Below are 144,179 nucleotides of genomic sequence, written 5' to 3'. Positions count from 1 at the left end.
AATATTTGCACTAATTTCTAACAATGTTTTATAGAGATTATTATAAAGAACACCTGGAAAAGAGCTACATTCTGCTCTCATTTCCACAGATATAGATCTGGAGTAACACCATTCGCTTCAGTGGCATTACACTTGTTTGACTCCAGTGTATCTGACAGGTGAGTTTGGCCCCATAGCTTCTGTCTCTAAATTGCATCAGTAAGAGACTGAACCCCATAGTCAGGGAGCCGGTAATTCATAATGAACAGTTAGGTAGATGAAGCTAGAGGTACTGGCTGTAATTACATGAAAATAACACGTTATCACCTACCCAGGAATCCCTCTATGAATTTTAAATTAAATACATCAAATTTTACTACTTTATTAGCAAATCCTGTGGCCCTTAGGGCTGTGCTCATGTGAGTATTGGCCACGGCACTGGGTTCTTTGTTAACATGCATTTTCTAATCGAGTCTGAGAGATTTCACACTCACGGTTTAAATGTATCTTGTTGATTCCATACAGTAATGTGTGCAATTGATTGAATGTAAATGTTGTTCTCTATGGTTACCCACAGAAGAAATGGCTCCAGATACCTGTCCCATTTTCTCCAGATACATCTGGGAAATAATATGATTTGTGGAGGTGTATTCAGTAGATGATAAAGAGGCTACTTGGTAAAAAGATGTCTTAACTTCTGCATAGCAACATGAATCAAGTGGGTATTGCCCATACTTTTATGTGATCATACAGCAGAGATCAGCCGTACACTTTGTCGATAACCTTAATCTAAAATAAAGTTCTGTTGCACAAAGAACAAAAGTGATATATCCGTGAGCGAATATATGTAGGTACGTGTCTCCTGTGCTAAGCTAAGAGCAACTGAGACTGAAATGGCTGCCCAGCTCAAATCAAATGGGAGATTAAATATGCCATTTCCTCAAAAGAAAAGGGGATCCATTTAATAGCACATATAAATACACCCCGAAAATGTATTTAAAATATTTCTGACCTTTCTGATGCTTTACACTTTTAGGGGTGAGAGTGCTGAAATTCATGTGATAAAACACAAAGTCTGATGATGCTTTGTGTTTTATCACATGAAGAGCTACATGAAACTGTATTTATCACACACCTTTGATTGCCTCACATGTTGTCTTTCCACTAATTCATAGATTCATAGATACTAAGGTCAGAAGGGACCGTTATGATCATCTAATCCGACCTCCTGCACAACTCAGGCCACAGAATCTCAACCACCCACTCCTGTGAAAAACCTCTCACCTATGTCTGAGCTATTGAAGTCCTCAAATCGTGATTTAAAGACTTCAAGGAGCAGAGAATCCTCCAGAAAGTGACCCGTGCCCCATGCTACAGAGGAAGGCGAAAAACCTCCAGGGCCTCTTCCAATCTGCCCTGGAGGAAAATTCCTTCCCGACCCCAAATATGGCGATCAGCTAAACTCTGAGCATATGGGCAAGATTCACCATTCATTTGTCCCAGAACTACTTTAACGTTCCTTTAAACTTTCAAACGGCACCTTTTTAATATAACAGCCTGCCACAAATATGTTCTTGTTTACCCCAAGTATTACACTCTGTTAAACTACAAAGTGGACAATATTCAGTCCTGGACCAGTGACTGCTTTCAGCTCTGATATTACATGAACAATCAGGGCTAAAAATGCATGTTTTAAGAGTATAATAATTGAGTGAATAATTGTTAATGACATATTCTTGTAACCCTAGTCTTTTTTCTGTTCACAGAGTGTCTGAGCAGACTATGATCTCCCTGAATGCATTTGTTGCTTGAAATTTCACACTATTTTTTCAATAATAATAATAATACTCTGTATTAATCACAAACATTTCTCTAAAAAGAACAGGCAGACTTGTGGCACCTTAGAGACTAACACATTTATTTGCGCATAAGCTTTCGTGAGCTACAGCTCACTTCATCGGATGCATTCATGAAGTGAGCTGTAGCTCACGAAAGCTTATGCTCAAATAAATTTGTTAGTTTCTACCATTGTTTCATGTTCTCTATGTATATAAATCTCCCCACTGTATTTTCCACTGAATGCATCTGATGAAGTGACTGGTAGCTCACGAAAGCTTATGCTCTAATAAATTGGTTAGTCTCTAAGGTGCCACAAGTACTCCTTTTCTTTTTGTGAATACAAACTAACACGGCTGCTACTTTGAAACCAAACATTTCTCTGCAAGTATTTGCTATTCAAACTGCCTTGCTTTGTTGTGGTTGGTTAAATAAATTACATAGTGTATTGTCTGCTTTCTGATTGGATAAGTGTTGGCTACATGCAAATTCCCAATTAGATTCCATGAACATTGGAATATACAGTCTTCTCCAATTGCTCATCAGCATCTTCTTTTTTAGTTTTAGCCAAAGGTTCAGCTGTTTAAAACAGGGGTTTTCTCATATCGCAAAAGTGCCCATTTTTTTTAGTAACCAGAAAGTGGCCACTGCATGAAACAACCCTTCTTGCATGTCATCTGCCTTCCATTCAACAACTGTGTCAACTTCAAGGGGAAATTTCCTTTGGCTTTTTCTACTCTTGTTTTCTCTCTACATTATACATTCCTTGAAATGGTTTATGTTTAAAACAATTTTCATGTGTTTGTCCACCAGGAAATAAAGAGCAGAAGTATCAAACTATGTGGTCATAAGCTGGCTGCTTATTGAGCATAATAACTGGCACTTTGCTGATATCGTCCAGTATACCACTAGCTAATTGATATGAAGCGACATGATGCAGGATAAGCACATATGGAAATTTCAAAGGGGGCTGTATGGTGGCCGTGGATGTGGCCCATTGACTTTAGAAACAGGGTATTATCTGGTGCAGAATATGACCCTTAGGCTGGCCCCTAACCCTTAACATAGCATTCTGTCTTCTTGGTGCTAACGCAGATCTTCTTGGTGTTATTAGTGATATGAGATTGTATCAGTTCGGAGCCTGTTGGGTTTATTTGATTTGAAGGAAGAAATCAAAGAGACATTAAGTTACAGTTTGCAGGTTATACCAAACTGAAAGATGCTGCAAACACATGAGAAGGCAGAAAATCTCAGAGAGACTGATGATGAAATAAGCAGAAATTCACAAAATGAGGGTTAACAAATGCAGGCTAATACATTTGGGCAAGAATGGTCTCAAAGCAGGAGGGAAGTGATTAGAGAACTGTAACGATGAGAAACTTGGAAGTGAGAGTGAATAACAAATGTAATAGGCTGTTGTGTTCTGTGGTAGCTAAAAAGGGCAGTACAATATTGGACTTTTTCCTGAGTGAGGCATCACATCAAGGACTAACGAAGGAGGTAATATCACTTTATACAGCATTGGAGTGGCTCCGGTTAGATGACAACATGCAGTTTGGGCCACCTCCGATTGTAAAAGACAAAACTTTTAGAGAGGATCCAGGGAAGAACAATAAAGGACTTGTCTACATGGGTGGTTACTGCACGGCAAGCTGGTTATGAATCTACAGCTCACCAGCTTCCTGCACACTGCTACAGTGCTGTGAAAGTCCCAGAGTGTGTCTTGTAGCTTGTGCGTATTGTCCACATGGGATGTTACGGCACAGCAATCTAGTGAGCTGTAGATTCCCACCCTGGTTTGCCATGCGGTAACATCCCATGTAGACAAAGATGGCTTGTGAAATGATATTTTATGTTTTTTATGAAAAATGTCATTCTGAGGCACACCTGTGGGTTGATATTGATGGGTGTGGAGACTTTGCGATCGGGGTGCAAAATGTTTGTAATTCCTTCTGCTGGAAGCTGAAATTTCTCTCCTGACTTAAAGGAGCAGTGTGCTGATTGTAATACTCACTGATAGAATCACAGGGGTTTATTGGAACACTGCAAGTACCAACTCCAGCACACAGGCAGTTCTGAACTTCCTGCTAAACCCCCCAGACCAAATACAATAACAGAATAACAGAGAAGACAACAACTTAACACTAAGATAAGCACCATCAATTGGAGGAGGTGCTGTTTGCACTGATCATTAATGATCACTTAAAATATCACAAATAAACTAACTTAGTCCCTTTGCCATCATTCTCCTCTCCTTAAAGAACAAGTAGTAATTTCTTAAAGCCTGGAAATGATTGGACCGATACTGAGCTGATTATGAAAAGTATGATTCTACATGTCCTCAAGTCTCTTGCTCAGGGTTCTAGTCAGATAGTCCCTGTTCATTCTCTGCCCAGGCCTTCAATTCATAAATTCATTCATTTTCTGACAAAGCACAATTTTTTAAATAAACCAATATGTTATTGTCACCAATTACTTAATTTTAAGGCACTTTATTTTGTATTTTCTCTCTAGCTAAATGTTTGGGAAGATACTAGCTACTTTTGCAAACCCCAGACCATTAACAGCAATAATGTTTCCCCATGTGACCTCAGTACAACAGCCACGCCTACTACTTCCTCTTTTTCTCTTTGTCTGCATCATTGACAAACACGTTTTCTAAGAGATAGTCAGGATTTAGAGTAAGGTAAGAGGTATGAAAATTCTGGCAAAGAGCAGCTCTGAAACAAAGAAAATGAAAAGGGAGCAAATATTTTTAGATCTTTCATGGTAGGTTTCACTGTTGATTTTTCTCCATTCTGACCACTGACCTGACTCTGAAGGTTGGCAATTGTATGAAGTAGGCTGTTGACTAAAATCCCCAAGAGCAGAAAACTCAGCATTCATTTAATTTCAAAGCAAGTGTTGAATGAGAACCAGATCTGTGCAGCGTCTATTTTAATCTCCATTTTTCTATAACTGTTTAAAGTTGGACCAAAGAGAAAGGGAGCTGGGCCATGGTGAAACTGCCAGAAGTTAGTGCATCTGCCCACTGCAGGTGAGTCTGACATGAGGATGTTGCCACTTTCACCTTCTCAATGGCAGGCAGAGACTGGAGCCTCCTCCTGTCATTTTCACCACTTCTGCTATACATCTGAAAGCATTTCTTGGCAGTGGGAATACCTGGCCATGGAATAACCTCCAAGGGAAGCGGTGACATCTCCAGAGCTTCTTGACTGGACAATAATCGCATCCTGGCAATGGGGATGGACAAGCTGGCAAAACAGGTATTTACCACTCTCATTTCTCTTCATAGTTAAATGTGATTAGAATATCAGATACATTCCCTTACCATTTTGTCCAAGAAGCTGGTTATTCATTCTTGGTGCTCTGAATTGCACCTCTTATCTTAAAGTACTGTAGCACTCTTTTCATCATTCAACACGAGATCTTTTATGAAAGGCACAGTGCTATGTGAGTGCTAGCAGGTCTTTCCTATTGTTCGCCAGGTTTTCAATATTTATTTTTTTAAAAAAGGGAGGTAGGAACTTTCAACTCACTAACATTCAGAAACTTACTGTATTGTGGTTTTCAATAGCCTTCTGCAGTGAGTAATGGCACTGGAAGTTGAACTGCCACGTCTTTAAAACAGGGTCAATAAACAAACAGTGATGTATTAAAGGGATAACAGGAAGGGCACATAGTTTCAAAAGGCAATAAACGAATCTGATATGTTTTTTTATGAGAGTACAAGTTTTGTTGATAAAGATAATAATGTTGACATAACATATTTTGACTTCTGTAAGGTGTTTGATTTGTTACCTACCTCATGACATTTTGATTTTAAAAACTAGAATAATCTAAAATGAATATGGCACATGTTAAATGGATTAAAAACTGGCTAGCTGAGAGGTCTCAAAACTTAATTGCAGGGATTGGTTCTTGGCCTTATGCTAGTTAACATTTTTATCAATGACGTGGAAGAAAACATAGATCATCAATGATAAAGTTTGCAGTTGACACAAAAATTGGAGAAGTGGTAAATAACGAAGACGACAGGTCACTGATACAGATCAGTTTGGATTGCTTGGTAAATTAGATGCAAGCAAACAATATGCAGTTTGATATGGCTAAATGAAAATGTATACATCTAAGAACAAAGGCTGTAGGCCATACTTACCGGATGGGAAACTCTATCTTGAGAAACAGTGACTCTGAAAAAGATTTGGGGGTCGTAGTGATTAATCAGTTGAACATGAGCTCCCATTGTGACTGTCAGGAATCAGGGTCTGCAGCAGAGTCAGTCTCTGGGCACCCTAACAAACACAGATGACCTGTCATAGGCTGCCAAATTGGCTACACCACCTGCTCTTTAACCCAGCAGCAGCAGTTCAGTGGCTGCTCAAAGCATTTGTTCACAGCTGCAATAACGTCCCTGTGTTTGTGCACAGCCTTGGCCCCTTCCTTGTTCCAATGCTGGTCCTGACTGTCTGCTGCCTTGGAGCCCGCCCTGCTCTTGCCTTGGACCCAGCCTTGCCTCACCCCAGGTAACCCAGTTCTGATCCTTGGCTCTCATTCCTGACCCTTGGCTCTGACCCTTGGCTCTGGCATCTGGCTCTGACCATCAGCTCCTAGTCCTGGCTACCAACCCTTACTCTGGCCATTAGCCCTCACTCCTGCTCCAACCACTAGGCATGATTGCACATGCCCCAGTCTCTGATAGTGACATTGTGGACAAAAGAGCTGATGCAAGTCTGGGATGTATAAATAGGGCAATCATGAGTAGGAGTACAGAGGCTATTTTATTTCTATATTTGGCACTGGTGTGACCACTGCTGAAATACTATATCCAATCCTGGTGCCCACAATTCAAGAAGGATATTGATAAATCAGAAAGGATTCAGAAACTGAGCCATGAGAATGATTAAAGATTAGAAAATGTGATACTGATAGACTCAAAGAGCTCAATCTATTTAGCTTAACAAAGAGAAGGTGAAGGGGTGACTTGATTACAATCTATAAGTGCCTACATGGGAAACTAATATTTAATAATGAGCTTTTCACTCTAGCAGAGAAAGGTAGAACATGATCCAATGGCTGGAAGTTGGAGCTAGACAAATTCAGACTGGAAATAAGAAGTAATTTATTAACAGTGAGAGTAATTAACCATTGGAACAATTGACCAAGTGCTGTGGTGGATTCTCCATCACTGGCCATTTTTAAACCAAGACTGGATTTAAGATCTGCTCTAGGAGTTATGTTGAGGAAGTTCCATGGCCTATGTCATTCAGGAATTCAAACTAGACGATCACAATGTCCTTTCTGGCCTTGGAATCTGTGAAAAAAATTGGTTCACAAGCAGATAAGGGAGTTGGATTATGTCCATGGAAAAACAAGGGGAGAAACAGTTGCTGGCATGTGAATGAAACTGGAAATGGAAGCATAAAAACAAAGGAATCTGAAATATATGGAAGAGTGAACAGAAATCAAATAAACTTACAAAAGGGCAAGGGACAGTCACAGTCACATTCTATGCTATTATGCCACAGTATTCATAAAAAGGAATCAAATCTCATACTTAAAATATGGCTTGAGTGTGTAGTCCGCTAGATAAATATTACATTGATTACTTAAGAATCCCCAGTTATCACTTAGAGGGTTGAGAAGTTCTTGTCCCAGGATCAGGCCCAGTATTATTCTTATTGTTATGTAGTTGGGAACCCCGATGTGCACAGTTGCAACACTCAGACTATAAGAACTCTTCTATATTTACAAACAGTTGATTAATACATTTGTCACAGTCACAAACACCTCAACTCAGTAAGGTAGATAGAGAGAATGTAAATCTGCACACCCATATACTCTCATCATTCCTTGTAGAATAACCTCAAATGTTAGCCATCATCTTCCTCATCACCATCTCCTTCCCCCTCATCACCAATGACCATCATTCTGGCACCTCCCAAGGACCACATCTCCTTCTCCTACTTCCGCTAGGCTGGGATGTAACTTTTATAATATGGTACCCTGATGCCACTATGTTTGCTGCATATTCAGTAGGGTTATTTCCCCTTTTCCTTATTTGTAGATCCTCATCTTACTAATGTTGGAGTGTCCTTCTCCTATAGGTTAGTATGTCAGTGATTTCAACTTATTATCGTATATGTCAATTCGTTACCATGGCCCTCTTGTGTCAGGTATCTGAGGATGTAGCTCATGTACCTGTTATGTACATCAATTTGTTGCCATGACACTTTTATGATTGGACACTTACACTCTTGTGGTTCATTTTTCCTATGGTCAGAAATTCCCCTTAAACACTCTATTTTCAGCTCCCCAGTCATTGGGGTTTTCCATTGGACTGTTCATCTGTTCAAAGACCTCAGCCTTATTCTAACTTGCTGAATATAATGCAAAGCAGTGAATATAATAAAGGCAAGTTAGCCCTATGGGCTACAAGTGGGACCTTCTTTGCACAGCAGATCAACTTCTAGTGTATATTCAGTCACATCCCTTCATTTTACTGACTAAAATGAGTCTTTAGTACTTTTTATTCCTGATTGCACTTGCAGAGCCAATATAGCTGTGGGAGCATGAGACTGGCTCAGGCATCATCAAGAGAATTAACTTCTAAGTGCAAAATCTGTGTCAGTGGTGACTAGAAATGGTTTAGGAATTGGCACTGAATTTCTATAAATCTTTCAAGTTTTTAAAACTCCTTTAACCAGATTCAGATACCTTCATATTTACTCACCCCCTTGAGCTACTGTGATATCCTTGAGTAAGTATATCAGACAGTCTTTTATTTAAAGGGCTAGATTCTGATATACTGTTTACTCTAATATAGTTTAGTATTACTTTTGTAACCCACCTCTCAGGTGTGGCTGCAGCCTTCTCCCTTCTCTCCTCAGCATTATGGGTCCAGGTTCACCTAAAAGAGCACTTGGTGCCTCCACCCAAGGAAACCCCTTCTAGTGCACAGAACACAGAGGGCTTGGCCCTTGGGAAAATATTTAACACACAATCTGTTACAGAGGAGTTTCAGTCAGAGCACACAAAAATAAAGTAACTAGAGTAATAAAACAGTAACTGGGACTTTATTCGGTATGGGGAACTCAGGATAAGTGACAGTGGAAAAGGGTTTAGGATAATAAAAGACAGAAACAACAATACATAAACTTTACCCCTCCCAGCATTCACAGCCACAGTACAAAGCACCCTGTGTTCCCTTCCAGCAAGTGCTTAGGGAAATAGGGAGTTTATGCTCAGTTTTTGATATGTAGTGCAGCACTGAAATCTGGTGGCTAGCTTAAAATGAAAGAGCAAAATAAATAAACAAGGGTGTTCTTACAGAGTAACCACACCAAGGATGGTAAGATCATCCTTGTGGCTTTCTTCGCTGGATTCCAATGTACAGGTAGGCTGGCTCTTGGTAGCCTGACCGTAACTCTCTTCAGCCTCCTCAGCAGGAATGTGGCAGGTAGAAGGGTCCTCCCTAGCTTCAATGCTTGTGCCCCTACCCTACTCCAAACACAGCCAAAACCAAAAGTAATACCAACACTTTCTGGTAGTGATGCTAGTCAGTTCTATCTCTGTCCTGAACCCTAGGCCATCTGAGAAACAGTACTGAACTTCTGTCAAAATTGCTGCTGTCGTCGGGGGGTGAGTCCCCTAGAGGATCAGTGTGGTATTTCAGGAGTACCATCTCCAAAGGGATTACACTTTAGTTCATAAGAATGGCCATGCTGTGTCAGACCAGATGATGGAGGCGTAGGCTTATATCCAGAATAGAGCAGCAGTATTAGGACCTGAGTTAGCAGCCAAAGAAAGAATCACATCCCAGTAGAGATCGATTACATTAATTCAAATAAATGTTGACCCCATTTCTAGGTGTATTTTGCCAAAAATGTTGCGATGGTTTGAAGAATGACAGACCATCATTCCACTGAACTCCTCCTCTGCTCTTCTTCCTGGTCCCTTCTTTCCCTCCTCTCCCTATTCATATATGTCTTCTATTTTATTACTGTTACCCTCACCCTAACATGGTCTGTCTATGTAGTATTGTCTGATTTTGCATTGTCTGATCTTGCAGCATTGACAAGTTGTAAAATTGCCTGATTACAAAAGAAGATCCCATGAAGTTTGTGTATTAGGAAACATATAAAAGCTATAAGTCATTTACCTTTTTGTACTGTTCACTGTCTGTTTCTTTACGAAAATCAATAAAAAAAATAATCACAAAAAATAGGTGCTTTGCTGAACTAGGGCCATAATGCTAAGAACTGCTCAAGGGAGTTATTCTTCTCGGGACCTTTGTGGCCCCAATTAGAGATTGGCCTTTTCTTCTCCATGGTGAGAAGTGTGGCAGGGACAGCCAGTACCAAGTCCTGAGCAGATTAGATTTAGTAATTACACAAGTCAGAAATAAAATGTAATTCAGAATCTTGCTGCAGTTCTAGGACTTCATACAAAAGATCAAAGAAATATAACAATATATATTGGAGAACAAAGGCTAAGATTCCATCCTCCACAGAGTTCATGGTAGGATTAGTCTAAAAGGCTTTTCTCCTTTCCTATACTGCTAAAAATGTCTTACATGGTATTTTTTGTGCATTGATGTATAGCTAAATTATATCTCAGTTCTATAAAATTAGAATACATGTGGACTGGGGATCATATTTCAATAAGTAGCAGTTTTTAACCTCTGGGAATAGAAATTAGTGGAAAATGTTTGGTGATTTTAGTACAGATCAGCATTACATAACAGCACTTCTTAACCCGGAAAACACATAATTCAGCATAATTTCATTAATGAATGATCACCGGGTAAAATGCTGTACAGTTTTCAAGGTCTCATGGTGCTTGTTTAGGATCTGGTGCATTCAGCTGGAACAGCATAGTAATAAGACCTAGCATTAAGCCTGTTTCACAGTCTGGAAAATGGTTGCTTGCCATAGTGTAGCGGTTCAGACTTTTGCATGAGGAGCTCCTGTTTCCTGTAAAGCAAGTTTTCACTGCATGGCAATTTATTTAATTATGTCTTATGAGATATGCAGACTCTGAGACAGAAAATCCCTGTGGTCATATAGAGCATCCTCATGTCACGACAGCCAAGGTGTTAAAAAACTATTGTGAATGCCATCTGTCACAGGGTCTACACCGGCACTCCCACTTCTGTGCCTGCACCCTGTGTTTAGGCTGGTATAATAAAGAACCCTACCACCTTCTTCAGTGGTTTCACCTTTGTGTCTTTATTTACAGTGTTCTTGTGCAGTCCCAATTCCCCCCAACAACAATCACACCACAGACCCCTGGGTCTTCTGGCCCTTGAGGTTCCTTCTAGTAGGTAAGGAGACAGAGAAACAGCCCTTCTGTCTCCTCCCATGTCCTTCAAACCACATCAAGCTGATTTTATGAATTCAAGACCTCCCATCCCTTTTGCCTGTCTCTCTCCCCCTGCAGGAAGAGGTGAATCTTATCCTCTGAATGAAATAGATCCCTGGGATTCATTCTCATTATACAGGAAGCTTCAGAATGTCGAGCGCTCAGTTGTTGTTAATGTTACTTCACTGCCGCAATTACGCCTGCTGCAGCCGTTCTGTGCTCAATGCCCTGTTGGTGTAAACGTAACAGGTTTAAGGCCTTGGCCCACACCTGAGTGGGGTATGCTGCAGGAGCCCTCAGAAGGAATGTTTATGGATTCAGAGTTCTTCCACGGAGCATGCTTTTCGGTGACAGCTCCACTATCCTGGGAGAGTGCAGTGGACAATCCCTCTCCACTTAGCCATGTGTGTTGATCTGCTAAGCAGAAAGGCAAGGCTCTGCTCCCCTCCCCAGCCACTCCTTTGGGAGAGACTAACACTACTGGCAGTCCTAGTCACATGCTGCCTAGCCACTTGGTGACTTTCAGCTGCACAGAGGTCTGAGGGGGAAGAGGCTCCTCCTTCCTCTTCCCCCTGTAAATACCCCAACCCTGCACACAGTGTGTAATAATCTGGCCAAAGTGATTCTTTCTATCTGTGTAAAACACACACAGGGACAACAGATAGTATTCAAAAGAGTGAATTACTGAGGATTTTGGCATGGCTCTGGCTGAACAACTAATGTCTGTACAGCGCTTCCAGGATGAAAAGTGCTACAGAAGTGCAAAAAAAAAAAGTTTTTATCACCAAAGATTGTGATCTAGGCACATGACTGGGAGCTGGCAGCTCCTGAGTCCTAATCGATCTTCTCTATGACTTCCTTCTGTGAGCTTGTACGTATAACGTAATCTCTCCTTCTCAGTGTCCCATCTGTGAGATGTGGGTAATACCTACAGTCGTCACCTGCCTCACATGGCTATTGTGGGGATTAACGGTTTTGAAGATAGAGATATAAATGCCACATGTTACTAGCATTTCTTTAAGGCATTAGCTATGATGATTTCTATAACCAGTCTTTCTCCTGGGATGCTTCAAATGAATATTACACTGAAATGCTGCCATTAGGATCAAACTGAGCAGCATGCTCTTCTGTTGCTGACTCGATCCCAATGAGCCCCATTGGCAGGTGCATGAAACAATGAGCTTCCCAAGTCTGCTGTGAGCAGAAGCAGACTCTCTTCCTTATAAGGCCAGAGTATATGCTGGCAGCCATCTTAATAGACAGTCAGGTCAGTTAAATTATAATTGGCTCTCATTGGGATGCCTGCAAAAGTAACCGTCTTTACCTGCAGCCAAGTAGCTCTTGGAGGGGAGTGAAAGTCCTTCTTGCCTTTGAACACATCAAACAATGGCAAAAAAGTCACCGCACCTCATGTTCAGTATGATAGCATCACCCGTGTGAAAACTAGCCTCCCAACTTGAATGTTCATTACAAGTGGTAAACGTGAATTCCGTTGTAGCAAGACACACCCATTCAAAAAAAAAATTGTCACACAATTACAAAGTATTGACAGACACCTAAAAGTGACTTTGTGTGCCCAACATGAGAAACTTGATTTGTATGAGGGCAGCTGCTTGGCACTTTCTGGAAATGGAGTGCCTGTAAGGTGTCTCAGTTTTGCATCCAGAACCTGAGGCACCCAAAATCACTAGTCACTTTGGAAAATGTAGACCAGAACCTATGTTAAACCTTAAATTCCATTTTTTAGGGCCTGGCTACACTAGAGAGTTCACAGTGGCGCAGCTGCACCAATATAGCTGCACCTCTGTAAGGTCTCTAATGTAGCTGCTCTGAGCTGACAGGAGAGAGCTCTTCCATTGGCTTAACTACTCCAGCCCCCAGGAGCATCAGTAGCTATGTTGGCAGGAGAAGCTCTCCGGATGACAGCACGACCCACACCAGTGCTTATGTCTGTGTCATTTACGTCACTCGGGCTGGGGGGCGGTGATTTATTCAACCCCCTGAGTGACATAAGTTATGCTGACATAAGCTGCAGTGTAGACATAGAGGCTGTTGGTAAAATAGCTTCAATTAGGAGTGAGCCTACTAAACTTTCAGAGCGCACAGAGCAAGGTCTATCAATCAAACAAAAGGGCAGAGAAATGATATACTTTAACTGCATGTTTATGAAAGACGTATGGCTCTTAGTAACATTTCTCTGGGTAGTTTTCTGCAGCAGGCCTCACATAAAGTCAGACTTGGCCCTGAGGGCGACTCCAAAGGATGATAATGTTTTCCACTTGGCAGTTGATTCACTAATCATTTTTCCTCTCTTCAGCAGAATGAAGAGGACTGAACAGTTGCATAGAAAAGTCTTTTATCAAAATTCCCCATCCTCAATCTTAACCTTTAATGTTTGGCACCTAGCTCTTGGTTTATGAAGATGCATGCTGCCAAAAAGAAGCCCCTACTGAACAGAGTTGAGGATGGCTCTTTTTTATCAGGCATTTCTCCCAAAAGATAGTCACAGTTTCAAACATTATGGGGAATCTTTGAATGTTTATGAGTCAGTCATTTTCCCCAGCCACTAACCCTGACATATCAACTGGATGGGCTTTATACTTTTATTTAAATTCCACCCATCACTATAGTATCTGAGCATTTTCCAGAGATGCATTCAGTGACATATCTGGTATCTGCCGCATATGGCGCCTCCTCCATGCCTCTTAAGCTAGTGGGACAGCAATAATGTGCTATGGAGCAAAGAGAAGCATCAGGTTATAGGACAAGTGCACAGATAAGAGGGTGAGTTTTCATATGTAACTGGCAGAAACTTCAGTAGATTCCAGTCCAAGATTGAAATGGTGCAATATGACACACACCAGGCTATACTTCCAAAATAGTGAAGGATATTTGTTATGTGTGTCAGCTTCCCTTATGGAATTAGAGCTACAGGACTGAATATGGTCAAAATGAGTGAAATACTCATATGAATGTTCCCACTCGGTAATGACCTTAATATAATTAAATTTAACATCCTGGGGGGTGGGGGGAGGGGAATACCAAACAAGCCCAGCACAGTAACATTTAACTTCAGACAGGGGAACCACACAAAAAAGAGAAAGCTAGTTAAATAGAAATTTTAAAAGGAACAGTCACAAGAGTGCAGTGCCTGTGAGCTGCATGGAAACTGGTTAAAAACATCAGAAAAGGGGCTCCAATTCATTGTACACCCCCAAATAAAAAAAAAAGTAAGAGGACCAGAGAAATGCCACCATGGCTAAACAACAGAGTAAAAGAGATGGTTGAAGGCCAAAAGGTATCCTTTGAAAATGGGAAGTCAGATGCTAGTGAGGAAAATAGAAAGGTAAGGCTGTGGCAAGTCAAGTGTAAAAGCCTAAGTAGGCAGGCCAAAAAAATTTTGAAGAGCAACTAGCAAAATATTCAGAAAACTGACAGCAAAAATTTGTTAAGCATCTCAGAAGAAGGAAGCCTGCCAAACAATCCTTGGGGCCACAGGATGATTGAGGTGCTAACAGAGGACTCAAGGAAGACAAGGCCATTGCAGAGAAGCAGAATGAATTCCTTGCATCAGTCTTTACTGTGATGGATGTGAGGGAGATTTCCACTCCTGAGCCATTCTTTTTAGGTGAAAAATCTGAGGAACTGTCCCAGATTGAGGTGTCCCTAGAGGAAGTGTTGGAACAAATTGATAAATTAAAGAGTAATAAGTCACCAGGACAACATGGCATTCGGCCAAGAGTTCTGAAGAAATTCAAATATTAAATTGCAGAACTACTAACTCTAGTATCAGGTTTCAGAGTAGCAGCCGTGTTAGTCTGTACCCGCAAAAATAACAGGCGTACTTGTGGCACCTTAGAGACTAACAAATTTATTTGAGCATAAGCTTTCGTGGGCTACAGCCCACCTCATCAGATGCATAGAATGGAACATATAGTAAGAAGATATATATATATTGTGACAGGGTCAAGCCAGATGGCTACAGGAGAGTAATAGAAAGCAGATATATTAGCCCCAGGTTAAGTAGGTCCCTTTTCCGTGGGTAAGGTAACAAGGAAGGTTCCAGAACAATCAGGAACCTTCTGGAGACAATTAAGACAGACAGGCTGATTAGAACACCTGCAGCCAGTCAAGAAGCTGCTAGAATCAATTAAGGCAGGCTAGTCAGGGCACCTGGGTTTAAAAAGAAGCTCACTTCAGTTTGTGGTGTGCGTGTAAGGAGCTGGGAGCAAGAGGTGCTAGGAGCTGTGAGTGAGAACGCATACTGTTGGAGGACTGAGGAGTACAAGCATTATCAGACATCAGGAGGAAGGTCCTATGGTGAAGATAAAGAAGGTGTTGGGAGGAGGCCATGGGGAAGTAGCCCAGGGAGTTGTATCTGTCACACAGCTGTTCCAGGAGGCACTGTAGACAGCTGCATTCCACAGGGCCCTGGGCTGGAACCCGGAGTAGAGGGCGGGCCCGGGTTCCCCCCAAATCCTCCCAACTCCTGGTCAGACACAGGAGGAGTTGACCTGGACTGTGGGTTCACGAAAACGGCCAAACTGAGGGCTGCCGTGAAGCTCCAAGGCGAGCAAATCCGCCAATAAGCGCAAGACCCACCAAGGTAGAGGAGGAACTTTGTCACAATATACATACAGAGAACATGACAAGGTGGAGTAAGAGGCTAATTAATTAAGATGAGCTATTATCAGCAGAAGAAAAAAAAATTTGTAGTGATAATCAAGATGGCCCATTTAGACAGTTGACAAGAAAGTGTGAGGATACTTAACATGGGAAAATAGATTCAATATGTAGATGCAAAAAGAAAAGGAGTACTTGTGGCACCTTAGAGACTAACCAATTTATTTGAGCATAAGCTTTCATGAGCTACAGCTCACTTAGCTCGTATGCATCGGACGAAGTGAGCTGTAGCTCACGAAAGCTTATGCTCAAATAAATTGGTTAGTCTCTAAGGTGCCACAAGTACTCCTTTTCTTTTTGCGAATACACACTAACAGGGCTGTTACTCTGAAACCTGTCAATATGTAGATGGCCCATTTAGACAGTTGACAAGAGGGTTACACATATTGAATCTATTTCCCCATGTTAAGTATCCTCACGCCTTCTTCTCAACTGTCTAAATGGGCCATCTTGGTTATCACTACAAAAGGGTTTTTTTCTCCTGCTGATAATAGCTCATCTTAATTAATTAGTCCCTTACTCCACCTTTTCATGTTCTCTGTATGTATATATATATATCTTCTTACTATATGTTCCAGTCTATGTATCTGATGAAGTGGGCTGTAGCCCACAAAAAGTTATGCTCAAATAAATGTGTTAGTCTCTAAGGTGCCACAAGTACTCCTGTTCTTTTTAACTCTAGTATGTAACATATCACTTACATCAGCATCTTTGTACTAGATGATTGGAGGATAGCTAATGTGATTCCATTTTTTTAAAAAGGCTCCAAAGGTGATCCTGGCAATTACAGTCTGGTAAGCCTAACTTCAGTACCAGGCAAATTAGCTGAAATTATAGTAAAGAACAGAATTATCAGACACAGGTAAACACCATTTGTTGGAAAAGAGTCAGCATGGCTTTTGTAAAGGGAAATCATGTCTTACCAACCCTATTAAAATTCTTTGAGGGGGTCAATCACCATGTGGATATGGGTAATCCAGTGGATATAGTGTACTTGAACTTTCAGAAAGCCTTTGATAAGGTCCCTTGTCAAAGGTTCTTAAGCAAAGTAAGCAGCCATGGGATAAGAGGGAATGTTTTTCTCATGGATCAATAACTGATTAAAAGACAGGAAACAAAGGGTAGGAATAAATTATCAGTTTTCAAAAGGGAGAGAGGTAAATAGTGGTGTCCCCCAAGCAGTTTCTATACCGGGACCAGTGCTGTTCAACATATTCATAAATGATCTGGGAAAAGGACCAAACAGTGAGGTGGCAAAGTTTGTAGATGATACAAAATTACTCGAGATAGTTAGATCCAAAGCTGACTGTGCAGAGTTACAAAGAGATTTCACAAAACTGGGTGACTGGGCAACAAAATGGCAGATAAAATTCAATGTTGATAAATGCAAAGTAATGCACATTGGAAAACATAATCCCAACTATACACATAAAATGATGGGGTCTAAATTAACTGTTACTACTCAAGAAAGAGATCTTGAAGTCATTCTCTGAGAACACCTGCTCAATGTGCAGCGGCAATCAAAAAAGCTGTCAGAATGATCATAGAATATTAGGGCTGGAAGGGACCTCAGGAGGTCCTCTAGTCCAACACCCTGCTCAAAGAGGGACAAAGCCCCAGTTTTTGCCCCAGATCCCTAAATAGCCCCCTCAAGGATTGAACTCACAACCCTGGATTTAAGCAGGCAAATGCTCAAACCACTGAGCTATCCCTTCCCTTGACACTAGAAGCCATTAGAAAAGGAATAGATAAAAAGATAGTAAATATCATAATGCCACTATATAGATTCCCACACTTGACTACTGCATGCAGTTCTGGTCTCTCCATCATAAAAAGAATATTAGAATTGGAAAAGTACATACAGAAAAGGGCAATAAAAATGATTAAGGGTATGGAAAAGCTTCCATATGAGGAGATTAAAAACACTGGGACTGTTCAACTTGGAAAGGAGATGACTAAAGGGGGATATGATAGAGGTCTATAAAATCATGAATGATGAGGAGAAAGTGAACCATGAAGTGTTCTGTACCCCTTCATATAACACAAGTGTGATGCTGACAGACCAGCTCAGGCCAGCCATAGGCCAATTCACTTGTGTGTGAATATCAAAGGAGTTAAATGTATTAGTATACATTCAGGCCAATTCATTTCTGTGTCACAGAGCTCAAAGGAGATGTTAATTGTACTGTTTTTGCCAATCTATATCCTTTTGTTTATTAGAATCATGGAATCATAAAAACATAGGTCTGGAAGGGACGTTGAGAGGTCATCTAGTCCAGTCCCCTGCATTCATAGTAGGACCAAGTATTATGTAGACCATCCCTGAGAGGTGTTTGTCTAACCTGCTCTTAAAAATCTCCAATGACAGAAATTCCACAGCCTCCCTAAGGAATTTATTCCAGTGCTTAACCACCCTGACAGTTAGGAAGTTTTTCCTAATGTCCAACCAAATTGCTGCAATTTAAGCCCCTTGTTTCTTGTCCTATCCTCAGAGGTTAAGAGAACAATTTTTTCCCTCCTCCTTGTAACAATTGTTTATGTACTTGAAAATTGTTATGTCCCTTCTGTCTTCTGTTCTCCAGACTAAACAAACCCAATGTATTCAATCTTGGTCATTTTTTCCCGACCTTTAATAATTTTTGTTGCTCTTCTCTGCACTTTCTCCAATTTGTCCACATCTTTCCTGAAATGTGGCACCCAGAACTGGACACAATACTCCAGTTGAGGCCTAATCAATGCGGAGTAGAGTAGAAAAATTACTTCTCGTGTCTTGCTTACAACACTTCTGCTAATACAGCCCAGAATGATGTTTGCTTTTTTTTGGCAACAGCATTACACTATTGACTCATATTTAGCTTGTGATCCACTATAACCCCCAGATCCCTTTCTGTAGTACTCCTTCCTAGGCAGTCATTTCCCATTTTTGTATGTGTGCAACTGATTGTTCTTTCCTAAGTGGAGTACTTTGCATTTTTCCTTGTTGAATTTCATCCTATTTACTTCAGACCATTTCTCCAGTTTGTCCAGCTCTTTCTGAATTTTAATCCTATCCTCCATCCCAGATTTTTGCCAGGGTTTGCTGGCCCCACTCGGTCACATGGTGCCACCAGGACCCCTCTGCGCATGGCAGCTGCTGGAGCCAACAATCTGGGAGCTGCATTTGTGGGGAGAGGCAGCGGGAGACAGCTGGGAGCTGCAGGGAGGGGCCACTAAGGTAAAGAGAGGGGATGTGCCTGGGGGCAAGGCACAACTCAAGCTGTTGGGGGGTGGCCGAACCTTTAAATTGTGCCCTCCCCCATTCTCAGCAGGCACCAGTGATCTCCTGCAGAAGCCCCTAGCCCTATCACCCCGCTGCAGGTCAGAAGCCCTGAGCTCCCCGCTCCCTCCAGTCTGGTAGGTGGAGAATGGGAGGGGAAATGGGGGTGGCTCTGTGAACCACAATTTAATTGTAAAGAGCTGCATGTGGCTCACGAGCTGCAGTTTGGACACCCCTGCTCTATGCCATTATCTAAATCCTTGATGAAGATATTGAACAGAACTGGACCCGGAACTAATCCCTGTTGGACCCCACTTGATATGCCCTTCCAGCTTGATTGTGAACCACAGATAATTACTCTCTGAGAACAGTTTTCCACCCAGTTATGCACCCACCTTATAGTAGCTCCATCTAGGTTGTATTCCCCTAGTTTGTTTATGAGAAGGTCATGCAAGTCAGTATCAAAAGCCTTACTAAATTCAAGGTATACCACATCTACATTATTACTACATTACATTTACATTATGCATGCCTAGTAAATAAATAACCCTAGATCATAGCATGTGTTAATGTAAGAGTGTATTCAGGGGTTAGAATGGCAGGAAAACTAATGGAATGTTACTTTTATTGTTTTCATTTATCTACTCCTATTACAAGGTAGTGGCAGGCATTTACATTATGTTTATCCCTGTAACTAAATAACTCCTTGAATGCAAATGAAGAAGAGTGCTAAATTCAAAGCAACTGGCCATTGGGTGGGTACAGACACTTATCAGATTGTTGTCTGTGAAAAGAAGCTATAAATACTGATTCAAAGAGAGATCCTTTATCTCTGGACTGAAAGAGAAGACAGAGATCCCCAGAATTATTCTGGGTAACCCTGAGGGACTTTTGGGAAACTGGCAGATTATTACATCTCTGTATCATTTCGGATTTACAACCTTTACAACCTTTAACTGTTATTATATTTTACCTGCTTTAACCTCTCAGTAACTCCGATTCTTTTTTTTTTTTTTTAGCTGATAAACCTATAGTTAGTTTATTATAGAATTGGCCACCGGCATTGTCTTTGGTGTAAGATCTGGAGCACCAATTGATCTGAGGTGAGTGACTGGTCTCCTGGGACTGGGAGAAACCTGACGTGGTGTCATTTTTGATTTAAATAACCTTTTATCACAAACTTCAGTTTTTCTGGGTGGCAAGATAGGCAGGAGAGACTAAGGTGTCTGTCTGTGACTCCATGGTAAGACTAGTATAGTGATCCAGGAGTTCACATCTGGTACTAGCTTGGTGAAATTTAATTCTAGAACACACCACTAGTTTGGAGTGTCTGCCCTGTTTTCTGACAATCTGCCCTGAGGTAGGCACTCTCAGTTGTGAGCCACTCCAGACACTGTGACAACAAGAACCAGGCGTTAACCAATGAAATTAATAGGCTGCAGGTTTAAACAAACAAAAGGAAGTATTTCTTCACACATCACACAGTCAATGTGTGAATCTCATTGCCAGGGGATGTTCTGAAGGCCAAAAGTATGACTGGGTTCAAAAAAGAATTAGGTAAGTTCCTGGAAGACAGGTCCATCAATGGCTATTAGCAAAAGATGGTCAGGGATGCAACTCCATTCCCTGGGTGTCCCTAAGCCTCTGGCTGTCAGATGCTGGACAATAGGAGATGGATCACTTGATAATTGCCCTGTTCCATTCCTTCCCTTTGAAACATCTAGTATTGGCCACTGCTGGAAGACAGGATACTTGGCTAGATGAACTACTGGTCTGGCACAGTATGGCTGTCCTTATGTTTACTTTTCTATGAGAGAAGATGGTCTTGTGGATAAAGGCCAGCTGGAAAAGTGAGAGAGTTGGGTTCTGTTCCTAGTTCTGTCAGAGTCTTCCTGTAACCGTGGCCAGTCACTAAGGTCTAAATTTTCAAACAGGAGTGCCTCTGTTTACTAGTGCCCAGCTTTCAGTGAAGTGAATGAGAGCTGTGGGTGCTCAGCACCTCTGAAAACCAGGTGAGGGCCGTCTCGAGTTGCCCTTCCAAAATCAGTGGTTACTCCTGAAATGTGGCACTACACTCTCAGTGCCTCATTTTCCCATCTGTTACCTGGGGACAATACTTCCAGGAGTATCTGGATTGTTGTGAGGCCTGATTCATGAATGCTCATCAAATACGCTAAAATCCTTGGGTGGAGAGTACTCTGTATGTGCCAAGTATTATTGTACTCAAAAATAAGTAGCTTTCGGAGTATTGTTCTGTAGGCTTGGGGCAGTGACTGGGGCATGCACTGGGAGAGAGGAGATCACGGGTCTATTCCTGCTTTGCCATTGACCTGCTAAGTGAGCTTAGCCAAGGACTTCATTGCTGTTCCAGTTCACCCATCTGTAAAAAGGGGATAATGACACTTACCCGCCTTTGGAAAGCACTGTATTAGAAGATGCAGAACCTGGATTAGAAGACTCCGAAGTTTTAAAAGGGTAAAAGTTCTGCTACTGCAAGCCTTCCACATGCAGAAGTCCCACTGACTTCTTAGGGAGCTCTGAGCAAGGAGGGCTTTGCAGGATCGGGCTCAAAGAGGCATATTCCACCTCTGGAAACTGATAAAGACAGAGAGATACTGTAATAATTTAATTTCTTCTGGGAGCTCACAGGAACAAGCTGTATATAAATTTGCCCCTTTGGATGTCGGCACAGGACTCCATATATTGCACTTAATGGTAAAAAATTACATCTTCTGTATCCTCTTTAGGGCTAGGTTTATTGAACACCATAATCTATCTATACTATTCTAAGGAGAACAACAATGTATTTCTTTTAGTTTGGATACAAAGGTGCATTAGCAAGTCCTGCCTGATTTTAACATGTGCTTTCATTTCTACTGTAAGGAAATAAATGAATATAGCTCAATAAAGGATTAGAGATTTATATTAAGAACAGCAGTTTCAGTTACACTAGCTAGGATGAAAAATATGAGGGCCACTTATGTTCCATTTTTAAGGCAAACACTGATCAATAGCTGAAATTAGGAGAAAGCTTCTCTCTTGTCCTAATTGGTGTTAGCTTAATGCTTTTTTTCTTTTTCTTTTTTTTCTTTTTCTTTTTTTTTTTTTTTGAGTATGAGAGGATGGTCCTGTGGTTAGCATGCCAGCCTGTGCCTTCGGAGATCCATATTCACTTCCCTGCTCTGCCACCGACTTCTTGTATGACCTTGGGCAAGGCCCTTAGTATCTCTCTGTGCATCAGGTCCCCATTTGTAAAATGGGGAAACAGTAATAGCACTTCCCTACTTCACAGGGGTGTGATGAAGATAAATGCATTGAAGAGTGTGAGGTGCTCAGATACTGTGGCAACGGAGGCCATATAAGTTCCACAGATAGGGTATTCACCCCTACTAGAGACAGCATTTTCAAACTATCACTGAGATAGTCTGGCTTCATCTCAGCATCAAAATTATCACTCATACCCACAGGCTTTATCTGAATAATATATATTATGGATAGGCCCAAATCATGACCTTTGGATCAGGATTCAGTTCTGAACTTCTCCAAAATTTGGGAGATTTGGTGCTCCAATCTGGCCCATTTCAGATATAGTCACATCAATGCTATTTGACTCTCCTTTGAAACCAATGGCACTGAGAGTGATTGGAAAGAAATTGTAGAGGAAAAAGCAACAAAAGTTAGTGAGTCTTGGATAAGAAAGGAGACAGGAGCCAAAGGAGACATTATAGCTGGCAGCATCTGCTACGAAAGATGGTGAGATGTCAAAGGTGAAGAAGAGGGAGAGGAAACATCAGGGAAGTCCTATGGCTTGTGTTATGCAAGAGGTTAGATTAGATGATCACAGTGGTCCCTTCTACCTTGGAATCTATTAATGAGTTTATTATTAAAAATAAGTGAAGTGAATGTAAATAGAACCCAATCCTTAAAACATTTGTTTGATTGCTATTATATTATTAGAGAACGTGACTTAAAAAAACCCATTCCTGGTTAGCATTGTCTTAGCACTAGTACATACACACACGGCTCGTACTAATGCACTGCTACCTGTATTCCCTACAACTTGATCATCAGTGCTACCTTGCTAAGCTATGACGTATTTTCTGAAGTAGACTGCCACCTTGAGGAGGTACTTGAGGTAGTGCTGACCTGGAAATTAAAAAAAACAGCTCAATATGGTGAATGGAGGTTATATGCTTTTTACTTCAGTTATGCAACAAGAATAAAAAGAATTGGCCTCCAGAGGCTGGAACTTTTACTCACCTTGAATCACTGTTCATTTTTTGAGAAATCCCATTGACTTCAGTGGAGTGAAGTGGTATCATGAGTGTCAGAACGTAACCAATCCTCTTTATACTGTATCTCCTATGGTGCTTATTAAAGACTGCTGTTTCTTTCACGTTAGGTTCCCAACTCCCACTCAAGTTCTGACTCCTTTGAAACTCCCACCCATAAAATTTAGAACAAAGACATCTCCAGCCCTTTGAGAAGACTCTTTGACTTTCTGAGAGATTAGTTCTGCGTTACTGCTTTTCTATTAACTTGGAAACACAGAAAATCTGAGGGTCTGGCTGCAGTGGGTAGACTTGGCCAATTCAAGGGCATCCTAGAGCCTGAAACTGCAAAAAGAAAAACATGTTATATCGATACCTTTTTTTATTCTCTGCTGTGCTGATGAACGCATCAATGTAATTCATGGGTAGCTGTCACTTTACATATTTTCGCCCTTGACCAGCTTGAGTTTCTTTACATTCATTCTATCACCAAAGTTTTCTTTGGAAAAATATCTCATTATAAAGGAACCTGATTCAAAACCTCAGAGCTGAACACCTTCAAAATATAAGTATGTGCAGAACTTGTTTGTTCCATGTCATTTAAAAACGTCTCTGCCTGTTTTAATTGTTTTTAAATCTCTATTTCCATGTAAGTGGTTTTCAATCCCTTTTTAAAATCTCTTCCTATTTTGCATTGTTGCTGTGGCACACAAGGGAAAGGATCCTGCCCTGACTCCCCTGCTGGGAATATCCCAGTATGGGGAATCCCACGTGGGTGTACAGCCAGCTAAATTGGTTCTTACACCATTCTTACTACAGCTCCCAGCATTTGTGGGGTTTCAGGAGGGTCATGTGAGGTGATGAGTCAGACCCAAACTAGAGCCTGACTAAGCCACGTGTGGAGATAAGTAACTCCTGTGTTAGGGCCAGCTAAGCCACAAGCCAGGACCTGGTCTGGTGACTCTCAGAGAAGGTGTATAAGCTTCACAGGAGAAACAGCAGCTCAGTCTGATCAATGTTGCTTTGCGGCTTGGAATTCTCCTCTGCCCAATAGTGGTGACAGACTCCACAGGCCTCAGCCTGTCCTGGCTCCAGCCTAGCTCTTAGTCCTACCCTCTTCTTTTCCAGCCCTGCTCTTGACTCCTGATTCTGTCTCTGATCTCTAGGCCTGGACATCCTTACTTCATTTCTCAGAGGAGTGGTTGGAACGCATTGCATTCTGCTTCATATTCTACCTATGGGAATAGCCTGCTTCCACTGTAATTGAATTGTCTCGTTAGCACTGTCCCCCCACTTGGTAAGGCAACTCCCATCTTTTCATGTACTGTGTATATACACCTGCCTACTGTTTTTTTTTCCACTCCATGCAGCTGATGAAGTGGGTTTTAGCCCACAAAAGCTTATGCCCAAATAAATGTGTTAGTTTCTAAGGTGCCACAAGTACTCCTCATTGTTTCATCTGGTAAACAGTTTCTTAGCGACTATTGCCAACTGGGGCAAATTAGAACAGCCTGGAGGCTGCTGGAGGCTCTGCTGGGTCCTGGGTTTTGTCAGTGAATTATGGACGCTTACCCCAGTTTTATAGAATCTGGCCCCTTATTTCTATTTTGTCCCCTTCTAAAAGTTCTGCCTATTTCTATTCTGGCAGAATTATTTAAGGAGGTGCCAGAAGTAATTTGTTAGTATGTACTGTAGAAACAATTGAGCAAAGGGGGGAAAAAAACCAACGGACTCTCAGGGAGCATTTCCCAACGGTGAGATTGACGAGGCTGGGGAATAGTTTGAGAGCATGGTGAAAGTGCCATCTCTAGAATTCTTGCAAAACTGTGGACAACACAAACTGGAACTGTAGTCAACAACCCTGCTTTGGCATGGGAATGGACCAAGGGGTCTCATGCACCTTTATTTTCTATAGGCCAAACTGAAGTCTTCATTCAAGCAAAACTCACTCAGAAGTCAGTAGGAGTCTTGCCTCTGTAAGGACCTCAGGATTTGGCTCTAAGAGTCTATGGACCAAATTCAACCCTGGCACAAATGTGTGCACCATTGACTTCAGTGGGGCAGGTGCCTATGTACAACGTGGCTTAATTCTGGCACTATCTCCAGTACTCCTCAATGATACACCAGCAGGTCTCATCTACTGAGGCTAGGGGATTAGTTCTGGTACTTTAGGGTATTTTTGTCTCTCAAGCTAACAATATTGGCTGTGGAATAAAAGGTTGTGAAATCATAACCTATTCAAGAGCTAGTCGCAGATTCTAGGACAAATGTACTAAGGCAAAAGAGGGTGCTTCTCTGTTATGGGTTACATGTATCAATCAAACATTCCCTCTCTGAGAGTATTTTACAAACAAAGGGTCCTTAACTGCATTGTACTGGATGCTTCATGTAGGATGCTGAGTGCCCTCATTTCCCACTGAAGTCAACAGGAGTTGAGGGAGCTCAAGGAATCAGCCCCCGATAGTGCAGCTAAATTGGCAATGAATACAGCTCTCTCCACTCTGTTGATGCTGCTAACTTTCACAGCAGCCGTGTTTGTCTACTTATCAGGTCAGTGCAGAGATCTCAATTCTTTCTTCTGCTAATGGCAATTTAAAAATAACACAATGCCATCGTCCAAAAAAAATCATTGTGGCAGAAAGGGCATGTTTCAAGTCACAATACAAATAACTGCCGGGGCTGCTGCAATTCTGCTAGTTATAAATCAGAGCCAAGAGAAAGCCGTGTCTGACCACTTTGTGCCCTGGATGGCCATTTGTTATTAGAGATTGTCTCTCCTTTACATTTTCTGAATCCTCTTGTACACAATCTAAGCTTTCAGAGTAGCAGCCGTGTTAGTCTGTATTCGCAAAAAGGAGTACTAGTGGCACCTTAGAGACTAACCAATTTATTTGAGCATAAGCTTTCGTGAGCTACCGCTCACTTCATCGGATGCATTCAGTGGACAATACAGTGAGGAGATTTATATACACACAGAACATGAAAAAATGGGTGTTATCATACACACTGTAAGGAGAGTGAGCTATGACCTAGCATGGGATGGGGAGTATCCTGGCAGCATTAGAGGATTTGGGGCTCCCAACTAGAGAAACAACTATAAAGTATTTCTTATCTGTTCTTGCTCTTTCTCCTGGGCATCATTAATTATCACTGTCCATTCACCTTCTGGTCCACCTACTCATTGGATGATCAAAGCAGTGCAAACTGCTTTTCAGTACATTTGGTCACACTAAGCAGCAGTTTCGTCTTTGACATGCAAAGAAGAGATTCAGGATTCATTGCTGTATCCATTGAAATCCATTGGAGTGCTGACCACCAGCCCCTCAGGAAGGAGTCATGGATTCTGGGTCCTGATGCACTATTGAGCCAGTGTATCAGCAGGTGGCTGCTTGCACAAATGACTGATTCCAGGTGCAAGGCTCAGGGAGGAGGTCGGGAACATGACCTCCCCTGAAGAAGAAAACTAGGCAGTCACTGCAAGACCATGTTATTCAGCCAGGAGTGAGCTACCCAGGACAGCTGAAGTCTTCTGCAGTTGAGGCAGAGTCTGAAGGCTGTTCAGCACCCTCCACTCCCATTGAATTTAATGGCACTTACCACTTCTCAGGAGGCATCCTGCAATCTACCAGATCAGGGCAAAAACATCACGTTGTTTGTGAAACTGTTATCCTTTCTAACTAACAGTCCTGGGAGATACAGAAAGCACCATTTTGCCATCCATGGCTCTTTAATTCAGAATTATTTTGTCTGTTTAGCTTGTTATTAATTATTATAATAGCGGCTAGATCAGAGCCCCATTGTGCTATGCTCAGTACACAAAGCTAGCAAGAGACAGTCCCATCCCCAAAGAGCTTACCATCTAACTAGGCAGGACAGATACAGGGGGTTCTATTAGCCTTCATTTTACAGATGGGAAACTGAGGCACAGAAAGATTAAGTGACTGGGGATTCTGTGGAAGAGCTGAAAATTGAACCTCAGGCTACTGAGGCCCAGTCCAGTGCCTCAACCACATGACCACCTTCTTTCCCGTGCTTGTTTTGGGGCAAGGATAACGTCATCCACTGGTTTGTATGAATTAAAACAGGAACAAGTGCAGAGAAGGGCTACTATGGTCTCCATTCTCTTGATTCTTTCTTATGGGAGCTGAATAAAGAGCTTGGCTTGTTTAGCCTAGGAAAACAAAGGGTGAGAAGGGATATGACTGCTCTCCACAAAGAGATCAGGGAGCAAACGTCAGGGAGGGAGAAGACCTTTTTTAAGCTGAAGGACAATGGTTGCACAAGAACAAATGGGTATAAACTGGCATGAACAAATTAAGGCTGGACATCAGCAGCTTTCTAACCATCACAGAAGTGATGTTCTGGAACAGCCTCCCAATAGGAGTAGTGGGGGCAAACAAGCTAACAAGTTTTAAGATGGAGCGTGATACATTTATGAATGGGATTATTTGAGGGATTTATCTGCAATAGCAGCAGCTGGACACAGTGATCCAGAAAGTCCCTTCCAGTCCTACGTTCCCATGTATGTTACCAGCTGAAGCACGACATCAGTGTTAAACAAACAAACAAATAATGATGGCAGTACTGGCTAAAATATCATTCACCAGCTGGTTTGAAATGCACCAAGCAACACTGGCAGTTCAACCTCAGCAAGCACTGCATGTGAAACTCTTACAAAGAAGCCTGATAACCCCAGAGTCTCTGTCCTTAATTTCACAGAGCATTAAATGCAAATGACAGAGTCCTGGTAATTCTGTATTTTTGGGGGAGGGGAAGAATGTGCAATTCCAGTTATTTTCAAGAATGTATTAATATTAAATATTGGTATTATGGTAGTACCTGCAGACCCCAACAAGTAGGACACCATCCCTGACCCAAAAAGTTTACTGTCTAGAATCATAGAATATCAGGGTTGGAAGGGACCTCAGGAGGTCATGTAGTCCAACCCTCTGCTCAAAGCAGGACCAGTCCCCAATTTTTGCCCCAGATCCCTAAATGGCCCCCTCAAGGATTGAATTCACAACCCTGGGTTTAGCAGGCCAATGCTCAAACCACTGAGCTATCCCTCCCCCCAGTTTAAGATCAGATCCAGCAAGAGGGTGTAGCAAACACATGGAAGGAATGCGGAAGGAGGGGGATAGAGTGTTCTTTTAAGCTAAGATTGACAAACACTTTCGTTCATCACTGGGCATCTTTCTTACTACAGGGACTTCCTGAATTTGTTTATTAAGGAAAGATTTGTTCTCCTGTAGCCTGTGCTTTTCCCTTGTGCTCTTCAAATGTTTTTTCTTAGTTCTTGCACTTATGTCTGATGCAACTATTCCTTTTCCTCAGGAGTGGCACTCAGATGTACAAGTTGGTAGTGGTGGTTTCCAGTTCCTACAAGAGTGTTTCCTGTAAAGCATGTTGGAATTTATTACTTTCTTTGTCCTTTCTGGAATGTTCTGAACCATGATGGGATCAGTTGGGATTGTGTGTCTGGGGACTGTTTGAGGCTTTGTTCCCTGGGTCATCTTTCATCATCTTTGATCAGCCTCAATCAGCCTTGTGATCACCCTGAGTGATTAACAAGGGGGTAGGGCTGACCTAGGAGAGAAGGCCTTAGAAACCAGAGGCTAAGCAACCAAGGGAAGCTACCGAATAAGGGAGTATGAAAGAGAGTTTGTGGGAGGGAGTCATAATATAATCGCTACGGTTAGGAAGGGCCACATCGCCAGTGACAATGCTGCTCCTGTCTCCTCCACCTGCACCTGTATCCAGACAGAGACCTAACCATGGATGCCTCTACCCAGATCCTGGTGTGGATTTTCAGAGACTGTGGCCTGCATTTTCCACTCACAGAAAGCCAGGCTGGGGGGACCATCCAATGTGAAAGGTGCCTTCTGGTGGAATCTCTCAGGAAGCACGTGGGAGAACTACTGGAGGAAGTGGCTAGGCTGAGGCGCATCCATGCCCATGAAGAATTCCTCGAGAGTACTCATATGGAGACGTGCAAGGCTGAGGAAGCTATCCAGCTACAGAGGATTGCTGTCACACTGCCGGGGGAGGAGGATATGGCTCTGTCACAGGGAGGACACTGGCTGCTAGTTACTTCTGGCAGCAGGTAGTGCTCCGCCCTACTCCCAACCCACCCACCATGGTGATGGAAAACTGATATGCTGCCCTGGCACGAGTGATGAGGAAACACCCACAAAGGTGGTGGAGGAGAAGCTATGTACCCCCAAGACTGGGAGGATCACAGCCACCACTCCCAGGAGGAAACGTAGGGTAGTGGTGGTTGCTGACTCTCTTCTGAGGGGTGGTATGCTGCCTGCCAGGGGCCCATATTGTGACAGATCTCTGTTACCAATCTGCCTGAGGCGTCAGATGATCAGGCTGAGGCCACAGGATCGTTAAGGGAGGAGATGACGGAACACACCAAGTGTCTACATTTTAAAGCTTTATTGATAAAATAATAAAATAACAGCAGAGAGTGCCAGGGGCAGAGGAGTGGGGTGTTCCCCACGTCACTCAGCAGAAGGAAGAAAGCGCTAGTGCCCCAAGCCCTAACCCACTTTCATACTCACACCCACACTACCTGAGGCTGCCCAGGCCTGGGTGTAAGTAAGAAGAAGAGTGTGGGGGAGGTGGATGGGAGTTCTGTCCTGTGCGCACAGGTCATCCAAGGTCTGTTGCCAATCTCCAATTTGCTTCAGCTCTCGGGATGGTTTTAAACCTTAGGGTCCTTTGAGGGCATCTTGGTCCAGGAATTCTGCCCCCCTGTGCTCTTTGTACCGGTCTGAGCTGGCCTTTCGTGGCTTCTTCAGTTTTCCCAAAACATCCTGGCTTTAGGGATGCTACATCAGTTGTTTTCCCCCTCGTCGGCCTTCACTGTCTCTCTCGGTTTTGCGGCCGCTGCAGGTTTATGCAGTTGAATCTTCTTTTCTCGCAGCTGGTCAGAGTTGGAATCCAGGGCCCTCCCATCTTTCTTGGTAGGCCGCTGAGCGTTGGTTGTGTGCTGTGGCCTTGAGCTGGAGTCAGCGTCTTATCTTCAGACTGAGCTAGCTGAAGTGTGAGTTAACTTGTTCTCTGCTCTCTCCCTCCCTCTTTTGCCTTTTGCAACCTGTAAAGGAACCTTTCACCCACACTCACACCTTTAACCCTTCCCAGAATATTCTGCAATGCCTACAACAGCATTAGCAACATACAGTGCTGATCTGCCTTCCCAGAGAACCCCCGGCAGGAGGGGGGGTGATGTGTGACAGTATCCAAGATGTCACAGAGGGATTGTCGCAGATCATCCGGCCCTCTGACTACTATCCTGCGCTACTCATCCACATGGGCACTAATGATACTGTGAGGTATGACCCTGAGACGATCAGAAGTGACTACAAAGCTCTGGGGGTAAGGGTGAAGGAGTTGGGAGTGCAGGTGGTGTTCTCTTCGATCCTTCTGGTCAAGGGTAGAGACAGATGCATCCTGGAGGTGAATGCCTGGCTTCGAAGATGATGTCACCAGAAGGTCTTCGGCTTCCTTGACCACGGGATGCTGTTCCAGGAAGGACTGGTAAACAGAGATGGGGGTCCATCTGCTGAGGAAGGGGAAGACCATATTTGGCTACAGACTGGCTAAACTTGTGAGGAAGTCTTTAAATTAGGTTTGAAGGGAGCCGGTGACTAAAGTCAACAGGTAAGTTAAAAACATGGAGACTTGGGAGAAGGGTCGGAATTTGGGGGCAGCATGGGCTGTTATAGCAGGGATAAAGGAGAGACAAGACAGAACTGGGTCGGGGGGGGGAATCAAATCAGTATCTTAGATGTCTGTATACTAATGCGAGAAGTATGGGGAATAAGCAGGAAGAACTTAAAATGCTAATAAATAAACACAACTATGACACAGTTGGCATCACAGAGACTTGGTGGGATAATACGCATGACTGGAATAATGGTATGGAAGGGTACAGCTTGCTCAGGAAGGACAGGCAGGGAAAAAAGGGAGGAGATGTTGCCTTAAAAATTAAAAATGTATACACTTGGACTGAGGTTGAGATGGAAATAGGAGGCAGACTTGTTGATAATCTCGGGGTAAGGATAAAAGGGGTAAAAAGCAAGGGTGATGTCATGGTAGGGGTCTACTACAGACCACCTAACCAGGAAGAAGAGGTGGATGAGGCTTTTTTTAAACAACTAACAAAATCATCCAAAGCACAGGACTTCACTGTGATGGGGGACTTCAACTACTCAGACATCTGTTGGGAAAATAACACAGCTGGCACAGATTATCCAATATGTTTTCGGAATGTATTGGAGACAGTTTTTTATTTCAGAAGGTGGAGAAAGCTCCTCGGGAAGAGGCTGTTCTAGATTTGATTTTGACAAATAGGGAGGAACTGGTTGAGAATTTGAAAGTGGAAGGCAGCTTGGGTGAAAGTGATTATGAAATGATGGAGTTCATGATTCTAAGGAATGGTAGGAGGGAGAACTGCAAAATAAAGACCGCGGATTTCAAAAAGGCAGACTTTAGCAAACTCAGGGAGTTGGTAGGAAAGATCCTATGGGAAGCACGTCTAAGGGGAAAAACAATAGAAGACAGCTGGAAGTTTTTCAAAGAGACATTATTAAGGGAACAAGAGCAAACAATCCCATTGAGTAAGAAAGATAGGATGAATGGCAAGAGACTATCCTGGTTTAACCAGGAGATCTTCAAGGATCTAAAAACCAAAAAAGAGTCCTACAAAAAGTGGAAACTTTTAGGTCAAATTAAGAAGGATGAATATAAACAATTAACACAAGTATGTAGGGACAAAATTAGAAAGGCCAAGGTACAACACAAGATAAAACTAGCTAGAGACATAAAGGGTAAGAAGAAAACATTTTACAAATACATTAGAAGCAAGATGAAGACCAAGGACATGGTAGGTCTGTTACTCAATGGGGGAGGAAGGAGGGTGGGAAATAATAACTGAAAATGGTGAAATGGCAGAGGTGCTTAAAGACTTCTTTGTTTTGGTTTTCACCAAGAAGGTTGGTGGTGATTGGACGTCTAACATACTGAATGCCAGTGAAAATGAGGTAGGATCAGAAGAGGCTTAAACATGGAAAGAACAAGTTAAAAATTACTTAAACAAATTAGATGTCTTCATATCACCAGGGCCTGATGAAACGCATCCTAGAATACTCAAGGAGCTGACTGAGGAGATATCTGAGCCATTAGCAATTATCTTTGAAAAATCATGGAAGATGGTAGTGATTCCAGTAGACTGGAAAAGGGCAAAAATAGTGCCAATCTATAAAAAGGGATATCAGAACAACCCGGGGAATTACAGACCAGTGATCTTAACTTCTGTACCCCGAAAGATAATGGAGCAAATAATAAAGCAATCAATTTGCAAACATCTAGAAGATAAGGTGATAAGTAACAGTCAGCATGGATTTATCAAGAACAAATCATGTCAAAACAACCTGATAGCTTTCTTTGACAGGGTAACAAGCCTTGTGGGGGGGGAAGTGGTAGATGTGGTATATCCTGATTTAGTAAAGCTTTTGGTACTATCTCACATGACCTTCCCATAAACAAACTAGGGAAATGCAATCTAGATGGAGCTACTATAAGGTGGGTGCAAAATTGATTGGAAAACCGTTCCCAGAGGGCAGTTAGAAGTGGTTCACAGTCATGCTGGAAGGGCATAACTAGTGGGGTCCCACTGGGATGAGTTCTGGGTCCGGTTCTGTTCAATATCTTCATCAATGATTTAGATAATGGCATAGAGAGTACACGTATAAAGTTTGCAGACGATACCAAGCTGGGGCATGGGGGTTGCTTTGGAGAGTAGGATTAAAATTCAAAATGATCTGGACAAACTGGAGAAATGGTCTGAAGTAAATAGAATGAAATTCAATACGGACAAATGCAAAGTACTCCACTTAGGAAGGAACAATTAGCTGCACACATACAAAATGGGAAATTACTGCCTAGGAAGGAGTATTGCAGAAATGGATCAGGGGGTCATTGTGGATCACATGCTAAATATGAGTCAACAGTGTAACACCACTGCAAAAAAAGCAACCATCATTCTGGGCTGTATTAGCAGGAGTGTTGTAAGCAAGACATGAGAAGTAATTCTTCCACTCTACTCCACACTGATTAGGCCTCAACAGCAATATTGTGTCCAGGTCTGGGCGTCACATTTCAGGAAAGATGTGGACAAATTGGAGAAAGTCCAGAGAACAGCAACAAAAATGATTAAAGGTCTAGAAAACATGACCTATGAGGGAAGATTGAAAACATTGGGTTTATTTAGTCTGGAAAAGAGAAGACTGAGCAGGAATATGATAACAGTTTTCAAGTACATAAAAGGTTGTTACAAGGAAGAGGGAGAAAAATTGTTGTTCTTAACCTCTGAGGATAGGACAAGAAGCAAGGGGCTTAAATTGCAGCAAGGGAAGTTTAGGTTGGACATTAGGAAAAACTTCCTAACTAACTGTCAGAGTGATTAAGCACTGGAATAAATTGTCTAGGGAGGTTGTGGAATCTCCATTTTTGGACATTTTTAAGAGCAGGTTGGACAAACACCTGTCAGGGATGATCTAGATAATACTTAGTCCTGCCATGAGTTTAAAGGATTGGACTAGATGATCTCTTAAGGTTCCTTCCAGTCCTATGATTCTGTGATCCCTCATAGAGTAGAACAGAGCTTAATGTCCCAGTAGGTTTTTAAATCTCTTCTGGACTTGGGAGACTTTTTACATGGTCCGCATAAGAATCAAACATGCTTGTGCATAAACAATATGCAGGTGGCACGGAATGAAGGCTAGTTTACAGTACCAGTTCTTTAAGGAAACTTATTCAGCTCCTCCTTTCCTAGCAAGAGCATGGCCTTGGTTCCCTCAGGGGCAAGACTGAAGGTGGAGAAAGTGGAGGGCAGGGCTGGGAGCAGACTACAGCTGCACAAACGACACTTAATTTGTTGCAGGGTGTCCCATGTTAAATGTCTGCTGCTAACTAGCCATCAAGTTCTCTGTATTTGGCACTGATGCGACCACTGCAGGAATAGTTTGTCTAGTTCTGGTGTCTACAGTTTGTGAAGGATATTGATAAATTGGAGAGATTCAGGGAAGAGCCACAAGAATGGTTAGAGGCTTATAAAACATGCCTTATAGTGAAAGACACAAGGAGTTAAATCTATTTAGCTTAACAAAGAGAAGGCTAAGAGGTGACTTGATTCCAGTCTATAAGTATCTACATCAAGAACAAATATTTTATAGTGGGCTCTTCAGTCTCGCAGAGGAAGGTATAACACAATTCACTAGCTGGAAGTTGAAGCTTGACAAATTCATACTGGAAATAGGTGTACATTTTTAACAGTGAGGTTAATTATCCATTGGGGTACAATACAGCTAATTTCTAATCATGTACCCTGTAATTACTGTTCAGGGGAAGTCAAAGCTGCAATGAGCAAACTAAATCTGTTGGATCCTGGTTACTGTAGACCTAGAAAGGACAAGGAAATGCTATAAATACACCAGGTACGACAGTTGAACGTCAAGGGCCTATCGGCCACAAAGCACTCTGTTCCTGAAAACACTGACTCCCGACACAACGTCAATGTCACCTACCTTCAGGAAACCTGGGTTATTTCTTTTCATGCTGGGCTTCCTCGAGGTCTTCTCAAGCTGAACATTGTGGACTTAGAGGCCATAGATTGGCTCAAAACTATTTATCTGTTTTCTAAATCTAGCTTTGCTTGTCTTGCCCGCATGCAATCACTATCTATCTAACAGGTTTCAGAGTAACAGCCGTGTTAGTCTGTATTCGTAAAAAGAAAAAAGAAAAGGAGTACTTGTGGCACCTTAGAGACTAACCAGTTTATTTGAGCATGAGCTTTCATTATGCAAGACTAACACGGCTGTTACTCTGAAACCTGTCATTATGCAAGGCACTGCATTTAGCCGCATGGAGTGGAAATCTATCAACTGCATGAAAAAACTTGTACAGATACAGACAGACATCATCTTCCTTTCCAAATGCAAACAGATGGACATCGTACCAAAAGGACTGAAGGTAAAAAATCCATTACAATCTACATACCACACAGACTATGCTGACAGCTTGTGCCACACGCTCTCAAAGAAACTGCGGAATCACCTGATCAACATCCTCTACAGCAAACAGGGAAAGATTAAGAATGAGCTCTCAAAAATGGATACTCTCATAAAAAACCAACCTTCCACACAAACTTCCTCGTGGCTGGATTTTACTAAAACTAGACAAGCCATTTACAACGCACACGTTACTTCTCTACAAAAGAAAAAGGACACTAAACTTTCTAAACTACTACAGGCTACAAGGGGCCACAGCAATGGTTCCCTCAACCCACCCAGCAATATTGTTAACCTATCCAACTATACTCTCAGCCCAGCAGAAGCAGCTGTCCTATCTCGGGGTCTCTCCTTCTGCCCCTCCACCCCCTCGAACATGATACAGTTCTGTGGTGACCTAGAATCCTATTTTTGACGTCTCCGACTCAAGGAATATTTCCAAAATACCTCTGAACAACATAATGATCCACAGAGGCCTGCCTACCAACATTACAAAAAAAAAAAAAAAAAAAGAAGGATTCTAGGTGGACTCCTCCTGAAGGTCGAAACAGCAGACTGGACTTCTACATAGAGTGCTTCCGCCGACGTGCACGGGCTGAAATTGTGGAAAAGCAGCATCACTTGCCCCATAACCTCAGCCGTGCAGAACATAATGCCATCCACAGCCTCAGAAACAACTCTGACATCATAATCAAAAAGGCTGACAAAGGAGGTGCTGTTGTCATCATGAATAGGTCGGAATATGAACAAGAGGCTGCTCGGCAGCTCTTCAACACCACTTTCTACAAGCCATTACCCTCTGATCCCACTGAGAGTTACCAAAAGCATCTACAGCATTTGCTCAAGAAACTTCCTGAAAAAGCACAAGATCAAATCCGCACAGACACACCCCTGGAACCCCGACCTGGGATATTCTATCTACTACCCAAGATCCATAAACCTGGAAATCCTGGGCGCCCCATCATCTCAGGCATTGGCACCCTGACAGCAGGATTGTCCGGCTATGTAGACGTAGAAGCCCTCTACACCAACATTCCACACAAAGATGGACTACAAGCCATCAAGAACACTATCCCCGATAATGTCACGGCTAACCTGGTGGCTGAACTTTGTGACTTTGTCCTTACCCATAACTATTTTACATTTGGGGACAATGTATACCTTCAGATCAGCGGCACTGCTATGGGTACCCACATGGCCCCACAGTATGCCAACATTTTTATGGCTGATTTAGAACAACGCTTCCTCAGCTCTCGTCCCCTAACGCCCCTACTTTACTTGCGCTATATTGATGACATCTTCATCATCTGGACCCATGGAAAAGAAGCCCTTGAGGAATTCCACCATGATTTCAACAATTTCCATCCCACCATCAACCTCAGCCTGGTCCAGTCCACACAAGAGATCCACTTCCTGGACACTACAGTGCTAATAAACGATGGTCACATCAACACCACCCTATACCGGAAACCTACTGACCGCTATTCCTACCTACATGCCTCCAGCTTTCACCCTGACCACACCACACGATCCATCGTCTACAGCCAAGCTCTGCGATACAACCGCATTTGCTCCAACCCCTCAGACAGAGACAAACACCTACAAGATCTCTATCAAGCATTCTTACAACTACAATACCCACCTGCGGAAGTGAAGAAACAGATTGATAGAGCCAGAAGAGTTCCCAGAAGTCACCTACTACAGGACAGGCCTAACAAAGAAAATAACAGAACGCCACTAGCCGTCACCTTCAGCCCCCAACTAAAACCCCTCCAACGCATTATTAAGGATCTACAACCTATCCTGAAGGATGACCCAACACTCTCACAAATCTTGGGAGAAAGGCCAGTCCTTGCCTACAGACAGCCCCCCAACCTGAAGCGAATACTCACCAACAACCACATACCACACAACAGAACCACTAACCCAGGAACCTATCCTTGCAACAAAGCCCGTTGCCAACTGTGCCCACATATCTATTCAGGGGACACCATCACAGGGCCTAACAACATCAGCCACACTATCAGAGGCTCGTTCACCTGCACATCCACCAATGTGATATATGCCATCATGTGCCAGCAATGCCCCTCTGCCATGTACATTGGTCAAACTGGACAGTCTCTACGTAAAAGAATAAATGGACACAAATCAGATGTTAAGAATTATAACATTCATAAACCAGTCGGAGAACACTTCAATCTCTCTGGTCACGCAATCACAGACATGAGGGTCGCTATCTTAAAGCAAAAAAACTTCAAATCCAGACTCCAGCGAGAAACTGCTGAATTGGAATTCATTTGCAAATTGGATACTATTAATTTGGGCTTGAATAGAGACTGGGAGTGGCTAAGTCATTATGCAAGGTAGCCTATCTCCCCTTGTTTTTTTTTCCTACAACCCCCCCCCCAAGACGTTCTGGTTAAACTTGGATTATTGCTGTGCACATTGTAAGATGAGCTATTGCCAGCAGGAGAGTGAGTTTGTGTGTGTGGTTTTTGGAGGGGGGTGTGTGTGGGGGGGGGTGAGAAAACCTGGATTAGTGCTGGAAATGACCCACCTTGATTATCATGCGCATTATAAAGAGAGGTTTCAAAGAGGGATGGGCTATTACCAGCAGGAGAGTGAGTTTGTATGTGTGTGTGTGTGTGGGGGGAAGGGTGAGAAAACCTGGATTTGTGCTGGAAATGGCCCTACTTGATGATCACTTTAGATAAGCTGTTACCAGCAGGAGAGTGGGGTGGGAGGAAGTTTTGTTTCATGGTCTCTGTGTGTATATAATGTCTTCTGCAGTTTCCACGATATGCTATGCATCCGATGAAGTGAGCTGTAGCTCACGAAAGCTCATGCTCAAATAAACTGGTTAGTCTCTAAGGTGCCACAAGTACTCCTTTTCTTTTTTCTTTTTATCTATCTAACAGAAGAGGAGTCACTTCCTGTGGACTTCCTAACTGGCATGATTCAAGGTGTTGCAGTGCCCTCTGTGGTTCCAGACTGTGGAAGTTTCTTGTGCTTTTGCACAAGATTTTTTGCAAGCCAGCAGATTTCTCAGTCCTGGTGGGTGAAGCGTCTCCTTTTGGTGCTTTCCCTCATGTCTCCATATCTGTTTTTAATAAGAAAAAGCTAGGAAATTCCAGAAAAAAAACTACAAGAAAAGAATGTTACAGATGAGAGTTTGGCACAAAAAGTCAGGAAAATTCTTTTTATTGTTGCTATTATGCAATTATTATTTATAGAATAGCAGTTCTCAGAGGGCCTAATTAGTTGTGCTAGGCACTGTACAAACAGAGGTAGACACAGTCCCTGGCCCAAATCACTTGCAACCTCAAAAAGACAGACAACATAGAAAGTGTGGAAGGAAATGGAGAAAATCAAACAGATACAGTTGTATAGATGTATATACATTTGAATTCTTTTGCATACATTTGAATTCTTTCATATTACGCAAACAGGTAAAGAAGTATCAACTTCCCCCGCTGTCCCTCAGCTAAGCCTTCCTACACTGGCAGCTTTTTCTCATAGTTTTTGCTGCAGAAATAGGTCTGAAATGCAGAACAGTCTTGCACATCAGTTTGGGGAGGGCATTCTAAGAACAATGGGCAATGCAGAAGAAAGCAAGAAGAGGTGTGCAAAGCGAACAACCAGACCGTTGAGGCTGGGAACACCAGCGGAACAAAGGGGGCCTGAGCAATGCCAGAGAGGAATACATGATAGCTTATCTGCAAAATAAATAAATAAACTGAGGTTAGCTCAGCCTTAGCACTGCCCTCGGGCACATAACCATAGTTAAAGATCGTATTATGGTTAAATAAGCTCACAGTGATGGTCCCAATCCTGCAAACACATATGCATGTGCTACAGTTTAGGCAAATGAGTCATTCTATTGACTTCAGTGAGCCTGCTCATGTGCTTAAAGTTAAGCATGAGCAACTGGGTTTGCAGAACCAGCAGGCCTAAATTTGCTTCATTAATTATCTTAGCCGCTCAGCTGTATGTAAGGAAGGTTGCGGCTTGGGATTATCTTCCCTGCTCTGTTGTACCCATATACACCTAAGCCATCTACCTCCCCCCCCACACACACATCCGCTTTTATTGGGCTAATGTCACAGGCCGTTATTTAAAGGTGTTTATTTTTAAAGCATACCATAAATCTACTACAAGTCTCTTCTATTAAATATTTCTTTTCATTGGCTTTGTGATGTGATTCGTGCCAATCTCATTGCAATGACAGATGACACATGATTGTCATGTTTTAGCAAAGGGTGCACTCTTGGCAAGAACAGTGAATAATAAACCGATTGGGCCGAACTAATCTCTGATGCAATACTATTAAAGTCACAAGGGATGGAATTTGGCCTCCTCTGAAGATCTGGCTGAAAGATGTATTATTGGCATTGATTTCCATTGTGGCCATCTTTTATCAACAAATAAAACTAGGCACGGTGCCTATTGAGCTCCAGTAAAAAGTGAAGTGTAGTATTGTATGATGTATCCCTTTTCCTACCTGGCTTCTGCTTTTACACAATGTTTCAGTTTCACAGTACACTGATGCGCCAAGAGTTGCTCGGGAATAGAAAGTACACTGATGTGGAACCTCCAGCTTCAGATGTTTTCCTCCTCCAGGCTATGAGATCTGGAGCTGAGCCACATAATTTATTTAATGTCTTCACCAAACCTGATGCTGCAACTCATAGAAACAGAAGACACGAAAGACTGAGACCCCACCACCCTAGCCCATCTGTAATAACAGCACAGCAATCACCTGGGTACACCCATCTTATAACAGATGAGCCCTGCTCTGTGTCCTGAATATATAATTCCTTCCACTGCCACCATATACCAGCCACAGTGTTGAAAGGAAAATCCCCCCCACACTCAAACTTTTGCTTCAATGGGATCAACATCAGGCCTCTAATCCCTGAGCATCGGAACAGGTCTCACAATGAGGGACATTGATCTATTGGCAGGCTTGACAGAATTTCAATTCAAAATTTCAATGAATAATATTGATGTTTATTTTCAAGCATTATTATTTGTATTGATTTATATTTTCATAATTGTTGGGAAATATGCAGGGTCAGACAATTATTTAATGAGTGCAAATGTTGAGATTCAAAGAGTTAAGACTTTATAACTGTTAAAACTCGACTTGTCAATATTTCTTGTCAAAATATACTAAGTATATACAAAATATACTACCACCTGTACATTTCTATTATCAATTAAAATATATTTTCATCGGTTTGTGTGTGTACACCTACCTCTATCTGTGACTCAGCCACCACTAGAGGGGGACAAACACACTCTGCTTACGCTCCTGCACTCGCCTACCAGGAAATTTATATACCTATTGAAAGGTGTCCGTCCCACCAGTGAAATGTTATGTCGCCAGCTCTGCTGCACTATTATTCCCTGAAATAATGGTCTCCGCAGATATGGCAGCCCAGACCCTCAAATGTGTTTATACAGGTATCAATCAATGGAAGTTAGGTCCCTAAATACCTATGAGGATCTGGGCCAGCATGCTTGGAAAGATAGTTTAAACCCACCAAACCATTGGGCCAAAAATACCTACATGATTTAGGAGCACAAATCCCATGGCGAGTCAGTGCTCCTAGGTCACTTCCAGAAAATCCCACCTGGGCACAAAAATGCAACCCCAGAACACAGCCTGTCACTACAAATCATGCCCTATATGTTGTTTGTGCTTTCTTGTGGGGTGATGTATAGCCATCAATAAATGACCTGGCATTTACTTTGATTTCATAAGTATCAAAAGAACAGAAAAAATGCATTTCTCTTTCACTGGTAAGAAGAATAAAATACAAAAAGAACTAAAGTGCCCTGATGTGGGGATAATTAGTGCCAAACAAACTAAACTGGATGAAGTGTGGAAGGACATTTATAAGACATATGACACTGGAAGACTGGCACCATGTATTCAGTATTAATATTTTGGTGAATGTTAGATTGAATTTGATATGAAACGATGAGAAGATGTCATAATTGCTCATATTTTAGAAAGGTTATTTCAGCTTATAGGAGGCTATCATGGAAATCCAAATGGAGCTGGTGATGACTGCATCCAATTAATGGGGCCAGAGCTGACTGAAGCAGCAGAGGAAACATTTGGAGAACAGAATGAGGAAGAAGAAAATATGACATCAGAGACGACATGAGAAGGATCTAAAAGCACCCTGGGGAGAAACATGACACTAAAAGTTTGGTTGGAATTAATTAATGGAGAATTTTAATAGGAACAGTGTGAGAAAGTGATTGTGGTAGGAAAGAGAGGTCTATACTTACATGTGTAATTAAAGGCTCCATCTTGCAGAGTGCTGAGTCCCCTCAGCTCCCTCTGAAGTCTCAGTGAAGGTGCTCAGACAGCAATCCCAGGAATAGGCCCAGTGTAACTGCTGGGAGGCCAATGAGGCCTGAGAGGGTAAATAGCCATTTGTCATTCCAGTTAAAGGGCAATACTGTTCTGACAGATGTAACTCTACCTGTAGGGACAGGTGCCCGACAGGGTTTACAAAAGCTCTTAAGCAGGCTAGGTGGCTAACTCACATTGATTTTTGAGTACCGGAGACAAAAAATGGCTTATGAGTATCTGAGAAACAGACTGTGTATAGTCTTTTGTCTTGCCTCTCACCCTGGCTAAAAACATACAAACCAATTTGCACAGCATTTTGTGCAAGTATTAGTTAGTGAATGTGAAAATCTGAACTCCCCTAGGGTCTTTGGCTAACACAGAGATGGATTACCTTTTTGTGGGGCCCTGGGCCAGAGCAAGTGGAAACCCCTCCCCACACCTTCCATCTGCAGTCCTCCCAACCCTGGTGCTCCTGCCAGGGAACGGGGTTGGGGTGTGGAGACTTGCCCGGCTCTGTCCACCCTGTGCTCCTGCCGGGGAGTAGGGAAGCCCCCTCACCACCGCAGGAGTGCTGGGTGGGCGGATCGGGTCAGGGCACTGGGGAACCCATTTTGTGGGGCCCCTCCAATTGACTGGGGCCCCTGGGCATGGGCCCCATTGGTCCAGTGGCGGATTAGCTACTAGGCCAATAGAATGGCTGACTGATGATTCACTAAGATGGCAGTGTGATGTCCTCTTACATTATTTATAGAAATGTTTCCACCTAGAACAATCTAAATAGGGACAATTGGTTGATTGGGCCTGATTCTTATTTAGCACTAGTGTAAATTCTCTGAGATCAGAATCAGGCTAACTAGCTACTTTTACAAACATAATAAAGCAATGTAAAGAATGACTACCCTAAATCCAGTGTGTTACACAAAACTCTTCATTTGATAGACAGTTCAAGCTGTCTTTCCTTTTTCCTCTCTCTAACAGAAGCAAACTTTAAATCACAAAATATTTACAGAAACGTCTCCCAGGGCTACCCCAAGGATGTTATGGAATGAGCTACTGACTATCCTAGACACTAGTAAACTTCCTTCTCTGCTTTACAATGAGAGAGCCATGGGATCTTGAAGAAAACCATCCCTGTCTGACTTTAATGATTAGCTGATACAATGAATCCAGCAGCAGATGGAAACTATGCCAAGAAAAAGTGCTGACCCATTCCTGGGAAATGAACAAAACATTCATTTACCAAGCAGAGATTTTATATAAATAGAATGGCAGTCACTAAGAAAGTAAATGGTCTCCTGGGAAGATAAATAGGTGGTTGTGCTCCTGGCGGTAAGAACACAGAGCTGAGAGAATAGTGCTCCCATTTACTTTATTTATAACAACGGGAAAGTATTACAGAGAAGAATTGTTTCCAGAGGTGGCGTTGGTCTGGTCTGTTTGGCTGGGAAGTACAGAAAAAGGGCCACTGGACAGCTCGTGCTCCTGTCCACACCACAGTGCAGCTTAACCCTGTGCAGCTTCTGAGCAAACAGATCCCAATTCACCTCACTCTTAACCTTGTGTCTCTCCGTTGATTCAATGGAGATTAGATATCTTCTGGGGGAAATTTGACAGCCTGTATTATACAGGAAGTCAGACTAGATGATCATAATGGCCCCCTCTGGCTTTAGAATCTATGACTCTAAAAGACCATGGCCAGATCATATGGTTCTTTAGGACGGATTAGAAGGGTAACTTTACACCATTACTGAAAGTAGAAAATAAAGTCAGCATCAATGTCATAGTATCTTGATAGACTTATAGTCACAGTTTCCTTTTAAAATAAGAACTGACTATTTACTCAGCACTATACAAGATACAATCAGAGCTCCCAGTCTTGCAAAAATTAAAGTATGTCCTTTAGTTTAACTCTTGCCCTAAGAAAGTTATAATGTAAGACAAAGAGAACATAAGAACAGCAATATTGGGTCAGAGTAATGGTCCATCTAGCCTAGTATCCAAGTGGCCAATGCCAGGTGCTTCAGAGGGAATGAACAGAACAGGCAATCACCGAGTGATCCATCACCTGTCATCCCCTCCCAGTTTCTGGCTAACAGTCACTAGGGACACACACAACATGGGATAGTATCTCTGACCATCCTGGCTAATAGCCATTGATGGACCTATCCTGCATGAACTTATCTAGTTCTTTTTAAAATCTTGTTATAGGTTTTGGCCTTCACAACATCCCCCAGCAATGAGTTCCATAGGTTATCTGTGCATTGTGTGAAGTACTTCCTTTTGTTTGTTTTAAATCTGCTGCCTCTTAATTTCATTTGATGACCCCTAGTTCTTGTGTTATGTGAAGAAATAAATAGGATTTCCTTATTAATTTTCTCCACACCAGTCAAGGTTTTATAGACCTCTACCGTATCGCCTCTTAGTCATCTCTTTTCCGAGCTGAAAAGTTCCAGTCTTTTTAGTCTTTCCTCATACGAAAACTGTTCCATACCCCTAATAATTTTTGTTGCCCTTCTCTGTACCTTTTCCAATTCTAATATATCTTTTCTGAGATGGTACGACCTGATCTGCACACAGTATTCAAGATGTAGGTGTACCATAGATATATATGGGCATTATGATATTTTCAGTCTAATTATCTTTCCCTTCCCTAATGGTTCCTGCACATTGAGTGGATTTTTCAGAGAACTATCCACAATGACTCCAAGATCTCTTTCTTGAGTAGTAACAGCTAATTTATACCCCATCGTTTTATATCTATAGTTGGGATTATGTTTTCCAATGTGCATTACTTTGCACTCTGAAAACTGAATTTCATCTGCCATTGTGTTGCCCAGTCACCCAGTTTTCTGAGATCCCTTTGTAACTCTTTGCTGTCAGCACTGGACTTGACTAGCTTGAGTAATTTTACAACCTCATTGTTTACCCCTTTTTTCCAGATCATTTAGGAATATGTTGAATAGCGCTGGTTTTATTACAGATCCCTGGGGGACAGCACTATTTAACTCTCTCCATTCTGAAAACTGACCATTTATTCCTATCCGTTGTTTCCTATCTTTTAACTAGTTACCGATCCATGAGAGGACCCTCCCTCTTGTCCCATGACTGCTTACTTTGGTTAAGAGCCTTTGTTGAGGGACATTACCAAAGACTTTCTAAAAACCCAAGTACACTATATCCACTGGATCACCCTTGTCGACATGTTTGTTGACCCACTCAGAGAATTCTAATAGATTGGTGAGGCATGATTTCCCTTTACAAAAGCCATGTTGATTCTTCGCAAAGAAATTGTGTTCATCTATGTCTGATCATTCTGTTCTTTACTATAGTTTCAACCAGTTTTCCTGGTACTGAAGTCAGGCTTAATAGCTTGTACTTGCTGGGATCGCCTTTGGAGCTTTTTGTAAACATTGGTGTCATATTAGCTATCATCCAGTCATTGGTACAGAAGCTGATTTAAATGATAGGTTACATACCATAGTTAGTAGCTCTGCAATTTCATATTTGAGTTCCTTCAGAGCTCTTGGTTGAATATAGGGGTGCTGGCACAATTTGAATAGTGGGGATGCTGAGAGCCATTGAACCAAACTGTAAACTCTATATGATGGAAACCACTTCAAGCCAACAGGTGCTGCTGCACCCCCAGCACCCCTGGTTGAACACCATCTGGTCCTGATGACTTATTACAGTTTAATTTATCAATTTGTTCCCAAACCTCCTCTAATGATACCTCAATCTGGAACAGTTTTTCAGATTTTTCATCTAAAAAGAATGGCTCCAGTGTGGGAATCTCCCTCACATTCGTCACAGTAAAGACTAATGCAAAAATGAATTTAGTCTCTCTGCAATGGTGTTAGCTTCCTTGAATGTTCCTTTAGCACCTCCATCATTCAGTGGCCCCACTGGTTCATGTACATAAAAAAAGTTTTGCTGTTAGTTTTTGAATCTTTTGCTATTTGGTCTACAAATTCTTTTTTTGGCCTGCCTAATTATATTTTTACACTTCAATTGCCACAGTTTATCCTCCTTTCTCAGTAGGATTTGACTTCCAATTTTTAAAGGATGCCTTTTTGCCTCTAATGACTTCTTTTATTTTGTTGTTTAGCCATGGTGGCACTTTTTTTGGTCTTCTAACTATGCTTTTTTAAGAGACTACACAATCCATTGGGAAATCTAAAAAGAAGCAGTTTTGGAATTTATTGTTATCTTAATCTCTGTCTCTTTCCTTACCTAATGTTGAAGTGGAGAAGACAGTTGATTTCGGCTGATGTTTGTGAGCCTCGTAGAAGAAATAATGATGATGCCCTATTGTTTTATACTTTGCACTTTTATAGTAACTTTTAGCTGAGGTTCCCAAAGTGCTTTGCAACACTGCACAAAGATGAAAAATTGGCCTTCCTAGAGAGGCATGCGCGGAGCCATCAGAGAATAACAGTACCTCGATCTTTTCAGCCATGCAACTCAAAGCACTTAACAAAGGAGGTATCATTATCCCCATTTTAAGGACGGGGAAATTCTTGCAAAGAGAGGGGATGCAACTTGCCCAAAGTCACCCAGCAGGCCAGAACCAGAATCCAGATCTTCTAAGTCTAGCATTCTAGCCAGTAGTCCACACTGACTCTATGCAGATTGGTGAATGACAGTGGATGTGTGAACAAAATCTTGTGGTCAACGGTATCAAAGCTACCTAGGATACCCAATACAATCAGTATATGTGCTTTAGCTGTAGCCATAACTGAGAGAAGATCAACTAATTGCAATCCATGCATTTTCTGTTTGATAGCCAGGCCTAACGCTCCACAGACTGTCCTCAGAATAATCTAAGGATGCTAGGAACCCAAGAGTTGCCTTGATCCAATCTTTTCAATGACCTTTTTACCTTCCTTTCTCCTCCTCCACACCCAAAAAGGAAAGAAGTTAGATAATGGTCTACCCTTAGCAAGACTGCTGCCATCAAGAGATGGCCTTTTGAGCAGAAGCCTCACCATAGCTTTCTGGAAGAGAGGCGGGTTCTTAGGTTATAATGGTAAACAATCCTTTTCAAGAAAAGAAAAATGCTGAGGCTGATGGAAAGATAGATGGAAAGATGTGCCACAGAGTCCACCTGTTGACAATAAATTTTCCATGTTATTATTTTGCCATTTTATTCATAAGTAACCCCATTAATCAGATTAAAATCACTGGAGTCATCCTAATGGTAAACCTGGCTAAATCGAGTGAAAGAGATATTTTAAAAGGCTTTATATGAGATTTCTCCCCATTCCACACTCACTCAAAACTGGCCCAAGCTTGATCAGAAGATATGAAACTTTAGCCAGCCTTCTGATGAACTTGTTCTGGTCTTTGAGTTGGAACAAAACGAAATGAGTTTAGCATGTTTTGAGGTTTGGTTGGGAATATTTTGTACAGTTCTTGCACTGATTCTCATTAGTTATACCAACTACAATTAAGTATTTGTTAACTAGCCCTCTTTTTAGTTGTTTCACCCTTTTCTCCCAACATAGCTTTGGGGTACATTAACATACAGTGTAACTGTATTAAAATCTGTGGAGTTACAGATGCAATTTATATGGTCCTTTGCGTGTCTTCTTTCTTGATGATGGAACATTATACTCTGCCGAAACATAATATATTGACCCAAATTCAGACCTGGTGTTAGCAAATGCATTTCCATTCAGCTCAGTGGAGTTTCAGTCACTTACAGCAAATGTGAATCTGGTGCAGTGAATTAATTGCTTAAAGAGTATGTTTAATTTTCTTTCCAACTAGAGTTGAAATTAGAAAGCTCATCTATGGAGGCAAAATTAAGAGGCTAAAGGTGGATTTTTATGACCTTAGTTGCACACTCAACTGAAAAACTCCCATTAAAAGTAGAGATCTTTGCTTGACTAGTATTAATTAACCTAAATTAAGTTGCTTTACATGCAATAGACTTGGGTTCTTATTACTGAGAGATAAAACTTAAGGGCTCAGTTGGGATAAACTATGGAAAGTTTGGGTGCCTATCAGCACTTCTTCCCCCTCTACCATATTTCTCATACTCTATCCTCTTCTTCCCCCAAATTGTCACAGCTGGGTCATGGGCAACCAAACCTAGTAGTTGGAACCAGAGTCCACCATCAACTGTGTCAGGATACCAGGAGATTAGCAGCAGAAGACAAACTGGAGATCAGAACCATGAGTTAGTAATCAGAATCAGATTGGGTCAGGATACCAGGGGGTCAGAGGCAGGAGACAAACTGGAGGTTGGGATCCATAAGTCAGAAGCCAGGAGTCAAGCTGGGTTAGAATGCCAAGAAATCAAGCCAGGGAAGCAGGAGTGGGTAGCAGGTAGTAGGAAGCACAATGTACACAGAGCAGGGTGGAACCCAGTTGCTTAGACAGCTTCCTATTCCTGTTGGTAGCTTAAGTAGGGCCAGCAGGCCAATGAGACACTCTGGAACTCCGCCAATGGACCTCTGGGATGGAGCTACACAACGGGTCTGAGCTTCGTGGTCCTAGGTCATCTATTGTCAGCAGGCTACCAGATGGAGGGATGGAACATGGCTTTTTCCCATGAACCTTGCAGGCCTGGGTCCAAGACCTGTGGGTCATGACACAAATCTCTTCCTCCATTTTCGTAAACCCCAGTAGGCCTCTTTGGGGGATTTTAAAGGGGGCAGTGATAATTTTACAAGTTAGTATACTACTCCTCAGGTACAATGCCTTGAAACTTTATGGTGCCGTAACCCATTAATCAATTGCAACTCATTTGACCTAATGACTGAGCAACTCAATCTGCATAATCTCAGCCATTTTCTTAAGCAATCTCAGTTTCCAATAAATGGGTACACCTTTTCTCTCACACCTCAAAAGAGTGGAGGTATTCCATATACCTATTAATACCTTCCACTCATTCTGAATTTACTCTTCTTGGTGCTGGACAGTTGCTGTCTTAAAATTTTGCTTGTTCTGGACCTCTTCAAGTCAGAGAAAACAGAGAAAGCAAGGCCCTGAAATTCACCAGAGCTAAAGACAGTTGCCAGCTCAGCAGATTGCCAGAACTCTGGGATCCAGAGATAGTTTGGTCCTATGGCAACCCTGTCCTTTGTCCCTTCTCCTTGACCTACAACAGCCCACTTATCATTGATAAAAACTAAGGACCTTGAACAGGATGGACTTAGGTTTGGATTGTTTTTTTCCTAAACCATTCTCTAATTTTGTGACAGTTTAAGAGGAAACCAGAATGTGGACCAGAGTCTACCCTCATAACCCATGTTAAAAAAAAACCTGATGTCCATGAGGGGCTGTACACAGGCCCAGATTTAGAGGCAGATGACCCAGGCGACTGCCTGGGGTGCCAGGCTTCAGGGGCACTGGGCTTAGGGTGCAATTTTTGTTAGCAGCAAAAAGGGAATGTTTGAAGTAATGTGTTTCAGTATGCTGTATATGGATTCATTTTTCACTAACCTCCTGGAATGTTCTGGATCTTTGTAAAAATCTCATTGAATTTTCCAGACTTTCTGAAAACTACATTTTCCTTGAACCTCCTAAAATGTTGCCACTTATGTCCTCGCAGGTATATAAGGGCAAGGCATTGCCAGCCAGTCAGTGAGATATAAGAACAAAGTGAAGTGAGAGTCCAGCTGCGATATTGAGAATCTTGTTTTATTGTGTAATTGTGAAAGCGTTCTTGTGTTTTAAGACTTGAAGCATGTAAGTAGCAACTTATAAAGGATATATTTAATAAGAAGCCAGAGATATTTATCAAACCCCTATTTACGCAACAGTATAAAAGAAATACTGTTACTTCTTTTGCCAGGCTGAACACATAATGTTTGACGACTTTCTAAGACTGTGGAACTAGACTTTTGCTCTCTCTAATACTGTCCATTTTCCTCCAGAGAAAATAAAAAATGACTAAGTTCTTCATCTCAGCTGATTTGGCTTTGTGATGGGGTGTGCTGTCCACACTGGCCCTGCAAGAGCTGAATTAGGCCAGGTGAGCCCAGTCAGCTAAGTAGGCTGGAGGCAACTAATTAGAGAGAATTTCACCCATGAAGGACAGGTGGGGTGTCTACAAAAGACAGGACGTGGGAAGCAGAGGGGGCTGCAGGGACGGAGTCTGCAGTCACTCTGTGGGGAAAGGGAGGTGTGTTTGGGAGCTACAGAGATGAGTTGCGTAAAGTTACTCGCTGGGAGGAGGGAGTGATGAAACTGGCAACCCCAGAAGAGTGGGGAGGGCCAGGAGATGTGGAAGCAGCTCAGGAAAGGCAGCAAGGTGCAGGGAACAGAACTTGGCTGTTGTGTAGATGGTCCCTGAGCTGGAACCTGGAGTAGAAGGTGGACCCGGGTTCCCTTGACAGCCACTGCAGGAATGGCACTGGGAAGCAGAAGACTGCCTGATTCTGCTGGAGAGCAGGAACATGCTCCCCACCTGGCCAGAGGGCTAAGTCACAAGAGGGCAGCTGTGGCTCCTGGGAGAGAGAGTGGCTACACAGGAGAAACTGATGGGAAGTTAACGGCTGGAAGGGGCATCAGCTTGATCGAGCTAATCCCCAGAACTGCCAGTAGGTGGCACCATCCAGCAGTGAGTAGAGCAATCTATTTTCAATTTATTGTCCTTGCACATTGTAAATGCCATCAAGACATGATCACTTTTATCTAAGCTACCATTATTTTTATTTCTGCGATCAATTCCTCTTTTTGTCAAGACAAGGTCTAATATAGAATTCCCTCATGTTGGATGAAACACTTTTTGAGTTAGGAAATTGTCATCTATAATATTTAGAAATTCCAAAGATGTTTTAGCACTGGCAGCATGTGACCTCCAGTGTATGTCACTCAAATTGAAGTTCCCCATCATCACACAGCTTTTATTCCTACACATTGTGGGACATATCTAGCCAATACCCAAATTGGTTCCCTTTGGGAATATTTTGCATTTAACAGTTTGTTTTTTCTCAGAGCTTCTCATCTTATATTAAATTAGCCCAAAGACGATATATAGGCCTTTAAAAAATAAAGTGGAAAAAACTTGATTGTTATTGTTTTTATTTTAAGAACTCCCTGTCAGCTCATGTTCCCCTTTCTCCTCCTCCACCAGTCGCTAACCCCTTCTGTGGGCCTCTCAATCCCCTGAAATTGCTACTCCTGAGCTCACCAGCCTGTTAAGCTCTGAATGTGAAGATACTTGGACTACATAAATGTAGCTTCATTACATTCTGTGCTAATCTTCACTGACAAAACAACAGTCTTATGGGTAAGCAGACTATAGATGCAGACAGCTGATATCCAAGATCACTGGATTAAGAACATCTAATTTTTTGGAGTTACTTGAATTTTCCTAATGCATTTAGTCCCTCACGAATGCTTTTACGCAACATTCAGAGCTTACAGTAGCTGCAGCTGAATGTTGCATTTTAGATTTTGCACCAAAAGAAAAGAGGAAAATAAGTCATTTTATAGATAGAGCTGGTCAAAACATGAAAATTTTCGAGTTTGTTTGCCATCTTCAGAGTTCAAAATGGAGCCATTTTTGGCTCGTCATGGAATATTTTTCTAAATATTTCTTTTTATTGCACTACTTCTCTAAATGTTGAGACTTTTTTTATTTACTGAAAGCTTGGTTAAAAAAGAAATCTGATAATCATTTCTATAACCATTTCAGTGCTTCTGATTTTTTTTAAATTTACTTACCTGGTGGTTTTGGTAACCCATCATGGTTTCAATAACAATTTCAAGTTTAAAATGAATGAAAAAGAGAAAAGGTTGATAATGTCAATAATTTTTCCTACACAAAAAGTCAATTTCTAAACTAGGCTTTTTTGCAATGGAAAAAGTCTTTGATCAAAAAAATTTCAATGAGCTCTGAATTGTTCAAGAATTGATCATGCAGCCATTGGAATCAATGGTGCAGCTCCCATTGACTTCAGTGGGGCAAGATCAAGCACTAAGTCTGGCAATATGGAGTGTGATACAGCATGGCCAGAGGGCAGCAGGAGAGTGTTTGTTTTTGTTTTTTTTTTTTGAAGCAGAAAAGAATTTTATTTGTGTAACACTTATAAAAAATCACCAAAAAGGATAAAGCAAAACTATGCAACAAAACAAAAGCAAACACAAGGTATAACACAGCAGCCTTCAGGAGGGAGAAGTGTTCAGGCTAGCCTGGGCCCAGAGCGGGGGGGGGCTTCCTCGACATTCGTGGTCTTCCACCCTCCTGAGTTACCTGGTGGCCTAGAGCGGGGGGGCTTCCTCGACACTCATGGTCTTCCACCCCCTCGAGTTACCTAGTGCCACAGCCAGTGTCACCAATTATTCCTCTCCTGAGAGTGCCCGACAAGATGGGCACGGCAGCGGGGTGGGCGATTTGGGGGTGGGGGGGACGTACACCACGTGTGATAGGACCCCTCCTAGGTGACAGTGATGATGGTATCCACAGCGGCAACGGCTGGGTCTGGGGTCTCTTACTCTTCCCTTCAATCAAAGGGTCAGACAGAGGGAACCAGACAGGGTCACCGAGCAGAGAACCTCGGACAGCACCCACCGCTCCTCGAAGGCGTCAAGGGAGTCGGTGGACGCCGCCCAGAGGAACTCCGCCCGGATACGTGAATGTACTGAGGATCGGAAAACAGCCCTACAATCGCAGGACGCTTCATTAGCCAACCTCCCCTTTCTGGTTTTATAAATGGCTGTTTTAGCTAGGGCTAGGAGGAGGTTAACCAGGAGATCTCGCAATTTTGTGGGGCCACGGATGGGGAGTGTGTAGATAAAAAGGTGAGGGGAAAAGCGTAGCCAAAAGCATAATAAAATATTCGTGAGGAGCCGGAAAAGGGGCTGCAGCCTGGCACACTCTAAATATACGTGCGCCAGGGTTTCCCTCACGTTGCAAAAAGGGCAAGTATCCGGGATGGGGGTGAACCGTGTCAAAAACACGCCCGTGCTCACAGCTCCATGAAGGAGCCGCCAACTAATGTCCCTGACGGGCCTCGGGACCAAGGTGGAATACAGGCTGGCCCACCGGGGTTCTCACCCTCCAAAGGTGGCAGGAGGTCCCGCCACTTTGTATTGGGGTGGGACACCAGGGTGTGGGCGTGAAGGGTGTGAAGCATGAGTATGTATAGATATTTCCGTGGCACAATTTGGAAGCTGACCGGCTGCAGTTCATGCAGCCGGCTCGCAGTGAAAGGGTGAGGGATTTGTTGGGATCTACGGGGTAGGGGCCCAATTGAAAGGTCTGGCGGGCCTGGGGTAGAGGGTGGGCAGGGTGCGCCCTCACGCAGGGCTAGGTTGAGAAAAGCCCGAGCAGCAGGCGTCAAGGCGGCCTTTACCTCCTGGGTATGAGGTGGGGTATGAGGTCTGGAGAGCCCCATGCGCTGAGCGAGTGTCAGGGGATCCAGCCAATCTCCCCGGTCGTAGTCCAGGAGGTCTCCGACTCTCGTGACTTCCGCCAGGACCAAACTCTGGCGCACTGAGCGGGACTCCGCCACCTGCACATGGAGCTGGGGGTTGTGTAGCAGGGGCTCCGCGAGGAGATCTGCTCCCACGGTGGCCGCCACGGACCTGGTCTTTGAAAACAGTTTCCAGGTCCGGAGGAGGTCCTGGTAGAAGACCGGCAGCCCAGAGAGGTCTCGCGGAAAACCTCTCGGACAAAGATAAAAGAGCTGCCGGTCGTATCGGAGCCCTTGGAAGCGGCGCAGGAAGGCGTGCGCCAATATGCTCCACGTCGAACTACCTGCACTATAGAGGAGCCTCTGCAGGGCCTGGAGGCGGAAGACATGGACCTGAGTGTGCAGACACTTCAGGCCCTGCCCTCCTTCCTTCAGGGGTAGATGAAGAACCCCAACAGGGGCCCAGTGCATTCCTGACCAAAAGAACTCTAGAATCGATGTCTGAGGTTGGTCAGGAAACCCGGGGCCGGGACCAGGGTGTTGAGCCGGTGCCAGAGCGTGGACAGGACTAGTTGGTTAAGCACCAGTGCTCTCCCTCGGAGGGAGAGACATCGGAGTAGCCTCATCCATTTCCGGAGCCACTCTGTCACCCCGCCTTCTAAATTTTGCCAGTTCTCCGGCGGAGAAGGGTGCGTGGCAGAAATGTAAACGCCTAGGTAGAGCAGTGGACCCGCGCTCCACCGGATGGTCTGAAGCGCGGGTGGGGGGGAGCTCACCTGCCGCCAGTCCCCCACCGCTAAGCCAGAGCTCTTGACCCAGTTGACTCGGGAGGAGGAGGCTGCCGAATGGATGGCCTGGCAAGCCTTCACCCGCGCCAAGTCCCCCGGGTCCGGGACCACGAGGAGCATGTCATCGGCGTACGCCGACAGGACCAGCTGCAGCTCCGGCTCCCGCAGCACCAACCCCGTCAACCTCCTGCGGAGGAGACAGAGGAAGGGCTCGATCTCCAGAGTGTACAGCTGGCCCGAGAGGGGGCACCCCTGCCGTACTCCTCGCCTGAAGCTGACCGGTTTGGTCAGGGTCCAGTTGAGCCTAACCAGACACTCCGCGGAAGCGTACAGCACCTGGAGAAAACTCGCAAACTGAGGTCCGAATCCAAACGGCTGCAGAGTGCCTAGGAGGTACCCATGGTCCACTCTATCGAACACCTTCTCCTGATCAAGAGACAGGAGGGCGAACGACAGACCGTCTCTACGCCCGAGTTCCAAAAGATCTCGGACTAGAAATAGGTTGTCAAAAATGCTGCGACCCGGGACAGTATAGGTCTGGTCTGGGTGGATCACGTCCGCCATCACAGACCCTAGCCGCAGCGAGATTGCTTTCGCTACAATTTTGTAGTCCGTGCTAAGGAGCGAGACGAGACGCCAGTTTCGTAAATCGCGGAGGTCCCCTTCTTCAGCAACAAGGCGAGCACTGCTCGCCTGCACGAAAGAGGGAGGACCCCGCCCTGCAAAGACTCAGCCCAGACAGTGGCTAGGTCTGGGCCAAGGATGTCCCAGAACGCGTGGTAGAACTCCACGGTCAGCCCATCCATGCCTGGAGATTTATTGGTGGGCATGCGATGGAGGGCTTCTGAGAACTCGGCCAGGGTGAGAGGCAGCTCTAGTTGGTCTCGCTCGCCCATGCTGACCATGGGGAGTTCCTCCCAGAGCACCCTGCAAGCACCAGGATCGGTCAGATCCGGGGAGAAAAGGCTTGTGTAGAAGTCACGGGCCCTCCCACACATCTCCACCGGATCCGTGAGGGGGGCACCGTCTTCTGCTAGAAGGCAGGTGACATGTTTCTTGGCCCCCCTCATTTTCTCCAGGGCGTAGAAGAAATGGGAGCCGCGATCCATCTCCCAAAGGAGGCGGATGCGGGATCGAACAAAGGCACCTCAGGCCCAATGGTCCTCGAGGGCCCGGAGCTCCTCCCGCTTCTCCCGGCACGCTCCGCAGAGGAACGGGTCCTCGGGGCTGGCGGCCAGACGCCTCTCCATCTCTAAGACCTCCCATTCCAACTGCTCTATCATTGCATTTCTCCGTTGGCTGGTGCCCCGGGTGTAGTCACGGCAGAAGAGCTTGGCGCGCACCTTCCCTAGATCCCACCATCGCCGCGCCGAGGGAAAGGCACGCCGCTGCTCTCGCCAGGCCAGCCAAAACTCCCGGAAGGATGTCACGAAGCCCTCATCCTCCAACAGGCTGTTATTAAAGTGCCAATAGGCCGGCCCCGGCCTCTCTGCACGGAGGGAGGCTGTTATGGTGGCTAGATGATGGTCAGAAAATGGGGCCGGCTGAATGTTGGAGGAGCGGGCCTGTGAAAGATGGAAACGGGATAAATAAATATGGTCCAACCAAGAGTGGTGTGACCGATGGGCCTCCACCCGGACAAAGGTGAATGTGGAAGTGTCATCTGGGTGGTGGTCACGCCAGATGTCTACTAGGGAGTGATGTTTGACTATTTCTCGGAGAATGTTCACAGCGGCCAGGCTCAGCTTGGCCCCTGAGCGGTCCTGTTCCTTGAGGGTGGTGTTAAAGTCCCCTCCCAGGACTAAGCACTCGTGAGAATCTAGGGTGCTGAGGAAGTCGGACACCCGCTGATAGAATTGCGGCCGCTTCGGGCTCGTTGTTGGGGCATAGATGTTAACGAGGTTGACCATGAGCCCCTCCATACAGACTTAGAGATGCCGCAGGTGGCCCGGCATGGTCTCAGTGACCCCCAGCACCTCGGGCCGTAGGTTGGGGGAGAACAGGGTCGCCACTCCAGCTTGTCGAATCGTGAAGTGGCTGAAGTAGACCATGTCCCCCCACTCCAGCCGCCAGCTGTCCTCGGCGGTCGGATCCGTATGGGTCTCCTGCAGGAAAACCACAGAGTACCCCCCTTCCTGAAGGTAAGAGAGCACCTGGGACCTGCGGAGAGCCATTTTACAGCCCCTGGTGTTCAAAGTTGCAATAATGAGGGGCGTCATGCGGAGGGCTGGGGGGGTGGGGGTTCCTTGTTGGCGGGGGTGTTCGCAGCCCCCGGCGGGTCGTGCAACAATCTGTGACCCATCCCGTAAGTGAGTAAATCGTCATGGAAGCTGTGGGCCCGCCCATAGGCCGCGGCACCGTGCCTTCCTTTCTCTTTACCCTCCTTTATAAGGGCCCTTGTGGCCTGGAGGATTTGATCAAAGTCCCCCCATAGCTGGAGAGCTAGCTGTACCCTGTTGCAGGAGCCACGGATGTCTTCTAAAAACTCTCACAACACTTTTCGCAGCTCATGTGGGGGGTGGGGTTGCGATTTCCGGGTTATTCCCTTGTGGGTCTCTTGGTGCAGCCTCATGGTCCGCTGAGGCGGGCAGGCAGGGTGCAGACCACCGACAGGGCAGCTGACAGGCTAAAGTTATTAGGTCCGTCTCAAGTCTTGGGGTAGAAGAGGATGGCGGAGGGAAAATTGCAGCTCCTAATGGGTCCCGGCAGGAAAATGCAAAGGCTACTCCTTGGGGGGATCTGCAAAAAACGGGAAAGAAATAACCCCAGGGGTGGCAATAGCATTGCAGGAGGAGGTGGATTGGGCAGGGACAGGGGTGGGTGTGGGGGCGGGGGCAGAGGCGAGGCTCTGGGCTTCAGGAGGCAAGCAGCTGAGAGGTGGTGCCTCCCGAACAGATTCGAGGGTTAAGGGGGTGGGGAGGGGTCTCCCAGTGATGCTAGGCACAGGCTCTGTGGTGGATTTGGCAGCCATGGCAAATGCTCAGGTGGTGGAGCACCTTCTGCAGGGTGCTCGCCCGGGAAGGCAGTTAGGCGGAGGGAGCATGGGGAAAGGGGGACTGGGGTAAGGTTGCCCAGATCGAGGCCAGCCGGCAGTAAGTCATTCTCTTCCTGGGTGACCGGGTCAAACCTAGGGCCTCAATCTCCTCATACATGGAGGAGAGGTCGTCTTCTGCCACCCCAGGGGTCTCCCCTCTGGCGCCCGCTACGACGGTCGCTTCGGGGTTCGCGGGGGGTTCGGGTGATATTCAGGCAGAAGGGGCTTCCTCGGGGGTCTCGGAGGGGAGGGTCTCCCGTGGAGGGGAGATTCTACCTTCCAGTGCTATTTTGTCTTTCCCTCCTGACACCGGCGGATGGATCTCACTCGTGGGCATAGCGGAAGGCTCAGTGTCAGTGCCTCCCTTCCTGGTCTTTCGGGGGGCCTCTGCATTGGATGGGTGCAGCGGAGCTCGAGCCTTCCGCTTGCCTCACTTTCCCTGGACTAGGGTCCAGCTCTCCATAGCATTGTCTGGGGGCTGATTAGCAGGGGTCGTGTCGGGGGATAGAGGCGATGGTTCAGAGGCTCGGGGGGGTAATGGTGAGGCAGCATGAGGGCCGGGGTGGTTCTCCTTGGGACAGGCCCTCTCCTATGCCCGGTAATATCTTTGCTGCACCCTCCTCCATAGGCTCTGCTGGATTGTTAACAGCCAGGAGGGGGCTCCCTCGCTCATCTGGGCGTTGTAGGGGAGGTGTCTCTTGGGCCCGGGCTGGAGCAGTGGTGGATCGAGCAGGAGGAGAGGTGGTTTCAGATGTCGGGCAGCCAGGGGCATTGGCAACGATGGAGCCGATGTCCTGCCAGGTCTCAGGGGTCTCGGGTGCCCCCCCGCCGGGCCAAGGGGCAGTCTCTTCGGACATGCCCCGCTGATCGGCAGAGGTAGCACCGGGCTTCTCCTGTGGAATAGTAGACCCGATAGCGGGCTCCCTGGTAGGGGACTAGGAAGGACCCCTCGAGCACCTCTCCGTCACGCGCCGCCGGCAGCGGTAGAAGCCGCATTTGCTGGCGGAACGAAAGGACGTGACGGAGGGTGGGGTCCTTGCAGCCCAACGGGAGAGGGCTGATGACAGAAACGGGTTTCCCCAGGGTGGAGAGAGCGGGTAACAGAGCAGCATTGGGTAGAAAAGGAGGGACGGAGGTCAGGACGAGGCGGACGCCCAGGTCTTCTAGCGGCTCCTGGGCGGCAGCCTCTGATGCTAAGAAAAAGACGACCTTCCCGTACATTTTGGAGGCCGCCACAATAGCTGTGGGTCCTACCACCCTCGCCAACGCCTGCACGTATGTCTCCACATGGGGCGAGGCGGGCACCAGGAGGCAACGGACGCCATGCTTCCTGGTCATGGTGGGAAAGGGGCCTCGGCTGCTATTGATGGTAGTGGAGGCGGTGGGTGGGCGAGATGACGAGGCGGCAGGCGGGGGGGGACTGCCACTGCCCGGGTATACGCCCTGGGGGCCGGGAGAGGGATGCTTGCAGAGCTGGTGGAGGGAACAGCGGGGAGAGACGCCATGGTCGATGACGAGGCCACAGCGGTGGGGGCAGCCTCTGCCATGGAGGGCTTGGTGGTTGTGGCGGGGCCCTTCCCCTTCTTCGCACCCTGGCCTTTCCGGGTAACCGGGGGGACTTTCCTAGAATCTGGGGGGGCAGTGGGCGTAGCAGCGGCAATAGTCGCCCAGGTGCCTCTGGCTGCCGATGCCCCAGCGGGGGCGATGGAAGGTGTTTTGGCAGCAGTGGTGGGGGGGGAGGCTTGGGGGTTGGGCAGGGGGCTAGGTGGGGGAGGGGCAACTGAGGTTGTTAGAGGGGCCTCACCCCTCTCATTCTCCGCCATCATGAGCAGGGAGAGATGGGAAGACACCAGAAGGAGGAGGGGGGAGGGGGAAACAGATTAACCACTCCTCCCTGCTGGGCTGCAGGCGGGGGGGGGCAAATGGGTCGGACTGGACAGGGGAGGGAAACAGGAGTTGGGGTCAGGTAATAGGGGCAAACTGTGGGGTGGGCAGTCTGGGGGGGAGGTGGGGGGACGTGGACCCATGCCTGTTTGTCCAAAGAGTCTTGTTTGGTCAGCTGTTGTGTCTGGTCCCAACGATGGAATTCAGGGCAAGCAGTTAAGTCTAGAGGCAGATGGCAGGTTGCTAGCAGGCACGGACGGCAGGGGGGCCTTGACGTTTGTAGTAGTGTTGGGGGGGGCACCGATGGATCAGGGGGCAGCTCCGTGCCGCACCCCCTGTGCCCCTACAAATGCAGTTAAGACACAGTCAAACTCCCCCCACACGAGAGTACAGTTCAAAGGTTACTCAGTCTTACGGCCCCCTCCACGATGATTTGTAGCTTCTCTGGGCGATGTCTCTGTCAGCTGTCTTCTCTCCCGGTCTTTGTGGAGCATTCCAAAAATGCCAAGCAGATAAGAAGACGATTAATTGCGGGTCCACAAACGAACAGCAAAACGGTTGGGTCTGGGGGCGTCCACTCCCCTCCTCCGGGGAGCGGGTCGGCAGTCTCCCCCCTCCTCCGGGGGTTGCAGCTGACGCAGTAGCAGCGTCCGAGGGCAGGTGTGGGGGGGCTGGCAGCCGACCAGCACTCGAATGGCAGCAAAGAAAAACAGCAAAAATAAAAAAAACCGAAGTAAAAGCGTCTGGCCCAGTCGGGGGGGGGGACTAAAGCAGGGGCAAAAAGCAAGGAAAGCCCAGGCCAGAGGGCAGCAGGAGAGTGTAAGAAGGGAGCCTTCTTCCCTGGAGAGGGAAGAAAGTTTGCTATAGATTGATTAGAGCACCTGAAGCCAGTCACCTGATAAAACCCCCCTGCTTCAATCAGACAAGGAAAGGAGTTGAAGCAGAGTGGATTGCTGTTGGAGCAGAGAGCAGTTTGGAGGGAAGCAGAGGAGAGTTTGGAGAAGTGCTGCAGTGGGCTAAGAAGACCAAGACCCTAGGTAAAGGGACACCTGGTTTGTGCAGAGGGAGGGCAGGAAGCCCCACAAGCTGAAGGGCAGGAGAGGGAAGTAGCCCAGGGGAAGGAACCACTAGTTCAAGCAGTTTACCACTATCCCTAGGGCACCTGGGCTGGGACCCAGAGTACAGGGCAGGCCCGGGTCCCTCCCTCTCCACTCCCGTCCTCTAGGACATTAGTTGGGCAGTTAATACCCCAGTTCAGGGGCAAGAAATGGTGCCCTGAACCCTCCCCAAGAAGAGAAAGCGTGAGACCCATCAAGCAGTGCTGGCAAAAACAGACGAGCTACTCATCTGAAAAGATATCACCTAATGCTGAAAGTTGCAAGACTGCATGCTTCCCTCCTGCTTGGACCTGAGAGGAGAAAAATGATTCAGAAAGCCCCCAAACCTGCAGGAGAGTGGGAGCATTGTCTCCATGGCATGCTCCTTCATGCCTCCAAAGACTGCAGAAGCTTCTCTAGGAGAGAACCATGAGGTAGGCACATCAGGAAGGGTTGGAGCTCAAACATGAGGGATAAAGGCAGAGGGAAGAGCCTCCCTCCAGGGCATTAGCTCCCTGTGAATTTTATATTTACCTGTGTAATATAATGCTGGCCCACTCAGGTGCAGGTGCCTTCCTGTGCAGGTGCCTTTCCCAATGTAACTCAAAAGGAAATGTTTATGGAGAGCCACAGGGGCCATAGGTAAATGGTCAAATATGCAAACTAAAGGAGCAGTCTGAAGGAAGCTTTGAGAGTGAGAACGCAGGGGATTCCTGCCCCCTTTCTTGCAGAGAAGATTACTTGACCCTTTATCATTACACAGAAAAGTCATATAATATGTGTGACGCTCTGTACCTCGGGGGAACACCCTGCACTCCCATCTTCAGCCTTATAATATGATTGTGCGGTATCCAATGCAAAGTTTGTCATGGTGGGTGTCTTCGGAAGGCTCATGATACACTGAGCATTGTTGTTCTAGTAATGTTATAGGTTGTAATTTCATGTCTATAATTATGAGGCTGAAAATGTGTCCTCATGGCTTAAAACAAGCCCAGACAAAACTCTCCAGGAGCAGAGGGGCAGTTCACACCTCATCAGGGCATGTATGGGACAAACCCAGCCCAGCCTCACTGGAACAAAGGCCACTGGCCTAGGCAGCAACAAAGGATCTGTTGGACTCTCGAGTGAGTCAGTTTGGGACTGTGATGAGGTAATGCTCACTTGACTCTGAAGGGGGTGGGGGAGCCAAGACGAAAGAAAGAATATGATAAAAGGGAGAGACATTTGCCATGCGCTTTCTCTTCCACCTCCATCTACAGACACCACCACCAAGCAACTGAAGCACTGATCAGAGGAGAGAGCCTGGCTCAAGGGCAACCAGCCAGCCTGTGGTGAGAAGCATCTAAGTTTGTAAAGGCACTGAAAGTGTTAAGCTCAGCTTAGAATGCGTTTTGCTTATTTCATTTGAGAATCTGACTTGTGCTTTGTCTTATCACTTAAAATCTATCTTTTGCAGTTAATAAGTTTGTTTGTTTATTCTACCTGAAAAAGTGTGTTTGGTTTGAAGCATGTCAGAGACTCACCTTGGGATAACAAGCCTGGTACATATCAATTTCTTTGTTAAATTGATGAACTCATAAGTTTGCAATGTCCAGCGGGCGTAACCGGGCACTGCAAGATGGAGGTTCCTAGGGTTGTGCCTGGGACCGGAGATATTGGCTAGTGTCAATTGGTTGCACAGTCCAGGCAGCGGCTGGCCAAAAGTGCTCACTCACGTAGCTGGGAGCAGCTTACATGCCAGAGGCTGTGCGTGAACAGCCCAGGAGAAGGGGTTCTCACAGCAGAGCAGGGTAAAGCTGGCTCCCAGAGTCGAGGATTGGAGTGACCTAGCAGATCACCAGTCCAGATAACACCAGGGGAACATCAGAGTATGGCATGGATTAAACACAATTAATTGCTGGTGTAACTCCATTGAAGGCAATTTTCTGGGAGGAATTTACAGCCAATGTCCTAAAATGTTTAATATAATTTTCAATTCTTTTAGCTAGACAAATCATTCATAAAACATATTATAGTAAAATCATGATTTCCAGAGACTGAGTTTTTTAATCCCTGCTCAGGATCAGGACGTACATTCTACTGTCCAGTCAAATCCACGTTTTTCTAGATTTTTGTCTCTGCAAAATTCTTGAAATTCTATGCACTGATCTTCTTAGCCAGAGTTGTTCGTTCTTGTAACATGTAAAGAGATTGATGTGTAAGTCTAAATGTACCATAAACTCATAGGGCTGGAGCCCAGAACCCTTAGTGATATGAGTAACCCCTGATGATATAGGTAGCCCCACTGAATGCTAATAGGATCACTCAGGTGAGTATGGTTTGCTCATGCAAGTAGAAGTTGCAGGATCAGCTTGTCCCTGGCCTTCATGCTAGGACCTAACAGACCCAGAAAAGTTTTGTGCTCAGGGGATGGCAAATCAAGTGCCTGGGAGCACAGCTGAAATATTTAGATAGTCAGCCTAGTTGCTAGGGAACATAAAGTATTTTAAAGTATGCGAGGTTACAAGGCTACCCTAAAGTTAGACTAATACTATGTAGCATCTCTATGGCAACCAGGAGTGAACGGCATGTGAGGTGAAAGTAGAAGGGAAGATAGCATAATCATCAGCAATAAATAAACCTTGACAGGGCTTAGTCCAATTATGTTGTCAACCTGTTAAAGAATGCGAGTGCCCTGCTATAGTTCAACCACTCAGCTGGGAACAAAATTTTCCCTTTGCAGGTCCAGAGGAAATGACATTTTAAAAGTAGAAAGATAATGTCTGATGCTGTGGATGCTGACAATTGGAAGGGTTGAATGAGGGAGGGATGAAAGGAGAATAAGCCCTATGCATGCTACATAATAAGACTTCTTCCTTAGTATTACCAGCTTGAACCAAATTTCCACAGCAGATCTAACTACATTGCCCACCCTGGAAACCCTTCCAGTTTTGCTTAGGATAATGAGATGACGTTGCCATATTATCTGCAGTGTTCCCCATGAACCATTTAAACACTGTGTGTGGAATTCAACCAAAGCTGTGGTAATATTAAAGTAGATAAGCTAGCTCGATATCACCCTGTAGACAGGGTTCACCATTAAAAAGTCAGTTTTGCCAACAGTTAATTCATAGTGATATATGGTATTTATTATACTGCATTAGTGTTTATAGACCGTAACCAAGGTCAGGCCTCCATTGTGCTAGGTACTGTTGAAACAGTCCCTGCCCCAAAGAGCTTACTGCCTAAATAGCTGGGCAACAGAGATACAGAAAAATGAAGCATCATGCCCAAGGCCACGTGGCAGGTATGGTGGAGTCACCATCACTGGCGGTTTTTAAATGAAAATTGAAGTTTTCCTCAGAGCTGCTCTATTCAAACAAGCATTAATTCAGGGAAATCATATGGCCTGTGCTATTCAGGAGGTCAGACTAGACAATCAAAATGGTCCCTTCTGGCCTTATAAAGTCAGGGCCTTAGCTACGAGACTATATGAGATATCGCAGTTTTCCCGTCTGCTCTGAACTTCATAGAGTGTGAATGAGTGAAGACCATTCGAGTGTGTGAGAGATCACAGAATTGGGCCCCAGCTTCTCACTAGTTTCACATGCACTCATTCAAGGCCTGATCTTGCGCCACTGAATTCAATGGGAGTTTTCCCCTTAAATTCAGTTGGACTGGATGATAGTGCAAAGTACTTTTGGAAGTTCCCCTCAGTCTTCTGCACTGGCGGCCATGCTCATTTTTGACTCTGCCATCTCACTGAAGATTTGCTGCAGCTTTGGAGACCCCTGAAGGAATGTGCACAGAACAGTTTGAGGCTAATCCTCTGCATCATGAAAACACTGTGGGGTTATCCCAGATTTGTAAGGAGGCAGTTAATGGGCACAAAATTTGTCCTTTTTAATTTATTTTTGTTTCAGAACAGTTCTGCCAAAGATAGAACCGCCATGAGAGCTGGCGTCAGCTGAGCCAGCTGTGCAGTCTATCTATCTAATGCACTTATATGGCCCCTATTGCCAGAAGTATCTGAGTACCTCACAAACATCTCTGTACAGTATTTATCCTCACAACACCCCAGTGAGGTAGGGAAGTGCTATCATTTTCATTTTTTAGAGGGGAACTGAGGAGACTGAGATGCTAACTGACTTGTCCAAGGTCACAGAGTAAGTCTGTGGCAAAGCAGGGTCTTGAATCCAGGACTCCCACATCCTAGGCTGGTGTTCTAACCACTCTACCATCCTTCCTCTCTGTCATGTTATTCTGTGAAACCACCAGGGATGGGAAGGTCGCTACTGTTCACTACAGCAGCTTTGCCTTTATGACAGACTATGGACATAGTAGTGGACTCCACTGCCCTTGAGACAAATGAAATAAAAAATAATCCAAATTCTGACAACACTGAGCCTGACTGAAAACTCACTGAAGTCAATGGGACTCTTACCACTGACTTCTGCAAGTTATGGATCAAGCTCATTGTGAACCGCAATAAAATATCTAACATTCACACAGAGAGTCAATATGCCATATTACTGCATGGAGAAGTTCTCATCATAGACGTAAGCTAATATGTTACGACAGTCAAAGTATTATCCGGACTGAGAACCGAGGATGCAGAGCTATTTTGTGCTCCAATCAAGAGGTGCCAGTTCTTAAAAATATTTATCATTTTTGTTATAATTTACCTTTCCCACATTAACATATTTCATACTTTGTTCACTCGGACTGATAGAATTATTTTGGAAAAAAATTCACCAAGGATCTCACTAATGAAAATAAAAAAAAATTCCGAATTAAATTGCTCAAAAAAGCTCTTAGTTTTGAATGTAATTGGGCAATTAGGATACGTTAAGTAAATAAGAACTGACTGTTCAAAGTGCCTAATTATGTTGGTTAATTATAAGTTTAAATCCAGAGGAGCTATAATTAACAAATTACTGCATATTTTTATTAATAAATCAAAACTTGGAAGAAATGTAGATTAGACTTCAAATTAGGTCCTTAGAAAGAATCCTATTGACTTCCATGGGCTTTGGATCAGGCCCATGCAATAATAGGCAGTGCTTTGGGATCCTCCAGCATCAAAGGCATTGTATAAAAAAAGATGATTTGTTATCTTCAAAGGGATGCAATCCAAAATTGCGGTGGATGAGCAAGATGCTATCAAAATTAAGTGGGTAGCTTGAAAGTATTTCCAGTCTGGAAGCTTCATTGCCTGAAGATCTTTTTTTTTTTTTTTTTTTTTTTTTTTTTGTGGTGCATAGCATCGGCCTTCTAGGGGAAGGAATAACTTGCTATTTTAAGCCTGTGAAGACTGTTATCAAAACATTTCCAGGACTTAATTGGCTCTCCGCTTTTAAGCTTCCAGTAAGGCTCCGGCTACAGGAAGAGCTTCATTTTTTAATAAAAGCTGCTTTTTTAAAAAAAAAATCCACCTGCGTCTTTTAATTAATTAATTTCTAAAAAACTCATATTCAGGAGTGATTTTCATTCCACTGTGTGCTCATATCCCCCTCCCTGTGTCACCTTTGTCAGGGGTCTTTTACATTTTAAATACCTGCATTTCATACTGTTTTAGTTCAACGTGCAGTGTTGGGCGAGGTTGGTGTATTGTTTTTCCTTTTTGCTTGCTGCATTAAAATGTTCTCCAAGGATGAAATTTGTCACAGTGCAGAGTGGAGGGGCTGCGGGGGTTAGGGACAGCACAAGGCCCTGGGGGACATAGATCTCATGCTGGGCTTCTACATGGGGCCAAATTTCACCATAAATGAACTAATATCAGTGAAACTACCTAATGGAACTATATTCGGACGAGATATTTACAGAAACCTTGAGTTTTTCTCCTTTAAGAATAAATATTCTTTAATGCCTAAGGAGTTAGACTAGATGGGCGTTAGACTAGATGGCTTCATAGCCTATGATTCTAATTAATCTCAGGACAGATTGTTTCTGATGCTAGCGTGGTTGCATGGACTGGGAGAAAGCACAAGATCACCTCCCAAATACCCTGAGTGGAGGCTGTGACACTACACCCCATATTCTCCACAAAGATAGTTATGATATCAGTACGGCATAACTAAGATGTGTTTTATGCAAGATGGATCTTGTGAGATCATTGGAAAGGTTATGATTTACTGAATATGATTATCCTGTTTGTATGCGTGTATCATTTCTGTATCTAAAGATCGGAATATTGACTATACATCTGTACTACAAAAGTGTGTGCACCGGGGGAACGCCTTTCAGACAAAATACAATCAGTCTGGCTGGTTGGCTGGAAACAAATAAATAGACCATTAGAGAGAACAATAGGTCTTTGAAAATGCTAATCTCACACCTTATAGAAGAATCATAGAAGATTAGGGTTGGAAGAGACCTCAGGAGGTCATCTAGTCCAGCCCCCTGCTCAAAGCAAGACCAACACCAACTAAATCATCCCAGCCAGGGCTTTGTCAAGCCAAGCCTTAAAAGCCTCTAACGATGGAGATTCCACCACCTCCCGAGGTAACCCATTCCAATGCTTTACCACCCTCCTAGTGAAATAGTGGTTCCTAATATCCAACCTAGACCTCCCCCACTGCAACTTGAGACCATTGCTCCTTGTTCTGTCATCTGCCACCACTGAGAACAGACAAACTCCATCCTCTCTGGAACCCCCCTTCAGGTAGCTGAAGGCTGCTATCAAATCCCCTCTCACTCTTCTCTTCTGCAGACTAAACAAGCCCAGTTCCCTCAGCCTCTCCTTGTAAGTCATGTGCCCCAGCCCCCTGATCATTTTTGTTGCCCTCCGCTGGACTCTCTCCAATTTGTCCACATCCTTTCTGCAGTGGGCGGCCCAAAACTGAACACAGTACTCCAGATGAGGCCTCACCAATGTTGAATAGAGGGGAATAATCACTTCCTTCTGTCTTCAGGCAATGCTCCTACTAATGCAGCCCAATATGCTGTTAGTCTTCTTGGCAACAAGGGCATACTGCAGACTCGTATCCAGCTTCTCGTCCACAGTAATCCCCAAGTCCTTTTCTTCAGAACTGCTGCTTAGCCAGTCGGTCCCCAGCTTGTAGCGTGCATGGGATTCTTCTGTCCTAAGTGCAAGATCTTCCTGGGATGCTACAAATGGCCTTTGACTCATGGCTGCTTTGACACTGCAGGGTCAAGTGATCATGTCACCTAGTACTGGACTCCATGACATAATACCAGTATTTTTCCACTGAGGTGGGGACGAACCACATTGGAAAACAAAGGATTCCCGCCAAATGTAAAACCTATTTAAGACCAACGGAGGGAGATCACTGAGGTTCGTTCTTCACTGAATCCCCACCCAGGATGACTGCTGTGAACATCTAAGAAACAAAGACAAAGGGAAATAGGGGGAAAGACAGAGCCCAGGTTGGGAAGGTGCCTGGCCTGTGAAAGAAATACCTGGAGTTTTAAGCTGCAAGCAGGAGCAGCTTGCCTTCAAAGACCTCTGCAATCTGTCTAAACAAAATTTAGGGTGAGAAATTACTATTTGTAACCAGTTTCTTCAGTGTCTTAAGCTTATATTGTGTTTTTTGTTTTATTTGCTGGGTAATCTACTTTAGTGTGTTTGCTATCCCTTAGATTTGAAGTGATATCTTTTGTAGTTAATAAACCTGTTTTTGTTTTCTCTAAAACCAGTTTGTGAAATTCATAACTGTGTGTGGGGCGGGGGGTGGAGAGGAAAGCTGTGTATATCTTCTTCCACACTGAGGGAGGGAGCAAATTTTATGAGCTTATGCTGTACAGTCCTCTGCAGTGCAAGACAATTTGGGGTTTACACTCCAGAGGGGGTATGCACTTGAGTGCTGGGCAGTTCCCGACCTGAACTTGGGGGAGTGCAGTGATTTCTCCCTGCCAGCATCCCTAGGAGCACAATACACTGCAAAGGGGATAGGGAAGGACAGAGAGGAGACAGGGTCATTACCACACCTCCTCCTTTGCACTGACTTGCATAACAAACCAGTCACACTGGGGGAATCTGAAGGAAATGGTGCAATATGCACCATGCTCCTGCCCTAGGGAGTGAGAAGAATTGTGCCTTCTGGAGCTCCCCAGAGGGTGCTGCAACCCCACACCATTACAAACACAGGCCTGGCCCAATCTGGCCCATTAGGTTTGAATGTATGGCTCCCAAGAGACATGAAACAAGTTCAGTGTGTGTGTGGATTGCGGCAGGATGTGTTTCTCATTATAAAGCCAAGGAAGGGGCTGGGGAAAAGGCATGAAGACAGGCAAATGGTAGGAAGAAGTCCAAGGAGGCAGTGGCAACATGTCAGACAAAGCAGACCTTGGCTCCTCATCTTTGGGAACTTGGACTGGAACCCAGTGTAGAGGGTGAGCCTAGGTTCTCCTACCAGCCACTGGGAAGGTGGTGGGAAGCCCCCGATGCAAGGGGATAAAGACCATTAAAAGCCCTGAGAAAAGGGTGTGAGGAACATGGTGCCCAGAGTTGAGGGCTGAAGACCAGATATAAGTGTTGGGACTATTGTTTGTTTGACATTTTGTTACCCTGAAAGGGGTGGAACTAGAACAGGATGTGTCCAGAGGATCAAGCCATGAGAAGATGCAGACTGTCAGCATGGGGTGCTAAAGAGGAAAGAGCTGCTATGCCATACCCTGCCCTGAGAGGGCACACCAGCACACCAGTTTACTCTTCTACATTCCCCAAACCTCAGCCCTGAGGGACAGATCCATGAGCCTACCCTCACCATACACTAGAAATTCCCTTCAATACCTTCCTGCTGTGTACTTCTCACTTCTTATTGTGCTAATTGTACCATAAATGGAAATTCAGATTAAATTTTCACATTTCATTTTTAGGGGGCATGATCTGCAAAGCATAGATACACGTCTTCATGTAGAACACCACCAGTTTCGTCATTCATTTCATAGTTAGTTCCACTGATAAAATTCACACCAGGCATAAACATTCCCCATTTTGTGTTCCATTTATTTCTTAACTTCTTAGCCTTTTACAGTTTTCACTGATTTATTGTATCACCTTTGGACAGTGAAATTAGAGTACTCACTAAGGAACAGGCAAATTTTTATTGACCAATTATCCTTCCATCTGAGTTGGGTGTTGGACTGCTGGTGGTGAACACTTAAACTATACATTATCCCTCAAAGAAAGAAGTGCTGTTTTGATTATTATCTCTTGCAGTCTTATCGAGGAAGACCAAAATAACCAACATCCTATTTCAGCAATAGAGTTTACTCCTACAAATAAGTGGGAGATATTTTCTTAGGATCATTATTCCTCTGCAAGGGAGTTATCCTTGATCTTCCAATGATAAGAAAAAAATCTTTTGATCAAGAGGAATCTGTTAGAAGTGTTCAAACTGGGCCACTTTTTTTGTGGTTTGCTTAAACTTTAAAGAATTTCAATAATCCATTTTCATCCGACTACAGTTGTTCTATTAAGATGAACAGATACACAAAGTTTATGCAGCAACCCTTCAAGATTTAGCCTTGTGATTAGTTCAGGGATCTGGAAGTCATGACGTTTGGGTTCCAATCTTCTCTGTCACTGATTTACTGTATGACCTTGGGAAAGTCACAAAGGTGAGTGTGGAGACAAAAGCAGAGAGTTACATCATCATGTACAGATCAAATGAGCAACTACAAAATGGGAATTAGTGGTTAGGTGGTAGTACTGCTAAAAAGGATCTGGGGGTTACAGTGGATCTCAAATTGAATATTACTCCCAGGGGAATTCTGCACCAAAAAATTAAAAATTCTGCACACAATATTTTCAAATTCTGCAAAATTCTGCATATTTTATTTGTCAAAATAACACAATATATTCACACCAGATTTGATTATTTTGGTCATTTATTTTAAAATATCTGTCAGCAAGTATGTTAGTATCAATGGACACAACAAAAAAGATTCAGAATATGTTTTTTGACAAATAGATTCCTTACTAGGCATGTTAATACAAAACGCTGAGTAATAATTTGTTTAAACTACAATACAGAACTCCTCAGAAGCTGTGCAAAGGCTTGTGAGAGTCAGGGGTAACAGAGGAGCTGAGGGAGAGGGATGTAATTTCTGGAAAGGAGCCTGGGTGTGAACTTGAAGAGTTGTTAGGTACAGGTGGAAAAAGTATGGAACAGGTTTTTTTGAGGGGAGCAGGGAGGGACAGTTAGGGAGCTTCCCTCATGCAGACCCTGGGTGACCCCTAGCCTCTCCCATTCAGTCAGGCACATCTGACCCTGTCCCCATGTGTCCCTGCACCCCCATGTGTCCTTGCACCTTCTGTCCACTTGTATCCTTCCACCCCCACTCAGACAGCCACTCTCCCATTCCCATGTGGCCCTGAACTCCTTTTCCCTGTCACCAGGTGACCATGCACCCCTTCCCCTTTCCCCATGTGTCCCTACACACCCATGTGTCCTTGTGCCACCTGTCCACATGTGTTCCTCCACCCCCACTCAGACACCCACTCCCTCCATTCCCCATGTGGCCTTGCACCCCCTCCCCCTGTCCCTATGTGTCTCTGTGTCCCCACCCAGGCAGCCCCCTTCCCCCATGTGGCCCTGCACCTCCCTCCCCCATGGACCTGCACCTCCACTCCCATTCAGCCACTGACACAGTCTGTCCTCCTGCACCAGCCCTTTTGAGCATGTGTCTGAACCTCAGCAACACCACGCTGTCTGTCTCCCCATAGCCCCTGTCTCCTGACCTGGCCCAACAGGCACTGTGAAGAAGGCAGGCTCTTTCTCTTCCCTAGCTGGCTGGGAGCAGCTGCTGTGTTATAGTGCCACACTGCCCTCTGGTGGGCAAAAGGCAGAACTGCAGCAAAATTCCAATGGAAGCTTTTTTCTGCAGAAAAAATACAAATATGAGTGGCTCATTAATTATGCACATGCGCAGTGGCACAGAATTCCTCCAGCAGTAGAATATGAATCAACAATGCAATACACTTGCTAAAAAGGTTAATATCATTCTAGGATGTTTTAGCAAGAGTGTCGTATAGAAGACGCAAAATGTAATTGTCCCACTCAGCACTGGTGAGGCCTCAGTTAGCGGATTGTGTCCAATTCCAGGCACCACACCTTATGAGAGATATGAACAAACTGGAGAGAGTCCAGAGCAAAGCAATAAAAATGATAAAAGGTTTAGAAAACCTGACCCATGAGGAAAGCTTAAAAAAACTGGGCATGTTTAGTCCTGAGAAAAGAAGCCTGAGGGAGGAACCTGATAACAGTCTTCAAACATGTTGAGCACTGTTATAAAGAGGAAAGTGATCATTGTTCTCCATGCCCACTGAAGGCAAGACAAGAAGTTATGGGCTAAATCAGAGATATTAGGAAAAACTTTCTAATTATAGGGTTAGTTAAGCACTGGAATAGGTTAACAAGGAAGGTTGTGGAATATCCCTCACTGGAGGTTTTTAAGAACAGGTTGGACAAACATCTGTGAGGGATGGTCTTGGTACTGCCTCAGCAGAGGGGGACTGGACTAGATGATCTCCCAAGGTCACTTCCAGCCCTACATCTCTATGGTCAGCAGCAGCCTCGAGTAGCTAGTTTTGGTATTTTCAATGTTTTTGGTTTGGATTGCCAAAAGAGACTGAAACCTTTTCCCCCTTTTTCAGTTCTTAGTGGGATAATCACAATTAAGTCATTCTCTGAATGGGTTCCTCTTGCTGACTACATTTACTTTGGTAAAAGTTATTGCCTCCCACCCCCCATTCATAAAAGGAGAGATGGAGATGAGTAGATTTAAGAAAATGAGGCACTTTTGTGGGGCAAGATAATGAGTAAAGGTTATTCTGCCTGGCAGTCCTCATTACCATTTAGTACTTTAATCCCAAAGGAGGCCAGTTCATCACTTCCCAAATGACCTTGAGAGTTTTTGCTTAAAACTTGTCCAGTAAATTATTATACGAGCCACAATTATAATTCTCTGCATAGTCCATCACTTAATCACAGGATTCCCCGCCTGCCCTGACTTCTATTTATGCTTCCCTGTTCTGTCATCTGTAGAAAGCTGAAAAGAGAAACTTTCAGACCATCCACTCAAGAAGGATAAAAATAAGAGCCCCCATGGGACTGTACAGAGGAAAGCCATTGGTGGAATTGACAAACCTGTTCTACCTATGGCATAGCAACATCAGACAGGTGTGGAAATGGAATGATTAAGACAGAAAAAGGATGATCTTGCAGTCAAGGCACTGGACTGGGACTCAGGAGAGATGCACTTCTTGGCTCTGCCAGAGACATCCTGTCTGGCTGCAGGCTAGTGTGTAAACTCACTGTGCCTGTTCCTCATCTGTACATGAAAGTAACACTGCCTCCTTTCTCCCATGCATTATTGGTATAGATTGTAATCTCTCCCGCGTAGGGACTGTCTCTAACTATGTGTGTGTGTCAACTGTCTAGCACAATGGGGCTCCAGTTTTGGTTGGGGCTCTCCCAGTATTGTAAAACAAACAAATTAGTAATTGTATTGAACTTTATATAAAGTTACAGGGTCTGATCCAACACACATGATGAATAAGTTCATTTAGGTGAACTCAACAAGACTGTTCATCTGTATAAAGTTACTCACAGGCAAAAGAGTTAGTTGAACTGGGCCCATTTCTATTTATTTTATTTTAATGGAGTTCAGGTCAAGGCCCTGATCCTGAGGGGTCCAGACTACTCTACAGCTGCCATTGAACACTGTTGGCATGGGACACTTGGGACTTATCCACATGAGTCCCTTGTCCCACATGCTTCCATTTTTCTCTTCTCTTTTTGGCTTTGGGTACCCAATGGAAGTTGGGGAGACTCTCACACTGAGCCCCTGGATTTGGGATCCATTGAAAGAGAATAAATATAAATCTCATATGATTTGAACAGTTACTTTATAGACAATAACTCCATAGGAGGTGTGGCTCCTCAGCACTGCTTGGATTTGTGTCTCTGTAGCTATAATACATAAGAATTTCTAAAGCACCTACCACAATGGTATCTAAGTACCTCAGTTCCTAGTGATAAAGATTCTGCAGCTGATCATTAACTGACAATTCTATTGACTGAGAGACAAATCCTGAAATCTTTACTAAGGTTTAATCAAATCCTAATCAGGCAAAGTCTCAATGGTTATACTCGGGTGAGCAATTTTTACTCAACGTATGTAAGGATTCCATATTCAGGCTCGAAATATGGACCTTGGAATTTGGCCCAATAAGCCAAATAAAATTCAGCTCATTCTCCCATAGGTCTATGGACTCTCTAGTGGTAATAGTAATAAAAACCAAACAGAGGTGACTCACAAGCAGTTGAAGTAAAATGGGATCATTTTTACAATCACTTTTCTCACCGTATTTTATACATTCCATGAATGGATTCTCAGTTGCATTAAAGTGCAGTTCAGTGATCCCTAACAGAAACAGAGATGGCAGGGAAGGAAGTAATGAGCTCATACTGTAAACCTGGGATACACATTTCTGCCATCTCTATCTTTTTAGGGATTACAATATCCTATACTGGAATGTTAGGAGTTCCAAGCCTGACTGTGAAAAGTCACAACTTCTTTGGCCTCATTTTACCCATCTGCAAAATGGATTTACCCACCCCTCATGAGAGTGTTGTGAGGCTGAATTACCGTAATTCATAGTTGTAAAAAGAGTTTGAGAGCAGTGGGAGAAAGGTGCTATAAAAATGCAAAGGATTTTTTTATTATTGTAGGTAAGCTCTCAGCAGAGTAAAATGCAAAGCAGCTTAAGCATGAACAAATCTGTACTTTGCAAATGCTGCATATATTTACTGTGGCTAGTAAGTGCTGGTCTGCCTCATCCTTTCAGCTGTGGAAATAATCACTCAGCACTAATTACAGTTTTTCTCATCTGAAAACAGGTGTGCTGCGTATTTCTGCAAGTTCTAGAAAGCTGGTGGCAGTTTGTCATTTTGGTGTTGACACATTGTTACATTAGGCTTCACAACGTAATGACACGATACCATGAAATGATGACGTGAAAATTAGAGTGTTCACTTCTCTCCCCTAATTTGGTGCCATCAGTAAATGTATCTAGCTTACAGATTTGTCCTTCGCTCTAGGTCATTTTCTACACAGGGCTATAAACAGAATGCTTCAATGGATTGACTTGAATGTTTTCCTGAACTGGATGCATGCAGATCTCTTTGCAGACGATGACCTGGCCTTAGTTATTCAAACTTTTGCCACTTCTTATCTGGACTATAGCAAGGCTATATATCTGAGCATGAAGATAACAGTCCTTAGCAAACTCCAGCTATCACAGAATGCAGCAGGACATCTCATCACCAAAACCAGTAACCATGAGGTCTTCAGACCTGTCCTCTGCATCTCCATAGAGTATCAAGTCAAGTTCAAGGCCTTGGTCCTTATCCTCAAGGTACGGCATGCTCTAGGCCCAGGATACCCAAAAGATCATTGGAAACTCCAGGACGAGGACAGTGGTCAACAGCTCTGCTGTTCAGGTACAATGAAGCTGTCCACAGCAAGGTTAAATCTCATTAGTGCAGGCTGTGAAACACACTCCCACAGGATCTAAGACCTGCCTCAGACATCACCACTTTCCATTCCAAGATCCAGGGGCCTGACCTTGACCTGCCTGCATATTACAGCAGACATTATATAAAACACCTTCACAACATTCCTGCTGGGGAGAAAGAATGACAAATGCTAATCATCTTGCTTATTGCATGACTGGGAGGCTCTCAGATACTGTGGTGATGAGGGCAAGTTAAGAACTGGAACAGAATAGACATAAATCCTCTAACAAGCTCTCGGATGTGCCTATAATCCATTCATTCTGCGCTCCCTCTTTGTAGCCTTTGCTGTCTGATCAGGTGAAGGAGTTACCAGCTAGGTCTTATACCACTCTCCATAACTCTCACAGCCCCCTCCACACCAGCACATGGGGCACGGGAAGCAGGAAAGGGGTAAGCCCAGATCACTGTTGCACCCAGCTAGTCTCAGTTGGCATACCAGGCCCTGAAGGCCACAGCCAGACAATGTAGAATGGAGTAGTCCTAAGGCTACTCTATGCTGTCCCAGGACCAGCACCCAACTAGCAGCAGGATGTAATAAATGGCTATTTAGCACATGCATTCTTATTGGGTGCAGCTGGGTAAAGACTCATTTCCACAGATACACCCAGTATGCCAACTCTGGGGCAAAGCTGACCTTTAATATTTCCATGGTCTGTGCACAACTCTTCTGTAACAGCAGCAACTAAACGTAATGCAATGCCTAGGCTTTGTTACCTATCTCCCCAGTAGCCTATCCGAGGCTGGATGTTTTCAGGAAAAATGATAGGGCAGCCAAAGGGTGGTTAGCATTCTTGGGTTTCGTAAGTGGGCTGGAAAGTGCCCGTGGACTAATGACTCATTCTCTCTCTCTCTCTCTCCAGAACATAGACCAGAACAGCAGGTGTTTATTTTTTTCCTGCTGCTGCTGCATTGAGGAAGAAATATGTGTTGGAAGATGGAGAGAATAATAAAAAAATACATTTTTTTTTGACATGACGCAGATAACTTGTGATGAGTTGATCAAGAGAGACTAAAGTAACTGAATTTTCAAAGCAAACAAAGCTCGGTGGACAGTCAAAAAGAGAAACAGCATTTCATACAGGCTGTTTAACATTAATATATGTTTGAACCAGCATCTGAGAGTCACAGAGGCACAGACACCCAGCCCCCAAAATCAGCTACAGTGGATCAAGAACATGCAAAAGTGCATAGAAGACACTGTTTAATAAGCAAATGTTTTGAGCAATTCATAATAAAAAGTAAGAAATACTATAATTATAGGACAATTTAGCACTTTGGCCCAGATCCTCAAAGGTATTTAGGTGCCTAACTTTAACCAATGGGGCACTGAATCACAGAAAAGATTGAGTGAGTCATTCAAGATGGCTCAGGAAGTCTATGATGGAGCTGAGAACTTATCCCAGATGTCCAGAGTCTCATTCCAATGTGTTAGCCACAAGACCTTATTTCTGCCTCCCTATGTAACTTCTAAGTTTATAATTAGGAGGTTACATATATATTTAGAATCACACTTGAACTACGATTAAAATGGATGCATTCACAAAAACCATATGGATGCCTTTTGCATGTTCAGTATACTATATTTGCACATGATAATCAGGTAATTGCTTTCAGAAGTAACTGCACACACAAATGGTGCAACCACATTTTTGCAGATGCCTTCACTGTATTCACTTCTGACAATCTAGCCCTTAAGATCTTCCCCTTTGCACTCTCACCTCTTCTGTAGTTAACTCTGAACAGCTATAAGCTTGAATCACAGCCCCTTCCTCAAATATTCTTCTGTATCAGGGTCATCTTTACACTCACACCCTTCCTGTAGATCTTAATTCCTTTTCCTAAGTTGAAAAACTTCAGAAGGGAAAATGCCCTGTTCTCTTGTTGTTGTTACCTTTGTTTATGAACTGGTTACCAATACTCCAACCTCATTTCTCTCATACATTTTCCACATCGTTAACTGTGTGAATTTTCTGTGCTTGGAAGGCTGTTTATCTGTGTTAAAATGCAGAATCTGTTAGCCAGTCAGAATCGGAAAAAAGACCAGATGGCATCAATAACTTAATATACTCCCAAACTTATGCTCCTGCATGCATCTAATAGCTGGCTTAAGTGTTAGCCAGTAATATTCTCTCTGTGCAATTGTTTGTATAGTTTACATTTTAATTAACCATATGTCCTGAGGGAGATACTGAAAGTATGAGATTGCTGCACATACTCTCCTCACCACACACACAAACACCCAAAATAACTCTGACTCAGAAATTTAGATAAGAAATTGACAGAGTTTGGTAACGCTACATCGTTTTTTTCCTTTTTAAAAAGGGGTCCTTAGAGAGCTGCTGTTGAAATGGCCCGTCTGTGAGTCAGTGGGATCCAGCGGATCTGACCTGGGAATCAGAAAATGTAGTGTTGTTTCTGGCTTGACCACTGGGTAAGCCTGGAAAAGTCATTCCTCTCTGTGTGCTGTGGTTCCCCGTCGGTAAGAGCAGGGTTCTGTTACTCCCCTTCCTTTGCAAAGCTCTCTGAAATCTACAGGTAAAAAGTGCTCTGTACGAGCTAAGTATTATTACTTTGTTGAAAACAAAGCCAGTCTTTAGGGCCTGGGTTTAGGATTTGGAAGACCCAGAAACATGAGGCCTTGACTTTGAACAGCTATCCTGGAAAATCTAAAACATTTGCTATAGATTAGATTCATTGATTTTTTCCTAAACTCACAGGATACTTGGGCCATTGGGCCCAAGGGCCCAGGTCCCTGATTTCTGCCAGGACCTTTTTGTGGCTGGGAGAGCGATTGAACATAAGAACATAAGAATGGCCATACTGGGTCAGACCAAAGGTCCATCCAGCCCAGTACCCTGTCTACCGACAGTGGCCAATGCCAGGTGCCCCAGGGGGAGTGAACCTAACAGGTAATGATCAAGTGATCTCTCTCCTGCCATCCATCTCCACCCTCTGACAAACAGGGGCTGAGGACACCATTCCTTACCCATCCTGGCTAATAGCCATTAATGGACTTAACCTCCATGAATTTATCCAGTTCTCTTTTAAACCCTGTTATAGTCCTAGCCTTCACAACCTCCTCAGGCAAGGAGTTCCACAGGTTGACTCTGAACTGAGTGAAGAAGAACTTCCTTTTATTTGTTTTAAGCCTGCTACCCATTAATTTCATTTGGTGGCCCCTAGTTCTTATATTATGGGAACAAGTACATAACTTTTTCGTATGCACTTTCTCCACACCACTCATGATTTTATATACTTCTGCCATATCCCTCCTCAGTCTTCTCTTTTCCAAGCTGAAAAGTCCTAGCCTCTTTAATCTCTCCTCACATGGGACCTGTTCCAAACCCTAATCATTTTAGTTGCCCTTTTCTGAATCTTTTCTAATGCCAGTATATCTTTTTTGAGATGAAGAGACCACATCTGTACCCAATATTCAAGATGTGGGCGTACCATGGATTTATATAAGGGCAATAAGATATTTTCCGTCTTATTCGCTATCCTAACATCCCTTTGCTTTTTTGACTGCCGCTGCACACTGCGTGGATGTCTTCAGAGAACTATCCATGATGACTCCAAAATCTTTCTCCTGATTAGTTGTAGCTAAATTAGCCCCCATTATATTGTATGTATAGTTGGGGTTATTTTTTCCAATGTGCATTACTTTACATTTATCCACATTAAATTTCATTTGCCATTTTGTTGCCCAATCACTTAGTTTTGTGAGATCTTTCTGAAGTTCTTCCCAGTCTGCTTTGGTCTTCAGCAGTTTAGTATCATCTGTTAACTTTGCCACCTCGCTCTTTACCCCTTTCTCCAGATCATTTATGAATAAGTTGAATAGGATTGGTCCTAGGACTGACCCTTGGTTACACCACTAGTTACCCCGCTCCATTCTGAAAATTTACCATTTATTCCTACCCTTTGTTCCCTGTCTTTAACCAGTTCTCAATCCATGAAAAGATCTTCCCTCTTATTCCGTGACAACTTAATTTACATAAGAGTCTTTGGTGAGGGACCTTGGTGAGGGGCTTTCTGGAAATCTAAGTACACTATGTCCACTGGATCCCCCTTGTCCATATGTTTGTTGACTCCCTCAAAGAACTCTAATAGATTAGTAAGACATGATCTCCCTTTACGGAAACCATGTTGACTTTTGCACAAAAATTTCTGTTCTTCTATGTGTCTGACAATTTTATTCTTTACTATTGTTTCAACTAATTTGCCCGGTACTGACACTAGACTTACCGGTCTGTAATTGCCAGGATCACCTCTAGAGCCCTTCTTAAATACTGGCGTTACATTAGCTATCTTCCAGTCATTGGGTATAGTAGCTGATTTAAAGGACAGGTTACAAACCATAGTTAATAATTCTGCAATTTCACATTTGAGTTCTTTCAGAACTCTTGGGTGAATGCCATCTGGTCCCAGTGACTTGTTACTGTTAAGTTTCTCAATTAATTCCAAAAACTCCTCTAGTGACACTTCAATCTGTAACAATTCCTCAGATTTGTCACCTACAAAAGATGGCTCAGGTTTGGGAATCTGCCTAACATCCTCAGCTGTGAAGCCTGAAGCAAAGAATTAATTTAGTTTCTCCGTGATGACTTTATCGTCTTTAAGTGCTCCTTGTGTATCTTGATTGTCCAGGGGCCCCACTGGTTGTTTAGCAGACTTCCTGCTTCTGATGTACTTAAAAAACTTTTTGTTATTACCTTCTGAGTTTTTGGCTAGCTGTTCTTCAAACTCCTTTTGGCTTTTCTTATTTCATTTTTACATTTAATTAGGCAGTGTTTATGCTCCTTCCTATTTACCTCACTAGGATTTGACTTTCACTTTTTAAAAGATGGCTTTTTATCTCTCACTGCTTCTTTTACATAGTTGTTAAGCCATGGTGGCTCTTTTTTAGTTCTTTTACTGTGTTTTTTAATTTGGGGTATACATTTAAGTTGAGCCTCTATTATGGTGTATTGCTATCCAGACTTCTGCTGATGGTGGGAAGCAATTCCTCAATCTAAGAAACAATTCATCAATTTGTTTCAATTTGGAACAAAGTGATAAATTAAACAGTAAGACGTCTGCAGGACCAGATATGATTCTCTCAAGAGATCTGAATGAACTCAAATATGAAATTGCAGAACAACTAACTGTGGTGCGTAAACTGTCGCTTAAATCAGCTTCTGTACCAGATGACTGGAGGATACTTAATGTGATGCCAATTATTAAAAAAGGCTCCAGAGGTGATCATGGCAATTACAGGCCAGTAAGTCTAACTTCAGTACCAGGCAAATTGGTTGAAACTATAGTAAAGAACAGAATGATCAGATACCTAGATGTACACAATTTGTTGGGGAAGAGTCAGCTTTCATAAAAGGAAATCATGCCTCCCAATCTATTAGAATTATTTGAGGGGTCAAAAACATGTGGACAAGGGTGATCCAGTGGATATATTGTACTTGACCTTTCAGAAAGCCTTGCAAAACCCTTCCTCAAAGACTCTTAAGCAAACTAAGCAGTAATGGGATAAAAGGAAAAGTCCTCTCATGGATCAGAAACTCCTTAAAAGAAAGGAAACAAAGGGTAGGAATAAATGGTCAATTTTCAGAATGCAGAGAGGTAAATAGCGGGGTCCCCCAACGGTATCTGTTCCAGGACCAGTGCTGTTCCGCATACTCATAAATGATCTGGAAAAAGGGGTAAACAGTGAGATGGCAAAGTTTGCAGATGTTACAAATTACTCAAGATAGTTAAATACAAAGAGTTACAAAGGGATCTCACAAAACTGGGTGACTGGGCAACAAAATGGCAGAAGAAATTCAATGTTGATAAAACCAAAGTGATGCACGCTGGAAAACATAATCCCAACTACACATGCAAAATGATGGAGTCTAAATTAGCTGTTACTACTCAAGAAAGAGATCTTGGAGTCATTGTGGTTACTTCTCTGAAAACATCCGCTCAATATGCAGCAGCAGACAAAAAAGCTAACAGTATGTTAGGAAATATGAGGAAAGGGATAGATAATAAGACAGTAAATATCATGATGCCACTTTCTAAACCCATAGGATGCCCACATCTTGAATACTGCCTGCAGTTCTGTCACCTCATTTCAGAAAGATATATGAGACTTGGAAAAGGTACACAGAAGGGCAACAAAAAATGATTGGGGTATGGAACTGCTTCCATACGAGGAGAGAATAAAACCACTGGGGCTGTTCAGCTTGGAAAAGAGACGACTGAGGGGGGAGATGATAGAGGGCTATAAAATCATGAACAGTGGGGAGAAAGTGTTGTTTTCCCCTTCACATAACACAAGAACCAGGGGTCACCTGATGAAATTAATGGGCAGCGGGTCTGAAACAAACAAAAGGAAGTACTTCTTCACATAACACTCAGTTAACTTGTGGAACTCATTACCAGGGGATGTTGTGAAGACTAAAAGCATAACTGAGTTAAAAAACAAATAGATAAATTCCTAGAGAATAGCTCCATCAATGTCTATTAGCCAAGATGGTCAGTAATGCAATCCCATGCTCTGAGTATCCCTAAGCCCCTGACTGCCAGATGCTGTGACTGGATGACAGCGGTATGGATCACTTAAAAATTGCCCTGTTTTATTCATTCCCTTTGAAGCATGTGCCACTGGCCACTGAGAGAAAACAGAATACTGGGCTAGATGGACCATTGGTCTGACCCACTATGGCCATTCTTATGTTCAATGTGAACTCTGGCTAATGGGGCAGCCGTCTTGATAGCATGAGAGGTAGCCAATTCTAGTGGGCTAAGCATATGACTGAAGGCAAGTGACCCTTATGTTCTAATCCTGGGTCTTACACTGACTCCCTCTTCAGCATCAGTCAAGTCACTTAACTTCTCTGCCTCAGTTTTCCCATCTGTAAAATCAGGATAATACTATTATTTACCTATCTTGCAGGAGCATGACAATGATAAATGAGTTAATCTTGGCATAGTGCGATGGAAATGCTAAATTCCATATGCTATGTCTCAAAGGTATGGCTCACACAGTCCATGATGAACATGGTATCAATACATAAATGGAGAGAGAGAACCTGCAAACCCTACTCACATGAGCAACATCACTTAATCAAAATAATGCCACTGACTTCACTTGGTCTCATCAAGTGAGTAAGGGTTGCAGGATCAGGCAATTTGCAGATGGGGAAACTGAGGCACAGACATGTGAAATGACTTGCCAAAGGTCACACAGAAAGTCAGCAGTAAAGCTCAGAAAGTACAGTGCATGCTTGGGTAGAGTTGCTGTGAATTGTTAAACAACTGCTACACTCCAGCTTAGCCCAGAGAAGGCTGCATATCAACCATGAGGATCTTTATGTATCATTTTCTATTTCAGTTAGAAGTGCCTTGGACTCATTCTGGATGAAGGGAGCTCCATAAATGTTAAATATAATTTTGTCTAAGATAATTTGCTCTGAAATCCCGAGAGTGCTCATGTCTCTGATATATCAGGGTGTTTTATAACTCATCAGTCTGTAGTTGCTGTTTTATGGCTTTCTGATGTCAGAAGGAACAATTGATTATGGCTGCTAAAAGCATGGCTCAGTACAGAAGTATTGTCATCACCTGTATGTCATTAGAGCAAATCTTAGTTATACTATCTCACCAAGGCAAGTATGATAAATCAATGTCTTAAGTCGCAATTGAATCTAGTGGTCTCAACTGACAATAATTTGTCAGGTAGAACAAGCAACCAAATTGCTCAACAGCAAAAACATTGAAGGGTAGCGTTAGATACTTCATGTAATGTAGATAGGAGACCATCCTTAAGGTGAAAAGCATCAAAACAGCAGATTTATTGTAATAGCCTTCCAAATACAGCATGGGCGGATTGAATCATCATTCTACTGGATGCCTGGGATGGCAGCACTAACTTCATAGATTGTGTTTTAAGGGCCTGTTTTGAAATACGAGGTATGAGTGCTGCAGTGGAAGCCCCAGGAGGAAATCTGGTGGACTCGGCCAGAATACTTCCTGGGGGTCCCAGGCACGACATGCCAGGGAACCATAGCCCCAGCCAGCCTGTTCCTTACTCCATCCCTACCTCCAAGTAATGGAGTAGTGATTCTGCTCCTCTGATATATCACGGTTGCCCCATATGCTGAGGCACAAGGAGCAAAGGACAGGCATCTGCACAATACCAACCACAGTCTGGCCTCTGAAGGATCTTTTTGGACGCAAGGGGGCCAGCTCTGTCTAGCACTGCTGTTCAGTTTAGGTGGGTTGGACTGAAGAGTGGGTATCATAAGCAGAGTTAACTTTTGAGCGGGAGCTAAGAGAAAGAGACTGGGGTGACTATTTCCAACGTTTCCTGCCTAAGTCCCACTCCTTTTGATGTTAATATGAGGCCTTTCTCACTGCATGGGGGAAGGGAAGTAGAGAGGATTTGGGATTTACCAGGCAGGTAAAAGATTTGCTAACAAATTATTCCGGGACCAACCATTTAAGAGAGTCTCTTCTGCCTGATACTAGTTTAAGGGGCAATTTTCAAGGGCACAACTACAGTTAGACACGCAATTCCCGTGAACATTCCGTGGGAATCCTTTTGTGCCTTGAAAAATCTCTTCCTTTGATTTTTAACTACCATCCACCTGAGACAGGTAAATCCTAGGCTGCTCCCAGTTTGCTCATCCTTCTTCACAATATGCTCTGACTCCCTCAGGCTCCTGATCTCTTCCTCCCACCTACTAGCCTTCCAGGAACCTACTGCAGAGCACCCTGACCTGCCTACTACTTCCCTGATCCCCCTGACTCCTCTGGAAAGAGCCCCATGCCAAATCCCACCTCTCTGAGATCTATTCACTCCCATCCCTCACTGGTTTTAGCCCACCTTCTTGCTTGGCCTGCTCACTTGTTCTCTCCCCCGAGCCCACTGGCCACATATCCTCAGCCAACCAGTCTTTCCTTGTGGGAGAGCAGTCACTTAGGAGCGAGGAACAGTGAGGAGCACTGCTGGGTCTAATTGTATAAGGGACCTTGTTGGACCTAAATGGGGTGGAGCAAGAGAGGGGCTCGGTTCAACTGGGCTTTGTTTGGCCTCTGCCTGCAGTTATAAAAGCCTTGGTTTGGGAGCCCAGGGAGAGGCAAAGCTAGTAGGAAGTATGGATAATGAGGCAGTTCGTCCCTTGAGGCAATTTATTTAACAAAGGTTTTATTAATCAAGTTATTCCTCCGAAGCAATCTCCTGTACAGGGGCTTTCTATGTGGGAGGCCATGTGATCTAGAGGATAGCGCACTGGAGTGGGTCTTAGGAGATATGAGTTCTGCCTGGCTTTGGGTATTACCCATAGCCAGTTTTCAAAGATTTACAGGCAGTCTATTTTATCCTCCTAGTCTGTGAGAAAGGAAGCATGTAGGTATTAGTGCTAAGGGGATTTTTCCTCCCCTGGCTTACCTGCGTGCTAGCTAGAAAGGAAAGAGAAATCTACTTTCCAAAGTGGGGCCCTTGATAGACAACATATCTCTGGTATTGAGGAAAAGCCCCTTTAAAGTGCAAACAATGGTGTTGCCAAGACAACCAGTTCCAGAACTGGAAGAAGTGAAAAACAAAATGGACGCAGCGAAAGCCTGTTCCGTTCCTTCGGAAAAGAGGGAATGGGAGGAAGCACTGCTGGGTTGGTAGGCAAATGCTAGCAGCAGTAGCAGGAGTGGTACTTTCTAAGAAAGCATTAGAATGTACTCTCACAGAGTTAAACAGGCATGAGGTTTTCTAGTCCCAGCGATGGGTTAAATTCCTCTATTGAGTGTCTAATAGGACAAGACCTCATAGCTCACATGCAGTCCAAGAATTTAATATCCTACTTATAGGATTCAGATGACCAATTTGCTAGTGAAGTTTCCTCCAAATCTAACTACTTGCCACATCTATCTAATTTATAAGATGCCTATTGCTGGGATATTTAAGTTCTCTAGTACAGCAGATATATAATATTTATTTTCCTCAGATGAAAAATGCTTTCGAAGAGAACTCAGACTTACAAACCTAAACAAATTAAGCCTCCCAACACCTGAAGCAAATCAGCATTAGATAAGTTCATTGCTTTGCATTTATCAAGTGACTTGCTCAAGGTTTGAGTCTGTGAGTTGAAACCAGAACTTTCAACTCCCAAAAATAAGCTTGAATGACTAAATCATATCTCTTCTCATAAGCGCAACAATAGGACAAATTTGGAACTAAATTATAGACCTTTTGGAAGGCTCTTTATCATATTAGAATGGAAAGAATAATTGCTCTGTTCTCTCTCTCTTGCTTTTATCTAACCTCACTGTCACGAACTGTCTTGTCTAAATATTTTTTTGCAGCAAAAAATATTGTCAATGAATATTATGTGAATACTTTATCATGAGCGTCACATTCCTGAAAGGCAAGAGAGAATGTCTTTACTATGGAAATTGCAGTAGCACCTAGAGATCTTAACCAGGTCAGGGCCCCCATTATGCTAGGAGGATGTAAAACATTATAGTAAATGACCGTCCCTGCCCCAAAGAACTTACAATCTAAGCGTCTGATCCAACTCTCAGGGAAGACAATGGAAAGCCTCCTATTAACTTCAGGTAAATTGCAATGGTAAAACTTTCATCCTGATCCAAAGCCAACTGAAGTAAATGGGAGTCTTTTCATTAACTGTCAGTGGGCTTTGAATGGGGTACTAAAAGACTGAGACATAATTGGAGGATAACAAACAAGTGGTAGAGGGGGCTGTGATGGATGGATTACAGAAACCCCCTTGAGGCTGCCAACTGATTTGCCAAGACTACTTCTGCCCCTGCTTTCCCTGCCCTCCCAGCTTGGGACTTCAGTGCCCTGCCTGGTTTGAGCCAGATCCACTAGCCTGCTGCAAACCCAGACCCAGGTCTGAACCACGTCCCCTAACAGCTGTAGGCTTAAACTGAAAGCAGCTTAAGAAGTGTTCCTATCTTTAACACTCAGATGTTCAACTCCCAATGGGGTCCAAACCCCAAATGAATCAGTTTTACCCTGTATAAAGTTTATACAGGGTAAACTCATAAATTGTTCGCCCTCTATAATACTGATAGAGAGATATGCACAGCTGTTTTCTCCCCCCACCCCCCCAGGTATTAATTGACTCTGGGTCAATTAATAAGTAAAAAGTTATTTTATTAAATACAAAAAGTATGACTTAAGTGGTTCCAAGTAGTAACAGACAGAACAAAGTGAATTACCAAGCAAAATAAAATAGAACACACAAGTCTATGTGTAATACAGTAAGAAAACTGAATACAGATAAAACCTCACCCTCAGAGGAGTTCCAGTAAGCTTCCTTTTACAGACTAGGCTCCTTCTAGTCTGGGTCCAGCAATCACTCACACCCTCTGTAGTTACTGTCCTTTGTTCCAGTTTCTTTCAGGTACCCTTGGGGGTGGAGAGGCTATCTCTGGAGCCAGCTGAAGACAAAATGGAGGGATCTCCCAGGGGTTTAAATAGACTTTCTCTTGTGGGTGGATACACCTCCCTCCCCCTGTGTAGAATTCCAGCTCCAAGATGGAGTTTTGGAGTCACATGGGCAAATCACATGTCCATGCATGACTCAAAACTTACAGGTAGCAGCCATGGTTCACATGCTACCTTGAACATCCTCATGTAGACTTCTTATGTGGATTGGAGCCTTCCAAGATCCATTGTACCTTAAGTACTTCTTGATTGGGCACTTAATTTGCACATTCCTTTCTCAAGAAGTTGACCAAATGCTTTACTAAGGCTACTTAAAAATCAAGCAAGTATACAGCTGATATTCATAACTTCAAATACAAAAATGATACATGCATACAAATAGAATGAATAGATTCAGTAGATCATAACCTTTACAGAGATATGTTACATGGCATATGTAGCATAAAACATATTCCAGTTATATCATATATACATTCATAAGCATATTTCCATAAAGCGTTATGGGGTGCAACGTCACAGGGGCTATAAGGGAAGACTGGGTATCGATTATCATAGAATGCTCTAGCACAGAATAGTTGGGTGAATTATAGTTTGCTCTGCATAGTTGTCCAAAGTGCCCTCGTGAATTTAGACAGAAGGACCCAGTTCATGCTAAAGCACTCTGAGGTGTAAAGGGGCAGGGGGGTTATTTTCTGTTAATGAGAGAAAGAAAAATCTTTCCTCTCAACTTCAAATGTCCACTGACAAAACCACTGCTGAAAAATTAGCTCTATGGGGAATGCTCTACTTCTCTCTTCATATACACCTGACACGCAGTGAGCAGGGGGATGCAGCTCTGTCTTTCCCCTTTCTTTCCCTTTGTGTATCCCTTGTTACATTTTTTATCTCTCTCCTTTTGTCTTTCCCTGGCCTGGACCAAAGGCATCTGTTGCCTGTACACAGACCAAGGAACATTCTTATATGTCATGCTAAAGTGATCCGAGGCCAGCCCATAAGGACAAGCCGTCTTCATCAATCTTTGTCAGGGCGCTCTACAACTGCCCTGGCAATCACTCCTGACATGCTTTCTGCTCATCTCTCTGTCTCCTGTCACTGGTCCCCAACCTGCAGTAAGCTACTGACTAGACTCTCTCCACCTTAATTTGCTAGTGTGCTGTGACAGATGGCAGTGGATATTGCTTGCTGCCCTGAGTCTGCAAGGAGAAATGCAAAGTTAATGGGATAGAAGGATTCATCTCAGAATACTATAAGGTGCTCGCAGTTTCCCCTAAACCTGAAATGTATAAAGACCACTCCTCTCTCTGGAGTCACATTTTAACATTCAGCCAATGCTCAGCCAAACACACACAGTGAAAACTGGGCAGAGAAAAGTGGCTGTTTTTTGCTAAGATATCAGATGGATTCAGTGTTTTGTGTAGGGCTCCTCCAGATCACATAGCCAGAGTGATTATTTTTACTGTCGGTCAAGCAGCAAGACAAGAATCTCATTTTTCTGCAAAACTGCTCAAGTGGTTACCTGGTCACCCCAACCCATTTATCTCTTTTGTCCACTTGTCACTCCCTTTCTAACACCTAGACTGTAAGTTTTCTGGGGGAGAGGCTGTCTTCTTTATTCATCTGTGCAGCGCCTAGCACAATGGGGCGCAGCTCCTTGACAGAGCTTCCTAAGCGTTAGTGTAATACAAACTAATCATAACAACACCTTCATTGTAGTGTTCACCACTGAACAGACAACATGCAACCAAAGTTATCACATAGTGATATCTGAGTTATTTCTTATTCTACGTGTATGGGAATACAGCTTTAACTCTGATGTAACAGCAGCTGAAAGTGCTCTGACACCTGAACGATCATGATTCCAAATGGCCTGAAAGAGGAATTTTTGAGCATGCCATTTATTTCCTCGCCATACTATCAAACGCAGTCACTCTCAGTAACCTTTTCACAGGTGACCGTGCACCTTTTGTGGCATCCTTTTTCCTAGTGCCTTTAAAGAATGCAGTGTGTGGCATGCTGTACAGATTCCTTGTGTTAATAATGGTCAGAGGTTTGGGTGGAGTGGGCTCCAGCTAACCTCTTTAACTTCTAGAACGTAGCAAGAAACCATACCAGAAATGTACCCCAGATTCTCTCATGCTGGTGTGACTGCAATAGGAACTCCTCTGGGCATAGGCACTGACTTTTGTTTTTGCCAGCGGGAGCTTTTGAAGAGGTGTGTGTGTGTTTTGTGGGAGGCTGTTTTCAACATATTTATACGCTTCTTTCATATTCTAGTTATTGAATATGTGCCTATCATTGGTATGTTTAGTATTTTAATAATGATTAAATTGCTATGAGCTACATAATTACATTATCATGAATTACAGTGTATTAAAATTCATTATCACGAATTACGGTGTATTAAAATCATTGCAATCACCTACAGGCTGTCTTCACTAATGTCCCAGTTTAAAGACATTACGTTTCACTGCAGCTTTCTGGATGAAACTGTCAGCAATCTTATTTACATCTAGTTCCCTGGTATGGTGAGCATAGTGCTTCCAGAGTACTGCAAATGACTCCAAGATCTCTTTTTTTGACGGGTAACAGCTAATTTAGACCCCATCATTTTGTATGTCTAGTTGGGATTGTATTTTGCTACGTGCATTACTTTTCTTTTAACATTGAATTTCATCTGCCATTTTGTTGCCAATTTACCCAGTTTTGTGAGATCCCTTTTTGGACTTAACTATCTTGAGTAATTTTGTGTCATCTGCAAAATTTTGTGTCATCATTTTTCCAGATCATTTGTGAATATGTTGAACACCACTGGGCCCAGTATAGGCCCCTGGAGGACTCCACTATTTACTTCTCTCTATTCTGAAAATGGACCATTTATTCTTACCCGTTGTTTCCTATCTTTTAACTGGAGTGCCTGGCAATGTTTTCAGGATCATCTAAGGATCCTTAATTTAATTTAATTTAATTTAATGACAAGCCTTTTGTTATCTTAATCACCCCGCCACTGTTTATAAACAAACTCCCTACCCCAAGGGCAGAAGCTGGGAATAGCACAGAACTTATCACATTCCACACTCAAACTCCACCTGGGGCTAGGGTCTGCACTGTAGCAGGCCTCAAATATGAAACTCAGGAGGGGCCATGAACCACTATGGTTCGTGGGTGCTGAGCCCCCTCTTTTTTTCTGTGGGTGCTTGAGCCCCGGGGCACCCACAGAGTTGGCACCTAAGCTGCTGTTGCCCAAATCTAAAGCTACTAGAGTAAATGCTCAGGGTATCCTGATAAAACAAAGGGGAAAGCAACTGTCTGCAAAACCCAAAGAGAAACCATTGCACATTACTGTACCTTATCAATATCATGTTCATGACACTTGGCCTTTCTGAATTACAGAAGAGAAAATTGATGCCCTCATCTTAAACAGATCCAAAAACCGCAGCACAAACTGTTTTATAGAATAGAGCCTCAACACATTCCCCAATGATGGTCATATCTCCATATCAGCTTTAGTTAAAGCCAAATACGCATTCCTTGTCCCATGTAAGCCTAAAATTTAGAGATTTACATTCAGCCTTATAGCAGCAGCCTCGTATGGATGAGAGTTGAGAAGGCAACTGCTCACAAAACAGAATGAAAGGAAGATGAAGAATAGACTGCTCAAAATCTATGGTGTCGACATCTAGCAAATCTGCATGAGAGGCAAAAACAAGAAATATTGGTATATCATTTGTATTGTTTTCTGTTGCTTGTGCTCCAAAAACTGGGTGAATAATAGAAAGAATTCTCAGCAAATATTTGTTTGAATTTCAAAGAATTCATCCCCACTGTGTTCAGACACCTTTCGTGTTTCTTTCTGCAAATGTTCAAACTGAATTTTACTGATGGCGAAAGGCAAATTTCAGAGTTTCATGCATTGAGTTTTCATAGACATTGAACTGTCAATTTGTATACACAATTATTTGTGCCTGATATGACAGAGTGCCTATCCAGTCAGGGATCAGAAACACCATGTGACTTATCTAACCAATCACAACTCAGCAAACAGCTGAGATTTTTGAATATTTGTGATCAGCCCATACAGTTAAAAATTGGAAAACATAGCCATTGAATGAATTCACATAATGAGTAAATGTGAAAAAGTCACAATCTGTTTGCATATATTCTAGAAGCAGAAAGAGAGGCTATATTAGCAACATATATTATTCATGTGAACTATCCTCCAGTCACTCTCCTCTTTACACATCTTTTGTAAAAAAGGGAATCTGTTGCCTCAGAGTAAATGATATACTACTGGGAACATGACTACATGACTTTAGATTCCATTTCCTTAATTGAAGGAAGAGTTGGCAGAATTAACTCTGTTCACTGCCTACTAGCTGTGTTACTTCACACCATTTGGCAAAGCATTTGAGGAATGTTTCCCCATGCAGCACCCATCAACACCCCACAGAGTTTCTGGAAGGGAAACTCACTGTTAAAAAAGATTCCATTTGAAGAGTAACACAGTGGCATTTCGTAATGGGGTATGTCAGGTCACATTCAACATCACACTTGCTTTGGTTTTAGGGGAGAACTACATTACGTTTGGGATGGGGAATATGCCATGAGTTACATGCAAGACTTGGGTACTTGAGATACATGAGACTTGGGTATTTCCTTTTCAACACTGTCACCTACATCATCCTTTCCTGTCATTTGCTTTCCTCCAGTTATATGGCTTGGCAGTTGCTTTGAAATTCACTTGTCTCCATAAACACTGAATTCCCTGGGTAGGACTTTATCTCTCACATACTTGACAAACCCCCTTAGTCATTCCACAGGGGTATTATTGGTTGGGGAACTTCTATTACAATGTCATCGTCACAGAATGAGTGACCGAAATAATTTATACTCACAAGTGTAAGTAATATTGTAGATGACATTTCTCTTACCAGATTCCAGCAGAGGGACTTGGCACTCTTTTCAGTGAACAAATTCTGCAGCAAGCCTCTGGTTCACATAGTCACCCTAAAAAATTATCCGTGATCATCATTATTTATCTTCTATTAGTACAGTGCCCACCATGTGCTAGGATCCTTACTAATGATGAGGCAATTGGGCACATTAGCTGAAAGACAATTAGACAGATTAGACATATAAATAATTAGAAGGCAATAAGACAGATTTGCAGCTTTCACAACCAATTCTAGGCTAGATTGTAAGAGAATAATTACGTTTAAAAGATGTAAATCATGCCATTGTTGAAGCTAGTGTTAACAGCAGTATATTATAAACCAGAAATTAGGTTACACAGATTGTGTTTTGATTCATCTGGGTAGCTGTCTCTTCTAGTCTATTAACAATAATTTCAGGCATAATAAAGATGTCTCCAGCATCCTACACACTTTATCACCCTCCACAGCACCACAAAAAAGATACAATTGTAATTCATTTATATGAAAACGAAAGCAGATATACAAGGATTTTTAGATGTGCACAAGGTATGCAAGGATTACACTCATGAACAATATTGAAACTATGTTCAAGAAAATGTTGCACACTTAGTGAAGAAGCTAAAGTGTGCTATTCAGGAGCTGATCAATGTTGGAAGCAATACAAAGCTGCATGGCTATAGGGGTTATTAATTCATTTTATGCATATATGTATATGAGTAGCTTTACTCATATGAATAGTCAGCTATCTAACTGGGTACTTATTTGGCCCCCCATCACCGCAGCATATGAGAGCCAGCCTGGTCACTAAAATCCCATTGAGACTATTTATGAGATAAATTGTGTAAGTGTTTACAAGAGCGAGCTATAACAGTCATAATTTATTCAAAATTAAATATATGTTTCGTTCATTTCATCTTAACTCTGAGTACTTTTTTATTGCTTTCTTTCAACTCTCTAATTTTTGAGACATCCAGAAATGAATGTAATGTCCCTAAATGTGTCCTATTCTAATGAGGGTTAGTATCATTGTGAATTTGATTGCTAGACAAGATATGTCAGTTGTCCCTGCATGCATGTTTGAATTCTGGGGAGCCTTCAGAGAAAATTCTGCTTTCAATCCCTGACAGAGGATTTCTACTCAGACATGCGACGTTCCCACCATAAACGGGACTCCTACTCACAAGAGTTTATGTTCTCTAGATTTGTAGATTCCAAGGCCAGACGGGAATATTGTGATCATCTAGTCTGACCTCCCTGTATAGCACAGGACACAGAACTTTCCCCAAATAATTCCTAGAGCAGATCCCTATGCTACCAGCACTCCCAGCTACCTTTGAGACACAACTGACTTCCTGAGGAAACTACAATCCATCGGTGATCTTCCTGATAACACCATCCTGGCCACTATGGATGTAGAAGCACTCTACATCAACATTACACACAAAGATGGACTACAAGCCATCAAGAACACTATCCCCGATAATGTCACGGCTAATCTGGTGGCTGAACTTTGTGACTTTGTCCTTACACATAACTATTTTACATTTGGGGACAATGTATACCTTCAAATCAGCGGCACTGCTATGGGTACCCGCATGGCCCCACAGTATGCCAACATTTTTATGGCTGACTTAGAACAACGCTTCCTCAGCTCTCGTCCCCTAACGCCCCTACTCTACTTGCGCTATATTGATGACATCTTCATCATCTGGACCCATGGAAAAGAAGCCCTTGAGGAATTCCACCATGATTTCAACAATTTCCATCCCACCATCAACCTCAGCCCGGTCCAGTCCACACAAGAGATCCACTTCCTGGACACTACAGTGCTAATAAACGATGGTCACATCAACACCACCCTATACCGGAAACCTACTGACCGCTATTCCTACCTACATGCCTCCAGCTTTCACCCTGACCACACCACACGATCCATTGTCTACAGCCAAGCTCTGCGATACAACCGCATTTGCTCCAACCCCTCAGACAGAGACAAACACCTACAAGACCTCTATCAAGCATTCTTACAACTACAATACCCACTTGCGGAAGTGAAGAAACAGATTGATAGAGCCAGAAGAGTTCCCAGAAGTCACCTACTACAGGACAGGCCTAACAAAGAAAATAACAGAATGTCACTAGCCATCACCTTCAGCCCCCAACTAAAACCTCTCCAACGCATTATTAAGGATCTACAACCTATCCTGAAGGATGAACCAACACTCTTACAAATCTTGGGAGACTGGACAGTCCTTGCCTACAGACAGCCCTCCAACCTGAAGCAAATACTTACCAGCAACCACATACCACACAACAGAACCACTAACCCAGGAACCTATCCTTGCAACAAAGCCCGTTGCCAACTGTGCCCACATATCTATTAAGGTGACACCATCACAGGGCCTAATAACATCAGCCACACTATCAGAGGCTTGCTCACCTGCACATCCACCAACGTGATATATTCCATCATGTGCCAGCAATGCCCCTCTGCCATGTACATTGGTCAAACTGGACAGTCTCTACGTAAAAGAATAAATGGACACAAATCAGATGTCAAGAATTATAACATTCATAAACCAGTTGGAGAACACTTCAATCTCTCTGGTCACGCGATTACAGACATGAAAGTTGTGATATTACAACAGAAAAACTTCAAAACCAGACTCCAGAGAGAGACTGTTGAATTGGAATTCATTTGCAAATTCGATACAATTAACTTAGGCTTGAATAGAGACTGGGAGTGGCTAAGTCATTATGCAAGGTAACCTATTTCCCCTTGTTTTTTCCTACTTACCCCCCCCATTCCTCAGACGTTCTTGTCAAACCCTGGATTTGTGCTGGAAATGGCCCACCTTGATTATCATACACATTGTAAGGACAGTGATCACTTTAGATAAGCTATTACCAGCAGGAGAGTGGGGTGGGGGGAGAGAAAACCTTTTGTAGTGGTAAACACCCATTTTTTCATGGTTTGCGTGTATAAAAAGATCTTCTGTACTTTCCACAGTATGCATCCAATGAAGTGAGCTGTAGCTCACGAAAGCTTATGCTCAAATAAATTGGTTAGTCTCTAAGGTGCCACAAGTACTCCTTTTCTTTTTATCTTTTAGAAAAACATCCAATCTTGATTTTAAACTGGTCAGTGCTAAAGAATCCACGACCCTTGGTAAATTATTCCAATGGTCAATTACATTCACTGTCAAAAATTTTCACCTTATTTCCAGTTTGAATTTGTCTAGCTTCAACTTCCAGCCTTTTTATCTTCTTATATCTTTGCCTACTAGATTGAAGAGCCCAGAGAAGCAGTGAGCAAGTGCACTTTGGCAAGGTCTCCCCCTTGGTACCATCATTCCTCCTTTGGGTTTAAACTTTTACATGAGTGTTTAGCCTGAAATACCTCTCTAATTGTTTGCATTCATTCACTCATGAAAAGCACGGGCACTCATCACACTTTTCTTCACTCTTTTAACATTTTTTTAAAGGATGCTGGTGATTTAAGATGAGAAAAACATTCACTTGAAAAGGTATCAGTAAAGAAGTCTTGGAAGACTTATTTGGTAGTTAAACTTCAATGTGTTTTCTCCTTTCTCTTCTCTTGCAAACTTTTGAATGCAAATGTAGAAATGGCTCTAGTCTATTTCTTCACATCATACCCCTTTTTTTTTGAGTCATTGCATTGTTTTCCATAGACATATACTACAGTTTATTTTCACTGAAAGATAAACTAATCATTCACGGTTCAGGTGCATGCTATGAATATACAAACAAAAAAAGGTGGGGGGGGACACCTTTAAAATCAGCCATTCTGCTGCTGCATAAACAGGATAATGATGTTTGTAACTTGGACCTTGTCTACGTCAGAAAAATGTCCTGTTGCTGACAATGGGAGTCGGCAATGGATGCAGGTGAACTGGTGCTGACCCTGATTCAGAGACAAAACACAAAAAATATTCACTCCTGTTTCAGAAGCTGAAGTTTATATTAGTCCCAACGAGGTGCTGGAAATTGTTTTCCTTTCTCTATACTTGCAGTTACACCACATTTATGATTTTTCTAGCATAACAAGCTCTGGAAGAGCAAAATTTTCATCTCAGATTCACATACGGGATTGGGAATTTAATATTCTGCTTTCCTTACATGCATTTGGACAAACAGAATAAAGTCCAGACCAGTTATATATATATTTAAAAGGGTCAGTTTCACATAGCTGAAAATAATTGAGCCAAATCAGCTGGGAAGAAGAATTTAATCAGAAAAATGTTAGTAACGATTGGAAATTGTTTAAGAACACCTTAGTAGATGCCCAAAAAGCCACAATCAAGGAAGAAAGCTGTAGTAAAAAAAACAAACAAACAAAAAAACCTGGTTTAGAGGGGAAGTGAAAGCAAATGGAAGAAAGGGAAAGTTGATAGTAATAAATATGAATTGGAAGCTAGGAATTGTTGAAAATTGATAAGGGAAGCAAAGGGACACCAGACAAAATCTATGGCCAGCAGAGTTCAGAACAATGAAAAGGAGTTTTTTCAATATATTAGTGTGATGGGGTATACAAACCCCACACTGGGATGGAAGGAGTTAAAGGACTATACTGGGCCCAGCTAGCCCTGCCCCTCTAAATGTGCACAGCATGGTCCTACTGGAGACAGGGTAGAAAAGGGAGCAACTCAGAAGTGGGAGGCTGGGAAGGAATGCAGATTTACCCTGAAGGCTCTTGCCAAAAGGGGTGGGAGAAGCCTCCCTGAAGGAACAGGACTGTATGTGGAGCCCAGCTGGGGTTGGCAGTTTGTTTTTCTTTTCCTTTTTCTTTTTTTCCTTATCTGGGATCAGAGGCTGAGGGAGAGAAGCAATGGCAGGAAGCAACCCAGGGAAGGTTGTTCAGAGGGCCCTTCCCAAAGACGAAATGTTGACCCACCTAGAACCCTGAGTCAGACTGTGGAGTGTGCGGGCCTGGGTTCCCCACCACTGCCCCACGACTGAGTGGGCACTAACCATTAGACCCCTCGGCCCACCAAGTACCCTATTACAATTAGAAACAAAAAGAACCCTGACAATTGTATTGGTCTGTTACTAGATGGAAATGGTAGACTTATCAATAATGGAGAAAAGACAGAAGTTTTCAATAAATATCTTTGTTCTGTATTTGGGTCGGGGGTGGGGGTAGGGGATAGATGTAGTCATATCATATGATAATACTCTTTCCATTCCACTAGTATCTCAGCAGGATATTAAACAGCAGCTACTGAAGTCAGACATTTTAAAATCAGCAGGTCCAGATAATTTGCATCCAAGACTTAGAGCTGGCTGAGGAGCTCACTGGACCATTAATGTTGATTTTTTGATGTCTTGGAATACTAATTTTGAACATCAAACAACACCAGTACTCAGTGACCTGTTCATGAGCAACCCACAGGATATAACAAAAACCACAAGGAAAATCCATTGAGTGCATTCAAATAATGAATAAATGTGAGACATTGCGATCTGCTCGCCGGTATCAAGAAGCAGACAGAGGATGAACACACTGACTACACCAGGCCCTGCAAATAATTCACTCAGCTATATTCTTTACATTTTCATAGGTTTCCCTTCCTGCCTCCCCCCAGCTCCCCCCACAACTCTAATCAATCTCTATATCTGCCCTGGACATTACCTGGTGTTTGGCTATCAATACTGTTCTTCACTTCCTATCCTAAATAGTACTGTTTAGTGAACTGTTTGTTAACAGGTGCTGCACTCCATGCCAGCAATAAAGGCACTTTGGTTCAGTGAAGTGATTCCCGTGTGCAATTTGTAAAGAGCTTTGGGACAAAATGCAAGACATTTTATCATTAATTATTGAGGCCTGTCTCTGCCCTTTTATCCAGGCACTGTAAATACCTTTACTTGTAAGTGGCTTAGAAAATTTAACCAGATGAATAAATAACTGCAGGCTGAGTGCAATGTATCACTTTGGTCTATTTCTGCCCACAAACCTCTTCATCAGCACATAGCAACAAAATCCCCCAACTGTTTTTCAGACCTGCCTTTCCTCACACCAGCTGCTGCCCAGGCCTAAACAAATAGACTTTCCCTTCCAGCTGTCGAGTAATATCCCTTTCTCTTCTCATTTCATAGCTCTATTCAACTATCATGCCATCGCATCGCCAAGACAAGGACTTCAAAATGGGAACCCTTTGAGAGTTGATGCCTGACATCATGTGGCAGGGCCCGGATTCAGCAAAGCAATCAAACATGCTGAACTTTAAAGATGCGATGAAATCCATCCTTTTGTAGAACAGGCATACATTTGATGGGACTTTAAGCAGGTGCTCAAAATTAAGCATGTGATTAACTGCTTTGTGCACTATGTCCTGATGAACTCAAGGGGTAGGATTAATTTAATGGCAGCATACTATTATATTGGTTTTTATATATTTGAATTATCTATGGATATCTATATCATGTGCTTATATGGCCACCATCACTCTAGCATCTAGGCAAGCAGAATACAGAGCTATCTCAGGGCAGGTCTACACGACGGGGCTAACTCGACCTAAGTCACGCAACTCCAGCTACGTGAATAACGTAGCTGGAGTCGACATACCTTAGGTCGACTTATTGTGGTGTCTACACTATGCTGGGTCGATGGGAGAAACTCTCCCCTCAACTTACCTTATGCTTCTCATTCCAGTGGAATACCAGAGTCAACAGGAGAGCGATTGGCGGTCAATTTAGGGGGTCTTCCCTAGACCTCCTAAATCAACCCCTGGTGGATCGATTGCCACGTGTCGATCCCCCGGTAAGTGGAGACAAGCCCTCAGGAAAACCAAGTACTGGAAAGCCTCCACTGAATGGTCTTTATCAGAGTTCTATAACACAAGGATTTCTTGGGATGCCCTTCCCCGAAAATATCCCTGCTACCCATCTGGCATAAAATTGCAAGGATTTCTGTCATTTTCCTCTAGACCATGAAGCCACCTCACACTGACATCATTCAGATTTTCTAGCCAGTAGATTATGTACAATAGGAATAGTTAAAAATAAAACTAGATGTTCCTGTAGAAAAGTCATGTTTCTTAGGAGCCCAGATCAGTGTAAAAGAGCCTCAGTAAAAGAGGAGTATTCCACCTAAGAGAAACAGAGTTGCAGATAATATACCTTTTCATTACAAATGAACTAATTTGTACCTGAAATGTTTGTAATGCTGGATGCAAGGATTCTTTGTTATTCATAATGATTAATGTTTAGATCATACCTGAAAAAGCGAAGTCATTTTCAGATTGAGCTCAAGTATCTGTTTAATATTACAGCCATTTCTTCTGACATGAGCATCATCCCTGTGCTGAGTGGTAGCTTCCAAGTCAGTTTCCCAGTAGAGGAGAAATCAGTGATGCAGAGTCTCGGTATAATATAGGTGTAATTTTCTTTATTTAACATATACACCAGTCCTGAAATAAGGCAGTCAGACAGCATGCAGGGCAATCCTTTCTTCCAGGAATCTCAGCCCAACACTAACACCTGCTCCCAGGGAGTAACTCTGCCTCCAGAATTGACTCTAATCAGAGCCCAAGGCAGAAAGCAAACTCTCCTACTGCTCACACAGATCCCTCCTGCACAAAGCTGCCTCTGCATAACCTGAAAACAAACATAGCAGGCTAAGCAATGGAACAGGTCACCTAGGGAGGCTGGGGAATCTCCATCACCGGAGGTTTTTAAGTACAGGTTGGGAATGGTCTCAGAATACTTAATTCTGCCTCAGTGAGGAGAGACAAACTAGGTGATGTCTTAGGTTCACAGATTCCAAGGCTAGAAGGGACCGTTGTGATCATCTAGTCTGACCTCCTTTACAACACAGGACATAGAGCTTCCCCCAAATAATTCCTAGACCATATCTTTTAGAAAAAACATCCTATCCTGATTTTAAAATAGTCATTGATGGAGACTCCACCATGAGTGGAGTAAGTTGGTAAGTTGTTGCAGTGGTTAATTACCCTCACTGTCAAAAATGTACGCCTTATTTCTGGTCTGAATTTTTCTAGCTTCAACTTCCAGCCATTAGACTGTGTTATTCCTTTCTTTGTCAGATTGAAATGCCCATTATCCAATATTTGTTCTGCATGTAATTACTTAGACATAGCAAACAAGACACCCTTAACCTTCTCTTTGTTAAGCTGAATATATTGAGCTCCTTGAGTCTATCAGAATAAGGCATGGTTTCTAATCCTTTAATCATTCTTGTGGCTCTTCCCTGAACCCTCTCCAATTTATCAACATCCTTCTTGAGTTGTGGGCACCAGAACAAGACTCAGTATTCCAGCAGCGGTTGCACCAGTGCCAAACACAAAGGAAGAACAACCTCTTTACTCCACCTCAAGATTCCCCTGTTTATGCATTCCAGGATCATACTAATTCTTTTGGCCACCGCATTACACTTGGACCTTAGGTTCAGCTGATTATCCACCATGACCCCAATCTTTTTCTTGAGGTCTTTTCCAGGCCTATATTTCTATGATTCCATGTCTTCCTCAGAGTCAAAATTTGCTTGAATGCTAAAGAAAAAGAACTCAGAAGATGATGTGTAACAGCATTACTTGGTAATGCCTGCTATCACAATAGCCTCTCTCTCTGGGGAAGTACTATTTGCTGCACTGGCACTCAGCAGTCTAGTAGGTGTTTTACTTTTCTAACTTCTGACAATTGTGATCCTCAGTTCAGATCCAGCTGCCCAGACTGGCACTGAGGATTGTCCATGAGTTCAGTTCTGGCTATTTTGCAGTAAGTAAAGTGATGATGTGTTGGTGCTTGGGTTAGACTCAAGCTCAGCTTTTGTGAAAGTGCCACACCTCGCTCTGTAGCAAACCCTGCAGTCAGTTCAGCAGTGATTCTGATGGACTCCACAGGAAGACATATCCATCCCATATCAGCAAGAACCACAGACAGTGTGACAAAGACCTGTTCTGTCTTTAGCTGTTGTCAGGAGCTCAGTTGGCTGTGGGCACAGCTGCCTAAAAACCCAATCAGCTCATCTGAGCTCAATAAACCCTCACTAAGTGATTATTCTCCCTGACTGGACAGAAGGGCCAACAGATCACCATTTAAGCCTTGTAGCAACAGCTGCATAGCCTGCAGCTACTGCCAGACCCGCTTTCTCCACTGGTCCTGGTTCCAACCCTGGCTTGCTGCTCTCCAACTCTAGTCCCTGCCTACCTCTGAGCTCCTGATTCCTGGCTCCTGGCTCCGACCATTGGCTTGTCCCTTGACCATGTCTCTGGTTCTGCATTCTGATTCTGCTCTGATCACTAGGCCCTGACTTCTGCTCCAGCCACTAGGTCACACCGCTGACACCCCGGTGTATGAGCAGCCCACTACAAGAAGGGACTTCACCCTATGGCATGGCGCTCCCTTCCAGAAGGGCCCCAACCAGAGCCCAACCCACCTTCTCGGATGCCGTTGGGGTCCTGCAGGAAATGCAGGCTCAGATCACTGCACAACATGACCAGAATGCTGCCCTCCAGGCCCAGGTAGCATTTTCTGGCCCCATAACTCTTACATCCAAGCTGCCCCTACCCAGTAAGTTTGACTGGTCATGCCAAGTTTTGTGGGTTCCTTAACCAATGTCGGCTCGAGATCATACTGCGGTCACAGTCACGCCCTACAGATCAGTCCAGAGTGGGTTTAGTACTTAGCCTGCTCACAGAGAGGCCTTGAAGTGGGTGTCCTGCTCCCAGAAGGGTCCAGTCCTCTCCTTGAACACTTTGAGAGCTTTGTACAGGCGATAGTGAGCATCTTCGATGACCCTAGTTGAGAACGTATGGCAGAAGCTGCTCTCCATGCCCTCCGGCAGGGTCCCTAGTCCATTCCCAAATGCACAGCACAATTCCAATGTCTGGCTGCAGACACCCACTGGAATGAGGCTGTTCAGTGACACCATTTCAGGCACCTACCCTGGGAGCCTTAATTGATCTTTGTATTAGGATGGATGATTGGCTAACAGAGGGAGCCCAAGAAAAACGACACACTACCTGACCTCCGCTGGCTAGAACTCTTCTGTCTCCTTAGGCCTCAGCTGCCCTGCCAGACCCCAAACTGGTGTAAGTCAACTGAGCCTGTCCCCATCTCTACACTGATGAAAAGAATCAACATCGAGCATTGGGATTGTGCCTGTATTGTGGGATGCCTAGGCATGTTGCAGCAGGGTGCCCAGCCAATATCTGGCCCACCTCCAGGTTGTCTCCTGGCTATGGCTTTTTCCCTGACCATGCTTCTAGTTCTGTCCTCTGATTCTATGTCAACTGGTAGGACAGACTCCTGCCCCGACCACTAGGTCACATGGCCTACACCCCTACACAGCTGTCACTATCTCCCTGCCATTGCACAGGGTCAGTGATGGACCCCATAGAGTGGTGTTTCTTTCCTGTGTAGAGAGCTGTTGTAATTTCCCCCAGTAGTGGACAGTCCTTCCCTTCTGCCCACCAGGTGTCTTGTAAAATCATTTGGCCACATCTACTTTGCCCGGTTGGTATTTGAGGGTGGTTTCCAGTTTCTCCCAAAGATACAGAAAGGAAATTGAAAGGTATACATTGGGGAGGGAGTTTACTAGGGATACTCCCATTGGAGCTAGCAGACCAATAACTATTGAGGAGGGCTGATATTAGGCATCCAACCCCTTACTGTATTTGATTCCAAAGATATTGCAGCTGCTTTATTTCATGCCTAGATTCCTGACATTCTGCAGGGTTTTATTGTACTTTAGAAGCAGAGCAAACTCAGAATAACTACTCCTCAGAGTAAAGTATTCAAATTACTGCAGAACTTCAGCATTCCCATTTATAAAGAACAGATAGATGGAATTGATTTAGTCACACACCTGGGGGAAATCGTTTGCCAAACCACAGATCCCAACGTTGGAGATAGTATGGAACAACAGTTGCTTGGACAATAATTATTGACTCCTACCCTTCAACAAAGTCCAGAATAGGAGACATTCCACAGTGCAGCTGCTCAGTCATTAAAAACTCTGTACCAGGAAGCCTTTCAGATGCATGTCTGCAGCGAACGCAGTGGTTTGTTCCACCTCACTCATCTCACTGGCTGTAGCTGGGGGAATTGTCACCACATGAGCCTCTCCTCTTCCCACCACAAGGCAGGTGAAGCCTTGACAGTACTCACTCACAGAGGACATTTTGCCAACCTAAAACAGTTGTTTCTGCCTCTGCTATAGAAATAAATAGACAAAGAAGAGCTGATCCCACATGTCTGGTCATGGCAACATCACATAGAAACTGCATTTCACAAGTCATGGTTTACAATTAAAACTATTATAGCCATATTTACGTTATGCTCTACTTGTGGGTGATACTAGCACCACTTGTTCCATTGCCATTATTGTTTCCACTGGGGTAATCTGCCCAACTCCTTGGCATGCCAAGCCGGAACATCAGTGGAACAGGTACAGTCCCAGGTGGGGGATGAGGAAGAACATGGGGGCCCTAATAAGTGAATTTATTTTGGGGGAAGAGGGAGAATCTGTGCTCCATCCACCCAAACAGGTGGGTGAGTTATGGCTTATGAATCCACTGGCAGATTCACTGGCCAAACTTACCCACCTGGGTAGTGGTGAATTAGCCACTTGGCCAATAGGGCTCGGCCAATTTGGGGCTCCCAGAAAAATGGACACCTGTGTTCCGACCCACTTTGCCTGCCCAGTATTCCTGCCAGGGACGGGGGTCATGGCACTCCTGCTGGGGAGTGGGGGAAGCCCCCATGCTCCAACCCCATTTCCCTGGCTAGAGCATGGGGGGCCTGGGGAAAGGGTGGGGAGGGTCCCCCTCTTGCTCTGGCCCAGGGCCCCACAAACGCTTAATCCGCCTCTGACCTGGGGAAGCTGAAAAGGTCAGAGGCTGCAATTGAGTCTCTGCTGCTGCTCCTCAGGCCAGGGAAAGGGTTCCGCTCCCCATAATTCTCCTGAGCACTGCCCCAACTCAGGATTGCAGAAGGGACAGGACTGAGGCCACAGTAACAAATGTCCCTTAACGAGGGAAAAGCGAAGAGACTAAAAATGTTCAAACTTGTAATGAAAGGACATAAACAAAGGAACAGTGCTGGGTGCTGTAGAGGTGTCTACTGCCTTGTGTTTGGGAAGGCCGGCATAAATGACCTCTGACTCCGGCCAGTTGTTAGTGTGTGAGGACTCCCATCCCAAACTCATGGCAATGAAATGTGTACAGCAACTGGCACCATCACGTATTTGCAACACACACGTACAAACTGCCTTTTTATTTTAATACAACAGCCTTTAATGCACAAGAATAAAGGAAAATCCAATCTGGTTTTCCATTTTCTGAATGCTAATAATGGGGCCACACACTTGAATAGCTACAGGCCACTGGAATTGTTGTTTGCTTCTTAGAACATCAATTTCAGCCTTCGTGCTATATTTTATGAGAAAGAATCTCCCAAATGATGGGTAGGGAAGGAGAATGAATGAATTAAAATAGATCCACTTTTAGCAGCCCTATTCCATTTGAGAATACAAACAGTGTTTTTAAAAGATTTGGCAAATGTAACCCTCTCCGATCACACTCTTTGTCACTAGTCTGAGGGAGGAATTTATATCAGTGTAGAAATATTTGTCATGCTTCTTTGTAACCCACAGTTGCTTTGACACATTGTGCCATGCACACTATGGAAATACATTCATTTGCCAAGAGCAAATATCTGTTAAAGGCAATTGATGACATGCTGGAAAGAATAAGAATGTACATCAATCTCCCAAATAACATAGTGACAATGGTTTACAAAAGACCAACCAGCACTTACGCAGCATCTCCATATATCAGTTATTCAACTTCATAAAATACTCTGGGGAGCCGTTTTTGTTTACTTTCATGCCACTTGTGTTTCCTGCCGTTTGGAATTATTTGCTGCTCTTTACACTGTCCGTATCAGGGAAACATCATATCACAGCAGTCAGAGAGATGAAAAGTCTTATTAGAACATCCAGATCCAGAGCCAAAGTTTTAGTCCAGGGGTGGCCAACCTGTGGCTCTGGAGCCACATGTGGCTCTTCAGAAGTTAGTATGTGGCTCCTTGTATAGGCACCGACTCCGGGGCTGGAGCTACAGGCTCCAACTTTCCAGTGTGAAGGGGGGTGCTCACTGCTCAACCCCTGGGCCTTCCCCCACTCCACCCCTTCCCATCCCCTCCCCTGAGCCTGCAGTGCCCTTGCTTCTCCCTTCTCCCTCCGCCCAGAGCCTCCTGCATGCCACGAAACAGCTGTTTGGGAGGAGCGGGGGGGGTGCTGATCGGCTGGTGGGAGGTGCTGGGAGTGGGGGTGGAGGAGCTGAAGGGTGCTGATGACGTATTACTGTGGCTCTTTGGCAATGTACACTGTTAAATTCTGGCTCCTTCTCAGGCTCGGGTTGGCCACCCCTGCCTTAGTATATACAGGAGGACCTACATTTTTCCCATCCCACTCCCCTTCAAATGTAACCAATTATTGTCCATCATAAAAACACTACTAGGCGCAGGGCCAGCCAAAGATTTTGGGAGGATCAGTGAGATTGTTCTATCCAATATAACTTTAGGTCACTCCACCTTCTATCTGCAGAAGTGTAGTCCAGGTGATTGTTTCTTTTGACCCTAGTGATTTGCCCTTGGTCAAGGATATTTGTACAAGGAGAAGGGCTAGAAACTCACTTCTACTGACAGCTGAAATTTTCTTTTCTATGTCTAGTTTCCCTCAAATAAGTCAAGACCACTGGCATCACCAGGCAAAAAAGGCTGACATAGAGTCTGTCAAGTGGTGAGCTGAAGCCCGTTCCCACTGGTTCACTAGAACCGGTTGTTAAATTTAGAAACCCTTTTAGAACAAGTTGTTCTGCGAGGGACAACCAGTTCTAAAAGGGCTTTTAAATTTAACCGGCCAAAAGTGGGCCTTAGGCGCCGACTCCATGGGTGCTCCAGCCCTGGAGAACCCAAGGGGAAAATTTGGTGGGTGCAGACCCACCGGCAGCTCCCCGCCCTGCGCCCGGCCCCAGCCCCAACCTGAGCCCCAGCTCACCTCCGCCCCAGCTCCGCCTCCTCCCCTGAACGCGCCGTCCCGCTCTGCTTCTCCGCTCCCCCAAGGCTTCCCGCGAATCAGCTGTTCACGCAGGAAGCTGGGGCAAGCTGAGAAGCAGGCTGCGGCTTCCCGCTCAGGCCCAGGGAGGCGGAGGTGAGCTGGGGAGGGGGGCGGGGCGTGAGGAGGGCTGCCTGCGCTGCAGCAGGTAACCCCGGGGAGGAAGGGGTGCACGTAGGGGAACCGCTCCCCGCCCCAGCTCACCTCATCCACCCTCGGCCTGAGCGGGAAGCCGCCGCCTGCTTCTCTGCCCTCCCCGGCTTCCCGCTGAACAGCTGATTCGTGGGAAGCCGGGGTGTGGGGGGAGAAGTAGAGCTGGGCAGCGCGTTCAGGGGAGGAGGAGGAGCGGAGGTGAGGTGATCTGGTGCCAGGCGCGGGGGGGGAGATGCTGGTGGGGTCTCTGCACCCACCAAACTCTCCCCGTGGGTGCTCCAGCCCCAGAGCAACCAGGGACTCGGTGCCTAAGGTGCCACTTTTGATGTGAACAGTGGGGAGTGGGATGGGAAAAATGCTCCCCTGCCCCTAGCTATGCTCCCCTGCCCCTAGGAGCCAGAGGGACCTTCCGGATGCTTCCTGGGAGCTGCCCCAGGTAAGCACCTCCGGGACTACCCATCTCACCCCTCAGCAGGTGCCTCTGGCTCTTAGGGGCTGGGCGGGGTGGGCGCCCACTATGGTGGCCCACAAGACCCTCCTGCCCGGTTCTGGGGGCAGTCAGGGGACAGGGGAGGGGGTGGATGGGGCTAGGGGGGCATCAAGGAATGTGGGAGGGTTGGATGGGGCAGGAGTCCCGAGGGGCGGAGGTTGGCAATGACCCCCTCGTGGGGTGAGGAGGGAACCTGTTGTTAAGATTTTGACAGCTCATCACTGAGTCTGAACCCTGCCAGTGAAAGACTGCTTCATACAATATATTCCCCGAGTGCTTTATCTAATCTGGTTTTAAATGAGTGCCGCACATTTCAGGAACCACAACCATTCATTTGCGTTAGTCTTTGTCGCTGGTCCCATACAAAAACTGGTTAAGCAGCCACACTTGCTCTTCATTCCTGGAAGCAGGAAGCTTTGTATCTAAAACTTGCCAGAAATTAGTGTTGGTGGTGTGTGTATGGGGGGAGGTGACAGGGTGTATAAACCCCATCACTGGGCAGGAATGGGTTAAGGAGCAGCTCTGGGCTAAGTAGGCTCCTCCCGTCTGCCCTTACCAGGCATGCTCGGGTTGGAGGCAGGGTTTAAAAGCCAGCCAAGCATCTCAGTCAGGGGCTGGCAAGAAAGGGAGGAGGACATGCCCTGGGAGCTCAAGGGGAAAACCGGAGCTGAGCCCACACCAAGCTGGGGAGCAGAGGAGCCACAACACCCAGCAACTGAGGTGAGGGTGACGGCCGGCTGGGGTACAGATAAAGGTAGGAAGTGACCCAGGGAACCTGACTTGAGGCTGAGTCCACATGCTGACAGGTGAGCAGCCAAACCAGTCTCCCAGGGCCCTGGGTCAGAACCCAATGGAGTGGGAGGGCTTGGGTTCCCTTATTCTCCCTGCCCCCTACAGCACAGTATCCACTAGGTAGAGTTGCCATCCTGAGGACCTTAGGGACTAGCAAATTTATTTATGCCCAAATAAATGTTAGCCTCTAAGCTGCCACAAGGACTCCTTGTTGTCTTTGCTGATACAGACTAACACAGCTACCACTCTGAAACCTGTCATCCTGAGGACTGTATCCACTAGGCAGAGTTGCTGCCCCTTGGACCATACCCATTAGGACAGACTGCCACCATAGGTGAAAACCACTATGCAGGAGGCCCTGCCCTCCAATCATATGGGGCGGGGGGGGTCCATAGAAAATTTCAATTTTTCATCAAAAATGCCAACTCTAATTTTGGGTGCTTTTCACCAAACAATCCCTGAAATTTTTCAGCTGAAAACTTGAAATTTTCAATTAGGGGGTTTGTAGTTTCCCAATGAAAAGTGGAAAAAATGTTGAGGAAGACAAACACTTTCTGTCACAATGTTCATTTAGTTGAAAACCCAGTTTTCCACTGAAAATAAGTTTTGGCAAAAACTTTTTGTCCATCCCTAACTGTAACCCTTCTTTTTAACCATTTTTTCTTTAAGCCCTGACTCATGTAACTGTGGATGTTCCCATTATCCAAATCAATGTTCCCTGGAGCCTACTAAGCTGTGGGTCTCACTGCTATCTTGTGGCAATGAGTTCCGCAGGTCAGTTGAGCATTGTAAAAGTGCATTTCCTTTGTTCAATTTTAAATTTATCTGATTTGTTTTTATTTGATTATTGCTGTTAACACCTAAGGCCAGAGTGTTACTCCCAGAATTTCTTCCTGAGACTCTTTAATAGAAGTGTTGCCATTCACTGCAGTGGGGCCAGGATTCCACCCCAGTGTGTCTTGAAGACAGAGGAAATCGGGCTACAAGTCCCCTTTTATATCTTTATCTTGCAAGAAGTTTTAATGAACAAGACAGTAGAAAATCTGAAAAGAAAATTAGAAATAACATTCTAACACTAACAAGATGTCTGTTTTTGATAATTATGTTTACTAAAATTGTAGCATTAGACATTAACAAATAGTCCCCTAAAATCAAATGACAGTTACTTGGTTTATAGAAAATTTCTGTATATAACAACCAGGATTGGCAAATACATCTTTAGCAAGATACTACTAATAAAAGCATGACTGAAAAGCAAAGAGCCATAGATTTTGGAGAGTCACTTAGTGCCCACTAGAAGTATAATGTCTGTCCTCATTTGAGTGGGAGCTAAGTGACTCTCCAAAAAGAGTAAATTAAACAATACACTTAGCACTTTAATACTTGCAACTTAAGCCCCCTCCCATGCTCAGGGGCTGATTTTCAAAGAGGCTGATCAGCTCCCACTGACTTCATATACCAATCCTACACACGCCCAACAAGCTACATGACAGTGATGTTATGAACCACATCACATACCCATAAAGACAAGTAAGGCAAAAAACTCTTTAAAAAAGAGAACAAAAGAACTCTAACATTTTGGAGTCAATCTGCAGATGGAATCATCACTCAAGACCTTTTGGGAATGTTTTTTCCCCAAAGTCCCTGCACTGTCAGTCCTGAAATAAATATGTATTTAGACCACTCTTAATTTTGCTGGAAATAATAGATACACCTCAACTCAAGTAGGATATGTCCTTGTGGAGCTTCCCATCATTCCTTTCTCCTCCATTCCAGTAATGGTCCCACCCATGTCAACCTGTTGGTTAGTCTGTCAGACAATCATCTTTTTATCTTCTCCACGCAATCCCCCCTGCATGGTACAACCTCCCTGAACTTACCCACAAGGCAGCCCCTATCATCTCCATTTCTAAATCCCTCTTAAAAGCCCTGTGCCTTAGACGCAGCTGCATTGGCGGCAGGTGAACCCCAGGCCTGAGGAGGCTAGCCCCTGGCCCAGGCCGCCCCTTCTGCCAGAGCCCCCTCCCCAGGCTGCCCACCTCCCCTCCAGCATGCTGGGCAGGTGGCACAGTCCCCCTGCCCCAGCTCTGGAGTGCTGGGTGGATGGCACACCCCCCCCAGCATGCCGGGCAGGTGGCGTGGGCCCCCTCCCCCAGCCCTGGAGCACAGGCCAGCCCCCATTAGCCCCTAACCACTCATCCAATCCCCCCACCCTCCCAGGCTCCACTAACGTGTGCTTTTAACTGATCCTGCATCAGGGCCTCACTCACAGGAGCCAAGCCTGCCCCCTATTGACCCTCCTTGTTGGTTGCATGCCTGTTAAGCCCTACTTTCTCCTGTCTCTTGCCTGCCTGCCTTGCTTTCAGAGTGTTTCTCTCCACAGGAAAATCCTGTCTGTTTTATTTGGACCCAGCACTGAAGGGGATAGACACAGGGGGAGCTGATTTGAATACCGCTGTCTGCTGTGTCGACTTTATTATTCTGGCAACAAACAGGAACAAATGGAAATAAGGCTTTGCTCTGAGTACAGAATGCCCAACTATTTAAAGGGGCAGAACAACACATTCCTTTGCCCTACTTTAAAATACTTTCCAAATATATATACATTACCATTTATGTCTAACGTAAAACACTATATCATTTAACTAAAAGTTACAAGTTGCATACTTCACACTTTCAAGTTGCAAGGGATTATTGTGCCCCAGAATAACAACTGACTAACTAAACAATTTATGGGTTCAGGTGCACCACTGGTCATACTCTCTTGGGATAACATGGTGATGGTGGTGTGTCATTGTCCTGTACAACAGGAACCGTCAGTGGTAAGGAATCAACTGGCTTTGGTACCAAAGTTCCCCAAATTAGGAGTTGTAACAGAAGATTCAATCAGAGGATCAAAGAATCCTGTTGGAACATCTGTAGACTGTGACACTTGTCGAAGCTGCAACTGGTCTATGTCATTTCCACAAAGTACCATCAGATAGTTCTACGCTGAACGACAAAAGGTGCATGCATTTCACAGGTTTTCCAGGTTCTCATTTCACTCCATAACCACAGTTGTGAGTCCACACTAAGTCTCCTAAGTGAAAATAACAATTACAGGTCTTATATCATCAATTTGCATAGCTTGGGATTTGGCTACACATGAGGCAATATCCGAACATACCAGGTCCAAATCGGTATGCAAAGATAGCTTAAAAAAAAGTGCAGGGGACTCTTGGGTAGTATTTGGTGTGTTCCTGTAGACAAGCAAGAACATGTCCAGTTTCTGCTGATGACTCAAAGTAGACTTGTTAGTTCTAAAGGTATGCTTAAGTGTCTGTACAAAGCATTCCACTACTCAATTTGTAGCAGGATGGTATGGAACAGAATGCACGTGCCGAATTCCATTTGAAGCTAAGAACAACTGAATTTCTTCAGCTCAGAATTGAGTTCCATTGTCACTCACCAACTGTACTGGTAAACCAAATTGGCTAAACAAGGTATGAAGATATCCAATGATCTTGGTAGCTGTAATAGAAGCCATTCTGAAAACTTCTGGCCATTTCAATGGGTGTTGGCTAGAATTTAAAACATATAACCTTCTAATGGTTCAGCAAAATCCACAGGAATACATGTCCAAAGAGTCTGAGGCCACATGGGTGTAGCCAGGATCATGCTGAATCTGCTGACACAGAGAACAGCACTTTGCCTTCCCCTAAATGTCTTTGTCTATCCATGGCCACCAGACATGACTCCGGGCTATGGTCTTCATCTGTACAATGCTAAAATGACCTTCATGAAGAGTTTCAAAACAGGTATAATCACTCATATTCTCCATAAGAAGCAATCTTGAGTGCCCAGACATTTAAAGGGGCAGGACATCACACAGTCTGCTCCCTACTGAGTTCCTTTTGGTTTCCTATAAGGCTAAGGTGCCTAATGATCTTACCTATTGTCAGGGTTCCTTCTGCACTCTGAACTCTAGGGTACAGATGTGGGGACCTGCATGAAAGACCCCCTAAGCTTATTCTTACCACCTTAGGTTAAAAACTTCCCCAAGGTACAAACTTTGCCTTGGCCTTGAACAGTATGCTGCCATCACCAAGCGTTTTAAACAAAGAACAGGGAAAGAGACCACTTGGAGACGTCTTCCCCCCCAAAATATCCCCCCCCACAAGCACTACACACCCCCTTTCCTGGGGAGGCTTGAGAATAATATCCTAACCAATTGGTTACAAAATCATCAAAGACCCAAACCCCTGGATCTTGGAAAAATCAGTCAGGTTCTTAAAAGAAGGATTTTATTTAAAAAAAGGTAAAAATCATCTCTGTAAAATCAGGATGGAAAATACTTTACAGGGTATTCAGATTCAAACACAGAGGATCCCCCTCTGGGCAAAACCTTAAAGTTACAGAAAACAGAAATAAACCTCCCTCTTAACACAGGGAAAATTCACATAAAACAAAAGATAAACTACTCCGCCTTGCCTGGTTTACCTTTACTGGTTGCAGTATTGGAAACTTGGATTAGAATGGGTTGGAGAAGATGGATTTCTGCCTGGCCCCTCTGTCCCAAGAGGGATTAACCACGTAAACAAAGAGCACAAACACGACCCTCCTCCCCGCCCCCAAGATTTGAAAGTATCTTTTCTCCTTGGTCATTTGGGTCAGGTGCCAGCCAGGTTAGCTGAGCTTCTTAACCCTTTACAGGTAACAGGATGTTGAGTCTGGCCAGGAGGGATTTTATAGCACTGTATAGAGAAAGGTGGTTACCCTTCCCTTTATATTTTTGACACCTATCTCCTCCCCCTCTGGCCAGGAGTCAATGAATCCATTAGTCACAGGTTCACTAACTGACCCTTGAGCCCTTGTTTAACAGATGGTGGAACTAAGCTCCATTGCAATGATGTAATATCTAAAATGTACTATTCATTTATACGGTGTTCATAGTTGATCTCTCATAAAAGGATTCATAACTGCAAAGTTAAACAGGACTGGAGAAAAATGTTATATCTAATATCTTAAAAAGCAGTTGAGCTGGGAAAATCCTATTGTTAGAAATGTTGACAGCTGAAACAGCTCATGTACTTTTCCAGTTGAAAAGAAAGCATGTAGCAGGCCAAGAGAGAATGATGGCTACAAAAAAATAACAGACACTGTTATTAAGTGAAGAGTGGTCATTTTATTTGTGTGCAGGAGTCAAACAGAAGATACTATTTGGTTGCCAATGGAAACCTCACTACTTAAGGAAGGTATAAAGGCATTAAAGTGCCAGAAGAATCTATTAAAAATTATTAGCATCTGCACAGGTAAAGATATTCAAATAGATCTGAATATTCATAAGCAGATTTCCATTGTGAAGGGGAAAACTGCCAATTATAAGGTTCCCTTCAAAAACTATAACGTGTTCCAGCCAAATTATGGAGAGTGGTCCTGCATGAGAAATCATTGAATATTCATAAACTGGAGAATCCTTAAACAACCTGTTACCTTAGACATTCATAATCCCACCCCTCCATCCATTCATACGAAATCAAGCACACCATGAAATGCAAAGGGAAAAGATTAGATGACACACAGATGGAGCCAGACCCCAGGAGTCCCTGGAACCCAGTTCTGTGCTCAGACTATGTTGTATCAACCAGGCAAGGTACTAACGAGCTTCAACAGGACTTTATTTTCAAAGCAGAAACCTCTTTACCAAGCTGCTGCTGCACCCTCTTTAGCTTTCTCCCAGCCTCTCAACTCCTCCCCCTCCTTCCTGTTTCCTGTCCTTTCAGACTCCCAACAGCCAGTACTCCCAATTCTAATAATTACAAGCAACATCTAAACACCACATTCCCTCCTCTCTTAAGAAGCTCTCCCAATTAAAATAACATTATTGTTCTGACCACAAGAACAAATATGAAACAAGACACTATACTGTTGGGAGAAATATTACTATGTTATGTAGTATCTACAGTGTTTTCAGTGTCTCTAGTCCAGACAGGTGGTCGTCTTGAGTGGCAGGCTGTCTCTCAAGACCCGGCCCCGGTTCCAGTGCAATGTCTTGTTGTGTTGCTACTATGGTGAAGTCATCCAATGCAGACTGGGTGTTGGCATAATCTCCTCTTGGTGCATAGGCACATGCAAGATAAGAAGCATTCCATACCCGCGCGTCAGAAAGTCAATAGGTGTAAGGTCCCTTCTTCTCTATGATTTTAAGAGGAGCTGTGAGTTTATGGTCCCCTTTGCATAAAATTCCAGATTTTCGTATTCTAACGAAGGAACCACACTCAAACTTTGGTTCCTTAGCACCCCACTGCTTGTCTGTGAAAGCCTTAGACTTTGCTTGGTTCTGTTCAACTGTTTTTCTCACATCATCCTCGTTTGGGGCATCAGGTCATGCCTTTAACAATCCAGCAATGTTCAGTTTAGTATTCATCTGTTTCCCATGCAGTAACTCTGCGGGTGATCTTTGCATTGTGGCATGTCGTGTAGCCCGGTATGCTTCCAAGAAATCAGTAGTGAAGGGTATCCACAATCGCCCTTCCAGTTTAGCCGTTTACAAACTCTCTTTCAAACATCTGTTAAACCGTTCAATTTCCCCATTGGCTTGAGGGTAATCTAGGGATGACCTTCTGTGTAAAATGTTCCTCTGTGCTAGAAAAGTTTCAGACTCCAGGGAAGTAAATTGACTACTGTCAAGGTTCCTCCCCCACTCTGAACTCTAGGGTACAGATGTGGGGACCTGCATGAAAACCTCCTAAGCTTACTTTTACCAGCTTAGGTTAAAACTCCCCCAAGGTACAAATTAATTTTATCCTTTGTCCTTGGAATATCCACTGCCACCACCAAACTCTAACTGGGTTTACTGGGAAACATAGTTTGGACACGTCTTTCCCCCCAAAATCCTCCCAAACCCTTGCACCCCACTTCCTGGGAAGGTTTGGTAAAAAACCTCACCAATTTGCATAGGTGACCACAGACCCAAACCCTTGGATCTGAGAACAATGAAAAAGCATTCAGTTTTCTTACAAGAAGACTTTTAATAGAAATAAAAGTAAAGGAATCCCCCCTGTAAAATCAGGATGGTAGATACCTTACAGGGTAATTAGATTCAAAACATAGAGAATCCCTCTAGGCAAAACCTTAAGTCACAAAAAGACACACAGACAGAAATAGTCATTCTATTCAGCACAATTCTTTTCTCAGCCATTTAAAGAAATCATAATCTAACGCATACCTAGCTAGATTACTTACTAAAAGTTCTAAGACTCCATTCCTGTTCTATCCCCGGCAAAGCAGCATACCGACAGAGAGACACAGACCCTTTGTTTCTCTCCCTCCTCCCAGCTTTTGAAAGTATCTTGTCTCCTCATTGGTCATTTTGGTCAGGTGCCAGGGAGGTTACCTTTAGCTTCTTAACCCTTTACAGGTGAGAGGATTTTTCCTCTGGCCAGGAGGGATTTTTAAGGGGTTTACCCTTCCCTTTATATTTATGACAACTACCATTATTTGAAACCACTTCTTTGGGGTTACCTTCCCTGCTAAAAACTGAAGAGAGGAACTTAATTACTGTAGCAGAAGAGATTTGCGATGTAAACACTACCTCAGGCCATTTACTGAAATAGTCTATTAAAGAGATGGCATAACGGCAGTCACTTGGAGCAGTATCAAAGGGTCCTACAATGTCAATCACCACTTTTCCCCATGCAGATTCAGGAAGAGGAACAGGCTGTAATGGAGGGGTACATGTCACTGCTGTCCTATCATGCATTTGGCAAGTGACACAGGATTTTATGCTTCAGTTTGAGAGTCCATCCCTGGCCACCAATACAGATCCCATAGTCATTCTTTGGTTCGGACAATTCCTTGATGAGTATCGTGTGCCAGGTGTATGAGTTTTGACTGTAATTATTCTGGCACAAGGAGCCGGTGTGTACCTCGTAGCACACAGCCATCAAACAAAGAAAGTTCATCCCGAACTCTAAAATAAAGCAGCAAAACTGGGTCAAGGTTTTTAGGGTGACTGGGCCATCTCTTTGTCAGAAATTCCCGTAGTTTTTGTTGAATTGGACACACTGAACAAACAGCTTGAAATTCTTCTCTTGTAACTGCAGTGAGAGTGCTTGTAATAAGCACAACCACTACATCCTCATCCTCCAGTGGACCATCTGGTGAAGGCAAAAGCAGGCGAGAAAGGCAATCAGTGACCACATTTTGGTTTCCAGGCTTATATTCTAGTTCATAATTGAAAGAGAGTAGTCTTGCAGACCATCGAGCAATACAGTATCCTGCTCTTCCCAGTCCTTTTGTGGTGAGCAGTGTTGTCAAAGGGGCTGTGGTCTGTGCACAACTTGAATGTGCGGCCCCAAGGGTAAGTTCTCCATTTTTCAGTAGCCCAGACACAAACAAGTGTTTCTTTTTTGACTGTAGAATATTTTCTCTCAGCATTACTTAGTATCCTTAAAGCAAATGCAACAGTCCTCTCTGTGTTGTCCTCATGAAGTTGTGTGAGAACAATCCCAAGTCCATAATCAGAAGCATCAGTAGTTACAATTGTGGGCAATGCAAAACTGAATAGTGCAAGTACTGAACTATGTACAATCAAATCTTTCACTGTTTCAAAACTAGCTTGTGCATCTGTTGTCCACACTAAGGTTGAACTTCTCCATAGTAATTCCTATAACGGTTCAATGACAGAAGCATAATTGGGAATGACTTTTGCATACCAGGAGGTAAGACCCAAGAAGGAACGTAAAGTTTGCAAATCTGTTGGAGGAGGAGCATTTAAAATTGCGAGAATATGATCTGGATCAGGTTTTAGTCTAGCCTGTGAAATTGTATGGCCCAGAAAGGAGAGTTCAGTTTGTCTAAATTTGCATTTGGACCTATTGAGCTGGAGGCCAGCTGTGCTGATGTATAAGACTACTCTCTTTCAATTATGAACTGTAATATAAGCCTGGAAACCAAAATGTGGTCACTGATTGCCTTTCACGCCAGCCTTTGCCTTCATCAGATGGTTTAGTACAGACTGCAGGTTATTGTCATGCTCCTCAGAAGTATTTTCAAACACGATAATATCATCCAGATAGCACTGAACTCCATGTTGATTCTTCAGAATCAATGACATCATTTTTGAAAGGCACTTGGGGCAGATGCGAGACCGTATGGAACACATTTAAAATGAAATAGTCCCCCATGTGTAATAAATGCTGTGAGGTCTCTGCTATCTTCATGCAACACAACCTGGTGGTATGTGCTCTGCAAATCAAGCGTAGAAAACATTTTTCCTCCACGGAGTTCTGCAAATACTTCTTCTATGTGAGGAAGAGGATGGCTGTCAATCACAATAGCTTTATTTGGCTCTCTTAAGTCCACACGAAGGTGAATGCCTCCACCCTTCTTCTGCGTCACTACTATAGGTGAAACCCATTCCAAGGAGTCGATCTCTTCAATAATGTCCTTTTGAACAAGTTTTCTAAGTTCCTCTGAAACAGCTTCCCTGACTGAAAATGGTAAGTGCCGTAACTTCTGTCATATAGGCATCACATCATTCCACATTTTAATTTTATGCAGAAACCCATAAGCACAGCCGAGTTTCTCCTCAACCTGGTGTTGGGTCCCAGCTGAAACTGGTGTGTGTACCGCAAGAGTGCTTTGCTGAGGAAGATCAATTCGTCCATTAACTACCCTGAGATTTAAAGCAGCCAATAAATCTCTGTGAAGGATAGGAGTGCCTTTGTGGACAATGCAGAACTCTGCAGTTACACAGCAATCACCAAAAGTAACTATTACTGGCAGGCAGCCATGTACTGGAATATGGTTTTTCAAATAGCACACCAAGTGAAGCTTGGGTTCAGTAAGAGGCACATCTTTAAAGTAATGCAAATAGATGGAATCAGGTAGTATAGATACTGCTGAGCCAGTGTCCAACATTAGCTGAATAGAGTGTGATTTGCCTGAGGTTATGGCGGAAACGTTTACAGTGCACTTTATCTGTTCTGGAATATGTGCAGTAGTGATTTTGTCCATGCTAGCACAGTAACATCTGGTATTGTAACTGCATGCACCTGTTGATTGAACTGGCTACTGCAACATACTTTAGGAAAATGTCCAATCTTTTTGCAATGATTGCACTGAACTACTTTTGCCGGACATCCTGTGTAGCTTGCAAGGTGTTGTGGGGATCCACAGTGAAAACATGCTTTTAGTGTATTTTGAATTTGCTGATTCGGTGGTTTTTCATTAGTTTTCCTCTTGCAATTGTGTGTCTGCAGTGGCAGTGAACTTTTCTGCAAAGGAGCCACAGCCTGGACTGTGCCTCCTGTACCCATGCTCATTATTTTGGCTTCAGCTGTAGCTGACTCAATCTGAGTAGCAATGGTTATTGCTTTTTCTAGTGTAAGATGTGGTTCTAGGAGTAAGCGTTCTCTTACATGAAGCATGGTTGTTTTCTCAATGAGCTGGTCTCTAATCATCTCATCTGCCATATTCCCAAAGTCACAAATTACAATCAGACTCCTCAGGGAAGCAATATACTGTATTATAGTCTCCCCTGGTTCTGCTCACGCTGGCGAAATCTGTAGCGATTAGCTACTACATTCACTTTTGGCACAAAAAAATTCTTTAATGCAGTGAGTGCAGTCTCATATTTATCATCTGCAAGGGGAAAAAGTGTAAAATATATGCTGCCCTTCTGCTCCAAGGCAGTGGATAGCAGAGCATGCTTTCTTACTTCAGAAATCTCTGTAGCACTGATTGCAAGCAGATAAGTCTCAAACATATGGATCCAGATAGTAAAAGCAATTGGAGGCTCACCTGGGCTTTGCAGAAAGGGTGCAGGTGGGTTCAGAGGCAGAAGATCCAGCCTCGTCACCAAAATGTTGTATCAACCAGGCAAAGTACTAATAAGCTTCAACAGGACTTTATTTTCAAAGTGGAAACCTCTTTACCAAGCTGCTGCTGCACCCTCTGTAGCTCTCTCCCAGCCTCTCAACTCCTCCCCCTCCTTCCTGTTTCCTGTCCTTTCAGACTCCCAACAGCCAGTGCTCCCAATTCTAATAATTACAAGCAACATCTAAACACCACAGACTAATAGACCATATATCTAAGAGAAGGCAGCATGGTCTGGGGTATAGGAAGGACACAGGCCTTGGGATCAGGAGAGTGGGGTTCTATTCTCAGCTCAGGTGGCAACGCTGTGTGGTCTTGGGCAAGTCACTAAATCTCTTCCTACCTTCCCCTGTCAGTCTTCTCTATTTAAATTGTAAATGTTTCAAAGCAGGGACTGTCTCTCACTGTATGACTGTACAGCACCTAGCACAATGAAGCTCTGATTTTGGTTGGAGCGTCTATGCACTATTGTAATACAAACAATAAATGTGAATAAAGATAAACTGCTGAAGCTTAAAGAAGTTCACTATCTGAGGATGATAAAACATTAAGAAAGATTTTTAAAAGACCCCTAAGCTCAATAGTGCTCCAGCTTCAGTGCTCAGACTGATTTGATGTTACAGCTGTAGCTTAATGTGAGACCATCCAATTAAGTTTAACACCCTAAAGCTGAAATTTGAATTGAAAATAATGCTCTCTACATAAGCAAGGTTCTCCATGTTTCCCTGGTAGGTTTGCCCTTATGTAACTGCAGGTTATGGGACTGTCATCTGCTCTCCAGTGAAAGGTCTTTTACACATACAAAAATGACGCTACAAGAATATTAAGATTGCAAAGTCAAGCACTCAAAAGTTAGTAAATGCCAGAATGAAGTTTGCCTGTACAACCTTATTCAGCCCCTTTGTGTGTACACATTATGAGACAGTCTTCAATTGCATTGCATAATCATAATTTTTCCATGGCACCCTGCCTTATTCAGTGCGAACGAGGAACCTGCTCTGGGGATGAATAGGGGTTGTGCAGTGAAGGAAGCTGTCTTCTCTGGGACACCAGCCTCTTTTATTGCAAAAGTTGGAAGGTGTTCGGTGAGCGAGGCAGGGAATTGCCGGAAGTGAAGGACTGTTGCATGGTTAAGGCAGTTGAATGCTGCCCTGGAGAATTGGATTCTATCCTTGCCTCTTCCAGAGAGTTCCTATGTGAGGCTGGGTAAGTCATTTAAATGAAACATTTCATGGGTGGTCAATTCATTTTCTGGGTGCCTGACTTGAGACCCTGGGATCTGATTTGCAGAAGTGCAGAGTGCTCACTGCTGCAACTGAATTCAAGAGGAGCTGTGCTTTGAATATGTATAGTGCTATATAATGCTAAGTTCTCTAAAATCAGGTCCTAGAGTCTCAAATTGGGCACCCAAAATTAAAACACTTTTAATCTAAAACTGTGTCCTTTCAATTGGCTCATAAAGTGGGGACAATACTGTTCCTTCAAGCACTGTGAAGACAAATTCTTTAATATTTGTGAAGCATGCAGATACTATGGTGAAAGCACCATACTTTCTCTGCTCCATCCCCACTCCTCCCCGAGCTGAGGCTTGTCCCCTTTGTAGTCCAGTCAGCCTGTTCCCTTCTCCTCCACACTGCCTGGGTCCATTGGGGGAGTATTAAAGGCCCCAATACCACACACATCTTCTAGTGTCCCAGGTCAAACATAAGGGAAAATGTACAGCTGGGTAATAGATCGATCCTAAACGTGTTGAGATACTACCTCTTTGGTAAAACTACTGTGTCTCAGAATTATTACCATATGTAAATTAACATGGAATATGGTACCCAGTTGCATAGACCTAGAAAATAATAATTGTCTGGTTTACTTCTTAATTAGCACAATAAAATGTTGGCCTTGTGACAAATTCACCTTCCACTCCTTTTGCGGTGGAATTTTCCATTGTTGTGCTGAACACTGGCAGGGAGGGGAGAAAGGGGGAATAATAAAAAAGCCAGGTTCTAATTCCACGATGATCTACATCTTAAATAATTCAAAAGTGATGATTACTGTATGCCTGCGACTCTTATTACAGGGGAAGACAGAAGCAAAACCAAGCAGCTCACTGATTTAAAAGCTTTCTGGAGGCACCCTATTTATATCACACAGACCTGAAGAAAAAAATGCAGTAAAACTTGTAAATCTTCTTCAAATATCGTAAAAATGATTAGAGGGGAGACTGACAAATTACCAGCACAGTAATTCAATCTCAGTGTTCTAATGATCTCATCGATCAATCAGGCTTCACTGCTGCGGTTCATGATACCGTCTAGACCCCCTCTATTGAATTATGGCTTTGTTACAAATACCTCCTTATCCATTATCCTTACACTGAATACACTACCTTATTACAGCGGCACTCAGCACCATCAGAATTGAGGGTTTATCAGCAATCCCATTAGAAACCCTGTTTTTCAAAGGATTACAGTGCAGCCATGAAAATACACTCCAAGTTCAGATTCACCATGTGAGCTGGGAGAGAGGGAGAATGGACTAATGGTTAGAGTTAGGGCAGTTAGGATGCTAGCCTAGGACCTGGGAGAGTAGCTCCACCACAGCATGCCTTCTGCTTCAGTGAACTATATTGCATTGGACCAATCTCCTTTGCCCATGCTCAATGCAGCTGACTGGCAAGAAGCCCAGCGGCAAGATATTGACATTCGTGATACACTACTTGCCAAAAGGGAGGGGCGAAGCCCAGCTGCGGTTGTCCCACCTAACCCGGAGGGTAAACTACTATTGAGAGAATGGACCAAACTAAAACTGATTCAGGGAGTGCTACACCGAATGACCACTGACCCTTTACAAAAACAACGAGCACAACTAGTGCTGCCAAAAAAGTACAGAGCCCTGGCCATGAGGGCTCTGCATGATGACTTTGGGCATTTAGGGATGGAGAGGACCCTGGAACTTATTCGTAGTAGGTTCTATTGGCCCCGAATGGCTGAAGATGTTCGCAGGAAATGTGAGACTTGTGCTCGATGTGTTCAAAGGAAAACTCTGCCCACGAGGGCTGCATATCTCAAGAACATCACCAGCAACAAACCTTTGGAATTGGTATGCATTGATTTCTTGTCGGTAGAGGTAGACAAGAGGAAGGTTGGGAACATTCTAGTAGTGACTGACCATTTTACACGGTATGCACAGGCATATCCCACACGTGATCAGAGGGCCACCACTGTCGCTCGAGTATTGTGGGACAAATATTTCTCAGTCTATGGATTCCCGGCTCGGATACACTCTGATCAGGGGCGGGATTTTGAGAGTCACCTTCTGAAGGAGGTGCTGAAGATAGCAGGAATCAAAAAGTCTAGGACAACGCCTTATCACCCCCAAGGTGATCCTCAGCCAGAGAGGTTCAACCGAACCCTATTAGATATGTTGGGAACTTTGCGACCAGAGCAGAAGGCAACCTGGAGCCAGCATGTCGCATTTCTGGTGCATGCCTACAATGCCACAAAGAACTATGCTACGGGAGTCACCCCATATCTCTTGATGTTTGGGCGAGAACCAAGATTACCCATAGACTTGTGCTTTGGTGTATCAGAGGATGGAGATAGCTATGAAACTCACCAGCAATATGTATCCCGACTAAGGGAAAAGCTGCGGGATGCTTATCGCTTAGCTACCGCTGCGGCTCGGAAGAACGCAGACCGCAACAAACATCGATATGATGCTAGAGTGCGTTCGCAGGAGCTCCAGCCAGGGGACAGAGTCCTGCTGCGAAATTTGGGTATTGCTGGCAAACACAAGATAGCTGACAGATGGAAGGCAATACCTTACCTGGTGATGGAAAAGCTGGGAGATCTGCCGGTCTACAAGATCAAACCTGAAGACGGCCCAGGGCAAATAAAGACGGTGCATAGAAACCTTTTGCTCCCTGTGGGGGAATTGGTAAGCATCCCTTATGAGACGGGCCACAACAGGGCAGCTGGGCAGAACAGAGGTGCTAGACCAAAGCCGCCATCCAACACAGACAGCGGGCCCCCTGCAGCTAACTTACCCCTATTCTGCACATCTGAGAGTGAGTCTGAGGAGGAAGACACAACCCTGGTGTATCCTGGGATGGAGACAAGATTTCAGACTCGATCAGCTGAACCAAACGAGAGTTTTCCCTCTTCCGCCCTAAACCCCATGGCGGAATTATTTAGGCCCCTTTCTGACACCCCGGTGCCGCTGATGAGACCCCCCCTGTGATGACACACACAGGTTATTGGACAATGGAGACACACAGGTAGAGGATGCCCTGGGCACCTTGGACCCTCCAGCGTTAGAACTAGGAGTGCAGGGGCCTACGCCAGTAGCCGAGGGACCCTCCAGGGAAGCCTCTCCATCCGTCACTCAAGAGGATGTTCCCCCTACCTCGGCAACAGAGAGTCTCAATAGACGAGACAGGGTGATAAGACCAGTGAAACGGTTAACTTATGATGCACCTGGGGTGACTAGTGAGGAGCCAATACATTTAGCACACAGGCTTGTGGAAGCTAAAGTGGGCTTCCTGAGGCCCTTTGGAGGAAACCAATGAGTTGGTATAAAGGGCGTGTGATTTGTCGGGACGACAAATTCTCGGCTGGGGGGAGGATGTAAGCAGTGTCAGGGTGAGCTCCACCCTGACATCTGGTGGTGAGGTGTGGCAAGTTGTGGAAAAAAAACTTTAGGGGCTGATCTCATTTGCATAGGCACACCCACCCCGCCTAGACTGAGGCCATAGCTGCCCAAATGGTCACTTCGGCTGCTGTGGGATCCTCAGTGTCTCTGTTATTGGGGCAGGAAGAATAAATTGTTATTACCCTGATTATGGGAACTGTGCTTGGAACTGTACTTGGCCTTTTGCTATGATGGAGGGACTCACCATCAACTAAGTAGCATTCGCTAGGCAAGGGTCATGGGTTCCAAAACTGTGTGAATTGAGAGAGACTTGAGACAGGTATTAGTACCTGGTGGTGTGGGCCCCTTTGTGAGGGCCTGAAGCACCAATTGCACCTCTGTCTCTCTCCACTGTGGAATGTCAGAGCTAATTTTGGGTCTATTAAGAGTCTTGCTACAGGTACTGTGCTGCATTCACTTTGGCCTTAAGGTGCACCAGCACTAAGGCCCCCACTACTATGAGCTGAAATCACTGAGAGCTGAAATCATTAAGAGCTGAAATCACTGAGCACTGTGTCAAGTAGTGGGGAGCCAGAAGATCTAGAGTGCAGCGGTGTGTTTGTGAGACAGCGAGCTGTGCGGAGTGGAGCCAGTCGTGGTGGAGCGGCGCCGTCTGTGAGACAGCGGTGTGTTCGTGAGACGGCGAGCTGAGCAGAGCTGTTCGTGAGACGGCGAGCTGTGCAGAGCGGAGCCATTCATGAGACAGAGAGCTGAGCAGAGCTGTTCTTGAGACAGCGAGCGGTGCAGAGCAGAGCCGGTCGTGGTGGAGTGGAGCCGTTCGTGAGACAGTGGTGTGTTCGTGAGACGGCGAGCTGAGCAGAGCTGTTCGTGAGACGGCGAGCTGAGCAGAGCTGTTCGTGAGACGGCGAGCTGAGCAGAGCTGTTCGTGAGACGGCGAGCTGTGCAGAGCGGAGCCATTCATGAGACAGCGAGCTGAGCAGAGCTGTTCTTGAGACAGCGAGCGGTGCAGAGCAGAGCCGGTCGTGGTGGAGTGGAGCCGTTCGTGAGACAGTGGTGTGTTCGTGAGACGGCGAGCTGAGCAGAGCTGTTCGTGAGACGGCGAGCGGTGCAGAGTGGAGCCGGTCGTGGTGGAGCAGAGCCGTTCGTGAGACAGCGTAGCAGAGCAGAGCCCTGTGGGGCAGTCAGCTTCAGGACACGTAAGGTGCCCCTTACCCCTTTTCCCCACACACACGCACATTTTAGCCAGACTGGGGAGTAACACTATGCAGATGAACTTTTGAACTCTGGGGCTGGACTTTTTGGACTTTGGGTGATTTGTGGATTGCTGGACTCAAGAGACGTTTGGGTGCTGGGACTCAAGAACCCGAGGGAAAGGGGCATGCCCCAATTTGCTTGGGGTGGTTTTTTGCTCATGGGTTGTGTTATGAATCCTGTTGGTGGTGTTTCCCCAACATAATGCCACATTGTTTCTCCCTGTTATTAAAAGGCTTTTGCTACACTCAGACTATGTGCTTGCGAGAGGGGAAGTATTGCCTCTTGGAGGCGCCCAGCGGGGGTGGTATATATTTGTCCCAGGTCACTGGGTGGGGGCTCGAGCCGGTTTGCATTGTGTTATTGGAATGGATCCCCTAGATATTGAACCCGGCCCTTGTTGCTGCCAACTCTGATGGGCAGAAGGGTTACATATGTAATCTGGGTCAAGTCACTTAGGCTACATCTACACTGCTCCACAGTTTGGACTATGGGGGAATGAATAGCAGTGCACACCAAACTGCTGTTCTGTAGGTCCTCTGTGTGGATGCTGAAGGCATGAATTAAAAGATTCCTACTTTGCATTAATGTAGTCTTGTTTGAAGAGGATTATGCTAACGTGAACCAGGAACCCTTTAGTTTTGGTGCGTGCTGCTATTCACTTCCCTGGAATCCGAACTGTGAGGCAGCGTAGACAAGCCCGAAGTCTCAAACTCAATTTACCTTAGGGCCAGTGCCAGTCCTCAAATCCTCCCAGCAGGCCAATAATGTCACTGAAGATGGTGTTCAGAAAAGAAAACGTTTATATTGTATTTTTTGTTTTGAATTTATTAGAAATAATAAAAGTGTCACACAACTTTATACAATTCTTCGCCAGCCAGAGAGATTTTAGTGTTTGCCAGACACCTGGCAACGCTTCAGTTCTGTCAGTTTGTTGATGTTTGGCCTCCGTGACTGAGCAGTTGAAACCTTCAGGATTGCAGCAAGGTGGGCATCAGATAGTTGTGGTCAGTATTTTGACTTGTTTATATTCATGTGGGGAAAAAAGTGATGCTGCCTCTATGGCTAATTCTGCCCAGAGACTAGTGATGGTATCTCTGTCCCTCTCCCCCCGCCAATGGGAGCTGTGGGGGGCAGGGCCTGCAGCAGACAGAGCCAGCAGCGTGGCTGCATGGGTCTCTCCTCTGCAGGTCGCAGTGGGGAGGTTCTTGGGCCGCAGATGGCCCACAGGCCGGGAGTTTGAGACCCCTGCCCTAAGTCTCTCTGGGCCTCAGTTCCCCAACCGTAAAATGGCAACAGTAGTGCTTTCTTGCCTTAAAGGGGTATTGTAAGGATAACTACATTAAAGACTGAGAGGTACTCAGAACTACAGTGACAGAGGCCAGATAGACAGTGGTCAGATTCATATGTATGGAGGGATTGGGGTTGGATAATTTAATGTTTTTTTAGGAGGGGGTTGCAGTTTTTAGTGTTCATTTTGTAGGTCCTGAATCAGCAAAGCACTTAAACAGATGCTTAATTTATACTTATACTAATAGTTAAGCATGTGCTGAATTTGCTGATTTGGGGCAATAATTCATAAGTGAGACACACTCCAAGTGGGGAAAAACATGGTTCCAGTTTAACAGAACAGATGATTTGGAACTCAATTAATAAAGAATTAAAGGGGTGCGGGATAATATAAGTCATGCCAGTCCGTATGTGTTTCTGGAAAATAGTTCCTGTCAAACTAACTTGATATCTCTTTTTTTAAAAATGAGATTACAAGGTTTGTTGATAAAGCTAACGGTGTTGATGTAATATATTTAGACTTCTGTAAGGCATTCAACTTGGTACCACATGACATTTTGATTAAATTAGAATGATATAAAATGAACATGGAACACATTAGATGAATTAAAAACTGACTAACTGACAGGTTTCAAACTATAACTGTAAACGGGGACACATCATCAAACTGATGTGTTTACAGTATGGTTCTGCCTGGATCGGTTCTTGGCCTTATGCTTTAACATTTTTATTAATGAAACAGAAGGAAACAAAATCATCTCTGACTTGCAGATGGCACAAAAATTGGGGGAGTGGTAAAGAATGAAGAGGACAGGTCATTGATACAGAGCAATCTGGATCTGTTTATAAGCTGGGCACAAACAAATGATATGGCTTTTCATATGACCAAATATAAAGTCATACGTACAAGAACGACAAATGTAGGTCATACTTACAGGATGGGAGACACTCTATCCTGGGAAGCAGTGGTAGAGAGGATAATCAGCTGAGCACGAGGTGTGATGCTGTGGCCCAAAGGGCTAATGCAATCCTTGGATGTGTAAACAGGAAAATCTCAAGTAGAATTAGGGAGGTTATATTACTTCTGTTTTGGCACTAGTGAAACTGCTAATGGAATATTGTGTCCACTTCTGGTGTCAACAATTCAAAAAGTATTCTGATAAATTGGAGAGGGCTCACAGAAGAGACACGAATGATTAAAGGATTGGAAAACATGCCTTATAGTGATAGACTAAAGAATAACAAGGAGTCTGGTGGAACCTTAAAGACTAACAGATTTATTTGGACATAAGCTTTCGTGACAGGGCCAACTTGATTAGGATGGATGTAGTCCACTCCCAATAATAGATGAGGAGGTGTCAATTCAAGGAGAGGCAAAGCTGCTTTTGTAATGAGCCAGCCACTCCCAGTCCCTATTCAAGCCCAAATTAATGGTGTTAAATTTGCAAATGAATTTTAGTTCTGCTGTTTCTCTTTGAAATCTGTTTCTGAAGTTTTTTTGTTCAAGTATAGCTACTTTTAAATCTGTTATAGAATGTCCAGGAAGATTGAAGTGTTCTCCCACTGGCTTTTTTATGTTACAAATTCCTGATGTCCGATTTGTGTCCATTTATTCTTTTACGTAGGGACTGTCCAGTTTGGCCAATGTACATGGCAGAGGGGCATTGCTGGCACAATGATGGCATATATCACATTAGTAGACATGCAGGTGAATGAGCCTCTGATGGTGTGGCTGATGTGGTTGGGTCCACTGATGATGTTGCTAGAGTAGATACGGGGACAGAGTAGGCAACGAGGTTTGCTACAGGGATTGGTTCCTGTGTTAGTGTTTCTGTGGTGTGGTGTGTAGTTGCTGGTGAGTATTTGCTTCAGGTTGGGGGGCTGTCTGTAAGCGAGGACTGGCCTGCCTCCCAAAGTCTGTGAGAGTGAGGGATCATTTTCCAGGATAGGTTGTAAATCGTTGATAATGTGCTGGAGAGGTTTTAGCTGGGGGATGTACGTGATGACCAGTGGTGGTCTGTTATTTTCCTTGTTGGGCCTGTCCTGTAGTAGGTGATTTCTGGGTACCCATCTCGCTCTGTCAATCTGTTTCCTCACTTCCCCAGGTGGGTATTGTACTTTTTAAGAATGCTTGATAAAGATCTTGTAGGTGTTTGTCTCTGTCTGAGGGATTGGAGCAAATTCGGTTGTAACTTAGGGGCAGCGAGAGAAGTGGAGTCTGAGAGGGGAGTGAAGTAGGCTGTCACTGCCTCACCACTCACCCAAAAATCTCCAGAGATCAAAACTGACAATATGGTTGACAAGCCACTTGGTTGTACAGCACTCTCTGCTGTAGTCTGTTGGCCTAACAGCACCTTCCTGAACAACAGTGAGGCAAGCAGGCAGGTCAGCTGTTGAGTTGTCAGAACTTTCCAGTTGTTTCTTCATGTACATTGTCCAACACTATCACTCTTTATTAATCCTAATAATTCATTTAATCCTAATCCTGCAAAACTCTTATACATGTGCTTAACTTCAAATACTTGAATAGCACCCAGTGACTTCAAGGGGACACTCGTGCTTAAAGTTAAGCATATGCTTAAGTCCTTTGCTGGATAAGGATCATGCTGAGCTCTCTAAGGGCTTGATCCTGAGCCCCCTGAACTCAGTGAGCGTTTTTCCATTGACTACAATGGAATTTGGGTAAGCCTCTAACACTGAAGGCAAGGTGGACATTGATCACATGGCATACGTTGAAATCTCCTGCTATAAGCATCTTCAGAAAAGCAGAAGGCTGGAAGGAGTGAGGGTCTTTCTTGCTCAGTATGTTGACACCTCTGGACAAACTCTCCATATGCATGAATCTATATCTGAGCTGCTTCTCCCACAGAACAGTGAGGTACTTTCTTTGTAAAACCACAATGATTAATTAAGCTTGTCTAAATCAGTTTAATTCCTTTTAAGCTTTTCCTCTATTTTTAGAACATATAATTTTGGAACAACAACATTTTAAGATTCAGTGGCAGTTTCAGGAGAGTCTGCTCTGAAGTGTCAAGGTGAATTTGCAGTGAGCAATACAATGCGCCCTAACAAAATCTTAACAAAGGAAAAAAACAAAACAAAAAAAAAACCAACTGAAAACATGAGTCAAATTAATCCCCTTGCTTCACCCACCAAAAGCATCTATAACATCCAGGAAAGAATCCTGAACCGTACTAGGGAAAAACCTCCTATTGGGTTCAACAGAGGGAAAATGTGGAGCTATAGCATTTAATCGTAGTAGTCACAATTCATCCTGGCCTGTTCTCTGTTGTTCTCAAGAAAATGTTTGCCAGACAGTATAATTAATGATTCGCATAGCATTCACTTCCTGGTAGAATCCACGCTTCCTCAACATGTCTCTGTCCAGTGGTTGGATTGATAGAGATTTGAGTCCACTACATCGTTTGGCAAAGAGCTGAGTCTTTCAGCTGAAGTAGTAGAGGACTCCTGCTTTTAGCTCCAGAGACACCAGGTTCAGTCTTCTTCACTGATGCCAAATCCCACCCCCAGGACAACACATTACTTTGGCTCTAATTGTTTTGTTCCTCTTAAAACATTCACATCCATGCAAATTCAGTGTGTCAGTGACACGGGGACCTCTTAGTCTTAGTTGAGAATAATAATATAACCTCTGGGTGTTCCTCTAGCTATGGAATAGTGAAATATAAATTTCAAAAGGTTTGTAGAGTCTTTTTCTTAACCATACAGTTCACAGGTGCTAAACACCAAATCTAAATAAACCTTTGGGGTTCCCAGCTAATCTGTTTAACCTTCTCGATTACCTTATTTTCCTAGACTTTCTGGCTGCTTAGACTAATTAACAGTTCTCTGAGGGCAGAGTGGAAGTCTTGTGCTCTACAGGTATCCTAAATTCCATGACAATCAGACTTAATAAAAAGGTGCTTTCCCTGAGTTAGGCTGTTATAACACTTCGCACGAATGAACAATTAATTACACCTCAAAGCAGCCATGAGAAGTAAGAAACGATTACGGAACAGTCACTCTAATTTTGAGACCTGGAAAGATTATGGAACAAATTATTAAACAATCAGTTTGTAAGCACCTAGAGGATAATATGGTTAAAAGGAATAGCCAGAATGGATCTGTGAAGAACAAATAGTGATAAACCAATTTAACTTCCTTTTTTGACAGGTTTACTGGTGTAGTGGATGGGGGGAAGTAGTAGACATGATATATCTTGATTATAGAAAAGCTTTCGACACGGTCCCACATGACATTCTCATAAGCAAACAAGGGAAATTTCATCGAGATTAAATTACTATGAGGTTTGTGAACAACTGGTTGAAAGACAGTACTCAACGAGTAGTTATCAATAGTTTGCCGTCAGACTGAGAGAATGTATCTAGTGGGGTCCTGCAGAGGTCAGTCTTGGGTCAAATACTATTCAATATTTTCATTAATAACCTGGACAATGCAGTGGAGAGTATGCTTATAAAATTTGTGGATGACACCAAGGTGGGAGGAGTTGCAAGCACTTGGGAGGACAGGATTACAATTCAAAATGAACTTTATGAATTGGTCTGAAATCAACAAGATGGAATGCAATAAAGACACGTGCAAAGTATTTCACTTAGGAAGGAAAAATGCAGTGCACAACTATGAAACAGGGAATAGCTGTCTAGGTGGGAGTACTGCTGAAAAGGATCTGGGTGTTGTAGTGGATCAAAAATTGAATATGAGTCAACAATGTGATGCAATTGCAAAAAGGGCTAATATAATTCTGGGGGGTATTAACAGGAGTCTTAAATGTAAGACATGGGAGGTAACTGTCTCACTCTACTCAGTACTGGTGGGGCCTCAGCTGGAGGATTGTGCCAAACTGTGGGCACCACACTGTAGGAAAGATGTGGCCAAATTGAAGAGAGTCCCAAAGCGAGAAACAGATATAATAAAAAGTTTAGAAAACCTGACATATAAGAAAAGGTTAAAAAAATTGGATATGTTTAGTCTTGAGAAAAGAAAACCGAGAGGTGACCTGATATCAGTCTTCAAATATGTTAAGGGCTGCTATCAAGAAGACTGGAATCAATTGTTCTCCATGTCCACTGAAAGTAGGACCAGAAGTAATGGACTTAATCTACAGCAAAGAAGATGTAGGTTAGATATTAGGAAAACCTTTTTAACTATTAGGGTAGTTACATTCTGGAAAAGGCTTCCAACGGAGATTGTGGAATCCCCATCATTGGAGGTTTTAAAGTACAAACACCTGTCAGGTATGGTCAAGGTTCACTTGGTCCTGTGTAAGCACAAGTAAATTAAACTTGATGATTTTTTGAGGTTCCTTCTAGCCCAACCTTTCTATGATTCCATTAGTCCCATTTTACAGGCAAGAGGGGAGATTCTGTGCTGCAATTCTAAGAGATACAGTGCACAACTCACAGTCCAGGAGGAGCAGAGGCTCAGGTGGCTTTAAGCCACCTTTGCACTTCCCAACCCTGGGCTGGTCCATAGACTCTGGCATACCTTAAACAAACCTGAGCTAAGTTTCCTGTAAGCTGTGCAGCCGTGTGGCTGTGCAGCAGCCTATTTAGTGCCATGCAGGCACTTAGGGAACCCGCCCGGGGACGTGCCGCGGTCGGGGGAGGGGCGCCCTGCAGCCCGGACCCAGCCGCAGCCGGATCTGGCCTAGGCATGGCCCCAGGTGTGGCTGGGAGGGCACGGCCAGAGCAGCACACACCCAGCCATGGCCAGATCCAGCGCGGACCTGCTGGGGCTGGGGGAGGGGCACCTATCCTGTAGCCTGAGCTGCAGAGCTCCTGCACTGTGGGAAGTCCTCTCTCCCCACAGTAGCCCCGAAGCATCCTCCTGCACCCCAAACCTCTCATTCCCAGCCCCACCCCAGAGTCCACACCCCCAGGCAGTGCCCTCACCCCCTGAACCCAACCCTCTGCCCCAGCTCTGACCCCTCATCCCGGGCCCCACCCCAGAGCCTGCACCAACAGCCAGAGCCCTCACACCCCTGCACCCCAACCCTCTTCCCCAGCCCTGAGCCCCCTTCCACAAAAAACCCTCGGCCCCATCCCCACCACCTGAATTTTGTTATGTGCACCAGTATGAAGGTGCTATGTCACACATCACCTCCATATTGGTGCACATAACAAAATTCATTCCGCACATGGATGGGAAAAATTAGAGGGAACACAGGGGGCCAGTCTAAGTTACTGGCTGACCTATGGCCTGCAGTGCTGAGTACTAAGCTCCTACTCTCGACCCACGCCCTTCTACCTTCCAGCATGCACCTCATGCCAGCTCTTGCAGATGGATACTGAGAAGCCAGCCTTATCATTGTCTTCTTCAGTTCCTATCCCAGGGGATTCTTTCCCTCTCCCTTCCCCGGCTTGATACAGAGACATTAGAGCCCATTTATATCACTCCAACCCTTTTACTTGTGAAGGGGTCAGCGGGAAGGTGAGGATGTCACCCAAGAAAATTGAGGCACAGGGGCTAAGTGACTTGCCAAAGTCACCCAAGGATAGGTGACTCTTATCCCTGTGTGATAGCTACAGGGCCATCTCCAGTCTCTCCTTTCCCCCACCCCCTTTTAATTTACTTCTTGTTTCCTTGTTTCAATAGGGGAACAAACATTTTTTGTGCTTTCTGGCTGTGTAGTGAACAGTACTTTTCCAGAACTACCATCACTTACTTTTTTCGGTACTTAATCCAGTTCCATTAAAACAGTAACAGTCTCCTATGAGAGAGAACTTAGGATGGCTAGTAAAATATAGCATATTGCTCAGAATGAGGTCTAACATTTGCCATGTACATTACATCAAGGAGATATAATTTCTTCTTAGTAACACATTACCATTTTAGAAATGTAGCCTAGCATTCTAGACACCGACCTCACAGCAGCTGCGCGCCTCAAGGGATTTGTCTGTGATGATTTGCAAATCTCCTTCCTGGCACATCTGCTCCATCATTTTACCATTTGAAAAATATTCCTCTTCTTAATTCTGTGCTCCAGGAGTCATTATTCTGCATTCATCTGCACTGAACTGCTTTTGATATCTATTAGCACAGTTCTATTGAGAAAGTTCAAGTCCACCTAGAGCAGATTGGAATATTCCGTGTTATTTACTATTCTTTCCAAACCAATCTGTGAACCTATAACCCTCTGAAATAATCATGCCTTGTTATCTAGTATACGCAATAAGGAAACCATAGGAGACACTTTTCATGATCATTGACAACAGGTGGTGTTATGCATAGTGAGATAAAAGTAATCAGATCAAATGCTTCAGGGTATGTGCTGATCACAGTAGGGGTCAGGTAGGAATATCCCTACACATACAGCATGGCACAGTTGGTTAGGTGAATTACAAGGAAGGGGTAGACTTCTGAAATTTCAAGAATTAGCATCCTGCAGAGACAGAGAAACCACCTTTGTGGCTCAAGGATCCACTGAAACAAAATCTGAGGTTGTAATAGTACGAAAAATGTTCTGTTTCTGGTCTATTCTCTTTCCCTCTACCTGGAGGCAGAATTCTCAAAGCAGAGAATGTCTCCAAACCAGAGATGTCATGGGTGATGGGTGAATCCCAGGCTTGGGGAGGCTAACCCCTGGCCCGACGCACCTTCTACCCAAGGCCACGCCCCTCCTGCTAAAGCCCATAGCCCCCCTCTCCCCATGCGGCTGCCAGCCACCCACTCGCCTCTCTCCAGCATGCTGCACAGGTGGTGTGGCACCCCTACCCCAGCCCAAGAGTCCCGGGCAGGTGGGTGGGCATGAGGGCAGCATAGCCCTCCCCCTACCCCAGCCCTGGTGCGCCGGGCGGTCTTTGTGCACCCCCCTCTGCGCGCTGGGTGGATGACACGGTCCCCCTCTTCCAGCCCTGGAGCGCAGGTCAGCCCCCATTAGCCCCAGCTTGGGGCGACGGCGGGAAGAGCCCCCCACAGCACAGCACTGGGAAACAGGAAGGGGCCTGTGGGAGGAGCATGGGCAGGGCCACACAAGGCTTGGTGGGAAGGTTCAGCCTTCCCTGCCTTCTATACCCACCACCCATGAGAGGTGTAAATAGCACTGGCTGAAAAAATTCAGATCTTTTAGGGGAAAAATGAACACAGTCTTCATGAAAGCTTCCCCCAGGTGTATTTTCTCCCATTTTCTCTCTCTTATGCCCAAATAAATTGGTTAGTCTCTAAGGTGACACAAGGACTCTTCACTGTTTTTGCTGATATAGACTAACATGGCTACCCCTCTAACACCTTTCTCCTGTTTGCCTCCTCTTTGCCACTTTCCCCATATCATGGCCACCAGCCCAGGTGAGGAAGAATGAACAGTTCTCACATTCAGAGCCCATCAGAACCATCCTGTAGATCACCTGGTAATACTAATTTACAGTAGAATGATGTAAGGTCCTCTCCATCCACCCATGGGTGTAGGATGCCACCTCAGCTTTGCGGCCAGACAAAGCAGCGAGAGATCGGACACAGCTTTCCTGCATGGCAGTGCAGAATCCTTCCTCCTCTGCGAAAGGAAAATTCCTTCCACTGCAGGAACCCCTGGTGAAATGGTCAGGGCCGGGTTATGTAAGAGATCAGACTGGATGATCATAGTGGCCCATTCTACCCTTAAAAGCTATGAATCTGTTACTGGCTTCTGCCAGACCAGCCCCTTTCTAAGGCTTTTAATCATAAGTAAAAAAATGTTATTGACTCAAGTGAATTACCAGTGCCAGAGTTATATCACTGGTGATGACGTATGAGCCAGAAAGACTACAGCTTGACTCTCAGATCCAGGGTAAGTTCACAGCATTGTTAATTAGAAGAACCACCTTTCTTTTTTCCTCTCCCCCTGCACACTAGGCCCGTTTGATCTAGTGTCACTGAGACAGAAAAAAACGAGAATCCCACAATGCCATTTTTACTCAATCCCATCCCAGAGCATAACTGCACTTTACGAGCCTAATCCAAAACCCACATGCGGCTTTTGGATCAGGCCATAAGAATTCACTGTAGACGCTATTCACCTACAATGTGCACTGTGTGTTTTAACACTCCAGACTCAAGGTTTCTAACCCAGCTGTGGAGCAGAGGATGTAGGTAATAGGCAGGACTCGCTACCTTACAGTGCACATACAGGCAAGTAGCCAGATTACGTTAGGCACACTGTTGACATCCCCTATTTTCATGCCACTGTCCCAGAGTGGTGGTACCCTAATGGTGGTAGCTAAAAGCAAGGACTGTGTAAGCATCAGAATCTGGTGTTCTTCATAGTGAGATAAAAACAACCATATGCATCAGGGTGTGCACTGACCACAGTAGGGGTCAGGAAGGCATCTGCACAATTGGCTGGGAGGGGATTCACTTCTTCTGAAACTGCAGGTGTTATTTTATTCGGAGGGCAGGGTAACAGGCTTAACGGATCAAGTGTCATTTTTCGCCAAAGACTCATTTCATGTGCTGACTCGAGTGTGGGGAGACCCTTCTAGACATCACTCATCTGATTTCCTCCAAGACAGAACTGTTCTGAAGAAAGGCTCCTTGCAGTTCTGTCTATTATGTATGTAAACAGAAACGTATTGCTTACCAAACAGGCCAAGTGGCCGAGTAATTGAATTGCTCCCAAGGACAAGAGTCAATGTTACACACTAGCCCTTTATGGACGGGAACATCCAAACCAACCAATGCAAATGCTTTTTGACAGGCAGACATCATTAATCAACATCACAAAAAGTAGACATTGCTGCATATTTATCTGCTGCTGACAAGCTGGCTTCACATCCTCTAGTTAGGAACACATTGCATCGCCTGTTTCAGCAAGATAACAAAATGCCGTAAGGACCCGTAAGACTGCACTGTCCCAATTATCTATTCACTGTCATCTACTGGATAATTGTTATTCCTTGGAGACTGGGGGCTTGTTGGAGAGAGAGGGGATAAGGAAGATATATATTTTGGATCTGCACTGCAATTTAGATTAACTGCAGTGGCAAGAAGAAATATATGTGGAGCATGCAGCATAACTGCTTAATTACTCATGAATATAAATCAAATAATTTAAATTGCCCTTTAAATAAATATTTGGACAGTTACTTGTCGTTGTAATAAATTACTTAACTTGCCTGATGGGAAGCCAAATTGTAGGAGATTATTTCACACATGGAATCGTTCCATTGAATCACTGATGTTTTTCTCAGTACTGTAAGTACTCATGAAAGCCGTGATGGTGTGAAAGGATCTGTGTGGATAGACTTTTGAATCCACTGGGCTCCATGTGGATGCAAGGGTCCATTGGCTCAGGTCCAGCTACAAAATCAGGGCCAAAATTACATCAGGTTGATTTGAGCGCACTATCTTCCCTATAGTCATGGAGTTTTGTTTGTGCTTCTGTTTAGGTCAGTTGAGTCCTGGTCAGTTCACTCCTGCACCATCCCAAACTGTACTGTTAGTATCTGAAGGTTTTGCTGCTTCTGCATTAGACTGTAAACTCTTTGGAGCAGGGACTGCAAACCCAGTCCTGCTCCCACCAGAGTCAACCAGAGTTTTGCCTTTCATTTCAACGGGGGCAAGAGAAAGGCCCTGTCTCCCCCTCTGGACCTAAGCCTAGAAACACGCCCAGATGTACTACCAGGCTACCATGGACAGTACCCCTGGCTACTCACTACAGTAGCACTACAGCCAGCCGTATTTGAAGCATGAGGACCTATGCTTGCACTGCAGTGAGCACACTGTCAGTACTCAGTGCATAATACATTATAATTCATATTCAGTCCTATGTAGGTTCTTGTACAGCCCTCATCGCTGTATTACATGAAGATCAGCTTTGTAAAGTTATTTAGGTGCCTAAAGATGTAAATAAGTTCCTGGGGGATTTTCAAATGCACCTATGCACCTGTCTCCTATTGAAATCAAAGGGAAATAAGTGCCCCAGGTACTTTTGAAAATGCCAGTAGATCAGTGGTTCCCCAACTTGTTCCGCCACTTGTGCAGGGAAAGCCCCTGGCGGGCCGGGCTGGTTTGTTTACCTGCCGCGTCCGAACGTTCGGCCGATCGCGGCTCCCAGTGGCAGTGGTTCGCTGCTCCAGGCCAATGGGAGCTGCTGGAAGCAGTGGCCAGTATGTCCCTCGGCTCGCACAGCTTCCAGCGAGAGACTGCTGAATTGGAATTCATTTGCAAATTGGATACAGTTAACTTAGGCTTGAATAGAGACTGGGAGTGGCTAAGTCATTATGCAAGGTAACCTATTTCCCCTTGTTTTTTCCTCCCCCCCCCCCCATTCCTCAGACGTTCTTGTTAAACCCTGGATTTGTGCTGGAAATGGCTCACCTTGATTATCATACACATTGTAAGGAGAGTGATCACTTTAGATAAGCTATTACCAGCAGGAGAGTGGGGTGGGGGGAGAGAAAACCTGGATTTGTGCTGGAAATGGCCCACCTTGATTATCATACACATTGTAAGGAGAGTGATCACTTTAGATAAGCTATTACCAGCAGGAGAGTGGGGTAGGGGGAGAAAACCTTTTGAAGTGATAAACATCCATTTTTTCGTGGTCTGTGTGTATAAAAACATCCTCACTGCATTTTCCACTTTTATGCATCTGATGAAGTGAGCTGTAGCTCACAAAAACTTATGCTCAAATAAATTGGTTAGTCTCTAAGGTGCCACAAGTACTCCTTTTCTTTTAGTTTTAAGGAAGGATCTGATAGAGGACAATGAGGTGACTTGGCATATGTTTACAGAGACCTGCTCCCATGTGTAAGGGGCAGCACAGGAGAAAGCACTTACTAAGAAAGTTACTTATTTTGAAAATTTAAGTGAGCAATGCAGGCTGGCATCATGGGCAGAGCAGAGGCAGGACTTGACATAATGACAATAGAGGAGGTTTGGGAAAAAATCAATAAATTAAACAGTAATAAATCACCAGGACCAGATGGAATTGCAGAACTATCATCTGTAGTATCTAACCTATCATTTAAATCAGCGTCTGTTACCAGATGACTGGAGGATAGCTAATGATATAAAAAAATACTATTTTTTAAAAAGACTCCCAGAGATGACCCTGGCAATTACAGGCCAGTAAAGCTAACTTCAGTACCAGACAAATTGGTTGAAACTATAGAAAGAACAGAATTATCAGACACATAGATTAACATGATTTGTTGGGGAAGAGTCAACATGGTTTTTGTAAAGGAAAATCATGCCTCACCAATCTACTAGAATTCTTTGAGGGGGTCAAAAACATGTACACCAGGGTGATTGAGTGGATATAGTGTACTTGGACTTTCAGAAAGCCTTTTAAAAGATCCTTCACCAAAAACTATTAAGCAAACTAAGCAGTCATGGGATAAATGAGGAGGTTTTCTCATGGATCAGTAACTGGTTAAAAGGCAGAAAACAAATGGTAGGAATAAATGGTCAGTTTTCAGAATGGAGAGAGGTAAATAGAAGTGTCCCCTAGGGATCTGTACAGGGTCCAGTGCTGTTCAAAGTATTCATAAATTATCTGGAAACAGGATAAACAGCGAGATGGCAAAGTTTGCAGATGATACAAAATTACTCAAGGTAGATAAGTCCAAAGCAGACTGCAAAGAATTACAAAAGGATCTCACAAAACTGGAAGACTGGGCAACATAATCCCAACTATACCTACAGAATGATAGAATCTAAATTAGCTTTAACCACTCAAAAAGCAGATCTTGGAGTCATTAAGCATAGTTCTCTGAAAACATCTGCTCAATGTGCAGCAGCAATCAAAAAATGTTAGAATGTTAGGAACCATTGGGAAAGTGTAGATAACAAAACAGAAGGTATCATAATGTCACTATATCAATCCATGGTACATCCACACCTTAAATACTGAATGCAGTTCTGGTTACCCCATCTCCAAAAGACATATCGGAATTGGAAAAGGTACAGAGAAGGGCAATAAAAATTATTAGAAATATGGAAAAGTGTCCATTTGAGGAGAAATTAAAAAGACTGGGACTTTCAGCTTGGAAAAGAGATGACCAAGAGGGGATTTGATAGAGATCTATAAAATCTTGATGGGTGTGGAAAAAGTAAATACGGAAGTGTTGTTTACTCTTTCACATAACACAAGAAAAAGGGGTCATTCAGTAAAATTAATAGGCAGCAGGTTAAAACAAACAAAAGGAAGTACTTCTTCACACAATGCACAGTCAACCTGTGGAACTCATTGCCAGGGGATATTGTGAAGACCAAAACCATAACAGGGTTAAAAAAAAGAACTAGATAAGTTAATGGAGGATAGGTCCATTGATGGCTATTAGACAAGATGGTCAGGGATGCAACCGCATGCTCTGGATGTCCATAGTCTCTCTCAGAAGCTGGGAGTGGATAACAGGGGATGGATTATTTGATGATTGCCCTCTTCTGTTCATACCGTCTGAAGCGCCTCGCATTGGCCACTGTTGGAAGACAGGATACTGGGTTAGATGGACCATTGGTGTGACCCAGTATAGCCATTCTTCTGTTCAATGTTTGAAAGTAAATGAGATGTGATGGATAGGCTGGGAGGTGAGAATAAGCTATGAAGGGCATTGAAAGTGAATAGAAGTAGTTTATGGTTTATACAATGGATAATGGAAGGATGCAAAGAGAGGGATGATGTGAAAATGATGAGTTGGGACAGGGAAAATTATCTTTGCAGCAGCATTTTTAATGGATTTGAGCAGGGCAAGGTTGCATTTGTCAAGGCCAAAAAAGAGGATGACACAATAGTCAAGATGCAAAATTATGCGGGCCTTGTGTGTTTGAACAGAACCTGGCACAATGGATCCTAAGGCTCAGGGCCCTAGGTACTACTGCAATGTAAATACTTAATAATTATTAATGAGGATGATGTCATGTCGCAACACAATGTGGAATCTTACCTCCTCAGAGGCCTCTGTGCCCCTCAGTTACCAGGTAGCTGTTTAAATAGGTTATCCAGGTTCTGGTTGGCTGCCTGATTGGGCTTTCTATCCACTGCCCTGTTTGATCCTCCAATCAATATGTCTATCTGGCTCTGATCACTGTTGTATATGTGCAACTGTGTGAAATCTGAGCCAGGATTTAATAATTTGCTTGAAAGAAAATACATGTGTGTCAGGCCCATCACCTTGGTGTCAAGCCATCAAAATCAAGCAGGGTTATTTCATCAGCAAAGCTTCAGCACTCACACTTCGTAACAGCGTCTCACTTCACTTGTCTCTTCAGTCTCATACTTTGCAACAGCTTGTGTACAGCTTGTCTCTCAGCCCTGGAGAGCTTACAGCCGTATCCTAGCCTTTAGGGGATACACCATTACACCATGGGCACATTAAAAACCCCTGGAACATACTGTCACTGCAGCAAGATAACTGCAGTCTTCCTTTCACTGGGGAAAACTGGCTTATTACCAGTATAATGAGATCATCTGAGGGAAAAGAAACACCTGTCAGTAGATTTTTATTTATTTATTTATTTATTTATTTTTACTCCTCCCAGTGGAATTTGAGAAAGAAAAGTTAAGAAAGAGGGAAGTAGATCACAACATCTGAAAAGGGAAACTCTTGCAGGGTTCAAACAATCCTGTGGGGGTGGGGGGGAAATGTCAGCACTGAAACTTTCCTGTGATGGCTTGAGACCTCTACTTCCACAAACATAGGCTGAAAGCCACAAACAATGCGTCAGGGAAGCCACAGCGAATACCACCACATCGTTTACAAGTGACTCCAAACATAGAGGAATAGGCTAGTCTGTTCTGACCATCTGCTACACAACTCCTCTACAGAGGGCTATTCAACCTAGCAGAGAAAGGAGCCGACCCAATGGCTGGAAGTTGAAGTGAGACAAATTGAGATGGGAAATAAGACACACATTTTTAGCAGTGAGGGTAATTAACCATTGGAGCAATTTACCAAAGGTCATTGCGGAGTCTCCATCATTGGAACATTTTTAATCAAGTTTGCACATTTTTCTAAAAGATCTGTTCTAGTTCAAACAGGAATTAATTCAGGGAAGTTCTATGGCCTGTGTTCTACAGGGGGTCTGACTAGATGATCACAATGGTCCCTTCTGGCCTTATAATCGATGAATTTACTACTACTGCATCTGCTTTCTTTTCATGTTAACACCTCCACCTTCTTCTTTGCCTTCTATGGCTTCTCTCATATGAGCAAGAATGCAAACCAGACCACAAGAATAGTGATAATGGCTTCTATCTGTATAGCACTTTTCAAAGGATCCCACAGGGCTTTACTAAGTATGCCCTGAATTCAGCAAAGAATCCCTTTTCAGCAAAGGACTTAAGCATGCGCTTAATGCTTAAGCACATGACTAAATCTCATTTACTTCAAGGGGACTTATGCATGTGCATAAAGCATAGCACGTGCTTAAGCACTTTACTTAATCAGGGCCTAGAGAGAGAGAAATCCTTAGTATTGACGATGTTATTGGGACAGATTCTGTTCTCGGTTACCCCAATTGTAACCTGTACTAGCTCCATTGAAGTCAATGGAATTACTCTGTATTTACAAGGGAATAATTTGGTCAAGTGAACTTACCCCAGCATTAGTGAGATTCAGAGGCAGCCCCAGTATGTTCTATCGCATCTGTCTCCGTTAGATCCAGACACACGCACACAGAATTTCTTTGCCTCACGCAGCACCCCAGGCATGATTTCCAAATTCTGCTTTACACATGACAGTTTGCTTCATTTTTATCTGCATACATTATCTGTGTTTGTCAGTTCCTGCCCTGGGCCCCCTCCTGTGTTCTAGCACCTGACATCAATCATACTCATTGGCTAAAGCTATTATGAATTCTCCTGGCTTTTTTTTTTTTTTTTAATAAATCGAATGAGCAAATTCCTTAGGATTATCACCCGGTAAACACAGGGAACGACCGAAAGGAGATAATAAATTATTATACTCTTGGAACTGGCTACCACAATGAGACTGGGGCCAGGGTCTGCCCCTTAAGGGGTGGTTTAAGTGCACATGGCAGGCAATTCGCTCTTCTTGATTCTGTTATCTTTTCTGCACAAGCCTCCTCCTTGTGTCCGGGGCATGGGAAAGAAGCCACATAAGGGCAAATTCCAGTCTATGCTGTTTCACAAATGTGAAAAAATATTCTTTAGAAAAACAGAAACATGTGTTGCCCTGTACATCGGCCTGCCTTCTGCCTAGTGCTTCATTGGTTGGACCTGAGTGAAGTGAAAATAAAGGGAACACGCCACTCACTGAGTTCTAAAACATAACACTGTACACTTTCCCTGAACAAAGTCAGTGACATACGACACTGTACACTGCTGCTGAGAGCTGAGTGCCTCTCCTGTCAAATCTGTCTGAAGGACCAGACAGGAGCTCTCCATTTGCAACTGTCCCAATTTCTAGCTTGTTCTGAGACTTAAAACTCAGATAAGTGTTTTTTCTGAGTGAAAACAAACTCATTTCTTTGCATCTGCTAGTGTCTCATGTATTTTCAGTGCGGCTTGCTTACAAGGAGGACAAAGACCCTGCCACCTGATGTGACTCACTGCATTAACTACTCTGCTGCAGTGCTTCCACAAACTGTGATAAAAGGATCAGACGAGACAGTTGGACTGACCCATGGTGACGGCGGGACCCTCATGACCCACCATCCCATTGTAGCTGTGGCACGGGCTGTTTGTCTGTGGCGTTGACTTCGTGTTCCCACCTGATGATGCAATGAAAATATGCTTCGGAGCTCTATTGTCAAGCACACTATTTCCTTTGAAGACATGATTTCTTTGTGGGTTTGTGAACCTCTCACACCAATATATGTATATGTCTTTAAAAAGCAGGGTACTCAGCTTATCACAAAATGCAGCACTTGGCAACAGGTAACAGCTCATAGCCATTGACTTCTTGTCTCCCCTTCCCAACCAGCTAGTCCATTCCCACTGAACCCCGATCCTACCTGAATTGTTTTATTTCCTTTACATTTTCTTCCACATCCCTCCTGGGTCTGGCTGGCAGCCAAGCTGAACTTCTGTCCCAAACGAGGCTGCTGCTGCTGTGGTACTCAGCTCTCTCCAGAGAGATGAATCAGCTAATCCTTTATTTGCGGTTCCCTTGTACGGCTCTTCCGTGCAGCAGCCCGTCTCCTCCGAAGCTCTTCCTCAAAATGGCATCAGAATAACTTCTTTATTTCTCTCGACCTGACTGACCATGACTGTCTCTGACCCATAGGAAAATTCAGAGCATATGCTATGTTCAGATTTCTGATTCCCCAGCAGTGAAGCACAATCATCCCATTTATTGTCCAGCAGTCCTAACATATGGAAGCAACCAAACAGATACATGAGTTTGAGACAGAATTCAGTCCAAACACATGCAGTTAAGAGGCCTACATTCCCACAGAAATGAAAGCTATGCATCTGATGAAATCCATGTGATCGTTATGGTAGGACAGTCCAGCACACCAGCGCAGCTCTTACAATCCCACATGCTGCTGGCAAGATAAATATTTACTATTTACATCACGTTCCCACACATAGGGAGTCAGTCTAGAATAGTGGTCCTGAGCTCCAAAACGCAGGCTTCTGTCACTTGAGCTTCAGAACTCCTATAGCTGTAGTAAGTCACTTATGCACTCTGGGGGGTTGACCAGTAGAGGGCAACATCACATACTCATAGGCAGTTCATTGCAAGCCGTTAACTAGATGTAAGAAATCGCCATCTCTCGCCCCCCGCATCAGATTCCCTTGGGTTACGCTGGGTTTTTTTATGGAACACGTGAGACAAATTCATCCATGGTATAATTCCATTGGCTCAGTGGGACACAGTTAGTGCCATATGATTTGTTTCTATTTGAATTTTTTATGATAACATTTGATTCTCTGATAATCCAGCAGTGGTTTTGCCCACTGTATATTGGCATTCATTGCCTGATTGGGGCCTCTGGGTGCTACAACAGGACAAATACATAATAATAATAATACATAACAGCTTTGGTTCAAGGAAACCAGTTGCTGGCTGAGTAATTCACAGTTCAGTGTGTATTATTTTCCATCTCTGTGACTGAACATTTCCTGCAACTTGCTCCCAGTTTAAGGACTTAATCCTTTAGCTAAAGCTGTAGAAGTCTGGATTGTAGTGATGAATGTGCAGAGTTCAAAGCCTGCTAATGGCCTATAATAGGGGGCCAATCAGAGCAAGGAACAGTGTGTAAGCCCCAGGGCCAGAAGAATTAGGCGATTGGAACTCTCTGCTGCCTCTATATGGGAGAAGGGGAAAAGCCATTTCTGGACAGCTTCATTTACCTGATTTTAATCTTGCTTACCCATAATTCTAACCTATTGAGTTGCTTTGGAATCTGTGTATGTTTTGATTGCATAAATACTAATACATTTTAATTATAATAATGTATTATTATTGTATTTCTTCTTAGTGTATTGTGCTACAGCATGGCCAGAAGGCAGCAGGAGAGTGATAGAGGAGAGATATGTAAGTCCCAGGATGAGGAGAAGCCTTATTCCCTGTAGAGGGAAGAAAGGTTTCTATAGATTAAAAGCACCTGAAGCCAATTAGAGTACCTGAAGCTAGTCACCTGATAAAAACCCCCTGCTTCAATCAGCCAGGGGAAGGAGTTGGAGCAGAGTGCAGTTTGGAGGAGTTGAAGTAGAGGAGAGTTTGGAGAAGTGCCGTGGCTGGCTAGAAGACCAAGACCCTAGGTAAAGAAACACCCCACTTGTGCAGAGAGCGAGAGAGAGAGAGAGGGCAGGAAGCCCCACAAGCTGAAGAGCAGGAGAGGGAAGTAGCCCAGGGGAAGGAAGCACTAGTTCAAGTGGTTTATCACTATCCCTAGGGCCCCTGGGCTGGGACCCGGAGTAGAGGGCTGGCCTGGGTCCCTCTCTCTCCACTACCCTTCCCTGGGTTACTAGTGGGACAGTAAATACCTTAGTTCAGGGGCAGGAAACTGTGCCCTGAACCCCCCCCCCCAAGAAGAGGAAGTGCGGGACCCATCATAATCGTACTGGCAATTTGCTACAGTATGCGCAACGTGCCTCATGTGACCAGGATTCATCACCGATTGATTGGATCATTAGCTTCCCCCATAACTGTACTCATGGAGGAGCATTGGAATTGTGTAGGATATGTGCAGGAATGAGTGGATCACCCTGGCAGCATGTTCAGTGGACTCTAGCTTGATATAAAAAAACTCAGGTTCATTAGAAAAAAGATTCTGTCTGAGAGAATAGAAGCCATATCCCAGAGAGCAGGGATTATACCCAAGTGTTCATTTTTCTGTGGGTTTCCTGTGTGGAGATTCTGCTTCCTGAGGGGAGTGAATCTAGCCTGGGAGTCAGACAGAGCTGGCTTTCCAGCAAGGTCCACTCGGACCAATGGCAGTACACAGCGGGCTGAGCAGTGACCCAACAGACAGTGGCAGTGCTGAGCTGACTTCAGTGGAAACTGTGCTGATACCGCAGAATTGGAACAGGTTGCTGCATGTTGGAGTAGGGCCTGGTGGAGCAGACCTTTCTGAACTGGAGCAGGCCAACCCAGGAAGGCACCTCTTGTCTATCACCACACCTAACAGGACCCGTGAGTGGCGTGTTAGGAGGGCTGGACCTCCATAAATCGGACAATTACTACTTGGACATGTGGGGTTGGCCAAGTTCTTCATTTTCTTGTGTGTGTGTAATATTGTTTCACTATCTCTTGTTTGTTTTCCATGTTCCTCAAA

The 144,179-nt window shown here is 44.1% G+C and overlaps 1 long non-coding RNA gene across 1 annotated transcript; it reads right to left on the bottom strand.

Annotated features, from left to right (window-relative positions):
- Positions 1–89,430: 89,430 nt before the first annotated feature.
- On the bottom strand, positions 89,431–141,763 carry LOC141981264 (uncharacterized). Its single transcript, XR_012637704.1, has 4 exons — positions 141,408–141,763; positions 93,353–93,434; positions 90,910–91,085; positions 89,431–89,666 (listed from the first exon to the last, which is right to left on the bottom strand). It is a non-coding gene; the product is annotated as an uncharacterized LOC141981264 (long non-coding RNA).
- Between the last annotated feature and the right edge of the window lie 2,416 nt (positions 141,764–144,179).

This window comes from Natator depressus, chromosome 2, assembly GCF_965152275.1.
Source record: "Natator depressus isolate rNatDep1 chromosome 2, rNatDep2.hap1, whole genome shotgun sequence".
Taxonomy (NCBI): domain Eukaryota; kingdom Metazoa; phylum Chordata; order Testudines; family Cheloniidae; genus Natator; species Natator depressus.
This window is presented reverse-complemented; position numbering and strand designations above follow the sequence as displayed.